The sequence below is a fragment of the Chanodichthys erythropterus genome, chromosome 7 (genome assembly GCF_024489055.1).
Source record: "Chanodichthys erythropterus isolate Z2021 chromosome 7, ASM2448905v1, whole genome shotgun sequence".
Lineage (NCBI taxonomy): Eukaryota > Metazoa > Chordata > Actinopteri > Cypriniformes > Xenocyprididae > Chanodichthys > Chanodichthys erythropterus.
In genome coordinates, this window is record NC_090227.1 from 3,811,913 (window position 1) to 3,933,808 (window position 121,896).

At 38.2% G+C, this 121,896-nt stretch overlaps 1 protein-coding gene across 2 annotated transcripts; it reads left to right on the top strand.

Moving 5' to 3' along the window:
• The first annotated feature begins 16,406 nt into the window (after positions 1–16,406).
• Positions 16,407–119,949, top strand: clmpb (CXADR like membrane protein b). 2 transcript variants are annotated; one of them, XM_067388931.1, is made up of 7 exons: positions 16,407–16,784; positions 95,296–95,453; positions 100,437–100,632; positions 104,280–104,447; positions 109,796–109,918; positions 115,612–115,753; positions 117,692–119,949. In XM_067388931.1, the coding sequence occupies exons 1-7, from the start codon at positions 16,754–16,756 to the stop codon at positions 118,029–118,031; spliced, it is 1,158 nt and encodes a 385-aa protein (XP_067245032.1). In that variant the 5' UTR covers positions 16,407–16,753; the 3' UTR covers positions 118,032–119,949. The 2 variants fall into 2 exon arrangements, with proteins under 2 accessions (XP_067245032.1, XP_067245033.1); XM_067388932.1 differs by lacking the exon at positions 16,407–16,784 and adding an exon at positions 42,556–43,057.
• Positions 119,950–121,896: the final 1,947 nt, after the last annotated feature.

Below are 121,896 nucleotides of genomic sequence, written 5' to 3' on the forward strand. Positions count from 1 at the left end.
TCAACGGAGGCCTCTTGCTGAGTGGCGTTACTAGGATGCCATCCTGGGGTGGGCAGCTAAAGTCAATGTGAAAAGAAGAAATATGGGCAAGAAAAGCAGTTTTGATGCTTTAGATGTTCAAAACAAAGCCACAGTGCCAAAAAGTAATATGTTTGAGCCATAAATGGCATACTAGTGGACAGCCATCAAAAAAAGTAAAGGCTCATTCACACCAATAACGATTTGCTATATTTGCATCCACACACCAATGAACGATAATGGTCTGTTTACTGCTGTTTCAAAGTGTGTACAATGTGTTTTCGCTGTTTACACAGCTTTAACCAGCAGGTGTCCTCAGCATGCTATGTTTCGAGTGAATAGCTAGTGTAATCGATCTAATCTAACAACGAATTTAGCTGACGTAGTCAATATAGTGAAATAAAAACTGCAACGTCAAAGGAAGCAAGACAATGGTGTCCAAACTAGCGCTGGATACCTGAGGTAATTTTATGTTATATTGTTTGCTAGCCTGGCATAATCATCTAATCATTAATATTTCTCACCATTTATTCCGAGGATATGACCGATTGTTTTCCATATGTCCATTTTTTAAAACATCCTTGAAAAGGGGGTTTGACTTGTCAAACAGTGGTGGATTTTTCTGGACCTCTGCAATATCTGTGCAGTGTCATCTGCCATTTTAAATGCACGAACCCTTAAATTAGAATGGATTCTGATTACTGTCAGTGTTTTATCGTTTAACAGCTTTTCTATTATATTTAGAACTATTTTTGGAACTATATCTTTATCGTTATCTTTATAGTTATTGTTCTTGGTGTGAACAGGACTTAATTCTTTAGAAACAATTCAATAAAATGAGGCTTTAAACATGGCTCAGCCAATCAGAGTCAAGAAACAGAACTATCTGTTTTATAAAGTATATTTGATTTGTAAAGTATATAATTTATTGGATTATCCAAAATAGGCATTACCCTGTGGTTATTAAAATATCAACCTAAAGAAATCAATTAATTTCCAGCAAAAAAATAACTAAATCTTGATGTATGTATGCTTTACTTTATGTAGTATAAATATGGCCGGTCAGAGCTTTGAACAATCCTCAAACTTCCTTCTACTCTTGATGATTGAGTAAAGAATTAGACCTACAATAACAACTTTGCAATTCAGATTTTTAAGGGCTTCTTCTTAACAGGCTGTTATTTTCATTTTCTTTGGGAAATCGAGAGAAACATTAAAGTAGAACAAGACTTAGCTCTTACAACAGTTCCTCAAAGAGCGCTTTCAGATCCCAGCAGGAGAGCTCCACTTAAATGAGTGCTGAATTTCAGCCTGCAAGCTCTTCTCTCTCCATTGCATGTCTTTAGAGGCTCTTGCCTCAATTTATGCAGCCCAAAGTGCTATCCTTTCCAGTCCTCTCTTCCCTACTTAGCGACCAGGCTGCTATTGTCAGATTCCTTACCTTCTTGATTGGAAAACATGCCTGCAAAGTTGACATGTTCACTTCCTATGGGCAAAGAGCCACAACGGCTGTCACAGCTGTTGGCTTTCAGAGTGGTGAAATGGAGAAAACGAAGTTCAGTCATAAAAGTTCAGAGACGTTACGGGTGAAATGCAGGATAAGAGAAAATTTGACAAAAAGACTGATGCATTATGAGAAATAAAAGGTAAAAGATGGGGGAATTAAATCAGAATGGCATTTGAGCTGACATGAGGGAGGCCGTGGACTGGAGGGATTTGATTTACTTCTCCAGTCTGCCAAACGCCAGAAGTATTGCTGTTAAACACCCTAAATTCCTTGCAGAGTGAGAAAATCTATGGAGATTTATTTTGGTGATAAATGAAACTGGTTCCAGAACCGATAGTCAGAACGAAGAGAAAAGGCAGGTTTTGTGTCTGAGACTTGTAAATTTAAACGGTTATAATCTGAAATAGGATTCACAATAGTGTTTTTCTCCCATCTGATATCCTTTAGGCAATTCGCTCATTCTCTATTGACCGAGTGCTGTCGCATATGTATGTCACAGAAATCTGACACGTTTAGGATGACACTCATGTGGTGATTGAGCTGGAAAGACCAAAGACTGCCATTATCATTCAACTGACATCAAATAATACTGTCTGTGCTATTTTCCAGTACAAAGCCTTTGAAACAACCAATTACATGCATATTATCTGTCAACTGATTCACATTCAAGTGTCACCAATCGTTCATATGCGCCCTTATCTCTGGGTATAATCTGTATGCGGTCTCCAGGAGAGTCTGTGAGCGAGGGCGGATTTATTGATTTTTTTTTTAAATGTGTGAGTGCTGGAAACCTGTGGGGAGACTGTGGACTCCCAGCGTAATCTACACACGGCTGCTGAGAATGTTAAATAGCGAACCTTGAAAATCTTCTTTGCCTAGAAAGACCCAGCAACCTTTGGTATTTCCACAAAAAGCCATTCTTTCCTCTTTAATTGTCCGTTGACTGCATTTTCAGAGACTGTGAGGAGGAATTCATGGCTCCTTGAACCCCAGACTAGAGGAAATCTATTTTTAGCTCAGCACTGGCTGTTACTTCACAAGAGTAAGCTCAGCATACAAAGGGATTGTGAAACAGCGGCTCTGCTGTACGTTCATTAGGAGCGAATGTAAATCGTATAATCTTCTGTATCATATGCTGCAGGGCCGTCTAATGAGTCTCTGCAGTTGTGTGAGTGTTTGGAGATAAAGTATCTTTTAATCCTGTTGAGGTTTTGATGTGCTGTCACTTTTCTTTTGGTTTAACCCTTTCCATTCTTTACTACACTGTGAAATAAATAAGTTGAAAAAACTGATTTGTTTAAACTTAAGTTATGTTTATGGACAGTTCCTTATAAATCAACACAGTGCAAAGCGTAATTCGAAATGTGAGTGAAACACCTCTGAAAAATCAATATGGAAAATTCCTTTGGACTGTGTTTTTTACGAACTAAAGGCCTGTTCACACCAAGGACAATAACTATAAAGATAGCGATAATGGTATAGTTATAAAAATCATTCTCAGACTCTAAAAAATGCTGGGTTGTTTCAACCCAAGTTTGGGTCAAAAATGGACAAACCCAACCATTGGGTTAAATTTTTAAATACATTTTTTAACCCAGTGGTTGGGTTTGTCCATATTTGACCCAAATTTGGGTTGAAACAACCCAGCATTTTTTAGAGTGCAATATTAAAGAATAACAGAGTTTCCACCACTGCTATAATGATAACGGCACAGAGAAACAATATCGTTGGAATCACTTTCAGAACAATTTTATCCAGCTGATGAATGATAAAAACATTGACAGCCACTCAGAATCCATCCTGCTGTAACGAGTTTGATCATCGGCATGAAACGGAAATCTTTTCTTTTCTATTGTGTGAAGTATATCTGATTGAAATGGCTTTTCAAAAAAGAACGAAAGTGGGGCGGGATTTGATTTTGTCCATGGGGAACTGATTGGATGGATGTGGTTTGCTATTGGCCGATTTCATGTGAGTGACAGGTCGTCCCGTCCTCACGCCAGTAAACATCATTAGATAAGCGATGTTGCTGCAAGAGGAAGGGGAAGTTATTTTGATTAAAGATTATGAGGACACATGAATTTAACAAAAATCATTTATAATAAATACTGCAATATTCCTTTAAAAAACAAAAACAAGAAATGTTCAATTTGATTTCATGGTGACTTTAAAATGGAATTGCCATTGGTCAGACAAACAGACAAACAGATAATTCCACCTGTGTTGTCAGTGTAATGAAATCTGTTTGGTCTCTTCGCTGTTTGCTGATGATGTCATCCATGTTGGCCGGTGATTGAGGAACTAGATCATTCAGAGATGTTGTTATTATTGGGAGATACCAACCTCTGTGGCTCTACCACTGGAGAAAGTGCAACGGTCAACTTGGTTCACATGTGCCCTGATAACCCACATTACATTATAGCCTTAATGTCATTGAATTGATGTCAAGAGTTGTACAATCACTTTTTGCCAAATACCACATGAATTAGAAGTGGAATAAACTGAATACTGTGCATGCTTTTCATGGTAATTCTATATAGTGAATGGCACATGATGCACTGTATGGAGAATGAGGGAATGAAAACAAAATTCATAATTATCATGCTACTGGAAGCCTTCCAAGTCTTTTTTCCCCTCAGAATGGGACTTTATAACTCGCAAATGCAAGTTTATATCTCATAATTCTGAGAATTGCAAGATGTAAACTTGCAATTTTGAGAAAAAAAAAAAAAGAGTTTTTATAAAACTTGCAATTATATTTTAAAACATTTTATTCCGTGACTGAAACTAGCTTCTATACATAATAGTCCATTTAGCCTCTTTCAGACATTTAGTATTTAATGTAATAGTATTTAATGTACCCATGATACATTACAACATATGCTCCCTCTATTGATGAGATGTGAGAATATGATGTCATTTCCCCTTCTGCTGGAATTATGAGGTGAACAAAGGTGACCCTCACAGTTATCTTTAAATTCTGTGACCGTGAGCCTTTACACGCGGAGATGTGAGTCGTCTCGTCTTTCTTCACTTCCATAAATTGAAAGCTGGCCCTTTTTGCCCGTCTCATCACACTGCCGTTGTGCACGGGGTCGAAACTCTCAGAAATGCAATCTCACCTTTAACCTTGGTGATTCTGATGGTTAAGAGACAGCAGTAAAGAAAAGTGCTGTCTGTGCTAGTTTAAGCGAGAAAGAGGCGACATGGACAGGTGATTCCCAACGACCCCAGAGAAAAGCTCCAGGGAGGAGACAACTGCCGTCCACACTGTCCCCTTCAGGTGAATTGCAAGAGGAAACCCTTGTGGCCTGAAATAATAACTCTGCCAGTTTTCTTCAGTTTCAGTCATGGGCTTTGCCAAGTTTGATTTTCTTATTCGAAGCCATAAATTACACGAGTGCTTTGGTTTTGTTGACTGGACTGAACCGCCTGGTTAGTGTGTAAATCACAGGCACCTTATTCCGTGGTCAAGGCTGGATAGTTCATTTAGCCATTTGATTCATGAAGTGACTGACAAACCAAAGCGATTGGTTGTGCTCGAGTTTGCCCTCCAATGCTGACTTGTTGATTTAGAGGCCTTTCCATCCTCCTGCAATCCCACATAGGGATTGGAAAAAATAATATAGGGACTTTCGCATCAGAGGAACATTTTCTTACAGTAGTTCCTATAACTATTGGCAGAAATACCTGCTTTTTGGCGTGTTCGCACTACAGGAACGGCTTGAACACCTTTTGGGGGACTAAATTAGCTCCTATTTCAGAGTACGTTCTAATGCTGCATTCCAGGCAGATTTTTGAGCCCGTAAGTCACGACTTCAAATCACGACTCACGACTTTGTAGCGTTCCAGGAAAATCATTCCAAACTGCGTAAAAGTGTAAACAAACCAACATGGCGGACCGTACGGGGCTTATGCTCATTAACAATTATTATATCGCCAAAGGTGCTTACTCCTTGCTTATTTGAGGGAAACAGAGGAGGAAAACACGCATTAGGCAAGAGAAGCTGTTATACCTTTTATTTTACCGTGCACTTGCATAAACACCGCATCCTTAGGGGCTGCCATTGTTGTTTCGCGGGCTATGTGATGTCAGAACCCTTAACTGGGAGTACATCGATCTAGTACGAGTTCACAGGTGGGAAGTCACAGGTATGACTGCCTTTCCAGTGCACTTTCACAGGTAGAAGGTTGGAAAAATACGGGTTACGGGTTGCCTGGAACGCGACATATGTTGCCGTACTGTTGTTCACATGCTTTATATGGCGACAGTTTACATATACTTACTCCTCGAACATGGAAAACAGTGATAGAAGGACTGACGCTGAAGTCCAGGCACTTCTTAACCTTTACACTATAAGGAGGAAATCCAACACGACAAACGCTATTATACTTTTTTTTTATACCGTTTACTTTCTTTGTTTAACAGTTTCTATCTAATAACATATTAGATAGGACTGTTAAACAGATCGTAAACTAATGAAGACGGAGAATGTGAGCTCTGTGTGCTCAGGCTCTGGTGTTCTCAGTGCTGTCAAAATAAAAGTCCTTGAATTTAGGTCATTCAAGATTCACATACATTAAAAGGTGAAGAACCACCATTATGCCTTCCTTGTCAAACTCCAATGACTGTTAAAATATTTGTATTAACTGATATATTTAAAGTATCACCTGTACGAATTTACGTAGATTTTTTGTCTTATATTAACCTTAAATGTCTATTATAGCTTTTTGTTATCTGTGCGACTTTTGTTATTTACTTAGTTCTCACCATGAAGATAGCCTTACTGCTGAAATGGCATTAAAAATATTAAATAAATAAAAAAGGCGATAATTCTGTACATCAACAGCCGTCTGTGATTCAAAGATTAAGACATTTTAATTAACATAAGCAGAGTCGCTCTCAAAAGTAAACGTATTCATAAAGGACAGAAATGCTTTATAACTGAAAGAGGATTTGGCAGAATTCTGTTCAAGTCTTTTCCTTATCAACACACCAGCTAAGAAATCAATGCGTTCAATTTGCATCTAAATCCAAGGCTAATCAGCTAATTAATTTAGTCATTCATTTGGTTCAATAAAATAGCCTAAGCTGTGCAGTCAGTCGCTGCTGCTGCTGCTCAAAAGTCCTTGTAGGAATAAAAGCTTCCATTTTCCCAATTACCCTCATTCACTTGGTTTATTTGAGTGAGCTTGAGGTGTTAGGTTTGGCAACCTGCACTCAAAAAAAATAAAATATTACCAATTAAGAAGGAAAAGAACTCAAGCTAAAGCTGAAGACATTACTGTAACTTCACCCATTAATAGACACGATACTTCCTTGGAAATAAATTCCAGCACAGCGCTAAACAACCATAATGAAATGAGCTTTCACAATAGATAATGCTCTACAATCAACTCTGTTAGAGAGCTACATTTGGCAATTTTTCTGTTCAATAAAATACCATACTTACTTTTTGAGTAATAAAACTCTATTTCCATGTCACTTTTACAACATTTCAAATCCCTCAGTAAAACACATTCAGTTTATTAGTACTATTTCAGAAATTGTATACCTGTTGAATTTATGTATGACTGACAAATATGCATCACGTTATGTTTATTAGTTTACGTTAAAACTGTGTAATCCAAAAAGGGGAAAAAATGTAGATGCAATTCAAATACATAGATCATTTTTGAGTGTTGCTTACATTTACATTTTTATTCATTTTGCAGAGGCTTTTATCCAAAGTGACTTACTATTGAGGAATACAACAAGTGATTCATCTAAAGAGGCAATAAACATAAGAAGTGCTCTTAATACAAAGTTTCAGCAATCGTTCAGTATAGTAAAAGCTATAGGGAGGAATTAAGGAATAGCATTTTATTATTTTTTTTTTATTATTATTATTTTTTTTTTCTTCAGCAGTCTGCAGTAAAGTGCTCACAGAAGAGATGAGCTTTCAGCTGTTGAAAATCGTCAAGGATTCGGCTGCTTGGATAGTGTTGGGAAGATTATTCCACCAGCAAGGTACAGTGAGCGAAAATGTTATTGGCTGTGATTCTTTTAATTGCGAATGAACTCCCAACAGGACATCCCCAGAGGCGAGACGGGATGGGAAGAGTACTGGTTTCAGGCAGGGTTGGAGTTGGGGGTTGGTGGCGGGATCTTCCACTGAGGCTGTAACTCAATTTGGCCACAATCTCAGTTGATCTCATCTTATTAGTGTCTCTGCCGTCTCAGTGTGCTGAAGCACTCTGTTCACCATCAGGTACTGTAGAAGGAATGTAAAGAGAGCGAAAACAAGATGGTGGAAGAGAAGATGTTCATGAACTACATGAATATTCACCTAATTCAATTTAAAATAGGATGGATATCACTTTATGAATAACACATGGGAAGGAGCATAATGAATAAATTTAATATAATGTAGATGTTTGATTATATATATATATATATATATATATATATATATATATATATATATATATATATATATATATATATATATATATATATATATATATATATATATTAAACCCTTTAAAATGAGTACTATATTATTTTTATACAAGATTTAAGTTATTGTTACATAATAAAATGTGTAGCTCCTGTCCATCTTTTGAAAGCACACTTTCTTGATCTATAATGTATAATTTGTATAATGTATTGTATATATATATATATATATATATATATATATATATATATATATATATATATATATATATATATATATATATATATATAAAATACATTATACATTATAGATATTATCTCAACACACACATTATTGTATATACATTATCTTAACACACATTTTGGGTCAGAAAATCTTATATTTAAAATGATGCAGGTGACATGAAAGGAAAAATGGTTTTATATTAGATTAAAAGGTGCTGGATGCAAATGTGCAGTGACCCAGACCCTGCTCTATTAAAATGAATGGGAATGCTCTTTGCTGATCCATAAACAAACAAAATGATGTGGATCAATAAGCCCTGTGGCCACTGAGGCCTTGAGCCGCTGTCCATAAATCTCAGAAGGCCACCCGTTCATTAAATTATAAAAGATCCATGAGCCGTGAAATTCTGAGGCCGAAAGATCCCAGTGGTGCCTAAAAATAGACTTCTACAGACTTTTCCGTTCATATTGTTTCTTCAGAAGCCTTTTAACTTTGTCTCAGTCCCAGAGGTCACCGAAGACATGCGTTCTCCTTCCCTCACTGCAAATGTGTCTCTTTTCGTTTTCTTGTCAGAAAAATGCTCACACGTCTATGAAAGATGTCACGAAGAGAGGTGTGTGCGTGCTTGAGGAGACAGGAAGTCTTCGCTGCGGCACGACTGGCTACTGACTGTATATTCGCATCTCACAATTAGCATCATGAAGCCGCTTGAGGTGTGTAAGGAAAAAGGGCTCGAAACTAAAATAGATCCCTGGGACTTTTTAAAAAATGATTCCCTTTGCACTTAGGAAAGATTATATTTTCATGTGTGGAAAGAGTTCCCAAACATTACTTATAAAGTGGTTTTCTTCTCAACATTAACACAGAAACTCACAAGTCATTGCTTTTATGTTAAATCAGAAAGCAATTGACTCACTCTCCCTTTTTAGATAGACAGAAGGCCAGAGTCATTTTTTAGTGCTAGAATGTGGCACATTGTATTCCAAACCAATCGGTTTTAAAAAGCTCTTTCCACCCGGATGAGTTTTTGGGACCTGTGATATAAATATCAACCATCTGTGTGACCATCTGCATTCAGATGCTACATCAAGTGCAAAGGCCAAGCCACCCAACACCCTCATATTGGTCCTCCATTTTGAGATCTGAACTACTTTCATAGTCTTTGTTCCTGCTTTTCCTTGAGGCAGGATAATTCAAGACTTATTGGTTTTGAAGCAGCCCTTGAGTTGTTTATATGTGACTTTGAGTAATGTTTAGAGAGCAACTGGACTTTAAGACATCATACCTGGTGCTGAGTCCCATCTATGCATCCAGTGAGAGTGCAATTAGTTTTGTAATCAATTTACTCTGCAAAATGGAAATAAAATAATCCATACAAATTCTGAAGATACAACCTAAATCCAAATTTGACAGCCACAGATTCAAGTCAGCTAATTACATGCTAAAAATGGTTAAAAGTGATTATCTCAGTAGTGTTTATCTGGCACAAAACAAAAACAAAAAACAAAAACAAATATACACTGAGATTCTCATTTAGGACAGATTATGGCTAAAATTGCACTGGTAAAATACTTCAATTTCTAAATCTGAAAGCTGAAAACATGGCAAATAGAAGCATTTAACTGCAAAAAAATTAAGTAAAATACCTGGGAAGGAATCCTAGATGTACTTAAAGGTACACGGTGTAACTTTGAGCCCTCTAGCAGTTAAAAAACAAAACTTTGCTTTTTGCAGAAGAACATTGGGTCCCACTTCATATTAGGTGGCCTTAACTGCTATGCACTTACATAAAAAATAAATAAATAAATAAATAAGTACAATGTACTTATTGTGTTCAAATTGTATTGTAAAACAGTTGAGAGTGACTCTTGAAGGACCGGCACCACATCCTCGTGTACCACTGTTTGAAGAATTCATCTTCCAGAATTTGGCAGTAAGTCATTTTTAGTCCATCTCCATATTTAGTCCAATAAAAATGATCTTCCAAAACTTACTGCCAGATTCTGGAGGATATATTCTTCAAACAGTGGTACAAGAGGATGCGGTGCTGGTCCTTCAAGAGTCACTCTAAACCTATCTGTCTATAATGCCTATAAAAAACAGTTTTCATGTATTTTACAACACTTCAGCTTGTGATTCTTATTAAGTTGGGGTCATTTTTTTTTTGTTTTAGGTTTTTTTTTTTTTTTTACCTAACCTAAGTCTCTGAGAACCTGACACCCTGCACTTCTGGAGACTTCGGGAATGTTGCAGTTCTGGAAAATGGTGGCGCTGGAGACTGAAAGATCCTGATGGTTTCACACTTAATTCTTCACCTTAATTCTTTTGCAGTTAACATGTGTCTTTTCTTCTCCACCTGTTTTTGTCTGACCCTGCTGACCCAATGAGCATTTCACTGTCCAATGGTCATGCCTTAATTTTGCAATTTCTAGTATTGCATTAGTATTGCATCCTTCTTATGAGCATTTAATAATTTTTGACTTTTCAGTCTGAGTTAAATCTCTTTTTTGGCTTATTTTGCCTGTAAAACCTACCAAATAATTACGCACACCTGAATATAAGGCGTTTTTCCTTTCTAGCCTTTATGAACAATTATATATCACTTATAAATGATTAAATACAAAATTAATAGTAGTTATTACGATTGATGTGGATGGGAATATGTAAAATGTGCCTGGGAAAAAATAACAAAATAATTCTGCACACAGTGTATTTCATGCGTGAAAAGCCCTAAATAGTTGAAAGTAAAAAGTTGTGTTGAAAGTAACTACTGAACAAAGTTGCTGACTGGCTGAAGAAGTTACTGCTATACCCATTAAAAGACACGGTACTTACTTGAAAATAAATTCCAGCACAGCTCTACAACAGCCATAATGAAATGAGCCTTCTCAATAGATGATGCTTTACAATCAACTCTGTTACAGAGCTTCATATGGGAATTTATCTCTTTAAAAAAATACCTGCTGCTACTGCTACTTTTAGTTAGTTACTCCCAAACACTGCAGGGGAAGCCTTAAAGGCACACAACTCCAAAGGAAATAAAATAAAACTAAATGTTAACAAATAGTTGAAAGTAAAAAGTTGTTGAAAGTAACAACTGAACAAAATGTTTGATTTACTAATTAGAGTGTGTCCTTGGGTCTGTCATTATGCTAGAAAAAATCACTCTATGTCTGTAGTCCTGTAGGGAAAAGGAGAGAACAGAAATGCTTCTTATTCCTTACAGCTTGAACAAAATGAAAGGGAACTTCACAGAATGCATCAAAGACTGGTTTCTTCCTACGAAGCCTTAAGAAGATGGAAAACAATTTCCCATGCAGACCATAATAAGTCCCCCCCCCCCCCCTTCCCAAAAAAAAGTCCCCTGTGACACGAGCTTAAAAATAGCCTTCGGTGTTCAATATATATAAATAAGGATGCAGATGTAGATGCCGAAATAGATACTTGTGATATGTGATGATACTAGCAGTTATTCAGCTGATAATGGCCAGATGAAAGACAATCCTGAGAAGAGCTGTAGGCAAGGTCAAAAAGAACCTTGTGTATGTTTATGTGTGCGCATATGTATATTGTATGTATGTATATTATGCACTTCTGTGTAGATGTCCAGCGAGATGAAGAGTCCAGGCGTCTTGCAGTGCTTGTTTTGAGAGGTCAGTCTCTGTGTGCCTTGAGACAAGCAGACCGCCGTGTTCTTCTCTCCATTCAGCTTGTGTGTGCCTTTCTCAGCCTGTTCCTGCTCAAACCTTCCATCTCAATTCTCATATAAACAGAATAAATAAATCACCAGCCCAAACTGCCTTGAAGGGAATGTGGTAGTGTGGGACGTTAGTTCTCTCAGGAACATGTTGAATACAGATCAAAGCTGGATTCTATTGAATGTCATTTTTTCTAATCATGCCTTACATGAACTGTGACTGACATTACAGAAATGCATCATAACTCTCATTGCTATTCCTGGTGTCACTTTTTAATGATTAAAATACTTTCTATTCCAGCTTAATATGCAAAAACAACTATAAGTAAGCCATATTAGGTTGGTTTTCCTGAAAAGTGTGGCTTCAAACTTTTTGCTGTTTGTTTGATCCCAATCAATGGTGTAAATAAGTCAACTAGAAGTTGCTTTGCATACGTGCATGTACTAAATGAGTATTTGATGACTTACTTAATTACTCACTTAATTACTATTCCATCTTCATCCTCCTCCTGATTGTGAAATAGTTGCTAATTGCATTGATCATGGACATTTTCCATATGAAGATGCTACATATAATTCACTCCAATCATGTTTTAAATTCTCATGAATAATTTGGTCATAATAAGCAACATGAGTTTTTTAAAATAGTATAGTAAAATAGATAAATGACCTTATTCTTAAAATTACAGAGTATCATTTCAACAATCTATTCTCTAATATACTTTAGGTTACACTTTATTTTACAGTGTCACATCTTCTTACATGTACAGGTGCTGGTCATATAATTAGAATATCATCAAAAAGTTGATTTATTTCACTAATTCCATTCAAAAAGTGAAATTTGTATAATATATTCATTCATTACACACAGACTGATATATTTCAAATGTTTATTTCTTTTAATTTTGATGATTATAACTGCTCAGGTGTTATGAGAGCCCAGGTTGCTCTGATAGTGGCCTTCAGCTGCATTGTTGGGTCTGGCATATCGCATCTTCCTCTTCACAATACCCCGTAGATTTTCTATGGGGTTAAGGTCAGGCGAGTTTGCTGGCCAATTAAGAACAGGGATACCATGATCCTTAAACCAGGTACTGGTAGCTTTGGCACTGTGTGCAGGTGCCAAGTCCTGTTGGAAAATGAAATCTGCATCTCCATAAAGTTGGTCAGCAGCAGGAAGAATGATGTGCTCTAAAACTTCCTGGTATACGGCTTGCGTTGACCTTGGACCTCAGAAAACACAGTGGACCAACATCAGCAGATGACATGGCACCCCAAACCATCACTGACTGTGGAAACTTTACACTTGACCTCAAGCAACGTGGATTGTGTGCCTCTCCTCTCTTCCTCCAGACTCTGGGACCCTGATTTCCAAACGAAAAATTTACTTTCATCAGAGAACATAACTTTGGACCACTCAGCAGCAGTCCAGTCCTTTTTGTCTTTAGCCCAGGTGAGACACTTCTGACGCTGTCTGTTGTTCAAGAGTGGCTTGACACAAGGAATGCAACAGCTGATACCCATATGTTGCATACGTCTGTGCGTAGTGGTTCTTGAAGCACTGACTCCAGCTGCAGTCCACTCTTTGTGAATCTCCCCCACATTTTTGAATGGGTTTTGTTTCACAATCCTCTCCAGGTTGTGGTTATCTCCATTGCTTTTACACTTTTTTCTACCACATCCTTTCCTTCCCTTCGCCTCTCTATTAATGTGCTTGGACAAAGAGCTCTGTGAACAGCCAGCCTCTTTTGCGATGACCTTTTGTGTCTTGCCCTCCTTGTGCAAGGTGTCAATGGTCGTCTTTTGGACAACCGTCAAGTCAGCAGTCTTCCCCATGATTGTGTAGCCTACAGAACTAGACTGAGAGACCATGTAAAGGCCTTTGCAGGTGTTTTGAGTTAATTAGCTGATTAGAGTATGGCACCAGGTGTCTTCAATATTGAACCTTTTCACAATATTCTAATTTGGAGACTGAATTTGGGATTTTCCTTAGTTGTCAGTTCATCAAAATTAAAAGAAATAAGCATTTGAAATATATCAGTCTGTGTGTAATGAATGAATATAATATACAAGTTTCACTTTTTGAATGGAATTAGTGAAATAAATCAACTTTTTGATGATATTCTAATTATATGACCAGCACCTGTACTTACTATAGTAATAACAGTAAATTATGCATTAATAACAGTAAATTATGTAAATTACAAGCAACTGACCCTAAACCCCAACCCTATAGTAAGTACATTAACAAAATTTAAAATATGGTTAAGAACTCATAAACTCATATTTCCTTATTCTATATATTTTATTACGCTTCACCAAAGCCACACTAAAAGAACCAAATAATTGTTTAAAACACATTAAACATTACGCTTATTATTTGTGACATTAAAACAAAATATATGCATATGAGAACATATGTATAAAACTAAATTAAACAACAATCTCTTAAATATTTTCTAATTTAATTAAACATTTTCTTTTAATTTAATGAACATTTATTTAATAATAAGTTTATTTTATATAGCGCCTTTCTGCAAACTCAACATCGCTTGACAGGAAGCAGACAGGAAAACAATGCGAAAACATAAAATGCATAACACATAACATCATACAGTCAGAGGTCAGAGAAGCAAGAAACAAAAAGATATGCTTTAAGGTGGGTTTTGAAATCATGTAACGATGAGAGAACATGAATGTGTTTGGGAATGGAGTTCCAGAGTGTGACGGCAGAGATGCTAGCTTGTGACATGGAATAAACATCAGACCAGTATCAGAGGATCTTTATGTGCGCACAGAACAATAGGTATGAATGAGATCAGAAATATACTGGGGGCAAGACCATGATGTGCTTTGAATATGATGAGGAGTATTTTGTATTGAATACGAAAACGAACAGGTAGCTAATGGAGTCTGTGTAAAATGGGAGTAATGTGAAATGATTTATTTGAATAAGTGAGAATCATAGCTGCAGAGTTTTGAATATATTAGAGCTTATTAATTGTTTTGTTTGGTAAACCATAGAAAAGAGAATTCTAATAGTCAAGTCGGGAAGTATTGAAGGCGTGAACCAGTGTCTCAGCATCATTGGTATAAGAAGGGACGTAAACGTGCAATATTACGGAGGTGAAAGAAGGCAGACTTAGTGAGTGAAGAGATGTGTGGAAGGAAGGACAGTGATGAGTCAATGGTTATACCCAGGTTTTTAACAGAGGTGGAAGGTTGAACCAAGACTCCAGCAATGTTAACATTGTCAAGACAGAAACAAGCTACAGATTTCGGATAACCAACAATTAGTAGATCTGTTTTATCTGTGCTGAGTTTGAGAACTGGTCATCCAAGCATTTATATCATTAATACAAGCAGATATGGAGTTGATGAGAAAAGGAGAATTGTGTTGAAAATAGAGTTGGGTGTCGTCTGCATTGCAGTGGAAGTTGAAGCCATTATGACGGATAATGCTACCTAATGATGAACAGTAAAGGCCCAAGAACAGAACCTTGGGGAACACCGTGAGAAACAGGGGCAGTATTAGACTTGGCTTGGTGAATAGATATGTAATGCTGAGGGATAGAGAAGTACCAGAAATACCAAGAGCAGAGAGTCATGAAATGAGAATACTATGTACTATTTTCAGTAAAAGGGCTTATTTCTACTAGAGTTGACTCATTTTGTAAGGACAAATTTCGACCTCCTGCCAGATTATTACCTCCTTGTATTGGTAGGTTTATTAGTAGGGGAGGGGTTAGGATTAGGGGTGGGGTTAAGATTAGGCAATCAGATAGCAACTTCAATGAGGGGGGTAACAATTTGGCAGGGGGTCGAAATTCAGCACAACACCTATACAGATGTAGGCCTACCTGCTGGGCCAGAATCGCCTCGAAGTCGTGCATCTTCGGATGCGGAGCCACATGCAAAGCTACAAAAAATGCTGTGCACACCACCTGTGCATAACAATTTTTGCACCCACATAGCTACAATAAACTTTATAACCTTTAAGTTGATGAAAGCGATGCACTTTTTAGATGCGGCCATACGTAGTCCTATGTCCAAAATCCTCTGAAATTCGTAACTCCATTTCCAGCTTGATTTTGGTAGAATATTAATAATACAATCACACAAGTGTCTGACCATATTTAAAACCACAATATCAACTTTGACAACACAGCTTTTATTTATTTATTTATTTTTTCATTTTTGTTTATAGTAGATTTTGGACATGAGGTTTCCGCCCAATAGCGACAATATATATTTTAGTATGTATGTAAGCTACAGGGGGGACATTTTGCCTGTGTCACAATATGAGGCAAATCCGGCCCTGCTTACACTGTGGTTTTTGCATCCGCTTCCATCAGAGCACATGTGCTCTGCCCCTCTCCATCCAGACAGTGCGAGTGTACTTCAGACTCTAGAGGTTTCCATCCTTCAGCATCCACACACGCGCTGTGCATTCTTCTGCATCGGCCACAGACTCAGAGAGAAAGAGAGGGAGGGAGGGAGGGAGAGAGAGAGACAGAAAGGGAGAGACAGAGGACACCGCGCAACGGCAACCTGAGACGCGTGTCCTCCCTCAGTGCGAACGGGAACTTTGATGATTTGACGGTGAAACCGATGGAAACGTGGAGATGATGTTCTAGTCGTTGATGATGGATTCGTCTTTCAGCATGTCCAGCTATGCTGTCCTTGTGCTCGTCTCCTAATAGACTGCTGATCCATTTTTCTTTACAAGTACTTCTGCTTTACTACAGTTTTTGTGATCGAACACTTGAGTCGGTGTGAAGAACAGTGAAGAAAGCGGGGCGCATTGTTTATTTTTTTGCAATTTTTCATTATATTAAAGGACTTCCAGTTCATACGGGATTCGTGATGTCTGCAACATACCGCTCCTTATTCCTTTGTAAGTAAACTGAGTTATTTTTTTCTTTAGAGTATGCCGTTTCATTTTTGGAAATCTGACCTTATGTTCTAAGTTGTTCTTTAGCAGCATATTCTTAACCTTCATCCATGTCAAAGAAGTTTAAGCATTTAAGCAGTGGACAAAGTCTTCAATACGAAGGCGTAAATCTAACGAATTTTACCTACAGAATAGTCAGAAGTACTGTTCATAACAAGACCCCCACCCAGTTGAGTAAATCAAATCCAGATGGTTCTGATGAGTTACACCCTTCAGACAGACAACTCTTGGCAATAAAAGGTTTCAAAACCAAAAGTTGCATGGGGAACTTTTAATTCACTAGTTCTTTAGAAAACCATCATGTTCTGGCGCTTTAATGAACCCAGACACCAAAATGCTGAAGAACCTAAATACTAATGAAATATCAAGGTCTGAACCATTTAGCTCAACTCAAAAATGGCATAACAAAAATGGGTTTTTCAGTGAATTTGTGACGAGACCTTTATTGTGTTTGTGTCTGAGACCCCAATACCTCAAGGATACATTTATGGAAATATTAAAGCATATAGCATGACTTTGATGCTGATTACGCTTCATCCAAATACTAACAAATTGTAGCATTTGTCAGTACCTAATTATGGCACTAAATTTAACGTTCCTTGCAGAGCGGAACAAAGACAGGGCACGTCGCCCAATCCAGATCTCTTAATTTGTTGTGACATCGGATGGCAAAAATAGATCCTCATGTTAAACGTCCAGTGGTGAGCCGGTGGCGCGAGCCGCTGGTGTCCGGTGGGCACGAGGGTCTCGCGTGTCCGCGTGTGCTGGAGTCAGACCCCGGGAGGATGTGTGAAAGCATGCGTGCATCCATGGGTCACATTCGGAGTCCTCCACCGTCTCGCTCGCGGTTCATTGTCAGATTCTCGGGCTGCAAGCACGTTTGTAACGGGAGTTTAGTGCGCGTGACCCATCGTTTATTATAATCACTGCGCCAAACTTTGTCCCATCTTTCGTGTCCTCTGCGCGTCTATATGATGCAGGATTAAAGCGGTGTGTGTTGAGTCTAGTAACTGGCTATTGTGCTTCCTAAATGTATGATACGCTGTGTTAAAATTCCTCGCGCATTCTCCGTGGCGTGTTGAGAAGGTCAACGCTGCTGTAACACCCGTGACAGAAGCATCAGCTTACCGACAACATCTCCTCACACTATTATTTTATATCAACATAATTCATGCTTTAGTTTTTCTCAGAGGTTTCAGTGAAGCGTTATTTGGCTCCTACGAATATTGCTCATATTGCTCATATTGCTTGGTTTGGTTCTGAGTCAGTCTCTCTATGTTGTTACATACCATAAAGTCTTCTTTACACAAAAAAACTGTACAACATCTACATCCATATGGGCTACAGGCATGTTGTCACACGGTCTGGGATAAGTTGTCACGCTGGGAGCCTAAATAACATATTTCATGAGTTTTCAGCTATAGTAAAACAATTAAATGTTTGCCCAACCTGCTGGGTAGTTTTATTTAACTCAACTATTGTTTAATGATTACTGTATTTGCCTTAAATGAACCCAAAGTATGTTGGAAATGAACACCTATTAAGAAGTTTAATGAATAATAGTAATTTATTAAATTGCTTATTAATGAATGTTCACCTTTTGATTATTATTGTTGCCTCTAGTAATTATACATCTGATTTTTAATTTCCAACATATTTTGGGTTCATTTTAAGACAGCCATATAGTCATTTTTAAGCAATAGTTGGGTTAACAATTCTCCAATGCTAAACATCAAAATCAATAAATAGTTCAATCTTTGGGTTAAAATCTACTTTCATTTTATACACAAACCCTTGTTTTAATGTAACCCAGTATGTTTTAATTGCATTTGCTTCTTTACTCAACCTACAGATAAATATAATGTTACTATTATTTTAATTTGGAGGATAAAATCTTTGTAATTCAAGAGGCATGTTACAACTAACAAGCCCATGTCTGTCTTAAAGGAACATAAAATGCATGGTCACACTTTACATTAGTGTCCATGACTTAATTAGCAATTAATTGTATAATTAATATGAAATTATTGTTATAATAATTAGTTAACCTTTATTTACATATGAAATGTTTAAAGGTGCCCTAGATTAAAAAATTGAATTTACCTTGGCATAGTTGAATAACAAGAGTTCAGTACATGGAAATGACATACAGTGAGTCTCAAACACCATTGTTTCCTCCTTCTTATATAAATCTTATTTGTTTAAACAACCTCCGAACATAACACCTCTCAACATAACACCAACTGTTACGTAACAGTCGGGGTGTACGCCCCAATATTTGCATAATGCCAGCCCATGTTCCCAACATTATGAAAGGCATTAGACAAGGGCAGCCAGTTAACATCTGGAGCTGCACAGCTGAATCATCAGACTAGGTAAGCAAGAACAACAGCCAAAAATGGCAGATGGAGCAATAATAACTGACATGATCCATGATAACATGATATTTTTACTGATATTTGTAAATTGTCTTTCTAAAAGTTTCGTTAGCATGTTGCTAATGTACTGTTAAATGAGGTTAAAGTTACCATTGTTTCTTACTGTATTCACAGAGACGAGAGCCGTCGCTATTTTCATTTTTAAACACTTGCAGTCTGTATAATGCATAAACACAAGTTCATTCTTTATAAATCTCTCCAACAGTGTAGCATTAGCCATTAGCCGCGGAGGACAGCCTCAAATTCACTCAGAATAAAACTTTTAACATCCAAATTTACTCACATAATTCGAAGCATGCATGACGAACATCTTGTAAAGATCCATTTGAGGGTTATATTAGCTGTGTGAACTTTGTAAATGCGCTGTAATATAGTCGACAGCTCGTGTGGCAGGAAGCACGCATCTTAAAGGGGTGGCGCCGAGTGTAAATCAGTGCATTGTTAATGGTGCCCCAAAATAGGCAGTTAAAAAAAAATAATTTAAAAAAATCTGTGGAGTATTTTGAGCTGAAACTTCACAGACACATTCAGGGGACACCTTAGACTTATATTACATCTTGTGAAAGAACGTTCTTGGGCACCTTTAATATCTACACTAATGTTACCAGTGCATTGCATATAGTGCTGAAACTGTAACCCACACACCTATGGGATGCTGCTAGTTGGCGTAATCACATTATAGGGTAATGGCAAGATGGCAAAAGAAGACGGAGGGTGTTTTACATGCGCTCTGACACGTGCATCTAGTTCATTGGAAATATTTTTCAGTGTAAAGAATGAAATATGAAAGATATCCAAAATCACAGTAATAATTTCTAAGCATAATTATCTATTTAAATGCAATCTAATTGCACATGCACTATTGTGATATTGATTTATTAATCAGATTACTGCATTTTAAAGGTCATGCCTATTTGCTATTGTTTGTCGTTGTTTTTTGTCTTTAGGCATCGACTGAGCCTTAATTATTTTCAGACATAATATTAGATGTTATTTGGTTAATGATGATCTTGGTCTGTGCTGTGAGAGAGGAATGGATTGAGAACTGGCACTGTGCTTGTAGTAAATCCCATTGGTTTGTGCATTAAATTAGTTAAATGAAATAGCCTTGTAGTGTCATTATAAGTCAATTTCTTCAAGAATGTATAACTCTATTAATGGAAAAAAGCTTTTAAACTGGTATGTTTGGCGTGTAGAGCTCATCTCATTGTAGAATATCTTCAATGATAGACTGAATCAATGGTGCATAATGGGGTAATTTCCATTTCATTTCATTTGATGCTTTCGAAGATCTTATATTACTTAAGTCTAGCACCCTGGAGGAAAGTCATATTTATTTAAAAGTCTTATTGCAAAAATGAGCTGGTGCTGTTACTATCTGGAAATGAGCTAAAAAAAAGGACAAACCAACCAAACCGTGCAGAAATCATAGCAAACCACATGGATGATAAATCACTAACCCCTCTAACACCGACTGACTTGAATGAAAAACGAAAAACGGGAAGTAATAACAGATTGTAATTTACTTGTCAGAAATGTATTGAAACCATTATAAAGAACTTTTTCCATGTTACGTGATTAATGCTCATCCAACACAGCCGAGACTCGTCACACTGTCAGTTTTTGAGATATGACAACCGCATTTAGCCTACTTCAAGGTGTGGGTCTCTAAATGTTCTGAATCAATGTGCAACAGGAGTCAAGCCTGTATTCTCTTACCAGTTGCCATTACGACAATGACCAAAGTAGCTAATATCAAAGATGGCGATATCCGTAAAACTTAAAAGTTTGATCACATTTGATACCAATCGAGCCGCAAGTTCATCCGTCACATTTTCATTAGCAGCTTTTATATCTGTGTGGACTTCAGATGCTCATCATATCTCCATCACTGTAAGTTACTGAAAGCGAAACCACACACAAAACCCCACAAAACACGGTAGACATGCGTTTGTGCAGCGCAGAGCGTCTCTCTCGGACTGTATGACAAGACAGACACCCAGTTTCCCAGTCAGTTTTACGAGAATGTGGTTACGAGTCCAGAAAATTTACGGGTGTGAGTTTGGTAAATTACTGAACAGTGTGTGAACGTAACTGTATTAAGGACACAAAGGCTAGCTACGTTCACACTGCGAGCCTTAGTGCTCAATTCTGATTTTTACTTAGATCTGATTTTTATGTATAGCTGACTGTTCACATTGTTGTTGGGGTTGCCAGGTTTTTACCACAAAATTCACTCAATTGCTTCTCAAAACGAGTCCAAAACTAGCCCAATCGTGTCCCGTGGGGTATCCCGGTAAAAATCACGTTCTGGGGGTTAAATATCGCGTTAGTGCGGTCGCTTAAACCCACGGAGTAGCAAAACAATCTGCGGAAAACGGTGAAAATGTAACCCAATTCTGCGGGAAAATCACAGACTTGGCAACACACACAGAAAGTAATATGGAAGTAAACACAGAGTGCATTAAAGTCGGCAATTACGCATTTATTTATAGTGTGATCTGCCGTGGAAGCCAGCGAAATTTTGCACAGGCAATATGAAAAATAAAGACAGTGATGTGACGAAAGATAGCAAAGTTTTTAAACTTTTATGATATGAGCTCTCATGTTTTGCTTGTATCATAGAGCTGTCTTTGTAATACTTACGAGTTCTGACACATCACTGTCCTTCTACTGACTACCTTTCACAACTGTCTTGATAACGCTGGGTATGTAAAATCTTTGAATAGACTCCCATGAGTGCAGAATCGTGACGAATGTTGATCTCCAGTGGCGTAAAAATCTCATGAATTCCGATATGACTGTTGTTCACACTGTGGTCGCATTACAAAACATCTTACAAAATCAGAATTGAAAACATCAGATTCCATGTGGTTTGTACTGTTCACACTTTCATGGGGAAAACAGAGATGAGTCACATGTGGGCAAACAAATCAGATTTGGGCCACATTTACCTGCAGTGTGAACAGTGGTAGCCAAATACATGACTGACAACCGTATTCTGTTGACTTTTCCGTAATGCATTGTATGAATGCAGTCATCAGGGTAGTGTTTTTAAAATCAGGTTGTCACAGGTTATGCTAACATGGAAAAGTGTTGGTTAAAGTAACTCATTTTCTCATCCTGTGCTATATTTGGCTGATATCCACAGGCAGTAAGAAGATCTCTCACATCTGAGAATGACAGGACACTGCAGACCCAGAGGTTATAAAATGACATCTCGGTGCGCACATCCCTGAATCACAGGAAATGTGCACAGAATGAATAAGCATGCGAAACACTTACAAACTTTTACGATAAAATGTTGCGCAGTGATGAGAGCTTTGGCATTTTAATACATTTTTCTTCTAAACATGGTGAAACTGAACGTTCTTAGGATGTATATTACATTTTAAGAGGATTGCTTGTTTTTTGCTACAATAAATATTTATGAGAAAACTTCTGCAGACTTTAATTTAGTATGTTTTGAGTGGGTTCAAGTGGCTGAAATTTTCATCTGGAGATTTGGAGTTTTGTTCGCCTTGTTTACTGAAGCTCAGATGTTAGGTTAGGCAACATAAATAGCGTTGCGATTTTCCCGAAGTGGTTTGGGTGTCTGGCTCTGCAGTGACATGAACATTCCTGAGGTTTTCCATCAGGATATTATCCAAATTAAGTCTATCTGCATTTAGGGCCTTACAAAAACACAGTAACCTATGTTTTTCCTCCTTATATCGGCTATTGAATATTCTCTTTGTCATTATGGACTCAGAGCTTCTAGTTAGCTGGTGCAGTGCTGTTATAACAACCTTCTCCTGAAAGACAGTGTGCTTGTCTCCTGCTGCAGCACATCTGAGGTGACATTGTCTCAACTCTGTACTGAAATTCAATATTCTCCCTGTGCTGTCATGCCACTGCTCCTCACAGTGCAGATAAACAGCTTGAAGAGTTCTCCAGATGTGTTATTCTACTCGTTTGGCCTTGAGGAACATGTGGCGCTGTTTCTTTTTGTAAGTATGCTGTGACTCGGTATGGGAGGTGCTTCATCTATTATAGATGTTTTTTAAAGGTCGTGTGTGTCATTTAATATGTTAAAGATATATATATATATATATATATACATACAAACAAGTTTGGGGTCAGAAAGATTTTTTTTTATGTTAGTCTCTTTTGCTTTTTTTGTGGAAACTAATGTTTTTTTTGTTTTTTTTTAATCAGGATCCTTTGATGAATAAAAAGTTAATGGAAATAATTTAATGCATCCTTGTTGAATGAAAGTTAACTTATAAAAAAAAAAAAAAAATGTTGTGGACAAGACTTTCTGTTTGTCCAACCAATGGCCAATCATGGAAGTATTAAGGAATTTCATTCCTTAATAATAATAATAATAATAATAATAATCACATTCATTCAAGGAAATGTTTGTTTAATCATTTCTGGCATTTCAAACTACCCTTCCCTCAGCTGCTGTCTCATATCTATCAAGTAAATGTTAGCTGTATTTATCTTAAATATAAAAATAAAACCTTTTATTATGAAGAAAACCTTAACATTTGCAACAATGAACAACTATAACACACTCCTTGCCTGAAAAAATCAAAGGAACCCACAGTAAACACCAGGCCAGGTTTGAGTCGTTCTCTAGCCTATAAATCTCAGACTCTTTTGACTCCCTTGGCTAAATTACTCCCAGATTACTTTGGAGCCGCTCAACAGGAACTGCCTATTTTCCTTTATGGCTAACCTTTGACAGATGTTCATGAATGGTCCGGTTTGACAATAATTCAATCCAGCTGCATCTTGGTGTAGCAAAGCCCAGCTCGCTTACATAAGTCATTGGCCACGAGCGGCCCCCGCCCCTCACTCAGCCCTGATACGCAGGTTTTGGCTTCCAAAATTGCATGGCCCAACAGGATTTTGTTAATCGCCACCTCCATGCTTATTTGCAAGGGAAAGAACAGAGGATTGTATGCATTATTTGATGCAGTAAATAACTATGAAAGTCAATAGTGCAAGGGCAATTACTTTTTCCCTGATTCCTGGAAGTACTTTGTTTGTAGTGAGTGTAAACAGTTTGATGAGGGTCCTCAATGAGGAGCTGAGATTAGCACAATGATAAACAATATAGCCAGAAGAATTGCCAATGAACCAAACAATGAATATTGAGGTAGGGTAGGCAATTTGTTCTATAAACACGTTTTTTTGTCAAACTGGTTGAAACTCTCTTCACATCCTGATAGAAATCAATAATAGAAGAGGTCTAAATATTAAAACATGTACATATACCTTCTGTGGAAGTCTCAGGACCAGTCCGAAAGCAATGATCCAATGTCCTACCTGTCTGTCAACACATGTATTTCCATATCTCCGCACCCATGTTCAAGCAGACATCACACGTCATCAGCGTGTTCTGTAAGGCTATGCAGAGTTGTAGACAGACAGCTACAGAGCGCCACAAAAATCGTAATTACGAGATGGCAACCCGAGATGTTCTACAAGGAGCTGTTCACGTCCTCAGACTCGGATTTATGCGTTTCTGTGTCAATACTATCAACGCTGTAATGAATCTGCAGCAGTCAGGTGGTACAAAAGCTCTTTAAGTTGTAAAGTATTATGGATTTAATGTTATGTGGTTTGAGACATGCGTTTTGAAGGAGGTGTGGCTTTGGAGACGTTCTGAAGGGAGGGTGGGATCTTATGCTTTCAAAGCTAACTTGCTATTGCTAGCCTCTCTACTATTGCCTACCCTACCTTTAATATAAATTGCCATATTTGAAAGCACTAAACAGAGTGACAAATGTCAGTTGCAATGTTTAACATAAGATAATAATTGCTATTTGGTTACATTAGCTGTATCCTTTTTTCTCATTTAACCATAATCATGATAGTTGTATTGTAAGTTGTGTCTTGCATACTTTATACCCACGAACAGTCTCGTACAAACTACACCTAGGACTCATTAATAATAATAATAATACTGGAGCCTCATCTCCTTTTCATTGCCCTTATTTTTATTCAAACTTGGAGTGCTGTGCAATGATTAATTTCCCTCTCCACTTCATGTGAAGTGATATATGATGTTTCCCTATTCCCTATGTCGTTTGCCGTGTCCTTTGAACTGAACGCTCCCTTCGGATTGGAATCTCACTTAAATTCAGCATGAAACGGAAGTCGCAACAGTCTTTCCTTCCCCACTGTGATGTATATCAAAGACAAACGGCTTCTCGAACAAGAAAAAATGTAGGGCGGGATTTGATTTTGTCCATGGGGGATTGATTGGATGGTTGTGGTTTGCTATTGGTGGATCTAATGTGAGTGACAGGTTGTTCCATGAGAAGAAATGACACTGCAAGAGGTAGGGGAATTTAAAAAAATAAAAATAATGATGTGAACTGCACAGATAAATCATTTACAATAAATACTGCAATATTCCATAAAGAAATAAGAATTGTCAGTTTTGATTTCATGGTGACTTTAAGATGGCGAAACACCCTGTGAAGTCCGCTTTGTAGTGAACTTACGGTCGAACGGAATACTGTCTTTGAGTGAATGACTGACTCAACTGATTCGTTCAAAAACACTGATTCATCCAGGATCAACAGTACTTTGTGTTGTCTGGAGATGCGCTAATTTGGCTTTGGCTTTGTTTGGAGCTGTTTTCATGGGTAAAACTAAAACAGGCAAAGTAAAATGTAAGTTAGTTAAAGGGTTAGTTCACCCAAAAATAAAAACTATGTCATTAATTACTCACCCTCATGTTGTTCCACACCTGTAAGACCTTCGTTCATCTTCAGAACACAAATTAAGATATTTTTGATAAAATCCCATGGCTCAGTGAGGCCTCTAGTGCCAGCAAGATACTTAACACTTTCAGATGCCCAGAAAGGAACTAAAAACATATTTAAAACAGTTCATGTGAGTACAGTGGTTCAACCTTAATATTATAAAGCAACAAGAATACTTATTGTGTGCCAAAAAAAACTTTATTCAACAATATCTAGTGATGGGTGATTTCAAAACACTGCTTCATGAAGCTTCGAAGCTTTACAAATCTTTTGTTTCGAATCAGTGGTCCGGATCGTGTATCAAAATTGCAAAGTCACCTGAACTATTGAAATTGTGAAACACTTATGACATAACGAAGCCTTGTTTACTGAAATCATGTGACTTTGGCGCTCTGAACCACTGATTCGAAACAAAAGATTCGTAATGCTCTGAAGCAGTGTTTTGAAGTCGTTATTTTATTTATTTTTTTGGTGCACGAAAAGTATTCTCGTCGCTTTATAATATTAAGGTTGAACCACTGTAGTCACATGAACTGTTTTAAATATGTTTTTAGTACCTTTTTGGGCATCTGAAAGTGTTTCAGCAATTATCTTGCTGGCAATTGAGGCCTCACTGAGACATCGGATTTCATCAAAAATATCTTAATTTGTGTTTTGAAGATGAACAGAGGTTTTACGGGTGTGGAACGACACGAGGGTGAGTAATTAATGACAATTTTCATTTTTGGGTGAACTAACTCTTTAAATATCACACTCGCAGGCATGTTATCATGCACAGCTTATGTAAATAAACAATGCTGTCAGTTCCTTAGCGAATTCCCCCTTTTGTGTTTAAGATGTGAATCTCTTTCATCATCCATATGGTGATGTAAAACACAATTTGCATGTATTCGCTTTCTTAAAACATCCAGAAAGACCAAATGAGAACAGTATCTCAGCTTTTGCATCATGTTGACAGGAGGGATTTCATCATGGATGTATACTGACTAAACACTCTCCGCCTGAGCCAGAGGCTTTGCTTACTTCCTCTCGAGAAAGGAAGCAGTACCTCAGTGAAACCATGCAGACATGGATGAGGCTGGCATGCTTGTCTATTCTGAGCTCAACCAGCTTTTGATCTAGACTTTTTTTGGGGGGGAGGGAAGCAGGTATATATTTTCGTTTTCAGTGAGGAACAGTGATCCGTCTATTCAGAGAGACAAAAAATAAATAGATAAAACCGATTGCCAAAAAGATAGCAAATGCTCTAGAAAAAAAGCCTATCTTATCAAATTTTGAAGAGTGTACACAAGGATCATGGATATAAAAGTAAGTGTTTGCTCAGGAAAGAATACCCAGGAGATAACCTGCTCTATTCTGAGAGATACAGCTTTGTTGATCCGCCGAGGTGGTTTTGTTGGAGCTAGAGAAATGGGTTTGCCTGGTAAGTGAAGTTAGAGACTACCCGGGTGAAAAAAAGTACACTTCTATAATGTACTTAAAGTGCTCTATTTTCGCGCACTAATTTTGTACTTAATATACAAAAAATTCTTCTTTAGTACTTCTTAAGATAATCTTAAGAACATCTAAGTGTACTCAACCGTGCTATTTTGAGACACCATGAAATATGAACTAAAATGTGCTTTTAATATACTATCTCTGTATTTAAAAAAACATATTCAGATAACCCTTACTGCACATTTGAACCCATAGTGTACTACAAGTGGTAACTAAATATATTTTTTAAATACAGATGTCTTCTTTAGTTACTTCTTAAGATTATTATTAAGATTTCTACTAAAGAAGAATTTTTAGTATATTAAGTACAAAATTAGTGCATGAAAATGGAGCACTTTAAGAACATTATAGAAGTGTACCGTGAATCAGAATTTGTGATTGACTTGACTTCAGTATTGTGACATATTTTCAGAGAGAAGTGGAATACTGAATGAAAAAAAGAAAAAAAAAAAAAATAGAGGGTGTGGCCTGCTTTTTTCCCACTGAGAATGATTTAATTTGATGTCAAAATGAAGTTTCTTGGGTGAGCTATTCTTTTAAAATATGGATGATGGCATTTCCGAGCTATATGGTTAGCTTTTAGAGTTGTTTATTCTTTTATTAAGCTTTTATTTGCTACTTTGATCTGATTTCATGCAGCAGTTGTTTTGCACTCATAGGCATAATGTGTTTTTGCACTGATGCTCTGTACTAATTTACTTGCGCAGTTTGGCATTTCTCTTTGTTTTCCTGCTGCTTTCCACTGTACTTTTGTATGTATTTTCTGATAAGATTGCATGCACCTGCAGTGGTGTGTGTTGCAATGATGCAATGTCTTCCAAATTAGTTTTTCCCTCTTTTTTTGTAGCATTTCCACAAGTTTTTGTATATCCATCCAAATCCACTGATAATTGCTATACGAGAGCCGTCTGCTTACAGGGAAATCAGAAGAGGCTGCTTATGTTTTTATTGTTTACTGTTTTCATTGCCAATGCACAGAATGCCTCAATGCGAGATATTCTATTACAGCAGGAAGGGATGTTTCATCCTCAGGCAGGAAAGCATCTTCTGTCTCCCACCAGGAATTCATTAGCATGAGACTCCAGCTTTGTTTCCATTGGTTTGACAGGCAGCTGTAATTGAATTGAATTGATTATAGATAGATAAATATCTTCTCCACTGCAGATGTATGTTTCTCCATGCAGTGCGCGGCCTTTAGACTCGTTCTGTTGCTCGTATCTTTTTCTCTTTGTTCTGGAGACAGAATGTGAGGGGAAATGTTCCACGTCGCTCTATTTAGACACCTGCTGTTCCTTTCAATTTGAAACAGTCTATTAGCTCTGCTAGCAGGCCACTTCATTTGCTGTTTTGAACTAGCTCGCTCAAGGGTCTCACTTCATTTCCATCGTTCTAGCCTAAATCTCCTCCACCTCACTTGTGCTCATCCTTGACCACCTGGTTTCTATCTGCTGGTCCACAGGTTTCCTCTCATTGACAGTAAATTTAGTCATGACCTGTTGAAAGGTAGCATTTGAGTCATTCCATGCCTAAACCTCATTATCTCATGTGATGAGAGCATATTTTTAATTATTTTCTAATTGTTTTAAGAGTACGTGCATGTTTTGCATTTGTAGCCAGTCATACAGATTTGCTTAAAACCATGTATTGACCTCAAAATAATAGTGAACTGTCATTTTAAGTGACATCATAAATGATATCATAGAGTCAAGATAAAATCTTGCAAAAACATTCAAACTTATAAAGCATTCTTACAGAAATGTATAGGCTACTTCAAAAAAAAATCAGGAAAAGGAATGGAAAAGGAATCTGGAATGACTCATTTGTTGTTGGCGAATGCTTTGTTTTACCTCTGAAAGGTCATTAATTAGTGAAAGAGATCTGCACAAGCAGAATATGATTGCATTGATCTGTTTTTGAACTGACTGATGAGAATCAGGCCAGGACTGAAGATTTTACAATATTTGTTCTAAAGTTGATGACATGAAATTTGTACTTACAAAACAATGACTGTTATATATTCACCGTTCCCTTAATGGACCTTTATGAATTTAAAATTAAAGGGGTTTATCTGCTTACCCCCAGGGCATCCAAGATGTAGGTGACTTTGTTTCTTCAGTAGAACACAAATGATGATTTTTAACTCCAACCGTTGCCGTCTGTCAGTCGTATAATGCATGTCAATGGGAACTCCATCTATAAGAGTCAAAAAACATGCACAGACAAATCCAAATTAAACCCTGCGGCTCATGGCGACACATTGATGTCCTAAGACACGAAACTATCGGTTTGTGCGAGAAACCAAACAGTATTTATATCATTTTTTACCTCTAAAACACCACTATGTCCAACTGCCCTGCAAATCCGATTAGTGAGGTCTGAATGCGCTCTGACAACGGAAGTGATCTCTCGCACTCATTGAAGCAGAGCACAAGACATCACTTCCGTCATCAGAACGATTTTTCTGACCTCACTATCCGGATGCGCAGGGCAGTTGGACATAGTGGTGTATTAGAGGTAAAAAATTATATAAATACTGTTCGGTTTCTCACACAAACCGATCGTTTCGTGTCTTAGGACATCAATGTGTCATCACGAGCCGCAGGGTTTAATTTGGATTTGTCTGTGCATGTTCTTTGACTCTTATAGATGGAGTTCCCATTGACATGCATTATACAACTGACAGACGGCAACGGTTGGAGTTAAAAATCATCATTTGTGTTCTACTGAAGAAACAAAGTCACCTACATATTGGATGCCCTGGGGGTAAGCAGATAAACATCAAATTTTCATTTTTGGGTGAACTATCCCTTTAAGGGGGATATAAATTGACAATCGAGACAGACTTTTAAAGGGTTAGTTCACCCAAAAATGAAAATTACCCCATAATTTACTCACCCTCAAGCCATCCTAGGTGTATATGACTTTTTTTCAGCCAAACACAATCAGAGTTATATTAAAAATATCCTGGCCCGTCCAAGCTTTATAATGGGAGTGAATGGAGGATGAGTTCATTCTCCAAAAAAAGTCCAAAAAAGTGCATCCATCATTCATAAAGCGTACACCACACAGCTCCGCGGGGTTAATAAACGCCTTCTGAAGTGAATTGTTGTATTTGTGTTAGACAAACATACTTATTTAAAACTTTATAAAGTAAAATAATGAGTTTCAGGTGCGACAGCCATACACATTCAACATATGTCCAAAAAGCATTAACTTCCGCAACGTAGTACACGATGACATGACGTACTACGCGTTTTAGCATAGGACATAGCATAGTACATCATGGTGTAGCGTAGAACGTCATGGCATTGTATAGTACGCTGTTTGGATGTACCTTAACCAAATACCAAATTAAGTGTTTTGTTCTTCCCTCATATTTGATATATATATATATATATATATATATATATATATATATATATATATATATATATATATATATATATATATAAACAAATTAAAAATATTTTCTTCATAATTTGATGGATGGTCACTTTTTGTTCATCCAAGTTAAATGGATTTTATTTGGAAAATCTGGAGAGTTCCTAAATGGTACTTGTAGACGGAAGTAATAGGCTTGGGTGATGAATGGCTTAATTATCAGGCCTCAGTGTCAGACATTTCGTTCTTCATACTAGAGCAAAAACATTGCATAAAGGAGTATCAGTGATCAATCGCAGGCCTGTCTGCAATTAACTCCCTAATGCGCCTGATTACACCGACTCCAGTGTGCCCGTTTAACTAAGTGCCTCAACCTTTTAAACAGCCAGCTACTGCACACACTCACTGTTTGCACTCAAGATTAAGCCCCTTGTCCAGGAGCTTTCACCTTGAAAAACAGTATTGTGCACTACTCTGCTGTAAAAAGCACCCACCTTCCCTCTTTATTCTTCGGAAATGGTTTCAGAACAGATGGCGTACTCACCCTCATTTTTTTTTTTTTTTTTTACGAGTCGTTAGACTTGACTTGTTGATGAAATGGAGACCTTCCGCTACCCTGCTCATGCAGATGTGTATCTATACGGTTTAATATATCTTCCGTGTCCTTGCATACCAGGTGCAGGAAGCGCTATATAGCCGACAGCACCTACATTACACAGCATCTGACGAAGGCCTTCGCTGTTAGCGTCTAAAACACAGCAGATTTACTTAGAGATGCAGCCAATGCCTTTGGTTGTTACTCTGTTTGGTTGAAACAGGCACACTCCCACATTGAGACCTTGAGACTAGGTCTGCGTCTGGCATAACAAGCTTACCGCACCTCAGGGATCAAACATTAAAGCCGTTCTCTTCCTGAGTCCCAGCCTGCAGCCATATTCCTCTGTACATGCTTAATTGTTTAGCCATTTTGGCCTCCCTTGTGTCTCTTTATAGCTGATTATTTATGATTTTCATGTAGGATAGCTGTCTCCATCAAACTAGAAAACAGTAAAATTACAGTGGGAGCAATGCTTGGAATGGATGGAAAATAAGCAGTGCAGTTTTGCAAGTCAGAAATTCTAAAAATGCATAATGCATATTTGCACACATTGACTATTAATTGCACACAAGTGTTCTTATGTGTGGAGAAAATTTTCTTTTGGAACAGGTACGTACGTGCATTGAATTTGTTCTTGGCTTTCTTTTAATGTTGATGAATCTGGATTATTCTAAACGACGGTGCATGCGATTATCTCCATATAAAGGCTTTCTACACAACCTCCCCTGTTCAGTCATTCATCACTCTCTGCAAACATTTCCTGACACTGTCTGCAGTTGTACTCTGCCTAGACTACACATAAATGACTGCATTTTTTTTTTTTTTTTTTTTTGAAACTTTTCCCAGATCCACATGTTTTTTGGTAAAATGTTATATAAAATGTTAAATGTTATATATACACTTCTGGCCCAAAAAAAATGGCTAAACACTAAGCTTTTAAATGTCTTAAAGGTGACCTATTATGCCCCTTTTCACAAGATGTAATATAAGTCTCAGGTGTCCCCAGAATATGTCTGTGAAGTTTAAGCTCAAAATACCCCATGGATTTTGTATTATACCATGTTTTAACTGCCTGTTTTTGGGTGGGAGAAAAAATACACTGATTTGGCGCCCCCATGCTCACAATTCCAATACAATGAGGCATAAACAATACAGGAGAAGCTCACACAGCAAGTATAATTCTCAAAATTGATCATTACAAACTGTTCATGATGCAGCATATCAGATCACATGGGTATGGCATGTATTTTGTGGATGTTTGCTAACATTCCATTCTGAATGAGTTTGATAGCTTGCTGTATGGCTAATGTGGCTAAAGCTACACACTGTTGGAGAGACTCAATAAGAATGAAGATGCATTTATGAATTATACAGACTGAAAGTGTTTTTGGGTTAAAAATGAAAATAACGACATGGCTCCGTAAGAAAGTTTAGCCACATTTAACAAATATCACGAAATATATATGAAATTGGATCATGAAAAGTTGGTATCGATCCATCTTTGAGAATCAAATCCTGTGTTTTACTGACCCTCATGTGCAAAGCAGTCTGGTGTAAAATGACTTGCACATACTGGTATATGAATTTATTTGGACACATTCCCTTCATAAATTAAATTACACCACTGCGTCCTTAGTGGCTCAGATGCCAGGAGTTTATGGAGACTCATATGTTTACTATTATAGCCGTTAACAGATCAGTGATAATGTTTACATAGCTGAGACATATCACAAGCTCAGAGACAGTCGAGTGCTGCTGTCCTGCTGAGTTTTGCTTCCTTCACGTAGCTTTATTAATCCTGAAGACATTCAGGTGTGTTTGATCAGGATTGTAGCTAAACTGTGCAGGACAGCTGCACTCCAGGACCAGTGTTACTGGTACACCGTTGTCATTTGCGAAAACAAAATGGTGGCTCCGTGGATGGAAACATACAGATTCAGGGGGCAGCAATATTATAATAATAATAAATCTTTTTCACATGCTTGCAGAGAATGTCTTACCAAAACAAAGCTACTGGGTTGTCCTTTTTTACATTTTCTGGGTAAACATGGAAAAAGTCAGATTTTCATGATATGTCCCCTTCAACCACAAATTATTGGTCAGGAAATTAGCAAAATTTAAGCAAATACTCTACTTAAAAAGCTGTTGCTCTCTCAGAAAAACAGACAGAATGAAGTTGTTGGCAGAATATGGGAAATTTGATTCAGAGTGGTTCAGCAGAGTTGTGTGGAGTATATGACAACACTGTATGATCTTTTTTTTTCTAACAATTTAGTTAGAACTTTACTCAAACTTTACTTTTTGTAAACTTTATAAAAGTTTAAGAATTTTTTTAAATCTTGCACTGACCTAAAAGAATGCTTGACACAAATATAAACTACAGTACAGTCAATGTAATATTTGCATACTGAATTTCGGTTGGTCTTCTTTCTTGCATTTATTTGCATACTGATTTGCATTCTTTCTTTTATAGCCCCATTTACACTGTAAAGAAATGATGGGGTTCCACTGAGTTGATATTTGTGCTCAGATGACACCATCTCATATGACAACAGAAAAGCGGATCTGATTTGGCATTTAATTTACAAAGAACCGAAGCCTTAAACCTACCCTTACAATTTTGACACTGTTGTTTTGCTGCCTTGTAAGCAGCTGTATTTTTGGACATCTAATTTTTCAAAGCTCTCACACTTTGTTCTTGTTCACCACTGACTTGAAATGACATTTTAGGACTAGATGCAAATTAAATCCCTTTTTAAATTTCATATTTATTTTATTTTTTTTTTTTTGCTGTGAATTTTTGTATAGACAAAGGATGTGGAGTACTCTGATTTGGCATGATTTGTTAGCCTTGGTCCAGAGAGATTTGGTGGAGAGAAAAATAGCTACGTTTGCAAAACGAGGCTTTCAGAATAATTAAAACCCGAGCGAGTACTGCAGCAGACCTTAAACAATACTTTACAGCTTCAGTAAACAGTCTTATTGACTCTGACTTTTGATATATTGCAACATATGGAGCACCAGTGCCAATTTCATTATTTTCAGTTCCTCATGGGAGTCCATACATCTGTGAACTCAAAGTTGTTCTGGTCTTTGTTTGCTCTTAGGATCTTCTTGCTTTGATTATGCAAAAACAACACACTGTGATGTGAAAGGGCATGTGATCTCTTAGTTGGTTAACCTTTCCTCTTGGATGCTCTTTTGACATTGAGCAATGTGGTGAATTCAGCTCTTCACCATGCTCTGTGCTAATGAGGCAATTAAATCCCTGGTGTCGTGGTGCAGAGGGCTGGGAATGAGGGAGGAAAGGGAGTGTGCTGTCTCAGCAAAGAACAGCCCACAGCACCACTAAATTTCATCTGAATGCAGAAGTGGAGCTCTGTTAGGTGCTACACAGTCCCGTCACTTGTCCACGTAGAGTACTTGAATTGAATCGTGCTAACAATTCTAATCCATTGAATGGTTTGCTTTTCTTGTGTAATTCCTAGGATTATTGCAATGAGATCTGGATGTTAGTCTAAGAACAAACTCTGGTTAGTATGCAAATGATGATATGATGGCTTATACTTAAGGTTACAAATTTGCACAACTTCAAATTCTAGACCTGATAGAAGATAAAACATAGGAAGAGGGACTTGAGCCATATCAAGGTGATCTCTTTTGATTTTGTCCAGGAAGCAACCACTCAGAACACCATAGAAACCACATAGAAATACATTTAACAAGTTCGTTTGCCCATATAATCTTTAGGGCAATAAGGTTAGCTAATTTGGCTTGCTGTCCACTGAGGAGGGCCTCGATGAAGCATCTTCAGCTCGAGCTCTGATATACCCCCACAGTGAATAAATATAGGATGTGATTACATAGGGCAAGGTACCTGAGATGAAGGTGGAGTTTGGGGAGGTGGAGGTGGAGGGATGCTGGAACAGCTGAGCATGATGAGAGGTAAGCAGCTGCTTATATACTCTGGCTGTTGATTGGAAGATTAGATGGGTTCGCTCCTCCCTAAATTACGTTTAGGAACTTCACTTAATCAATCAGAGCACACTGAAAACCACCAAAATGGCCAAGCTCCACTCACTGATATCAGCTCAACCAAGTCAATGAAGATTTTCAACAGCACACAAGATTGTCACATGAATGACCTTATTGTTTAGTGGTGGTTGGTGCCACTTTGAATGTTTTTTGCTGATTGAATAAAGTAGCTGCTAGTTAAATGTGAAGCGTGTAAAATAAAAATAGATTCTCTTAATTGTTGTTATTGTTCATGGACTACTATTAGAGTGCCATTCATAGGTTTAACCACAAAAGTGTAAACATCGAGTCCCTCAGGCACCATCAAAACTGCTAAGATCTCATTCCAGCTCAACCAGTAGCAAGTGTTTGGGGTGTGGCTACTGCAGTAGGTGGAGCCAGGGAGGGTTTAGTCAGTGTGGGACCATGGCTGATGTGTTACATGGGAAAATACATTCAGCTTTGGTTACAGAAGTGCAAGCCAACAGTCACTGCTTTTATATCTGCAAAAATGAACAGATCATAAACATATGGAAAAGTAGCCTACTTTTACCTACCATCACAATTACCCGTTAGATTTATTTTTGTAATTCCGCTAGGTGCCACCAGTGTTGCCAGAGCTATATTTTACCTTTAAAGTAGTAATTCACCGCAGGCGAGTTTTAATAAAATGTGACAGTCTATGCAATAGAAAAGCCTATTCATATTAAAATCATTGATACGTGACTAGAGAAAACAAAAAAAGGGGTTGTGGCTTTCCATTTTGTCAAAACCTTAAACTCCCATAATGCACTTTTGATTTTGGCCCCACCAGGAACATGAAAATGCAGAAGTTTGATTGTCAAATCAAGTCGCCTTTATTTCTAAGTGTTTTACAAAACAGATTGTTTCAAAGCAGCTTTAAAGTATAAACATGAAAGTAACGATCCATTATGCAATCTTTATCAAAGAAAAATGTGCATTCTGCCGTAAAGCAGCTCTACAGAAGACAATAGTGTCATTTTTCAGCTCAAGTCAGTTCAATAATGTGTAAATTCATCAATTACAGTATGAAATGAGTTCAATTCAGGTATAAAGCAGCTCTACAGAAGACAATAGTGTCGCTATTCAGCTCATTTCAGAACAATGTTGATCAGTACTTTTAACAAAAGTCAGCAAAACATTGATGGTAAACAGCTAGCCTTTACAGCAGACAAACTACTGGTGACAACCATTCTTCATTAGTAATGTAGTTTTTCTTGTACTGCAGGGTTTGTAGTCCTACTAGTAAAAAAGTGGACAATCAGAAGACATAGGGCCCTATTTTAACGATCTAAGTACATGGTCTGAAGCGCATGGCGCAGGTGCGCAAATCCACTTTTGCTAGTTTAACAACGGAAAAAATTGTCAAAATACTCCGCCATTGACTTTAGACCAGGTTTCAGTTGATCAATGGCGCAGTCGTTTTCAGTTGCCTCAAAATAGCAACACGCCAACAATGCACCTGAACACACCTCATTTTCAGACCAGCACCCCCATAGATGAACAGATGGGTGTGAGTCCATTTGCTATTTAAAAAATGTGGGCGCTGGACGTGAAAATGATAACTGTGTCGGGCTGAAACTAGGAAAAAACACTTGCGATGCACCTGCTGTCACATTGCCCCGAGTGTATGACAAGGCCCATATCGTGTAAAGGCAAGTGCTGGTAGTTTTTCTTCTCTAGCTGATGTTATTTGTAATAAGCATGTCCTAATTCCAGATCCTTGTAGTTGTCACAGCAAATACTTCTTTTTTGGGTATAGAGTAGTTTTAGTGAGCTTTTTAAGTGGATAACATTTCCCACAGGTGCTGAGCATCACAGTTGGTGTTTGTCGGTCGAAGCCAGTTTAGCACATCATCTCCTCTGCCCGATTGCTGTCCTTGGGTCTGTGTGTACTTGGCTATTTAGGAGCATTTGACCCAGGCAAACACAGCCGAAGCATCTAGGAAGCGGTCACTGAGCCCTCCGCTCTTCGAGGAGAGTGTTTACCTTCCCTCCCGCTACCTCCATGACTTATTCATAGCACAGTGCGGGCCGCTACACTTCAGAAAGAAAACGTATGCCCATGTAAACCGCAGCGTCCGCACCTCAGTGGGCAGGGGAAGCAATCTTTTTTGTATTTCATCTTTTGTTACTCTCCTCATTCTGACCTCTACAGCACTTTAACTCCAGGATGGGAGTATTGCAGAGCAGTTTCTCTCCCATCTGGCCATGTGATATTATTCATGGTTTGATTCTGATTGTTTACACTGCGTCGCAAGTTGAGAATTGTGGAAATAAAGTGCCTCCTTTTGTGTGATTTAATTAGTGACATCAATTAGCTGCTAGCGGTGCGGTTCACTGTAGTGTTACGCCATGACGGGGTTCGCATTAGGGCACCAGGCTAATGTGTTTAAAGCAGACACAATTAAAACGAATGCGTGGACTGATAATGACAGGCTTACAGCTACTCTGAAGGAATTATGGAGTATAGTTGTCTGTCTTAAAATGTGCAGCTTATCCGACAGATTCACTCTCTTTTGCTGGCGGTAATGAATGGCTGGTGTGGCGTATCTTTAGGCAGAATGTATGAAAGGCAGCGTCTCGTGCTGAGTGATGCAGAGCAGGGCTCATTATCGCCACACAGGTGGGGTCTGGACAGCATGCGACGGGAGAACCTGTCAAGAACGGACTGAATTGTTGTCTGTCTTGCGTGTCACAAGATTGTGTTGTGTTATTGTGTCTTCTTCTGTTGACAGTCTCTAGTAGGTAAATAGCTTGATTTCCATTTTTAAATCTGGATCTGTTGTTGTTTTAAAGTATTTTTTTATTCTTTATTTTTCATTCAGATTATTTTGGCATAGTCTTTCATTATTTTGGAAAACAAAATTTTTTATTAAATCTTCTTCACTGCATAGCATTTTAAAGAGTGTTGTTTCTGCTAAAGTTTCCACAATATCAAAGTCATATGGTGCAACCAGTATGTAGGAAAAAAAGAAGAAAAAAAAAACTGTAGTTAATACATCTCTTATATATCAGATAATTTGAACTTTTCTGACAAGTTAAGTTTAGTTCTGATTGTAAAACACCATGTGGTGAGAGTGTCCAAAAAAATATACTTATGAATTAAAGGTGCCCTAGAACCAGTTTTAACAAGATGTAAAATAAGTCTAAGGTTCCCTGAATATGTCTGAAGTTTCAGCTCAAAATACCCCATAGATTTTTTTTAATTAATTTTTTTAACTGCCCATTTTGAGCCATAATTATATATGCACCTTTTCAGCGCGCGGCCCCTTTAAATGCTTGTGCTCCCCGTCCCTGAGCTCTCGACTGCCTTAACCAGAATAAACAAAGTTCACACAGCTAATATAACCCTCAAAATGGATCTTAACAAAGTGTTCATCATTCATGCTGCCTGCATGCATTCCTGTGAGTATAGTATTTATTTGGATGTTTACATTTGATTCTGAATGAGTTTGAGGCTATGCTCCGTGGTTAACGGGCTAAAGCTAACATTACACACTATTTGAGAGATTTATAAAGAATGAAGTTGTGTTTATGAATTATACAGTCTGCAAGTGTTTGATAATGAAAATAGCGATGGCTCTCTTGTCTCCGTGAATACAGTAAGAAATTATGGTAACTTTAACCACATTTAACAGTACATTAGCAACATGTTAACGAAACATTTAGAAAGACAATTTAAAAATATCCTTAAAAATATCATGTAATCATGGATCATGTCAGTTATTATTGCTCCATCTGCCATTTTTTGCTATTGTTCTTGCTTGCTTACCTAGTCTGATGATTCAGCTGTGCACAGATCCAGACGTCCTGCCCTTGTGTAATGCCTTGAACATGAGCTGGCATATGCAAATATTGGGGTCATACATATTAATGATCCCGACTGTTACGTAACAGACGGTGTTATGTTGAGATTGAGATCGCCTGTTCTTCGGAGGTCTTTTAACCCTTGAGGGACGGATTGGGCGGTACCGCCCAAAATGGCATACTTTTACAAATGTGTAGTTATCTCAAAAACTATTAATGCTAGAGAGATGCGGCTTTTTTGCCGTCTTCCTCAGATTCCACTGAAAACAGCGATATCCAGTCTTTATATTAAACCCGCTTCCGTTATTGCGCAATACCACTGCGTAAACAGGCCAATGAAAACCATTATGTTAGGCAGATTCAACACGCAACAACCAATGTAAAAATTGCCGCTGGGAGGAATATTTTTCTAACCCAATCAGAGGAAGGTTACCATGATGTATTCTAGCCATTCAGAGGACTCTGTAGCTCTGCTGTAGCCTTGTAAAAGCTCGCTGGCCTATAGTAAAAGACCGGCAGCCGGGTGTAATCAATAAGCGATCGGAGAATCAGCATCAGGTGGAGAAAGCAGAAAGCGATCGGAGTGTTACAGAGAGCGATCTGAGTATTAGCGAGCACAAAGAGATAAATTCGAGAGAGATATAGCATTATTACAGAATTGTTTTATCAAAATGGCAAGCAGTAAAAGATTTACGGCAGAACAAGCTCTGGAACAATTACTGGAAAGTGACGAGAAATCTGGAGCAGACAGCTTTTACACCGATGGAGAGGCCTTGCTTTGCTCACTGGCATGCCTAGGACTGTTTGTAAAAAAAAAAGTTACACATTTGATTAAACAATAACACATTTCTGTCAAGCAAAGAGTTTGAAAAATATATATATTTTTTGTTCTATATTCTGTGATGTGTGATTTTCAGTAATAAATGACAAAAATCTAATTTTCGTTTTTGAAATTCTCTAGTTTACTGTACATTTTCTTTCACTCATACTTCCTTTCTAAACACATTACATGCATGCTTATGGTAGCTTAGGGTCTTCTGAATCCATAGATAACAAACACAGGGTGTTCCATCTCCTTTACATATGATTTATAAGCCCAACTATAAAAATAGAGAAAACAGACCAAAAAGGGCTTAGTCCCAAAAATAAAAAAAAACGCCTAGGACTGTTTTTAGATAAAGTTAATTATTTAACTGTTCTTTACACATTTGATTGAACATTAACCCATTTCTGTCAAGCAAAGGGTTTGAAAAATATATTTTTGGGTCAAAAACTTTTCACTATTGTTGTGTGAGGTAGGATTTTCAGTAATAAATGAGAAAAATCTCATTTTCGTTTTTGAAATTCTCTAGTTTATTGTACAATTTTTCACTCATACTTCCTTTATAAACATATTGCATGCATGCTTATTATAGCTTAGGGTCTTCTGAATCCATTGATACCAAATACATGGTGGTCCATCATCATTACATATGGTTTATAAGACGAAATGTAAAAATAGAGAAAACGGACCAAAAAGGGCTTAGTCCCCTAAGGGGACTAACAACTACAACAAGCAGCTGGTAGGGACTACAACAATCTTCTTCCTGGGTTAGTGACATCACTAACCCTACAATTTACATAAACCCCGCCCCCGAGAACACACAAAAAAGGGGGCGGGGCCATGTTGGGCTGCTTTACAGAAGAGGAAGAGTTGCTGTAGTAGAGTGTTGTTGTCATGCCGTCATTTTACGCCGGACTGCTTCACAAACGAGGGTCAATTCAACATAAAAGATGAACATGACGGCACATGCTAGTGGATGAGTTGAATCAACTCCACAGCAACTACATAAATTTATCAACTAACCATTAAGTAACGTCCAGTTTCATTCTAAAAGTTGTAACTTCTTCCCGAGTCTTTCCATCAGTGTCGACTCCGGTTTGAACAATGTAAGGCTGAACACCGTTACTGACAATCCTCATTTTGCCTGCGTGAGATTCTCCAGCTTTGTTGAGCAACCAAAGGGCGAGCTGTTAAAGCTCCACCCTTTCCTGGAAAGGGGGCCGGGAGCAGCAGCTCATTAGCATTTAAAGTGACACACACAAAAATGGTGTGTTTTTGCTCACACCCCTAAGGGCAAATTCGACAAGCTATAATAAATGATCTTGATCGTTTTTACTTTATGGTTGCACAATTGTTTTTTAAAGGTACATGAAACAAACGTAAATACAAAGTAACTGCACAGTCCACCTAATTCAAGTTTAGTTCAGTTGCTGCCGCAGCTGTTGCAGTCATTTTAACTTTTTTTTTTAATCTCGTCTTGTTGAATCTCATGTACCTTAATGTTGAAAGCTGACATTGGTAAATTATTTTGATGATTTAAAGTAAGGGGAAAACAAATGCATAACATGACTTAGTGATGTGTAATAAAACACTTGCTATTGCAACATTACATTTTGTTTATTTATGGTCAAACTTTAGTTTCGGGTCCAATTCTCCCTATTAACTAACTATTAACTATAACATTTTCCTCAATAATCTCAAAACTTTAGGTATTGGGTAGGATTAAGGGATAGAATATGGTCATGCAGAATAAGGTATTAATATGTGCTTTATAAGTACTAATAAACAGCCAATATCCTAGTAATATGAATGCTAATAAGCAACTAGTTAATAGTGAGAATTGGACCCTAAACTAAAGTGTTATCTTATTTATTTATTCCTTTTCTTTTCATGGACACTCTTATTTGTCATTGACACACAACACAGAATACTTGTACGTCTCAGCATGCACCAGTTTTGGGTTTTGAAGCTGCATTGCACTGTAAGATCTGTGTAATTAGCGTTTGTCTGTTTCCTTAGACCCATGCTAGGCAATTAATTCATCCTTGGATGCATTTAGCATCTCAGAACACCCTGTGGGTGATGTATGGTGCCTATTGATCTTTGGATCATGTGACCTGAATCAATACCCAGAAATCACTGCCCTGTATTCAGTGACAGAGAGGGGACGGAAAGGCGGTCTGGCTTCTAAAGGTCAGCTTTAGGGCGCAAGGACGGGTCCTTGAAAGTGTTCTGGTTTGCAGAGGCTGAGCACATCAATTCTATCATAGCAAGAGGAAGGTCATCCTTCCAGCACGGATGTATTTATGGCCCTGTAGGGCATTCTGGGAAGTTATTCCCTCTTGAGTTTCACAGAAACATCCGACTCCATGCCAAGGTTCTGCTTCATAGCGTGGCTGTGTAGGCCTGTTTCATTACAAAAGACTTGAATTGAAGTTGAAGTGCCTTGGAGAGTTAGATGTATGTCTGCCTTTAACAGTGTAAGACATTACTTGCTCTTTGGGTATGTCAAGACCTGACTTTGGAGTCCCGGCTGTAATGAGTGATTGACATGTACTTGTTAGCAAGATCTAACAATCGACTTGAAGATGGATCGACAACATGGCACCTTTTTAGCTGCAGCATCAGTAACAGGCACATTGAGGCATGAAGGGGACGGGAATATTGACCAGCTGGTTACCGCTCTATACTTCTACCGGGAAGCATTGAATTCATTCCAACAACACCATCCTCATTGTTGTGGGGAGCTAACATCGCTAACCTGTCCTTTCAAAGTCAATGTGAATGAAAATTTAGACACTTTTAATGTAATCTTAATGCATTTTCTGTTGTGTTGGACACTTCCACTACTTCTAAAGTAGGTCGTACAGGTACAGTAAATGGAAATCCTGCATTTTCTTTTTGCTGTGAAATCTTTCATGACTTTTATGAAGTAAATGTAAGAATATATTTTTTATATTGTTAGTAATATTTAAAGATGAATATTTACTGGACTGAAGCATAACATTTTTGGTTACACTTTATTTTGTTATTTTGTGTCTTTGTTACACTGCAATTGTACAGTACTGAGTAATATTAAGTAACTAGATGTACTTATTATAGGGTTAGGATTAAGGTTTGGTTTAGGGTTAGTTGCATCTAATTATACAAAATTTATAGTTATAACTATAGTAACTACATGTAACATATGTAACAATGACACTCAAATATAATGTTACCCATTTTTGGTTAAAATGTATCAAATATGATACATCAGGCTTTTGAGGAACGTTTGTTTGTTCATCTCTGTCATCATTGTATTGCATTGCTTTAAAGGTTTTTTGCCCTACACAATAAACACTACAGAGCTTTGATAATAAAACTAAGCATTTAAATATCATCTTACAGACATGGGAGATATAGAGTGACAACTGATATTTAAATACATTTTCTGTTAGCCTGCTATACTGTTATACAGATATCATTTACATTGCAAGCTATCAGAATTTCATTGTACCTTTTGGCCATATAAATAACAACAACTGCACCAAATTAAATATATTTGCTAAATTTTTGCCTCTGCATTTTAAAAAAAATAAAGGTTCTTTATCGGTATCGTTGGTTCCATGATTAACCTTTAACATCCATGGAATGCACAAAAAGTTCTTTATAGTGAAAATGGTTCTTTAGAATATCAAAATGTTCTTCACGCTAGAAGAAAATTATACTTTTACGAGCTGTTCATTGAAAGGTTCTTTGGGGAGCCAAAATGGTTGTTCTAATCTATGGCATTGCTGAAAAAAAAAATATATATTTTGTAACTTTTACATAAGAGTGGATAAAATTGAGGTGTTTTTTATTTTTTATTTTTAATAGAGTATAAATAGTAGTTTCTATTTTTCTGCAACATTGTTGCTGGAACAACAACATGCAAAGTATGTTAATGATAATCTCAGGAGCTGTTTATGTGCTTTATTTATTGTTAAAAGCATCCAATGTGAGTTTGAATATTAATTTGCATGACCATTATAGTCATACTAAACAACGTTCAAGAAACAAGAATGTTCAAACTGTGAACTCTGATCTATGACAAAGATCGTTTAAGTCACTCAGTATGTATTTAAATAATGTTAAAATGGTGTAATATTTATGAATTTGTTTATGTACTTATCCATTTCGTTGTGAGTGCAGTGCGCTGCAAGAGACTCCGCCCACACTCTCTTCTGATTGGCTGTGATTTTTGATTGATTTTGTCACGTCTGGTGTGTACAAATTGCTTGCCATGGAATCTCATTGCTTCTGGTTAAGGACCATAAAATCAAATATGATACTCAACAAAAAAAAAACACTTATGCAGACATTTTCCTTGATATTTTGTCTATATATATATAAAAAAAAAAAAAGATTTTTATGACTAGGTTGACATGGTTAACACAAATGTCTTTTTTCTCTACCTTTTTTCCCTGGCATTTTATTCTATATTTAATCACTTCCTGCTATTAGTTGAGAAGCATATTCCTGCGGCATTTAACCGATCATGTCCAGCAGGCAGACATTTTGATTTATCAATCGACACATTATCATGTGAACGCATTAGCATCCATTGACCACAGGGCGAGATATGTTTTTCAAAGAACCTATTATTTTCTCCCTTTCTTTTTCATTTTTGCACTAGTTTGTGCTTATCACGGGTGCTCTTGGAGGTCGTTCATGTATTGAGCAGCAAATAATTACCTTCCTGTGAATTGATTAGTAGAAAGACCCCATCATGAGGAGTCCCATGTGTTCATGTGTTTTGTGGCAGGAAGGACACAGTTAAATGAGGCTCGCTGTAGTTTGCCCTTTATAGGCGCCTGTGCTCAATGACAGCATGGTTTCGGGTCTGACCTGATCCCCCTGTGTACTTAAAACATCATGCTGTGGCGAATATATGTCATTTCAAGGGTGGCACACTTCAAAATATCCACATTAACACTCTCGTGACCCTCACACACACTGTTGTATCACACTTCTCACACCATCAATCTGAAGGGACAGCCCCGATTCGCTCTCTGAATTGGTATTGTTCCCTTTGACATACACCTGAATGAGGAAACGTTTCCATCACCACATTTTTTTGATCTCAAACATGCGGCCGCCACTCTCTTGCACTCCCGCTGTGTGTGATACGTCCTGCTGCAGGGGGCAGAGCAATGAAAATGATGATGATGAATCCTCATAATCGCTTTGAGTCCTGCCTACCAGAGCAGCTCACGTGTCGATTTGATGGGGATGAAAACAGGTACCATCAAGTCAAGGCTGTGTGCAGTTATACGTGGACGTGATCTAGAGAGAGCGAGAGAGTCATGTAACATCATCCATCACATGGCATCTTGGCCTGAGAACCCTCTGAGAAATTGTACAAACACACACACACACTGTCATTCTGGTAATGTGATCAGAAAAATGAGTCTTACAAAGAAAATAACAAAAGTTGTGTGCGTTTGTGTATGAAAAGATCTTCTCTACAAGACTCTGTACTGTTTCAGATTAGGGAAGGGCAATATAGCAAAATAATAGTGTTTGGATTTTAAATATGTAATGTATTTGCTCTTCACTTTATTGTCCTTCCTTGAAAGGCAGTTTATGTTGACAACAGTATACACACACACACACACATTACAATAAGTCATTTAAAAACAAGATCGCTACAGGAATAGAAGAATTCTTATTTCTGTTTGATCTATGATATGACTTAAATGGGTCCTATTATGCTTATTTATAGTACATGTTCAACTTTATTTAGTGTGGAATGTTGCTGTTTTAGCATGAAGAAGTTCCCTGAAATCCCTGAAACGCCTTGATTGGAACGAACAGTCACAATATTACTCATTTAAATAATTCCTGCCCAATGCATATGCAAAAAAGGGGGCTGGTTGAGTTCATAGTGTATTGAAACTTGTGGTTATAAGGTCGGGGGTGTGACATTTCTGAAACAAGCTCAAAGCAGTTGACCAATCGCAACACACTGCTCCAGCCGACCAATCAGAACACATTGAGCTTTTCAGAAGGAGGGGTTTCAAGAAGACAGGAACTAAACAGAGAGTTACTGACAGACTATGTAAAGAGGTGCTGCAACAATGTGAAATATGTGAAAAATAATGTTTTTTGAACATTCAAGCTTGAAAACCTATTCTATTAGAGCCCAAAAACAAAACTTTGAAAAAGGACATAATTTGCCACCTTGAGTTTTGTTTTTGCAGTCACATGAACCATTATTTTAACCAAACAGCTCTCTTCAGTAGTTTTTAGATTGTTTATTAAAATTCATTCATTCAAAATGTGTAATGAACAAAAACAAACACACACAAAAAAATTTACAATTACAATGCAAAGTAATAAATAGCAGTTGTTTATCTGCATATTTTACTTTATAATATGTAAAATTAAATATATGAAAACTGTTAAAAGAGATTTTTGAGTAATGTTACAAACAACTGATTCAGAATTTTGAACTGATTCACAAAGTCTTAAAGAAACAAATCATTGCAATGTTAAAAAGGCTGCTTAAATGTATATAATCAGCAAAATGACTGTGAATTTATCCTAAGTGTATCATATATTGCCCAGCTTTAGTTCTTTTGTGTTTGTAAATATGTGCAGGCAGTGTGGTAACCTTGGGAGGTCACGTTCCCCACTCCAACCAATGTGTGAATCAGCAAAACCCAGTCACTGGAGAGAAGTGTGTGTGTGTGTGTGTGTGTGTGTGTGTGTGTGTGTGTGTGTGTGTGTGTGTGTGTGTGTGTGTGTGTGTGTGTGTGTGTGTGTGTGTGTGTGTGTGTGTGTGTGTGTGTGTGTGTGTGTGTGTGTGTACACGTACTGTACAGGTGCATGATATGAAATTCATTCCTCCTGCCTCAGATGGGATGGGTGGGCCAAGGTCAGTGCTAGTTTCTGAATGCTCAACGCCCTTTCCTCTTCACACCTTCCAGAGGAGACACACTGTAGGGGATGGAAACAGAAATTGAAGCAATGAAATGAAAAGATAACATCTATCTATCTATCTATCTATCTATCTATCTATCTATCTATCTATCTATCTATCTATCTATCTATCTATCTATCCATCCATCCATCCATCCATCCATCCATCCATCCATCCATCCATCCATCCATCCATCCATCCATCCATCCATCCATCCATCCATCCATCCATCCATCCATCCATCCATCCATCCATCCATCCATCCATCCCCTTTACATGATGTCCGTCTTATACCCCCTTTGTCTCTTTGACTTCTCTGTCTCAACCCTATAATTTTCCATGTTTGCGGCAAAACTGGTTATTGGTCATAGATGCATCGTTAAAATCCTGGCCTCCACCGATTTTATTACATCTGCTCAGAATTCAACCTCAAGTCAAGTACACCCTTCCAGGTTTTACCACACATGCACATTTATTCATTTTCTTTCACCCACCCTCTTACTACACAAAATTCTTTGGTTGTCTGAATTGATCTGGATTCAATTGCACAGTTGTGTTTAGTTCGCCAGGGGAGTAACTTCAAAAGACTTCCTTCCTGCCCGTGAATCAATACTAGATAGCTTCGCCAAGCTTCGAGAGTCTATGAATTTCCCAGGCTTTCCCTTGATCCGCACATACGTCTGAACGTTAATGCGGCTGGGTTTTTTGTAAACGTTGAAACAGCTTCAGGAATAAATAATGCACACGTCTTCCTTCAATGAGTTCTCCCTTCCAGACGTAAGAGGCTCCATGTTTCAGTCATGTGTAACAAAGTGGTGAATAGCACATGCCATTGGCTTATCGAGGAACAATAATCTTTTTTTTATGGGGTGGCATATGTCACTTCATTCGATAATCCACAATGCACTTAAAGGATAGAGGTCATGATACGAGCAGGGGGATCAGTGCGTTAATCCACCCGCTCTGTCAGTCATCTTTCTCCAGTGAAAAAATTTCAGAAATGTAGGGGAAAATTGTCCATCTCAGGAACACCAGCATGTTTTATAACAATGTTCTGTAAAAGGGGTTCCAAAACTTTTTTTGTCAGCCAAACGCCTTAGATGTAAAATATTTACTGAGATTTTAAGTTAATATTTCAATAATTTCAAAAACATATTTGCATATTCACGGTTCTCTGATGTTGGTTAATGGTCAAATTACATGCAGGAAAACAGATAAAATATTTAGGGCCAGATTTACTAATAGCTTGCGCCAACGCCAAACCCCTTTTAGAGTTAAAAACTACTGTCAGGATTTACTAAAGACACTCAGTAAGAAATTAGCCCTGAAAAGGCGTGAACAGTTATTTTTGAGGCTGACCTTATTGCATATGCATTTGTAGGAGTTTCCCTTTCAGACTCAATATTTATGGTAGGAGAGTATTTCAATGAATCATGCAGCGTGATGTACTAGTCAATTTTCTGGTATTTTCGCCATTATTTAATGCCCCCCAAAAACATGTCTTAAGCCACTTTGCCCTCATTTGTGACCCTACACAAATTTGCACTGCCATATTGTGATGTATAACCAAGTGAAATGGCTTCACGATTTGATTTCATCCTCAGGAATTGATTGGATTGTAGAAAGTTAAGTGTGTCTTACTAAATGAAGGCAGATCTAAATGTCAGTTTGCAGTCAGTTGTGGAGGATACTCAGTCCCACTCTCCACTGAGACACATGACATGAAGAGAACAGATGCCGTTTAAACGAGAGGATCTGATCTTTTTCATTAAAGATAACGAGTGCACATGAATTAAAAAAATAAATAAATATGTGCACAGATAAATCAAAATAAAACACTGCAACATTCTGTAAAAAAAAAAAAAAAATATATATATATATATATACCCCTGCAGTTTCTCTCACAAACCCCCATTTGGGAGAACCAGTTGAACCCTATATTCAAATACAACTACTTTAAGTGTGGTAAGCCTGCCACTTACTGTGAAACACCATGTAAATACCATGTGAAAAAGAACAGCATGCGTTATGCAACAACAAGCTTTTGAACTGTAGCATGCAGCATTACAACCAAATGACCTCATCACATTGCATATTCAATTATTCAAATGGAATCGAGTTATCATGCAGGACGTAAATGTGCTTATTTTGCATTTTATGGCATATGTGTTAACTTTTGGCAGTCCAGTGAAATGAGTCACGATGGCTGTGTCAGATATTACCTCCAGTTCAGCGTGCCCTATTGTACACTGCACTTTTTGCTAAATGTAGCAGTTTGTCTGCATAGAAAATATGTACGTACTATGTACACTATGCATACTGTATACTGCAATAATTATAGTACAGTAATACTAGTATGCTATTGGAACATAGCCTAGATATTGTATATACATATAATATCCTCTCTGTAATGATTTGAGGTTTAATAAGGTAATTTTGTGGTCCTAAATGTGCATAATTGCATTGCGTGGGAAAGCTGCCCACCTAAAAACGGACTGTTTGAGTAGAGACCTGCATGCTGTGTACAGTTTCAATCACAGAAACAGGGAGAACAAAAAGTGCATACTGTGTGTGTGTGTGTGTGTGTGTGTGTGTGTGTGTGTGTGTGTCAGTTAAGTGGGAGTTGTCAGTTCAGTCAGTCAGTCATAATGAACAGTGCTGGTGCACCTGCTGCCTCACGCTGAGCCATTCACAACACACAACAGATACACAGTAAAGGAATTACGTGGCCATCTCTCATAAACACAGATAGTCTGTGTGGTTGAAGTGCTGGAACTGTTTCATTAAAGGACAAAAGCTGAGCCCTTCAAAAAAGAGCTGAGCCCTGTTTATGTGTGTGTGTGCTTTATTCCCTCTCCATTCACCTAAAAATCACATATTACAGTCACAGCGCTCTGTTCTTCTGTCTGTCTCTTGGGGTTCATCGGAGAACATGGGTTTTTCTTGGGTTTGGAGCAGACCTTTGATGTTCCTCTGTGTTTTTCTCTTCCATTTGCTCCATATTTTCTCCATCTCAGCTCTGTGGTACTAACAAAACAAACTTAAGATGCTGAACTCCAGCTGACATTTATCCACAATCAGAATGAATTCAAAGACTGAAAAATCAAAATGCTTCGATGTTCACACTGTTGCCCAAAGGAAAGACAAATCTCAAATGTTTCTGCTTGACATAAGTGTTCACTGCAAAAAATCTTTCTTAAAAACAGTATGTTTGTCTTATTTTACAGTAATTTGAAGGCACAATATGTAATTTTCACCACTAGAGGTCGCTTATTTAAAACAAAGGCATAGCTTGATGACGCCTTGATTTTGTGGAATCATGGGAGGTGTTGTCTTCACGTCTACAGCCAATGGAAAAGAAATCATATTAATGGATGAGCTAATGTGTTAAAGATTTATTAACATTACTGTAGTATGAAGCAGGGTGGGGCTGAAGGCCGTTGGAGCGGAATGAGGCCGATGGAGCAATTGCTAATGAGAGGAGCGCGACACACGTCTCGAGAGCAGCGGAACTTTTATTATGCTGCAGACGAGCGCTTCTGTTACTTCCGGTCAAGCGTATGTAGGGTAACGCAATGCTATTTATCATATTATATACATTTGTGTGTTGAAAGTTGTTATAATACTACTTTGCGTTCACTCCGTGGCTACTATGAGACACTTGTTGCACACTGCAGTAAGTTAGATCGAAATTAGTCATGGTAAAACATGGTACTTGCGGTAAATCAAGAAAACGAGATTTAAACAATAAGACTTACTGTGTTTAGCTATATAACATGATTAGTTTTCTGTTGATGAATGTATCCAAACAGTTGCTTACCTGTCTAATAAAACACATAATATATTAAAGTATACAATATGTTATATAATATGTCCTGGTTAAAATTGCTTATTACTCTGGATTTAAACATTCTTGAAAATATTTGGGATAATGTAAATACACAAGTCAACAAAATATATAACACTGTTCTAGTGGTTTTTGGATATTTTAATCCAAAAATCTTACATATTGCCTTTAATTGAAGCAAGTCATTTTTGTGGTGTAGTATATTATTGGTTTCTCTTAGCTAATGGAGACTTTTGTTTTTGTCTCTACTATCAGACATCTCAATACAAACTCAAACACTTCTAATCAAATTCCTCCAAAACCAATTGTTACGCAATTGACATTCATTTTATAGCTCTATTTTTATTTTTTCCTCTACATTTATTAAATGTTTGTAATTGATTCTGTTGTTATGGTATACTGAATGTTGAATCCGTATCGACCATGAAATAGCCTAAAGCTGATATAGCAATAATCTTAAATACTACTGTGTATTTTTATTTATGCTAAGCAATTTTAGGAGCAGCCTCCGAGACAATGTATGGAAACATTTATCTTGAGCGATAAAAGAATAACCTCTGCAATAAAATGGACCAAGTCTATTTTGCTGGTTGCCTAATTGTATTCCTGCTTCCTTATTTGCAGGGAAATATAGTGTGTGTGTCTGTGTGTGTGTGAGAGAGAGGAGTGTGTAATTACATCTTTAAAAGTAACATCATTAACCACAGTAAATAGTTAAATAAATTATAGAGGCAGGGCGGAGACGTGAGTAAAGACCTCATTGTGCGCTGGTTCCTGGCTTTTTTGTGTTGTAGCGAGCCGTTTGTAATGATGGTGTGATAACGAAATGTCCCTCGGTGGGAAAGCGATCGTATCTCTCGTTTCTCAGGGCAGTTGCCAGTCCAGAACATTTCTTCGGTCACAGAGTTCAGTCTTTTCAGTTGGTCGGCCATGCAGACACACGGACTTCGGCGCTTCACGCGCTAATGAAAAGCTATTTAGCAGTTCTTAATGATAGCGCCTTCGAGAGCTCTCCGTCTCCCTGTCTGCCTCTTTGTGCGATTAACAGGAATGCTAATTTGTCTCTTAACAGTCTGAATGACCCCTTTTCCTACAGCACTCCGACTCATTCATATTCTCTCAGATCTCCCCTTCTTACAAATGGTCACAGGTACATTAATCAGGAGTAGCTGCAAGTTTGAGCTCCTCAAGTGCTCAATTAGCTTCATGGAGAGACGCCCCGGGGGATTCATTCACAACGGTGCAATTTAGCTCTAAATGAATTAGTGCAGAACACTGGAACATTTTGTTTAGCGCTGTTTGTTCACTCATTTCATAATTCTTAAAAACCACCACACATGAGTTAAAACAGCAAGGTCTTTAGTTTGCAAGAGAAATCCCTGTAGTCATTTTAACAGCTTTAATATTTCCATTTATTGAACCAGAAGCAAAATGCAGTATTTTTGAAAACAAACTCATTTTGCAGTGTTTCTAAACACGCGTATCAAGAGAGTGGATTTGCCATTTGGATGGGTCTCCAAAAATGGGTGGGCTTATAGGGTCATTTATATTGGCTTCTCAATAAAATTTCAATTTACTGCAATGTTATAGACACTGATATGAAAAGCAATTCCCAGTATTGGTTGTAGTATGCGATATTGGGCTCTCTCTTTCACTTTCTTAAATAACACCGCAAAAATTATGTTCTTAATTAGTTTTTTTTTTTGGGGGGGGGGGGGGGGGGTTATTTTGGTCTAAAAATATCAAAACATCCTTAAAGAAACATTTGCTTAAGAAGCAAAATCATGTAGTAAAACTGAAAATGTCATTTTTTAATCCTATTGATAAATCTTGTTTCTTATATTTATTCCTTAAAAAAAAAAAGAGTTTGCCAGCGTTATAAGCAAAACGTAATTCAAAACTCAAGATATATTCTCAAAATATCTTCTTTTTAAAGGACTCCATTTTTCAAAGTCTTGATTTTGTTTTTGGGCTCTACTAGAACAGGTTTTCATGACTGAATGTTCAGAAACACATTATTTTCCCAATATTTTACATTGTTGCAGCTCCTCTCTTCCCAGTCTGTCAGGAACACTCTGTTTAGTTTCTGTCTCTATGAAGCCCCTCCTTCTGAAAAGCACAAAACGCTCTGATTGGTCAGTTGGACAATTGTGTTGTGATTGGTCCACTGCTTTGAGTATGTTTTGGAAATGTCACACCCCTTACCATATCCGAGTTTCAACACACTATGTAACTCAACCAGGCCTCACCCCTTTATTTTATATACTTTTATTTATTTTTTGAATGAGGAATGTTGTGACGTGTTCGTTCCCAGAAGAAAACTCAAGACTACAATGGAGGCTTTTCATGGAGTTAAGAAACATTGCACACTGACATAGAGAATAACTCCCGTTGGAGTGACTTTGCAGACCTTTTCATGCTCAAACAGCAACATTACACACTAAAGAAATTTGAATATGTACAAAAAGACATAACAGGTCCTCTCTAATTAATAAAATTGATTATTAAAAGTAGTTTTATCTTGTTTAAGGATTTTTAGGTCTTTTTGTCCTGGAAAAGAAGACTCTGCAGTGTATACAGTATGTGGACATATTCTTTGACTTTGGCAACTTTTGGTGCAAAACATTTTTAAAGAAAGAATTTTTTCTCTGATGTGTGTGTCCCAAGACATGTTGTGTTTGTGCAGCAAATCCCTGTTCAACACAAAGTAAACAGTACCTGTTATGTTCCATCACTTAGACACACTGTCCTTTACTACTGTGGGAAGTGTGGCAAGTCACCTCTGTCCTCACCCTCTCTTAATGGAGTGTAATCCAGCCTAAACAAGTACATCTGTGCACCTCTACTTCAGTGACTTCGGAATCAATTTGATTGTGTTTGCCTTGGACCAGTCTACAGCAGTGTGAGTGTGGGGTTGGTGCGGTTCAGCAGAGCACACAACCCCAGCTGCAGCTTCACCGGAGGATTATTACTGAAATGAATGATAACGAAATGATACAGGGAGTGGTGATGAAAAGATTAGCATAAGACAACATGGAGAGACACCAAAGAACAAATTAATTAAGTTTCTGTCTCTTCGTTCAGACAGAGAGAGCGTGTTGAGAGAGATTAGTGTTCAGGTTGGTGAATCAGTGCTGTGATTGGTGAATTCACATGTGTTTTGGTGGCTTATATGGTACATCTATGCATCTTGTGTAGTGGGCAGGATTGCTGAGAGCGGCAAAGATGCATGAATGTGATGATAGAGAGCAAGACAAATTACAAAATACATAATAGAAATATACGAAACCGGAAGTCGTTCAAGTGTTCAGACCAGAGTCTGACACTGATGGAGAGACTCAGGGAGAAGTTACAACTTTTAGAAAGAAACTGGACGTTTCTGAATGGTTAGTGGATAAATTTATGTAGTTGCTATGGAGTTGATTCAGCTCATCCACTAGCATGTGCCATCATGTTCATCTTTTGTGTTGAATTGACCCTCGTTTGTGAAGCAGTCCGGTGTAAAATGACGGTATGACAACAACACTCTACTACAACAACTCTTCCTCTTCTCTAAAGCAGCCCAACATGGCCCCGCCCCCTTTGTTGTGTGTTCCCGGGGGCGGGGTTTACGTAAATTTTAGGGTTTGTGATGTCACTAACCCGGGAAGAAGCTTGTTGTAGTCCCTACCGACTGCTTGTTGTAGTCCTTAAAAAGCGATTTCTGTAAAAGAAAATATCTCCCTTTGCTTTGAACTTGGAGCGTTGCAACTTTGCAGATGTTGTTTATTCTCAAACAGCAACATTACACACTAACTAAAGTTAAAAAAGTAAAATCATAACCCCCTTTAAATAGCATGTGGTAATACATTTTTTTTTCAGGATATCTTTTTATGTGCTTTTTAAATATTCATCGGCATAAACGGTTACGTGTGGGAATCTGATGTAGTATTTCTTCCCAGACTTTTCTTTTTATCAAATTATGAAATATGGATTGTATTTAGTTTAGTTGGGCCTATCATAAATTAATCTGATTTAGTAAGGACCTGTAGACCTTGACAAGCTACGAGTTTAGCCTGAGCCGAGATATAAATAGATAAAATAAATCAACTTTGATAATTTACCCTCTTTCATGTCATGAGAAATCAGACTGATCTGCTCTCTTGCGAGGTCAATTCGTGTACAGACTTCAGGCAGATAATCACGACACAGATGCCGTTCCTCATTATCATCACGACTAATGCGCTAATCATGATAAAACTGGGAATGACTGACATGGAATGATGGACACTTCTGTCTCCAGATGCTTTTACTAGGAATACCATTTGCAGCAAATCAACTGTTTGAACAATTGCCGCCTCTATGTAGAAGGAAAGAGTACTGAGCAGAAACATGGCAATGTAATTTCAAAGAAATTACTGCTGAAGCTATTCACCCCTTGAGGAATTTGTGAAGCTCATCACTGTCAGTGGAGAATGATTCAAAGTTCACAAAATTACTAAATGTGTAAATTGACAGTCATTTGTGTGTGAGAATGTCTGAGTAAAATGAAGTATGCTTGGCTTACTCTATCATTTTTTATGGCATTTGTCCTCAGAGAGAGCATGTTTCATTGGTTCATTGCTTAATGCCTGGAACATTCAGAATAACAACTAGCCTTCCAATGACACCCTTCAGAATCATCAAGTCTTATTGGTGGGATTGAATCATTGAAATGCCCCAGCCCACTCTCAGCCAATCAAATGACCCGGTGTTGGCTTTAAGTCCTAGTCTGGGGATCAGGTTTCAATGTGCGGTTTGGACACCAGATGTTTATAGTGTGAGGAGGAATGGTTGATGGGAGGGGATGAGTGTACGCAGCCCACTTGCTCTCAGTCCCAGATGTGAGAAGGTTTGGCACGGCTCACTGTGTTTTCTCCTTGGCACAGCAAGGCCTTCTCTCTGCCTGAGCAGTGCAATCTCGGAGATGCCAACTTTTTCTCAGTCCCTCTGTTTTCATCCTCTCATCTTCTGAATCAGGGTTTCTCCTTCATCAAATCAAGTCTTAAAAGCAAAAGCAATTAAACCCCCCTCTTATTCAGATGCGTGTCCCTTTCCCCTCTAAAGACAGGCTAACTTACCGAAAAGCGACTCTTAATTGGCACATTGTGGCTCTGCTGCTCTGAATGACTGCTGATTCAGGGGCCCTATTCAGGGATTTTCTTTTTATTTTGAATGCAGTAATGGGATGGCTGGCTTTCTCATCTGTGTGATTAAATTGGTTCAAGTCTCATCAAGTCCTGGTGTGGCAACTGAATTAATCAGAAATGAAGATTTACCGTCACAGACCTCTCGGTTCTAATAAAGCACCTTAGACTGCCTGGATGTGATGAAGGATCTGATGAAAAATTTGTTAACAGTAGATAACCCAAATTTGATCTTTTTCACCTGGTCATTGAACCCGTGCAAAAGCTCCCGGGGTCATTAAGCATGCCTGATAAATGTGAAAGCTCCTGTCCCCAGTGATAAATGGTAGCTGTTTATGTCACAGCATGGGGCTATTAGTCCTAGCATCTAATGTGAACAGAAGGTAAAGCCTTGTATTTATGGCCAAACCTCAAGGACTTACTTACACTACGATGCTTCCAGCCCCCATCTGATTTCCACCCTAAGACTCCAAGTGGTAAGAGCAGAGGGAAAAAAGATGGCCACCAATTGCTCTGTTAACCTTGTGGCCTCACTGATTCTGGCAGGGTTAAGCAGTGCAGTATTTACGATGAGAATGAGACCCTTGGGCCTCGGGCGAGGTGAGAGCAGGTCTGAGGATGAAAGCTTGTCACTGATAATGGTCCACACGGTTACGGGAGGGTCACTGCAACATGCTACGCTTGCTAGCTTTTATCTGCAGCTCTCAGGGGAACATCTCTGTGTGACAGCTAATGAAAGAGTGAGAGAACGAGGGTGGAGGAATGTTCAGAAGAGACAGATAATGGAAAGAATGAAGATGAAGGGAGAAGGCTGATGCAGTAATCAAAGAGGACATCATTGAGAGTGTATCATGCTTTACACCTGCCTGATCAGTAAAAAGTATAGCTTAAAGGGATAGCTCACCCAAAAATGAAAATTACCCCATGATTTACTCATCCTCAATCCATCCTAGGTGTATATGTCTAACTTCTTTCAGACGAAAACAATTGGAGATATATTTAAAAATATCCTGGCTCTTCCCAGCTTTATAATGGTGGTGAATGGGGGGCCTGTTTTGAAGCCCCCATAAATACATCCATCCATCATAAAAAATAGGTGTAGCTTGATGACGGCAAGTTTGAGCGCAGAATCTTGGGACATGTGGTCTTCACCTCACAGCCAGTGGAAATAATCGGGAATAGGACTCATGAAATCATGTTCATGGATGCGATTATTAATGTTACTGTAGTATAAAGCAGAGCAGGAGCGAGTGTTGTGGGAGCTGAACGAGGCAGCTGGAGCGATTGGCCAGCAGATCTTTTATTATGCCGCAGTCGCCGGTGCTGCTTCCTCTTTTCCGGTCATGAGTATGAGGTAACGCAGCTCTGTTTATCATATTAGATACATTTATGTTGAAAAAGCCACAACATTTGAAAATTATGTGTGTTGAAAATTATGTTATAATGTTACTCTGTGAGACACTGTTACACACTGCAGGAAGATAGATCGATTTAAGAATATCATGTTAAATGCTGGATGGCTTGTGTTGATAAATGGCATGCAATTAATTTTAAAACGTATTGTATGATGGAGAAAATCCTGTATTACTGTTACTAAAAATAAAGCTGCATCTGAAATGCTATATTAGCTACTTCAAAATAGTGTTTTTCTCTGAGGCGTGGTAAAGCATGGTACTCACAAAAAATCAAGAAAATTTTTAAGCAATAAGACTAAACGTGTTGAGCTATATAACAATAATTAGTTTTCTGTCTATAAATATATCAAAACAGTTGTTCATTTGTCTATTAAAAACATGTAAATATTAAAGCGTCTTTGGTGTTTCTATGGTTTCTACAAAATAAAAACGGAAACCGAGGGTAACGCGGGTATGATGCAATTGACAGGCGACTCCTCACACGTCCCGGAGTCTTGGGTAAAATTGCAATTTTCTCAAGATTTACAAATAGTTGGAAACAATTGGGATATTGTAAGTACTCCAGTGAATAAAATATATAACATTGACCTAGTGGTTTTTGGATATTTTACTGCAAAATTTGGGGCTTTAAAACATGCCCCCGTTCACTACCATTATAATGCTTGGAAGAGCCAGGATATTTTTAAATATATCTTTGATTGTGTTAGTCTGAAAGAAGATATATACACCTAGGATGGCTTGAGGGTAAGTAAATCATGGAATAATTTTCATTTTTGGGTGTACTCGCCCTTTAAGATGGTAGTTGTGTTTTGCAGCATGATAACTGAATTCTAGCTGATCCAACTGGTAATTAGCTGGTTCAACCTTGTCATTATCTGATCCTGAATGGTAATTAGCTGGTTCAAGCTAGTCATTAGTTGATCCAAACTGGTCATTGGCTACTTTAAGCAACTCATTAGCCGATCTGAACTGGCCGTTGGCTGGTTCAAATTAGTCGTTAGTCGGTCCAAACTGATCATTAGATTATTCAAACTAGACATTAACCTGTCTGAACTAATCATTAGCTGGTTCCAAGCCACCATGTGCCAAAAAAAAGTTTGACCACATTTGACTGGTACAGTATGTCTAACCGGTAGCTAGTCTGGTTTGTTATTGCATCAAGATGGACCATGTTGAAACCAGCTACCATATTCCAAACTCAGCTACAGTACTAGCTTAAACAGGATTTTCCAACAGGGATCAAGAAAGCCCAGGCTACTTTTTTTATGGAATTCTCTCTGCTTGTAAATGTATGTAAATTGTAATTTTATTACTTTTTGTAATTGGATTGACCATTATCCCAAGTCTGGTGAAGAGGAAAAATATAGATTCTTCTAATGGCTAATTGAATTTTCAGAACTATATCACAGCCAGACATACCAAAACCATATGTGCCCCAGTTTTAAGAGCACAAATATCCCTTACATCCATGCTAAACATTAGAGCAAGGCGGTTTTGACTATGTAAAGTCAGACTCCTTGCGGTCCCATTTACCTGTTTGTGGGTTCATGACTTACTGCTGATGCCAGCGATCCATCTGTTCACTCTACACCGAGAGAAAGAGAGCAGAGAGAGAGAGGAAGATAGAAACTCACCACTTGCTGTGGCTCACCAGGCAGCAGCTAAAGAGATGGATGGTTGTGAATCCAAGGAAGGGCAGCTGGGAAACTCAGCCTCAGATGACTGATGGGAAGGTACATTATTTTCTCAACAGGACTGTAGGGGGAAATGTAGACTATGGTAGGTGAAACAACCCATGCAACTTACAAAAAAAATACGGTACAGCGATAGTCCATCCGTGCGCACTTTGATATATGCCATGATACCAGTACCTTGTACAATCTATGCTGGTAAAAAAAAACAGCTGGTCATGAGCTGGTTTAAGCTGGTCAAGTGCTGGTCCTAATCTAGGGTGCATTACTCGAAAGCATCGTTGGTGAACTATGGTCGTAGTCCCATTGAACTCTATTGGTAATGATGGAACTTACGACCATAGTTCACTTTGGGAAACGCACCCCTGGACCTAAGCAACTAGCTCCAGCTCAGGACCAGCTTAAACCAGCTGCCATGCATCAAAACATACCTTACCAACATATGCTGTTTTTTTTTTCAACAGTGAGTATGTACCTTTTAGGGGTAGATAAGGTAAACGGACAGCAAAGAGGTCAACATTGATCCAACAAAACCCCACAACCATTGGATTTCTGTTTGTTGGACACTGTGAACTAGCCTTAAACTAGAAAGTACCGTGATTACAGGATTTCCCAAAGTTGTGGGACACTTTGGGAAAAATGTCAGATATGTTTAATCAAACTATATGAATAGCAGGAGAGTTTTAAACTGAGCGCGGAGATTATTCCTTATAGGAAGTTCTTTGCAAATTGGGATTTAAGTTACGAAATGGTAGAATTTCCCTCTTTGCATTGCCAAAGTCCCGCTTGAGCTGTCAGGTTGTATTGTGTTCACTGGAAAGACATCACACACTTCTGTCTCATTTCTGAGCCCTTTTAACCTGCACATACATGCAACAGACCGTGGCTTAGAGCAAGTCATCCATCACAGGACAGAAGTCGATTTAGTTCCTCCACTCCTGCATCATTGACATGCACATATTGTATGTACTATGCAATAAATAATCAGATTTTGTTTGGTTATTTTTGTTGTGCTGTTGTTCCACAGTGGCAGCGCTCATGTTTTTTCCACATCTGTGCAATCATGTCTTATCATTGCTTTAACAAGTGAAGCCACTTGTTTTACTGTGAGCACAAATCAATAAGGCAGTTGTAATTCCCATAACTTGTTTAAAATGTTGTGGCTTTTTAACTGCCTCCATTAAGGTATGTCAGTTCTAATGTGCATGCGTGGCAGCAGTTATTGTCATCCATTTATAATGAGCCCGCACTGTTCCCCAGAGTTGCAGTGTGGAGAGCAAACTCCTAAAGTGCAGTCAGGCAGATCGTCCTATAGGACAGCAGAATCTGCTCTGTGTCATGGTTAAGTTAATTCTTGCTGAGACGGAGCAGCTGTTGTACAGTGTAAAACTCAATAAGTTCAGAATACTCAAAACATTTAAGTAACCTAACTAATTTTAAAAAGTTAGTAGAACTTAACATTTTTGTGACAAGTGGGGCGGGGCCGAGAGCCTTGGAAGCGGAACAAGGTCAGTGTGGTGCACAGGTGTGTCTCATTAACAGTCACTTCACTGGCATCCCTTCACTCCCACAGTTCTCAGCCTTGCACCACTCATCATAATGTTAATTACATACAGTTCATTTACATAAACATCACATTCAGATCTTGGGTAAATGCTGGATAGCAAACAACACATGCTATTATAACTATCAAAGAGAATGTCACTATATACTTGCATGTATATAATCAAACAACATAGAGTATATGTGGTCTTAAAAGTTTTACAGCCCATCCTCAACCTACCCACAGGCTCTTCTACTCTTCACCACAACAGGAACCCTACAAAACTAACATAACAGAACCCCATGTACATAACACAACATTAAACACTAATGTAAGTCTCACTATGTTAATCGTGTGCAAAAACACACAAAATAACACTTAATTTTAACATTTATTTATACAGTCTGATGCAATTTGACATCATCTGCATCAACTCAATCATGTTAAGTTCAGCTTACTACAATGAAATTTTGAGTTCACGCAACTTTATTAAGTACAACAAACTTTCATTATTATTTGAGTGAAACAAACTCATTTCATTTAATTAAATTCACTGATCAGTTTTACATTGAATTGGGTATCCAGGCTGCTTATTTGCTGCTGGTTTGCCTTCTGAACCAGCAAACGTGTTGCTGTTTACCGGAATAACAGTGTAGACCTGCTGGTTAAGCTATAGTTAAGAAGTCATGGCGACTCCAGGAGTCCCTTTTCTCATGTCTCCAGCAGGTTTGGACAAAATAAGTGCTTGATAACAATACTCAGGTGGTGAAGCTGGTGAATCAGCATGGTGTTTCTGGTGAAGCTGGATGACCAGTATAGCCCTGATGGTTAAGCTAGTTAAAGACACTAGCATCATTTCAACAGGGGTCAATCCTGCCAGGAGACTTTTTCTGATTGCTGCTACATTTACATTTATCCATTTTAGCAGATGCTTTAATCCAAAATGACACAAGCAAAGCCAGTGATATCCATAACAATGCCAGGTTTATTAGACCACTAGATTAGGAAGCAAACTAGAAAAGAGGAGAGAGGCAGAGAAGAAAAAGAAGGATTTTGGTCCTGTTCATGACTTGCTTATATTAAATGAAATACTATATTTCACCCCCAAATACAGCACGGATAAGGCAAAATTCATAAAACCAAAACGGTACTGCACACAATGCATTAGTTGAATTTCAAGTTTGCAGAGTACTAAGCTGTGTAAACCAGAAGAAGGCATGGAAAAAATGCCTTTTCTTTACTCTTGTATTCCTCTCTCCCTTCACCTACCTCTTACCTCAGTTCCTTTCTGTATGACGTGATTGATATGAGCATGGAAAATAACACATGACAAAAGTCCTGTCTGATTAGACTTATCTCTCGCTGTCTCTCTTTTTCGTTCTCTCTCTTCCCCCTGTTCCTTCCAGCCTTTTCTCTCCATGAAAGGCAAGGGCTTCCCATCATGCCTGTATATGGTTCGAGTAGAGAGGAGCTGTTCAGCTGTGTGACAGGAGTGTGTGTGTCTGTGAGACTTAACAGGAAATGTGCAGCTCTCACAGACACCATGTTGTTCCCCTTGACAGGTTCAGGTCTTCTTTGTTTAATCCAGCAACGGGAATGTTTGTGTTAGCGCACATGCGTGTGTTTTCAGTATATTTGTGTCTTTTTTAAAACGATTCTGCCATTGAAGAGTGTAAAGACTGTGTTTTCTACAATGTGTTCTGTTCAGGTGACTGTTTGGTAGGCCTCAGTATTGTCAGTACTGGTCTGTGTATAGTCTGGTAATGAAGATGTGAAGACTTGGCCCTTTCACACTCTCACCTCATTTCCTCTATAGTATCTGTTAAGTTGATAATACAGTCCAGGACATTTTATTCTATAAACAATATTTGTTCCAAGCTTGATTAAATAAAGGCCTGCTGTGTTTAGTTCACATTTATGGATACTGGAAAGGACAGGTAATTGTCACGGCTAAGTGACTTTTTGGGTGCCATTAACCTACAGCTGTGGGAACTTGAAACTGTTTTGCAAAGGTGGAAATGTCCCATGGAGTCTCACTGCAAATTCATATTGGAGTCTTTAGGCCTGATGCTCTTACCTGTTGTAAAGGCACTGCCATGACAACAAGTAAAAAAGCTGAATTTTGAGCTGAAATTCTGGGGTCACCAGAGACTTATATTACATCTTGTAAAAAGGGCGTTATAGGTCCCCTTTAACAATCACAAACTGCTTATAATAATAATAATAATAAACAATAATTGATCATTATTTCTTAATATTACTACAAATATCTTCTACTACTAATAATAAAAAAAGTATATTAATAATAATAATAATAAATACATTTGTATTCGGTTTGAGGAAATTAATCCCAAAAACCCTTACCCATGATACATTTTAATTGTTTAATTATTATTTGGTGGTCAAATGAAATGTTACTGTAACTCATACAGATTGCTTGTTGTCAGGCCTTGTAAAGCAGACTCTTATAAACAGCATGACCTCTATTTTAATCATAGCAGCAGTGACATTTTCCTTTTGGTTTTGTCATCGAAACATTCACCTCAGCAGCAGCGAGCCAGCGGAGTGTGACGCTACACTAGAAAGCCCAATATAGATTTTTTTTTTTTTTTTAAGTTTCCTTATTTGTCCGTATCTCATGTTGCCTTTGGACACAAACAACATTGCCATTTGAGCAGCCAATTAAACGGCACTGACATTCAGAGTGTATGAGCAGAGTGACATTAAGATTAATTTCTTATAAAAGCCAGTGACATTACGCCACTGATCACTCGCTGAAAGCGCACACACACCTTTACCACTGTCCCACTCCAGGCAACTACATGAGTTTATCTTTGAGTTTATCTTTTGCAATCCAGTAGTTACTGGCTAAAATTATTAGCGTCACATTCAATTCAAGAATAGTAAGGTTTACATGAGCTAAGTCATTCACACCAGTCAATTCAAGCAGTTGAAGCGTTTGTAACGACGTTCGTAAATGTGGGAAGAAGGAGGCGGGAACCGGCGAACATTCAACAAAAACTTTAATCCAAAATAAACAATGAACAAAATGAAAGTAATGCCGGCAGACGGCACACAAACATAATAAACCATAAAATAAAGTCCAGGCCTGGTCCTCTCTCGTCCTCCACGGTCGTCGCTCCTCCTTTTATGCTTCCGGAGCTCCTCCGTGAGAGACTCAAGGCCGGTGCGCCTCTCAGGTGATGCTTGTTATCACTTGCGTCACCAGCCTCGCGCCGTTCGCTCACGGCTCTCGCCCGCCCTGGTCGCCACAGCGTTATTCAAATTAACATGCTAACATTACCATCTAAAAGCCCATTATAGTAATGGGGGATTTTGGCAAGTGATACGATGCTAACGATTACAATTAAAACGGCAGTCCTGAGCTAGCTAATAACAATAGACACATGAGATAACGTGTAGCCTACGTGTTCTTAGAATGAACACAAAACGACAAACTTTGATGTTTATGGAAACTCCCCCCATAAGAAACAGAAAAAGATCTTGTTGCCTCCAATGAAATAAGTTGTTTGGGCACACTTTCTCTTTGTCGGGGTCTTCTTTGTGGATGTAACCATCTCCGAAGTTTGCACTATGCGTCTGTTTGCCAATAATGTCCAATAATTCGCATGTCCTGCCACTCTTTTTCCGCAGCTATAGAATCCAGCCGTATGTTGTACTTCAAAACATTTTTGGTGTAACGGCCACGGTTCAGCTCGTCTGCGATATTCTTTACGGCGTCTATCTTCATTAAATTTTGATATCAGCAAGAGCCAGCAAGAGCCGGCCAGAGCGCTGCATAAATAAGTAGCCACACTTCCCTTGGAGGGCGGCGGCAATAAAAAAAGAAACAAAAGCCAGTGTATCCGATTCCAGTATGGAAATACAAACACGCCCCTACTGCGAGATAGAATCCCAGAAAAACAAGCTGATTTCAACCTCAAAATGTACGTTTTAAATACCAATACTGCTATCTAAAACACGGAGATGCTTCTTCATGATCTCAACTAACAGCTTCTGCAAAAAAACGAAAATCACCAATTTTGAAAAAAAAAAAATGCTTCTTTCTCAGTTTGCTCAATAGTTGTGCTGCCGACTTGTGTCCCTGGTTTCCGCGACGGGTCACATTTTGGATGTATTATATGTTGAATTATGTATGCTGCAGAGTGTAGCGTCCATTTCACAACCGTTGTAGTATCCATAGAAATTTTACTTGCTCAAAGTCTAGTGTGACCAAAGCTTAAAAAGGGACCTATAATGCCCCTTTCACAAGATGAAATATATGACGCTGGTGTCCCCAGAATGTGTCTGTGAAGCTTCAGTTCAAAATACCCCAGAGATCATTTATTATAGCTTGTCAAATTTGCCTCTATTTGGGTGTGAGCAAAAACATGCCGTTTTTGTGTGTGTCCCTTTAAATGCAAATGAGCTGCTGCTCCCAGCCCCCTTTCCAGAAGAGGGCGGAGCTTTAACAGCTCACGCTTCGGTTGCTCAACAACAACAAATATTTTTGTGCAAATCCAGTGTTGAATTGACCCTCGTTTGTGAAGCAGTCTTGCTTAAAATGACGGCATGGTAACAACTCTTCCTCTTCTCTAAAGCAGCCCAACATGGCCTCACCCCCTTTCTTACATGTTGCAAGCTCGTTGTAGTCCCTACCAGCCGTTGTTGTAGTCCTGAAAAAGTGATTTCTACAAAAGAAAATATTTCCCTCATTGAACTTTGAACACGAACACGAGCATTGACTAGAGTGGGCGCGTATCAGCTCCGGTAGCCGCGTCGCAGCCTTAATAACGTGCCACACACGCGTGCAGTGTAAACGAGGCTTGATTCGCGGCCACTCTAGTCAATGCTCGTGTTTACACCAGCCACGCCGCGGTGCGTTTGAGAAGCGTCCCAGAAGCGGCTCGCCGCGCCACTTCGCTAAAGATAGGTGCCTCGCCTATTTTTGACGGAGGCGGAGTCCAAGACCCGCAGCTCAAATACAAAATAAAGTAAAAATAATCACCCTGAGTAAACTCCTGCTCATATTTCACATCACTACAATGCCAGAAACTGATGACAAGAGATTCGAAGTTGAAAAACTTTAAATTTCTTTGTTGTTGTTGTCCATAAGTGTGTTAACTCCATCTGTATGGCTACAGCAAAATAAAGTATGGCATAGCAATAAACACAATCAAACTGTACAAAATATAACAATTTAGCCATTAAAAACACGAAAAAATCAATGGAAAAAACGTCAGACATGCAAATCTCGTGGTCTCGGGAACCCAGCCGCTTCGCTTCTGAAATGCTTCTGTTGTGAGTTGACACCGCTCAGAAGACCGAACAAAACCTTGCCGGAGCTGTAATGCAACTCACATGCGTGCAGTGTAAAGGAGGCTTGAGTCTGTTTGGAGTCAGTAAGGAAGTTTAGGAGATACGTCTGAGACAAAATACCTACTGTAAACAAAAGATTAGTCTTCAGAGATATGAAAGAGCAAGCTCTGAACAGTAAATTGTTCCTCTGGGCAGCATATGACACTCGTTGTCCGTATCCGCAGTAGCGGCCAGTTTGATTCACGCAGTATGACAGAAAGACAAGATCACCATGCCCTTCACACTTATGCAAATATCCCTGCTTTTTTGTTTGACTGGCAGTTTACAAGTATCCCACCGTTATCTGGACCAGGAGAGACACTTGAGCTTGAAGGTCATATCATGGATTGTGTGTTGCTCTTTCCCCAGAGGCCTCAGCACAGCTCCGGCCAATGGTGCGTGCACGTGTGTAAACATGGTGGTATGTGTGTGTTTGCTCTAGGGAAGCCTCCGCTGCTCATTAAATCATGCCTGCTGTGTCTCCCTCTTCCTCACCGAAGGGATTCTGGGTAATCTCACTGTGATTGTGAGCATGAATTGTGGAGACATGTTTCTTAAGCCACATTCACAAAGTCAGCTACATCAGCACCACAGAGGGAAAGAGAGAATGAATGGAGCACAGGCATGTTTACAAATGAGACGGGATGTAAGCGAGAACCCCAGACCTACAGAAATAGAGTGAAAAGAGAGACAGCTAATGAAAAAGGGCCGAGATAACGACATACAAGAAAATTGAGTCTCTTGTAACATATAGCTTCTCCTCTCACGAACCCATTAGCGGACTCCTCCGCACGAGGCGACTTGTGACGTGCTGCACAGGAGGCTGTCCGTGCCTGGAATGATGGAAACACAAATACTGGAGCGATGCTTGGGCTGCTGAGCAGATTAGGCCCGACTAATCCAACGAGAATATGGGTAATCTAAATTGTGCCCTGAGAATCATGTGATTAATATGAACACGGCGAGGGATGTTGGGGGAACTGATCGTCCCTGTAAGGGTCCGAGAAATCCGAACACATGATGACTTAAAATCCTATGAATTTACTTGACAATTTGAAAATTGGTTGGTAAGGTTTTTAATGTTTTTGAAAAAAAGTCTCTTTTGTTCACCAAGGCCCATTTATTGATCAAAAACAGTAATATTGTGAAATATTATTTGAATTGAAAATAACTGATTTCTGTTTGAATATATATTAAAATATAATTTATTCATTTGCTACAAAGCTGAATTTTCAGCATCATTATGACAGTCTTAAGAAATCATTCTAATATGTGATTTGCTGCTCTAGAAACATTTCTCAATATCAATGTTGAAAGTGTTGTTGTTCTACTTCATATTTTTGTGAAAACCGTGATCCGTTTTTGTTGGATTCAAAAGAACAATTTTGTAATGAAAATATTTTTTTAACTGTATAAATGTTTTTACTGTTACTTTTGATCAATGTAATGCATGCTTGTTGATAAAAAGTATTAATTTCTTTTTAAAAAATCTTACTGACCACAAACTTTTAAACAATAGTGTATGTTTGAGGCATGATGCTACTTTTTTATTGATAGTCAGTGGCTGGTGATATTAGGGGAAAGGGCATTCTCATTCTAGAGCACATTTGATTGGAAAAAAAATATTTGGACACGCCCTTCAGTGCAGGATGAGTCATCAATACCTTTGGTCCTTTTCCAGGAACAGAAAGCCTGTCATTTTAAATCATTTTTTAACTGTACGCTATTATATTGATGACATTTAAAGCTAATACACATGGACTAAAAGCCACAAAACTTTATTTTTGTTTTCATGGCGTATTTAATCGCCCACTGGGAGTGTTGTCAATGCAGTAAACTCAGCCATGCATGTTCAGCCAAAAGTAATGTTACTCAGTGTTGACACAAATACAGTCTGGACCAGAGGAGCGAAGAATGTATGACACTGGGCTTGTTTGGCAGATTTTCAAGATGGATTTGTGTAGCTTAGCAAACAGAGAGGGAAGGTAGAGAAAAAGGGAGAGCAAAAGAGGCAGATTAATCTCAGAGTATATGGTTCTGTTGAAATGTTGCATCTGGTGTTGATGACAGTGAGAAGACGCCAATGAGAACCAGGCTTTGACTCTATAGACAACCCATAACCATAGTGTTAGAGGAAATTATATGCATTGAAGTATTGTGATGATAATATCACAATACACTTATATAATATCATAATACTTTAACCGTGCAGTATGCACTTGATATACTGTATGAAGGACACAGTGAGAGTCTCCAGGGTTCGGTTATCTGATACTGTTAGGGTCAATCCTTCCTTTCTTCTCTTTGCTCCTCTCTGAATTGCACTTACTTTGCTATGAATTAATAAATATCCTTTGAGACTATTCTGTATGATTCTGCCTTCCGCTGAGAAGGAAATAAATACACCACAATATCCACAAACCTTTGCTTAGCATTCAGTCAAAAGGCAGAAATCCCAACTTCTTATTTGTAAAAGTGCAATGGAACTACTTGAAACTATTTGATGTTGGACATCCAGCTTTGAAACTTTTTGAAAGAACATGTATCTTATCATATGTTTTCCGAAAACAGCACGGGTATGTTGATGTGAACAGCAATGAAATATTTATGTAAAAACTAGCAAAGAAAATAGCATCGCATGTTTGAAAAATGTAAAATATTAAACTTTTATGAGAGCAGAAATAGCAGATTGTTTTTTTTTGTTTGTTTTTTACGTTTTTTTCAGTAAGAATGTTGTTACTGCCCCGAATGGACAGAAAAATCCTACACCATTGAGCTCTGTCAAGTATTATAAGGCTTGCGAAACAATTAATTATATTTTTTGTTGATACGGACACACCTGCAAAAGAAAAACTAGATTCATGTTTTCTTTATATGTAATTTCTGAATGCAGAACACCTTTATCAATGGCGGTCTCACAGTAGGACTGTCCCACTATCTGACTCTATGGAACGCAGCACGTCTATGCGGATGTCAAATAGACGATGGAGTTGAAGGGAGGTCTCAAACATACAGCATTATTGGATCTGACTGTCATTGCCATTTCAGTGCAGTTCAAATCCGATTTCTTGCCTCTGAAGCAGACCTGCTCTATTGTTGTTTATTTGATATTGCTATAAAATGGTAGAGAGGGAGAAATTGCTTCACAAAGTCGGTGGGCTTTTCTGGAGGGGGGTTGTTTTTTAACCTCTGTGTTGGATTCGGGAAGCGAAATGCCTGTCATTAATCTTCGGACAAAGCTCTTGCATCAGCAGAATCGAGGTTTGAGCCGAGGAGGAGAAGGACTGTGTCCAAAGATGCCATTTTTTGCTTTTTTTTTTCACACAAAGCCAGCAGTCGCCACACCAGCTTTAGGCTGCAAGCCGCTGTACCTTATTTCCCTTAAAATTCAGCCAAAAACATTACCCTTGGGCTGATACATAAAAGACAAAGCATTTAAAATGTCTAGCCTTAAATAAGATTCTTCATTCTGTTGCCAAAAATAAACCTCATTTATGTAGGACTCCAGGGCATGCTTTCTCATGGCTGAGAGGGGGCTTGCTCTGATTAACGTAATGCACTCGCTCTCTTTCTCTTTCTCTGTCTTATACATGCTTTCCTTTCTCTATCTTTCTGTTCTCTGTCGTTTTTTAAGGCTGGGGAGGCATATTGAAATGAGAAGATTAAAGGCTTGATTTATATTATAAAACAAAAAAAGTAGACAAAAGGAATGAAAAGTGAAGGGACGACATACATCAGGGAAGGAAAAGACAGAGTCTGATAGGAAGCGATAATTATGTTTTCTTTTATCTCCCAAAAGCCAACATTACGAATGCATCACAAATGTGATCATCTGCAAATGTATTCTTTTTCATTTCTGCAGTGCATGAGCACATGAGCTACATTTATTAATAATCAAGAGCTTCATTTGGTGGGAGATGGAGGGAGATGTTAGCTTTGTTCACTGATCTTTCTTCAGTGGTGCCACAGGGGAAGCAGGCTGATCCGGTGTTATTGCTCGACGAGTGCAGTTTTCCCGATGTGTTGCTGTGTTTACTACTGAAAGAGGAAGTTTGAGCGAATGGGTGGGTGATTGGTTGGTTGGTTGGGTGGGTTTTTGGTTGGTTGGTTGGTTGGTTGGGTTGGTGGGTGGTTGGGTTGGGTTGGTGGGTGGGTGGGCGGTTGGGTTGGTATGGGTGGTTGGTAGGTTGGTTGGTTGGTTGGTTTGTTGGTTGGCTGGTTGGTTGGTTGGTTGGTTGGTTGGTTGGTTGGTTGGTTGGTTGGTTGGTTGGTTGGTTGGTTGGTTGGTTGGTTGGTTGGTTGGTTGGTTGGTTGGGTTGGTGGGTGGGTGGGTTGGTGGGTGGGTGGGTGGGCGGTTGGGTTGGTATGGGTGGTTGGTTGGTTGGTTGGTTTGTTGGTTGGCTGGTTGGTTGGTTGGTTGGTTGGTTGGTTGGGTTGGTGGGTGGTTGGGTTGGGTTGGTGGGTGGGTGGGCGGTTGGGTTGGTATGGGTGGTTGGTAGGTTGGTTGGTTGGTTGGTTGGTTTGTTGGTTGGCTGGCTGGTTGGTTGGTTGGTTGGTTGGTTGGTTGGTTGGTTGGTTGGTTGGTTGGTTGGTTGGTTGGTTGGTTGGTTGGTTGGTTGGTTGGTTGGTTGGTTGGTTGGTTGGGTTGGTGGGTGGGTGGGTTGGTGGGTGGGTGGGCGGTTGGGTTGGTATGGGTGGTTGGTTGGTTGGTTGGTTTGTTGGTTTGCTGGTTGGTTGGTTGGTTGGTTGGTTGGTTGGTTAAGTGGGTGGTTAAGTGGGTGGTTAAGTGGGTTGTTAAGTAGGTGGTTGGGTGGGTCTGTGATTGGTTAGTTGGTTGGTCGGTTGGTTTGGTTGGGTGGGTGGTTGGTTGGTTGGTTGGGTTGGTGGTGGGTTGGTTGGTTGGTTGGGTGGGTGGTTGATTGGGAGATTGTTTGGTTGGTCAATTGGTTGTTTGATTGGTTGGGGCGGGAAAGTGTAGGAAAGACATTTTTAAAATTCCCCTCATTTTCGGGTTGATTATCTTTGGTGGTGGACCAGATAGAAATCTAAAGTTTTCACAGATTTTCACAAGTCCTCTATGGCAACATTTTAATGGGAAAATGTTGAGTTTGGGATTCTGCTGGTTACAGATCAAGGGCTAGTAGAAATTTGTTGGAAAGGCCTTCTTCATTTATGTGTTTTGACAAATGAATGGCTGTAATGTAAGCATAACATAATAACTTTGAACAGTATTTTATAGTAAGTATTTTTAGGATTGATATACAATAGCTTATGCTTGTCAATGAAATCCTAATAAATTGGCATAATTCACTCTAGGGTTTTTCTCCTAGGGGGTTTTTTCCACCCCTGGGAGTCAGCCAACATTGGCTTAATGTAGCACCATCTTGTATATGTTACACATTACCACGCTTGCTTGTACAGCTTATTTTTAACCACTTCTCTTTTTCTGTGCTTCTAATATGTAAAGCTGCTTTGAAACAATTACCAATTGTAAAAAGCGCTATATAAATAAATTTGACTTGACTTGACTTTATAATTCGGTATCATTGATTGCCATGTATTCACTGGCAGAAAGAGTGAAGAAACTAATGAAGAGTTTGGGACTGCTCTTGTTGTACCATCAGCTAGTCAGCATTATAAGGACTAGGGATGGGCATTTCAAGCAAAAATAATATTCGAAAATCGCTGGGAATTATTCGATTATTATTCGAAAATCGCACCCCTCCCCCGCACCCACGCATCAACACACAAACAGTGGGAGAGAGACCATTCACGCTTTCAATCTATGATATTGATAAACTGTTTAATTCATTGGAGAATATGCTGTCTTAACTCAAGCCATATAATGATTGCAATGTGCTAAAACATATTAATATGTTCGTTAATATAAGTGAAAGTAAAATCTGCATGGCCATTCATAACAGTGCGAAGCAGAGCGAGCGCTTTCAATTAATTCCTACGTTGAGCTTCCGGAGGAACAAACTGAATTTGAAACTATCAGTGTCGCTCGCTCGCGTCCTGTCCGGCACCTTTTTGTGGACCCGCACCATGAATGACTGAGGGGATTTTACTTTCACTTTCAAATTAGCGCCAATTCGGGAGCGGTGACAAGTTATGATACCGATGTTGTTCCTGAACACCGGCAACACCGACTATCGCAGCAAGCTTACCTCAAGCCATATTGATTTTAGTCTGCCCAAACTCGTTATATCATTGTGAACAGCCTGAATGACGGCACGTGTGTCGTGTGAACACTGATTTTAACGTCTCTGTTATATGCCACGCTTGTCTATGTTCTGCTGTTAACAGCTTTTTAGGTGCGTTATTGGCAGCGCGCGCGCCTCCCTCTGGTTACATGAACGTGTCACCATTGGAAACATGAGCATTTTTTTAAGACGACAATCGCACAACCTATTCGATATTCTATAATTAAATCGACTAATCGAATATTCGAAAATTGTGACACATCCCTAATAAGGACATATTTTTTTTATTTCAACATATCATTTATTTCAAAATAGGCCAGAAGTTAGCATCCATGAGCCAACAGCTATTTCTGCTATTGAAGTGAATGGGACACGGTGTTGTATAGGTCCCTGCATGCTAAATGTTGTGGTCCATTTACCTGGAACAGAACAGCCATGGTTTATTTTGTTGACTTTTTAAAGTACACTAGCATGTAATGACCTCAAAGCTAACAGACATGAATTAAAACCCACAAAACGCTTAAGGCTCGGCTATGATTCATAGCAGGAGGAAATAGGGATGAAGGTGAATAAGAAGCAGCCCTTAGTCCTATTAAGTTGATTAGAAGACTAATTGGCCTACACTTGTATTGTGGGAACAAGACTCCCGTAAAACAGTTTCTCTCAGCAGGTAGAATATTAGCATGGCTTCCTCTCCCTCGGCATGATGGGAACCACATGGACAGATCTTCTACTCACTTCTTCTTTGAGAAAACTCCTTGTCTCTATGCTCTGCTTTTGTAATGAGTCATTAGCTTTAGTGAATGGCTCTTTGGCTCAGTGGTGTGGAGGACTGTGATCTTTATTGGATCAAGTGCTTGTGGATCGGACGTGCTGGGCTCACTTAAGGGGTTGTGACTTGTAGCACTCTTCCTAAACAACAGCATGTTTAGAGCACTGTGTTCCTCATGACAGAACAATGCCTGTGGTTTTCTCCAGAAACAAATGTGATTAACTTTCCATTTATTGCACACTCAATAATGAATAAATAGAGTCAATAAAATTGAATACCCAAGTGTGGTGAGGGAAGCATGGTTGGTGTGGTGTCAGGCCTCAGAGAGGAGTTGGCACAGGCTGATAGGTCCTTAACTCAATGTGCTTACAATCACATCATTCTCTATGGGGCACAGCCAATTGGTTCCTGCTGTATCAGTAGCCAGTAAACTCACTGCTCAACCTTCAAATACTTGGTAAGCATTTGCGCCTTCCCTAGCTCCACCTGTACAGATCTGCTACAGGGAGTACATATCAACATGGTCATATCCATTACCATGCCAAACACTCCAAGAGTTATCATGACAGAAATATATGAAGACAAAGAGAACATTCCTGTTAGCGTAGATTAAATATCGTCTGATTAATCAGATTGACTAATATGCTGATCTATAATTACTACAATTATTATTACTATTGAAAAATCATAATAAATTAATATATTTTTTTTCAGTGTAAGAAGCATTTATTAACTATTATTATTTTATTTATTATTTATTAAAAGTATTTAGGCAAAAACTTGCCATGGAAACTCTTTTAAGAGTTGCCATAGAGAAATATCTTAATTTTCATATTTTTGAATGTAAACCTCAAAATGTATTTTTTCTAAGTTGTTGAATAAATGTTACCATGAATAAATAGTTTATCCCAGTATACTTAATCTTATGATCCATTGTTTTTTTTGTTGTTGTTTTTTTTTGTTTTTTATGAACACATCAAACATATTTTTTTCATGAGTGTTAGGTACAGTATATGGCTGCATCTCTATGCTGTGCTGCAGCGGCTGCATCGTGACATTGCTGCAATGTCATAGGAATGTGCATAGCTGGTTGGTACGAGCTGCACAGTGGTGCTGCTCAGACCAGCTGTGTAAGTAAGTGAGAGAAAAGAGTCCTGGATCCAGAGAGGGGAAAAAAAAAAACACAGCAGTGCCTCCCTAGAGGGGCCGTCGGCTGTGCAGTGGCACTGCAAACAAGACTTCCAGTCACCCACACCCAACCCCAGCGCTGCTGTTCTGTGTGCACAGAGCTCCGGCAACACGCCAGCCTCCACACAGGGACACGTGGCAGCCTCTGCTCGGCCATCCACTGGCCAGCCGACTGGAAAAACAAGACCTCCACTCTTTATTTGTTTTCTTCTGTCCTTCAGGGAATGTAAAGACCAGAAGGAAATAGGCCAAGTTGCTCAATCCATTGCAATTGTGGGTTGCAGAACGTCTGCTAGTCAAACTTTGCACCACAAGGCCAGAAAACATGTGTCCCGAGGGCAACGCTTTGTTTAGTAAGAAGAAAAGGAGTTGCTGAGGTGTGAAACAGTAACAGTTCTTCTCAGAACCAGACTGCACATTTGTACAGAATTACGCTTCTATTCACTGCCACTTCACTTCATAACCAATCGTTCCAGTTTAAAGAAAACTTCCAAAAATTCTTACAGTTTGTCCTCAATTTTATGGAAGTATCTCATCATATTATTTCCAACCCATTGGCCTACATTTAGAAAAAAGAACACAATGCATCACTTTTTTAAATTAAACTCATGAGACCGGGGGCGTTGTAGCACCCTAAATTTCTAAAAGTTGATGTTCATTCAGTATATACCCACTGAAGTTCTCACACTACCTGAAAAAAAAAAAAATTGTGATCATATCACTTTATGAGAAAAAGATGATTCTGAAGGGGGTTTTAATGTAAATGTTGGTTAAAGGGGACATATCATGAAAATCTGAATTTTCACGTGTTTTTTCACAGTCACGTGAATTTTCACAGGTCCCGTTTTTGGTGTTTTTTTGAAGCTTTGATTGTGTTTATAGTGTGCAATATAACATGTGTTCATGTTTCGCGTGTAAAAAAAACTGTATTTTTCACATAATTTATTATCTGTATAGCGCTGTTTCCACTGTCATAAAAACGGGCTGATGACTTCCTTGTTCTATCAAGTCCCTCCTTTATCGGGTAACGAGTTCTGATTGTGCCAGCGGTTCCTGTGTTGTGATTCAACAGCAGCTTAGCGCTCCTTGCCCGGAAAGGTCACGCCTCTTACCATAACGTGGAGATGCACGCGCTCATTGTTATTGTAAACATGTCTTTAATTTTACCCTATCAATTTGAGCCGGAATCAGACCCAGTGATTGGACTGCGGGATGAAAATAACAGCGTTTCGACGACATGGCAACAAACACACTCTACAAACGCAACTCTTGTGTATTCCTGTGGGAGGAGGTTACACAAAAAACTGTTTTAGTGATGTCATTAAAGAAGGAAGTAGAGGGATGAAGTCCAAACTGGTCGTTCGATGTAGGCGACTTCTGTTTAATAAAATATCTCGCTTGGCATTGAACTTTGAGCTTTAAAATTTTACAGATTTTATTTATACTCTAACAACAACATTACACACTAGCTAAAGTTTGAAACATGGGATCACGAAGAACGGGACCTTTAAGTGCTATAATCGGGTCCCCGGTGCATCTACCAACCTAGAAAATGTGAAAAAGGACAACCCAGTAACTTTGTTTTGACAAGCCTTTCTCTGCAAGCATGTGGGGGAAAAAAACGAGCTACTCAGATTTTGCTCGCCTTGTGACGTATAGGAAGGGGATCTTATTATAATAGTACCGCCCATTAATCTGTACATTTCCACCCACGGCACCATAATTTTGTTTTCGCAAGCAAAAACGGTGTACCAGTTTGAAAGTCATGGTAAAAGTTAGAGCAAAGCATGCTAACTGTTCTCTCGTTGGCTGCACAGACGAGCACTGAACACTATTTAGAGTCTCGTTAGCTTGGATAGCCTGCAAGTTGACCCTGGCAAGCTCGATTGCTAAAAAAGGACTGTTTCTGTCTGAGCGATATTTTGGAAAAAAATATTAGACCATTCACAGCATTCACAGATAGCAATCATAAACGTTAACCTGGTGCATCCATACAGGTTTTGCACAAAGATGAACATGACAGCACATGCTAGTGGATGAGTTGAATCAACTCCACAGCAACTACATAACATTATCCACTAACCATTTAGAAATGTCCAGTTTCATTCTAAAAGTTGTAACTTCTTCCTGAGTCTCTCCATCAGTGTCGACTCCGGTTTGAACAATGTAAGGCTGAACACCGTTACTGACAATCCTCATTTTGGCTGCGTGAGATTCTCCAGCTTTTTTATTGTTGAGCAACCAAAGCACAATCTGTTAAAGCTCCGCCCTCTTCTGAAAAGGGAGCAGCAGCTCATTTGCATTTAAAGGGACACACACAAAAACGCTGTGTTTTTGCTCACACCCAAATAGGGGCAAATTTGGCAAGTTATAATAAATGATCTGTGGGGGATTTTGAGCTGAAACTTCACAGACACATTCTGGGGACACCAGAGACTTATATTACATCTTGTGAAAAGGGCATAATAGGTCCCCTTTAAAAGTTAACATAAAAAACAGATGCTAAGTAACTACAGACATTGGTACAGTAGCTGGTATTGAATGCTTTACTTTTTAAGAGTAGTATTTGAATCAGTTTCAAAACAGTTTTGTGGATGTATGTCTAGCTCGTCAACAAAGAATAAATGCCTAGTTCTGTCATGAAACTCTAGAAGGCGCAGGCTGATTGGTCCTTAACGCAAGCTGAAGATATTTACAGCGTTAACTCATGTCGCATATGCAGACAATGAGCTTGCTGCTCAACATTTAAATGGCTAGTCAGCATTCACTTTCAGAATTTCTCTGAAACCCTCCACCTTCCCCAGCTCCACCTGTATAAATCTGCTATGGGTAATTTAGATATATATGCTATTTGTGCACCAGCAGTATGTCTTACATACGCACAGCAGTGTATCAGTGAATGTATTGGATGTAACAAGTTCCTGTACTTGCTCTGCAGCAGCAGCTGCAATAATCAACAGCAGCATAGCAGATCTACTCCCCCAAGACCAAAAACATTAACATTGTCTTATTCATTACCTTGCTGAAAATCTTCCAAGTCATCATGATAGAAATGTTGTTTTGGTTTTACGTTGTTAGGAGTTGAAGTTGATCTAAAAAACAGCACACATGCAATGTATGGCTTTTATGCTAAACTGGCAAGGAGTCTTAAAGGAAAATGTAAAAATGTCTCCCCTACACAGCAGCAATGTTTCCAAGTTAAATGTGAAGGCTGGTTTGTTTTTCAGTGTTTATCATCCTCTCAGACTGGAATAGAAGGTCAAGAGGGCCAATCGAAGAGCGAGAGAAAGCGCGAAAGAGCCTGGATGGCTCGCTCGCTCTCACACTGAGGAATCAAAGCGGCAGGGACGTCAGTCAGAAAGCAGCAGAGTCTGCCCAGAGAGCCAGAGTCTCCGCGTGGCCTTTTAATCAGCCTTTAGGGAGTGAAATATGAGGCTGCCACACCCGCAGTTCCAGCGCCTCCTTCATCTGCTTTCAATCTTCTCGGCTTTCCTCCTCCGGATGTGGCCGCGTGGGCATTCTTATCAGGGGCAGAGAGGGAGGCAGCAGAGAGATGGGATTCGTGCGGGTCAATGAGAAGAAGAAAGACAGTTAGACGGGGACGTTCACACAGAGCTCATTTTTGTGTTTTAAAATGTGTGGTGTAGAAATTTTTAAAAGACTGTAGAAAAATGAGTTGAACTTTTTTAAACTTGAGTGCCACATTTTTGCACACAACAGGAGGGCAACAGTCCAACATGTCTGTCTAGTGCATGCTTACATACAAAAACTAAGAAAAAGCAGCACAGAGGATTACAAGAATTCGTTCTGTATGAACAACCCCTTAAAGATTGAAATATATCAATGAGTCGTTCTTAAACCCTCTGTATTTAATTACTCACAATAGTAAAGAACCCATTTTAAATAGTAAATACTTGACCAAAAACATAAATCTGGACTATTTGTGTGGCAAAAAATGACAGTTGTTTTTTCTTTTCTTTTTTTCTCGCAACAAAAAGGCATTGTCAATCTAAAATAATTGGGGTTTTGGGCCATCCATAAGATTGTGGTATAAACGAAATAGAAAAAGAGTGTGAAAGAGTAGTTGTCGACAGGACAGATGGTAACCTGCTCTATTAGTGATCATCTCTGCTTTAATGGGACCTTCATATAAGCCTCTCTTTGCCATGGCAGGACAGGTGGCAGTTTGTCACTGTCACACTACCTTCACATCAAAGACGCGCTCATATTTGTAGCACACAAAGCCTTGACATCAGCTCAACTCCAGGGGCACAGCTGATGCCAACGAAACCAACCGACTGAACATGCCTCATCAATCTCGTTTGCTTTCTTCTCCAAACTCCCAGCTCCTGTTGCAGGTGACCATCTCGCTGAAATGATCCACAGATGAGTGGAGTCAAAGACAGCTTCAGTATTTCCCTCACGCTGGGTAATGGGAACGTGGATGCTCCGTCTGTTGCTAATTAGCCAGTTAGACGTGCAACATGTGAACTGTCCTGTCGCGTTGTCATCGTGTCTCACTCTCCTATGCTGCTATGAGTCCAGCACTGATAGGCTTCAGTTAGAGGCAGGGCTGCTTATGAGGTAAAAGTCATCGCTATAATGTAACACGTACCTGTCAATCATCTAGAGCTGAGCGATATACACTACTGGTCAAAAGTTTGGAATAATTATAATTTATTTTATGTTTTTGAAAGAAGTCGCTTATGCTCACCAAGGCTGCATTTAAAAACTGTAAAATTGTGTTACATGATAACATTAATTTGGATTTTGAATTTGTCTTTTATTCCTCTTGTGCAGAACTCATTATGCACACATTTAGTTGTTGTTGTTGTAGTTTACGTGTAGTTTAAAGTATTTATATGCACATTTATGTGGTCAAACACACTGGACATAGATCCTTCTCGATTATAGATTCATCTGGAATTGTTACAGAAATTCAGCAGGTCTCAACATGAAACAAAATTAGAACACGCCTATTGCCAAGGCGACCACATGAGCCCACAGAATTGATGTCCTTAAAGGGACAGCACCCGACATTGTGAATATAATTACATTTTAAATGAACTGTTTTCTGTTTGAATATATTTTAGTGTATTTTATTCCTGTGGAAGCAGAATTTTCAGCATCATCACTCCAGTCTTCAGTGTCACATGATCCTTCAGAAATCATTCTAATATGATGATTTGCTGCAAAATAATGATCAATTATTATTGGTTCTCAATAATTCTCAATAATAGTTCTTATTATCAGTGTTTGTGATAAGAAGTTTCAGCTCAAAATACCCCACATATCATTTATTATAGCTTGTCAAATTTGCCCCTATATATATATATATATATATATATATATATATATATATATATATATATATATATATATATATATATATATATATATATTGTGTGTGCGTGTGTCCCTTTAAATGCAAATGAGCTGCTGCTTCCGGCCTGCTTTCCAGAATAGGGCGGAGCTTTAACAGCTCAACAACAACAAAGCTGGAGAATCTCACGCAGCCAAGTTTCAGCTCAAAATACCCCACAGATCATTTATTTTTAGCTTGTCAAATTTGCCTCTATTTGGGTGTGAGCAAAAACACGCCGTTTTTGTGTGTGTCCCTTTAAATGCAAATGAGCTGCTGCTCCCTTTCCAGAAGAGGGCGGAGCTGTAACAGCTCAACAACAACAAAGCTGGAGAATCTCACGCAGGCAAAATGAGGATCGTCAGTAACAGTGTTCAGCCTTACATTGTTCAAACCGGAGTCGACACTGATGGAGAGACTCAGGAAGAAGTTACAACTTTTAGAATGAAACTGGACGTTTCTGAATGGTTAGTGGATACATTTATGTAGTTGCTGTGGAGATTCAACTCATCCACTAGCATGTGCCGTCATGTTAATCTTTTGTGCAAAACCTGTATGTGTGCACCAGGCTAACGTTTATGATTGCTCTCAAATAATGTGAATGGTCTAATATTTTTTCCAAAATATCGCTCGGACAGAAACGCTCCTTTTTTAGCAATCGAGCATACCTGGGTCAACTTGCAGGCTATCCAAGCTAACGAGACTCTAAATAGTGTTCTGTGCTCGTCTGTGCAGCCACCAGAGAACAGTTAGCATGCTTTACTTGAACTTTTGCCATGGCCTTAGAACTGGTACACCGTTTTTGCTTGCATCTTTATGAAAGGGCAAATCAAAAAGTGCATTCAAATAAAAAGTGCATTCATTTTATATAATCAGCTAAATGGTCAGGAATACTGTACAATGCAAATATTACATTATATATTTCCCAGTCCTAGATATGAATAATGGGACTTACTGTCAATTAGCTTTTATGTTCAAACAATTTCTCATTTTTATTTTTTTACTTAGTTGTTTATGAGGTGTGAACAGTGCCACTGGCTCATTTTTAAACCCTCCAGAGTATTGAATTACTCATAATACCGGGCGAGAGAGAGAGAAGCAGTGGTAAGGATGACAGTATTTCACGTTTGCATCGGCCTGCTGCAGTTACGGGGCATCCATCAACCAATAGCTGTGAGATGCAGATACATTCTGCAACTCCACTTCATACACCTAGTCAGCTGGAATTCCTATAATGGACATAAAAAAAAAAAATTGCAGATTGCAGCAAAATGGGCTCGACTGCACAAAAGCTTATTAGGTATCGATCCAGGGAGGTCACTGCTGAAATTCAGCTCCTACAACGTGCGACAGGATCAGACACCGCCCGCCAGAAACGGAGATGAGACACTATCAATACTAAAACGGGAGGTGTCCTTCTTTCAGGCGTCTCACTTCAGGTGGAACGGTGCCCACTGTGGCTTTAAACGTCAGGTGGGAGATGGAAACAGAACGGCCTGTGTCAGTGGTTTGAGTGTTTTCTGTGCTGGGTAATGAATCCGTTTTTTGACGGATTCTGCTGAAGTCATGAAAAAAGTTCAGAGATGTTCAGTAGTGAAATTTGTTTGTGCCGCATACAGTGCTTGCACTTTTTAGTCATGGAACTGAGAGGCCACCTTCCATCTTTCTTGACAGCAAAACTTTATTATGATATTGCAGCCAGGTTTGAACTTACACAAAGGAGATTTTTAGGGCTCAAAGATTGCAACAATATCCTTAGGAGAAATAAAAATAGACCCAAAGAAGACAAATGTTGACACATAGTAATATGAATGAGGATAGTGTAGCTCAGAGAATTTGGTTTCAGAAGAATTTTATGAGAAATGTTTGAGGTCATGTTGAGTTCTCAGACTCTTCTTTGAGAAATCCTCAGAACAGTTTGAGACGGACATTGTTGAAACTGTAGAGATTAATTTGTGAGATGAATCTGAGAAAGGTCTGCATTTTTTCTATATTTAAAGAAATAGTTTGCCCAAAAAACATTCACCCTCATAGTTTTGGAAACCTTTATGACTTTCTTCCATTGAAAAAGGAGATATTTTGAAGCATGCACTGCACTTGCTTATATCGCTTGTTTCTGCTTCTTTGTCTGTGTTTTGATAGCGCCCCCTACCGTATAACAGTGAAAACATGGATTGCCGGAAATTTCTGTCAATGGTGGGGAAAGAGTTAAAAGGGATCTTGGCTGTCAAGTTCTAAAATTATGAAAAAAGCACCATAAAAGGATCATAAAAATTATTAATATGACGTATGTGCTATATTTCAGTGATGACAGAATTTTTATTTTTTTTTTCCTTTGGTGAGCTATACCTTGCTATCTTGTTATTATCTTTAACTAAAACTAGGTAAAAATAAATATAGGTAAAATAAAATAATATATCATCTAATAAATATTAGATGAAAAACATAAATTAAAAAAAAAAAAAAAAAAGTTTAAGCACTAAAATGACTGACTGGAAATAAGTAAAAACTAATGCTGAATTAAAAAATAAAATAAAATAAATAACCTAAAAACTTCTGTTCCACCTGCAATGTGGGTATATGCATATTTCTTATGTCTTTCCATTTTAGTTTTCTAATAGCCCCAAACAGTATTTTGGCTGACAAGTGAAGTCCAGGTGAGCAGAAGAGTGTGCTTCGCTCTCTTTCCCTCAGTCTTTGTCCTCCTCAGAGCCCAGACCATCTGTTTGGGTGTCATGGTCAAGAATAAACCTGAACTTTGCAGGGACATACGTGTTTGAGAGAGAAGTGTGTGAGAGAGAAAAAGACACCAGGAGTGAGAAATGGAAAGGCTGTTGTAGAGCTTTCCTTCATCAATAAGCTTCCAGTAATGGATATTTACTTTTCATTTTCACAAAACTAAATGTCTGCCAGGGAAAATAACAGACTGTCATCCTGAGGTTGGTGCTTTACTGAAAACAAAAGTGTCTAGATATCCTGGAAAAAATGTTGCTTTGTCACAGGGAGGAGATGAAAGGAATGTGTCTTTTCCAGAAATAAGCTTACCGTTTACACAGTATGTGGAGAGTCTCTACACAGAGCTTTATTTCTTCTGACCCACACACACACATGTTTACATGGTTACCTGAATTATAGCTAAGTTTAAATGTTGCTTTGATAGTTTTATATTATCCATTGTGAAAATTTACACTTTAGCATACTTTTAAAAAGAGCACTTATTAATTGTGTATGTCATTTATTTTAATATTATTAAAATTACACATTGCTATAATGATGAAGTTGCAATTTTGTATATTTACTTTAAATACACACTACAGTTACTCAGTGTGTTAGTCAACACATCAAAATAAGTGTACTTCTTTAAAGCATGACAAAAGATTATTAAAACATGATTTAAAACTTTTGACATTACGAAGTGCACTTTGAAAATCTTTTAGTGCACTTAAGTGACTTTTATTTCATTAATATTATATTATCTGCAAGAACTTTTTTGAGTATATTTTTAAAGGGGACCTATAATGCCCCTTTTACAAGATGTAATGTACGTCTCCAGAATGTGTCTGTGAAGTTTCAGCTCAAAATACCCCACAGATCATTTATTTTTAGCTTGTCAAATTTGCCTCTATTTGGGTGTGAGCAAAAACACGCCGTTTTTGTGTGTGTCCCTTTAAATGCAAATGAGCTGCTGCTCCCGCCCCCTTTCCAGAAGAGGGCGGAGCTGTAACAGCTCAACAACAACAAAGCTGGAGAATCTCACGCAGGCAAAATGAGGATTGTCAGTAACAGTGTTCAGCCTTACATTGTTCAAACCGGAGTCGACACTGATGGAGAGACTCAGGAAGAAGTTACAACTTTTAGAATGAAACTGGACATTTCTAAATGGTTAGTGGATACATTTATGTAGTTGCTGTGGAGTTGATTCAACTCATCCACTAGCATGTGTCGTCATGTTCATCTTTTGTGCAAATCCAGCATTGAATTGACCCTCGTTTGTGAAGCAGTCCAAAGTAAAATGACTGCATGACAACAACACTATACTACAACAACTCTTCCTCTTCTCTAAAGCAGACCAACATGGCCTCACCCCCTTTTATGTAAATTTTACAGTTAGTGTTATCACCATCCTGGGAAGAAGCTCCTTGTAGTCCCTACCAGCTGTTTGTTGTAGTGTTTAAACAGCCAATTCTTTAAAAGAAAATATCTCCCTTTGCATTGAACTTTGAGCATCATATCCTTGCAGTTCGGTTTGGTGCAGAAAAGACACACTGTGTACAACAAGGTTGTGTTGACCAGCCATTATTTGGCGGCCATTTGTTTCAAAGCTTTCCTAGCTTAAAGGCATCCACAGATTAGTCTCAGAGCTTGACAGAACACTCAAAGATTCATAGGCATAATTAAAATGTAAATGCCGAACATCCATTCCAAAAAACGTCTAACAGGCTTTGAGTGAAACGTCAGCCGAACGACCGTGGGCAGAGAGCTCTGCGCTGGGACGTGGGTGTGAGGATTGAGCTTCAAATGTCCTCTACCCTTTTCCATTTTGTCATGAGCGTGTTTCACGTTTACAAACATAGAGAGACGAAGGCAGTGTGCCAAAGCATGATGGGAAATCTGACTCGTTCTCTCTTCTTGTGCACAAAGCAGTCCGTGTGACGTGAAATTTGACCACATGGCCAGGTTTTCCATGATCCTGATGCATTCCAGAGGGGACAGACTCCTGCTGGATTCCTTGCTGTAAAAACATGCACTGGTTTCCTAGTTACAGATTAAATCCAGATTGGATTAATATTTGATTATTTCAGCATTTAATCAATAAGAGTGATTGAATGTGAGCTAAATGGATTTTGGCAAAAGTATTGTGCTGTTTTTTTGGTGTTTTAATGGGAAACAGATGAAGTTTAGAAAGTTCCACACTATTAGTGGTTGTGGGTGTGTTTGTTATGAAGGCTCAGAAAGACAAGTGACTTCAGTCAGGGTTCATGTTATGTTTCTTGAGCTTCTTGCACTGAGAAGATGGGACAACCGAGAGCAGTTGGCAAATTTCAATTGATCTAGATCAGACTTATTATTTTGATTATATAATTGATATAATTTCAAGTCATTTTGAGGTCTCCTTTAGTCCTTTAGTCCCCTAGCTCACTGACTGAGAATCTCAGAAAATTAACTTGCAATCCCTTGATAAAAGGAAGTACAAAGGAATACTTATTACGGAAATAGTATACTTTTAATAAAATAACTGAATGTAATGTTTTCATACATTTAAAAGCACATTATTTATAATTAAATGTACTAAATTCATATTTTTTAATTGAATTTAGTTCAACTTAAGAGTGTTTTTTGACCCATTAAAGTGTATAATTTCATAATTACTTCTATTGTCTATGAAATATGTGACCCTGGACCACAAAACCAGTCATAAGTCGCATGAGTATACTTGTAGCAATAGCCAACAATACATTGTATGGGTCAAAATTACTGATTTTTCTTTTATGCCAAAAATAATTAGGATATTATGTAAAGATCATGTTTCATGAAGATATTTTGTAAATTTCTTACTAGGGATGTCCCGATAACGTTTTTTTGCCCTCGAGTCCGAGTCATTTGATTTTGAGTATCTACCGATACCGAGTCCCGATCCGATACTTCTATAATACATGAAAAAGAATAAAGAAGAGCCAGTGAACAGGAACAGTGCTTTTCAGGTTTTTCAGGTATCTAACAGTCGTTTTCACGTACAGAAAATGGATAAAGTAATCAAATATAAAATATCACTGCATATTATCTTTACTGTATAAAATAAATAAAGATTAATCATTATTGAAGTTACAAAAACTATTCAGTCAAGAGCAGTAAGTGATTTCTTTGTTATTTGTTGTTTTATTTAACATTAAAAACAGGCAGCAGAAATAGTTTTTCTCCCTTTAAGACATGCACAATCCAGTACATACCTTTACTGCTCCACATTCGCTGTCTTTCTCGACTAATACACGTTCACTTAAGACATAACCGACTATGTTTGCTAGGATACTCGCTAGGACGGGCATTTTTAAATAATTTTTGTATGAATTTGTCCGCTGAAGCGCAAGACGTGAAAGAGAACCCAGTATTTGCGCGCTGACTGGAATAAGCATGTGCGCGCTTCGGATGAGCGCACACAAATCTTCTCACAGCGCGTGCGAGTTCTCTTTCGTGTCTTGTTCTTGAAGGTTTACATCAACAAGGCTTAAACGAGTTAGTTTAAACACAGATAGCAGCGTGTGCTGTTCAGGTCTCACCTGTATCAACATCTGGGTGATGACGGCGTAAATGACTGGACATGAGAGCAGACGGCACTCGCAGTTAACAGTTTACAAAGAGTGACTGTTCTGTCCACGCTTTTTGATTATCGTTGTTGTAACGTTTTGCGCATTCATCGACTGAAACGTACATTATTTGAACACTGTCTGTCTGTTTTCCACGTTGCAATTTTAAACAAACCATAGGGTACGGTTCGATTTTTTTTTACCGAGAACCGTTACACCCCTAATATATATATATATATCCGAGTCCTGATCGGGAGGTAACGTCCGATTCCGATCGAGTCTGAAACCACGTGATCGGGCCCGATTTCCGATCACATGATCGGATCTGGACATCCCTATTTCTTACCGTAAATATTTTTAAAAATATATATTTTGTGAGTGGATATTCATTGGTAAGGACTTCATTTGGACAACTTTAAAGGCAATTTTCTCAATATTTTTTATATATTTTTTTTTTTTTTTTTTTTTTTTTTTTTGCACCCTCGGATTCCAGGTTTTCAAATAGTTGTATCTCGGACAAATATTGTCATGTCCTAACAAACCATACATTAATGGAAATTTAAAAAAAAAAAAAGATTGGTTAAAATGTACTGTCGAAAGCATTGATGATGAACAAAAATATACGTTAATGTTATTCCTATTGAAACTTGTTTGTCATTCATTTAAATAAATGTGTAATTACACATTTGCAATGATGAAGTTGCAATTTAGTACATTTGAAATATTGTGTAATAACTTTATATCAAATAACACAAATTATAATCAAGTATTTTACATGTATGTCAACAAATCAAAATAAGTGTACTTCTTTAAGGCACAATAAAATATTATTACAAGTAAACATTTAAAATATATTTTAAAGTAAAACTTGTATTTTGACATCATTACAAAGTGTACTTTGTTAAAGGGCACTTAAGTGTGTTAAGAAAAAGTCATGAAAGTGTAATCTCTTTAAGTGCACTTAAGTGGCCTTTTATGAGTACAGTTTTTTTTTAAATACTAATAACATTTGAAGTATACTACAAGTGCACATTCAATACAATTAAGCACACTTCTTTTCCCCAATGGGATAACAAAAAAAAACAACAAAAAAGTATCTAGAAAGGCTTTGAGGATACAACATGTCCTGTCACCTTATTCATATCCTTCATTATTAGCATTACAGCTATCACAACCCCCACAGTCGTTTCTCAAGGACGAGCTCTGCTGGTATTAGCGGAGTGTAAATGAGAAGACCCTGCTGAGGTTACAGTGACCACCCATGACATGAAGTGGATTATGGTACATTATCCCATCACAGGACCGTCTTATTCTGAAGGAATAGTTCAATCCAATCAGAAGTAGCTAGCGTGTGTGTGCAAGGGTGTCCTTAGGGCGGTGCAAACCAACCCCATGGCAAAAGGACAGAGGGGGATCACAAACACCAACTCGCACTGGGCCCTACAGTATGTGGGTATGTGTGGTTCAGATATTCGCTACCTTAATACCATACATTTTTGACCTTGTGGGGACATTTTTTGGTCCCCATGAATTAGGAATTATGACAGAATTATGTTTTTTGAAAATGTAAAAATGCAGAAGGTTTTCTGTGATGGGTAGGGTTAGGGTTAGGGGATAGAATATACAGTTTGTACAGTATAACATGGAAAGCCCTGTGTGTATGTGTAAACCGTAGCAGACGTTTGGCTGATGAAATGTTTTTGATTAAGGGTGTGCCTGCTGGTATCATCTGTAGAGAACTTGCAATGTGTATTTTAAAAACTGGGAAGGACGATGTTGGAAGCTAATAAACTTCCTAACAGATGAAGGCTACAGATGATCTCACTGAAGAACAAGTTCTGAGCCTTCAAAACAGCAGATGGAAAGTCTGTTTGTGTGACTTTATGCTTGCATACAGTGTGTGCACAACTTATTTCTGTACATCCAGCACATTCAAGTGTGACTTAACTTTCATGCATCATTCAAAATCATCTGAATAATCATGAATGAGTGGATTATTGTTTTTTGTTTTTTTAATAAAGTTTTATTTATTTATTTATATACATCAGTCAGCATTTATTTGATCACAGTATTAACAGAAATATTGTGGAATATTACAATTTTATGATATATATGATATAATTTGAATATATTAAACATGCCATTTGTTGTCTTCAGTGTCACATGATCCTTCAGAAATCATATAATTGGACTATATTGTATTGGTTTCTCCTCACACAGACATGCACAAGTCCTATTTTTGATGTACTTTTTTTCTCACCTGGTTTTGTCATGACCTCTTAAACACATCCAGCCAAGCTTCTAAATGACAAAAAAAAAATAAAAAAAATGTTGTTTTGTCTGTTAATTCTGCCACCTGTCTGGAAGTGCTGTAGAGCTCTACCGCCCCGCAGGCCTGAATATTTCCATGTTTTCTCATCTGCGACGGCACATTATCATGTGTCAGAGAGAATCAGATGATGTGTGCTAGATGTCAGCAGCGCCCATGAATTTATTTTCATAAATGAATTGAATTGAGTTCAGTTGAGATGTAAGACTGGGCAAAGCAGCATCAGGGGTTTGAGGATGTTTAAGAGTTGAACAGCTTTTAAAGGCACCATGGAAAACAAGATTGTCCTTGCTCTTTAGAAATACAGTGTTTCTTGTGCTATGTCGATGTACTTAACAACGCAAATCTCCCTGCTCAGTCAGAGATCGTTCATGAAAACTGCACCATGAGTCATTCAGAAAACAGTTTGGTCTTGACATTAGATCGGGTGACTGAGCATATTTACATATCATTGCCTATTCAGTGTTTCGAAACATGGCCTGCCAGTGTGAACTACACTGGAGCTTGGAGGTTAGCCAATCACAAAAGACATAATTTACATAAAGTCTTATAAAAGCACAACACATAAAATCACCGTTTAAAATCAAGAAAATGCTTATTTAAAACAATTTTTGGTGTAAGATTCCTGGCTAACATTATAAGTGAACTTTAAGGATTATTATTATTATTATTTTGTACCAGTAAAGACAAAAGTGACAGTAAAGACATTTGACTCATTGTTTTCAACAATGATAATAATCATACATGTTTCTTGAGCAGCAAATCAGCATATTAGAATGAAGACTGGAGTGATGATGCTGAAAATTCAGTTTCGATCCTTAATTTTAAATTATATCTGAGATGTTTAGTATACATGCTGTAAAGGTACAACATGCTTAGACAATGACTTGCTTTACAGCATGTTAGTTAACAGCACATATTGATTATTCTGTTAAATTCATCAGAAAGTCTGTTTCATTGTGTGTTACTTTACATGCCAGCAATTGTCCCTGAGCCTCCCAGCAGACAGAAAGCTCACGAGAGATCGCAGATAACAAGACGAGCAGCATTAAGACGTGTAAGCTCTTCTTGATCTGTTCTTAAAGTAAGGCTCTTAGAGGTCAAAAGTTCTCAGTTTAGACCCTATAGCTAATGTAGAAAGACTTATGTTGGACATAGTTTGATTTGCTTTTGTGCCGATTCACTGGGACAGTGAGTTTCGAATGGGTTAGAGAGGGATTGCTTTGCAGTACTGAATCGAATTTAAATTCTGACTCGGCTAGCCTGGAAGTTTGTTTGTTGGCTAGTGCTTCAGATTGAATTATGAGATTACTGCTTATTAGCAGTCATTGTTTTGGTCAGCACGGAATCTCCTTTGCTGCCTTTGTGCTCTGAATGTAATCCAGGGATGAATGTGGTCGTACATTAGATTTGAAGGCTTTTTTTGCAGGGTTGAGGGGTTAAGGAGTTTAAGGACAAGATTTTGAGGTATTGGTTGGTGACGGTGTGGTGACTAGCAAAGGAGATGCTTTTTATTGAGTGTGAGAGAGGGGTGAATTTAATGGAGCACAACTCCCCCTAGGGCATTTTCACAGAACTCGCTCCCTCTCTTTCTCTCTTAAAATCCATTTTATTTCCATTTTCCTTTGTTACATTTCCTCTTAAGAGGTAGTTTAGTCCAAAGGGCAATTGAATGCAGTAAAATGACGATTTAAACACCTGCAGCAGAAGTGGGAACACAAGCCAAAGAAACCAGGAGCTTACTATACTTGCTTTGAAGACTCTTTCACTCATGTCAGGGCTTCATACATAAAAAGTGTTGTAGATTTTTGCCAAGTTGTCAGGTAGCAAGGAAATATACAGTAATAGTGAGAATGTATAGCTATTTAAGCTTAAAGTTGTCATGAAACCCTGTTCTCAATCCATGTTACTTTCATAGTGAAATAGGATATCTGACAAGGACAAACGTAGGACTTGATTGTATACAATGGGATTTGATTGGATTTGAAAGTGGTCTTTAATTTCCAGAGCCAGGGTGTTGAGGGGAGGGATTTGTGATGAAAATCATTTCAGAATTGGAGCAAGTTTTTGCATTTTGATGAAAGATTTTAAGGACAAACAGTATTTTCTCTTTAGAATATATTTACCAATGAATCATTCAAAATATGTTGAGAAACATGTAAGTACAAAGGGTCCATTCTCATTTTACGGTGACTCTAAAATAGAAAAACAATCAGATTCTTTGGTTCATGATGAATCCATTAATACCAATTTTGCAGAATCTGACCAATCACCATTCCACCATTTTGAATTTTGTATTAAACTGTAATATTTTTTAAACTCTTTGTCAAATTGGGACAAAAAATGGTAGACATCATCATCAACATGACCTGAAGGTGCCTGAAATGTTTGAAGGCAGCGCTACCTAGCATTCAGAAGAAGTAGGGCTTTTTACTGCAACGCTTATAACCTTTTAAAATGCTGTGTGTTCTTGATGTTGATCCGTTTGTTGGTTTATACCGATTCCAAAGATATCCCATTTGACATTTTATTGCTTTGTTGCATCATGGAAAGAATAATGCGCACATCAAACCACAGTTTCCAATTTCAACATCACCTAGCTCTTCATTTCAGCCTGAACTGAAGTATAAAGCAGACTAACATGTGAAGCAGTGCTATTAAACCACCTGGCTGGCAGTGTGCTGGATATTTTTGCTGCTGAGCTTTACCTTCCTTGAAAGAGGATGAAATTAAAACTGCTTTCATTCTGTTCTTTGATATCTTGCCAGCTTGTTCCAACACATTATTATGTCCATCCGTAACGGTAGCAGGCGAGGAATGACTCAGCAAGCTGAGTTACAAAGTGCCTGAGAAAATATGCTGTCAAAGGTCTGAGCATAGAGACACACCTCTTACCTCTAGACCTGGGTGTGCAAAGAGGACAGGAAAGATAGTTATAGCATAGCTTTAATCACATATTTCTGAGTTCAGACGCGGGTGAGAGAGAATAAGTGCATTTAGCATTTATCAGCACAGAGCTAAACCAGTGAAAACATCCCAGGAGACCCAGTCTGGCCTAACAGAATGAACCACTCTTGTGTCTGCTTCTTCTCAACAGACAATTAGGAAAAATCAGCAATAGTGGTCAACTAAAATTGGTTTTTCAATAACTGATGCCAATATTCTGGCTGAAATAATGGTTATATATGTGTGTTATATGTTAGCAAAAGACATGTGTTGTTGAAATCAAATAAACAAATTCAAAATCACTAAAACAACACCACTTTCCTGACATGTTTCCTGTAAGTCCCATTGAGCACCTAGAGAAAGCTCTGATGGAGCGATTGATGGATAGAAATGGATGCAAATAGCTAGTTAGTTTAAAATTCTGTAACTTTTGAGCAATACTTTCACAAACACTTGCATTTTTCTTTTGCATTCTTGAGCTGTACCATCCCCACTGAAATCAATTGACTTCAGTGTTTCACACGCCTGACTGTGAAGCTTACACCAGATGATGGAGGATGCAAGCAATGCATTAAAAAATCATGAGCAGGGCTGACTGCAGGGGAGCTTCATGCTGCTTTTTTGCTGACTCATTGTTTTAGTTTGGCAGTTCACGTGAAGAGACAAAGAGCCATGGCAGCGGAGTAAATTCTCTAATTCTTCTCACTGCCTGCAGCCTATTAAGGCCTTTGAGATCATAGAGCTGAATCAGAAACACAGCCTTAATGAGAATGACTTCAGGATTTACCCTGAAGAGACCCATGCAGATCTCTTCTGCGTTCTCTCATTATACATCTCCAAAAAGGCTGACTCAGTGCATGTGCTACATATATCAACATTTCCAAAATCAGCAACATTTGCTAAATCAGTTCTTAATGTTTGAAGAAAAATATGTGTAGGTACAATATGCTGAAGATACAATTTTATTTATAGGAACAGAGAGAGATGATGGGGAAACATCATTTGCCTAACTCAAACTCAAGTAACTCATGTTAGCATCAAGGCTCAAAACTTTCAAAGCATATGTCAAAAATGACGCCTCAGATCTGACAAACAACATACTTTTGAAGTGTGGCTTTGCACATTAACATAAAACTATGTTTGTTTGAATATGAAATGCTGACAAAAGTATCAGACTCGTCATCTCTGTTAGCATTAGCATTAGCAGTAAAGCTCAATGTATTGGATCTCATGTTCTAAATGTTAAGCCACAGCTCTGAAAAACAATGTACTAAAGAGTATTTGGCTTTAAATTTTGACAACAGGCTCCAAAAATGGTTATTTGAACATCTTAAAATGTCTAACAAACATGCTAACAAAAATGTCAAACCCAAGTCACCCACATTTGCATTAAAAATAGGAAGGCTCAATACATTTCCAGCATACTTTTGAAGCAAATCTGGCTTTGCATCTTAAAACCAGTTCCAAAATCTTAACTTAAAACTCAAGTGTGTATTTGTGTATTGTGATGAAGTGTTGTGGCAGTCACTTGGCCGCATGCCCTGGTGATCTCCAGGAAGACCAAAAAATAAACTGGATGCATTATAGGCCGTTGATTCTGTATCATGACTCAGTAGGACCATCGTTTTGCCACTGGTGGTGTCTCATGGGTAGTGGACAGTCACTCATGCATGTCAGTCAACTAATCACGAGTGCTTTCTTAGCGACACGTGGCGCATGCATTCTTACCATGACGTGGTGATTGCCAAATGAGCACTGCCAGACAAAACACACTTAAAATGGCACGTCCATCAATGTGTTTAGCAATAGACCTCATTCCTTTCCCTATTCCCTTGGGTTGAAGAGCTGAAATGAGGAAATGTCATAATATTTACGGATGCAGGATGAATCTGTATGTTGGCATCCTTTTAACAACTGTTGCATAGGTGAAGAGTCTGCAGCTATTTGTGATATTCGACAGCAGATTAAGTGTAATGTTATGCTAATGCCGGAGCTCCATAAATATCTGTTGGTATAAGACCGGTGAAGCTGTGAGTTATGCTGCATTGTTTGTATTGCAAGCTCCTCTCACCAGGTGGAAGGAATTGCTCATCTCGTCCTATTCCTGCCTCATGGGACCTAACTAGTCTGCAAATCCCAACGACGCCTGACTGTAATACTACTCAAGCCTCCGGCAATGTCCAACAGTCTCAAGTAAATTAGCCAGGATCCCAGAAAGAACTATGGGTTCTGAAATAGTGTACTTGATGTGGACTTGGCGTTTTGTGGTGCATTTGTAAATGTAGAAGTGTGTGAAAATGTACCTATCTGGGGTTTTGGGACTTGCTAACCTTCCAAAGTTGTACTAAGGTATTTTTGTGTTCCTACCATGTGTCTTGTTAGACTGCATGATAAATACTGATGCCCATGCCAGTCTTGTAGTGGAACTTCATTTCGTTGAACCTGTTAAAAAAAACATGAAATGACATTCACAGCACATGTTGGTCCTGAAATGTAATGCATTCCCAAATGAAACATTTGGTGAGAAATAATGCAAGCGGGGAATTTTATCCGTTTCCAGTTGAAATGACCACTAGTGGCAGTAAAACACCAACAATTTTTATTCCTTTTCACACAAATTATAATCACAAGGGAAGATTAACAATTAATTAGGGGTTCAAGCACATAGCGCTGAAACCCTATTGTAATTGTTAGGATTATTATTATTATTATTATTATTATTATTATTATTATTGCAGACCAAAATGTAAGTGCTAGAGACTTGAAACTTGGCCAGATGGTAGGTCTTAATATGGGGAGAGAGTGTCACAGTATCACAGAGTATCGCCCACAGTCGGCCTGACGGTGGTGCTACAGCACACAAAACAATACGATTGCACAGTTTTGGCCAAAAGGGACTTGGCCAAGTGCACACAAAAGCCTACAGGCTTGTTTGAGATGAATAGGTGCTGCGCAGATTGATCGGCGTATAACATCAAAGTACCACAAGGGCGTTTGGAGAGCGTACGACTGTTGAATCGCTCTCGCAGAACTTTGATGTCATAAGCCCAGCAGTCTGTGCAGCGCCGATGCATCTCGAACAAGCCTTATTTCTAAATGAAAACTTGGAACTTCACGGAAATAGTTGAGCACATTCAGCATATTACTCTAAAGAAGCACACCAACTTTTAAGGCCCATAGGTGGTGCTATAACTGTTAAAAAGCTTTATAAACCATATATTTCCTGGTAAACTACATGTATAAACATAATACCTTTTAATGCATAAAGGTCTTAAAGTGCTCTAACCCCGATAATTGCTGCTCGCAGCTATATTTTACCTTTTGAAATAGGTTACATGTACAATACTATGTTATGACCTCAAAACCCTTTAATACGGTGACCGAGAGATCTCAACGCGCTGCAAATGAAGAAAACATCTTCATCAGTTTGACAACACATGCGCTGCAAACTCCACAACACTTACAAATAGTGAAACGCGCTGCAAATAAATTGAGCTCTCTCGGCCACCGTACTTTAACCATAGTGCATGATTTGTAAACTAATACATTTTGACATTCTCATTTTATACACAGCTCCATATGTGTGGCTTTTCTGACATGGTAAACTTGCTCAGTAGCTCACCTGGTACAGCATTGCATTTGTGATCACAATTTACAATTAAAGAGCTCAAAGACTAAAATGGAATGGTTGCTTCAACAAATGTGCTTTTATCACGGATTGGCTTTTTTAACACTATCAATTAGGATTAGGGTAAATGTAGGTGGAACATTATTTCTGAATGTAATAGAGCATTAACTTTTTAGTGGCACACACCAGACATTTCAATTCTGAACTGCTGTGATGCGTACAACAACCGTAATAAAACGTTGACAGAATCACATTCATTTGTTTCAGATAAAACTGAACATGCTGTTAGTGCCACTCATTGGACGCTTCACTCAAAACTTGCATAATTTGATAATTTAAACCTAATAGTGAAATTGCCCACCAATCCATTGCATGATCTCACATACATGTTGTGTTTGTGTCTTTCTCTACAGTGCTGTTGAGTTTGCTCTCGACTAGGGCTCAGACCGAGATGAAGCGTGTTGTCGGGGACAACGCCACATTGCCTTGCCATCACCAGTTCTGGCAGTCGAATGGACAAACACTGGACATCGAGTGGCTCCTGCAGAAACCCAACGTCAAACAGCGTGTGGTGAGGGATCTTTTGCTTATAACCCTCTCTCACAATTTGTCTTCTTTCTCTTTCTCTCTCTGGACATGAGTTTTGTTTTTGCATTATACATCTCATGCATTTTGTCTGTCCTCTTGGTCTCCTTCCAGTCACCTGCATGGTCAAACCATGTTCTATTTGGATGATAACTGTTTGAAAAATGTGTGAGATGATTATAGCCTTACAGATACTAGTCAGCAAGCTTATTTTGCATTATAAAATGTCAATGTTTTAGTCCCTACACACTGAAAAAATACTAGAGTCACTTGCTATGTAGCAGGTTGTTGTATTGCTCAAGTGGTACAAAAATGTTTCATAATCTTTTTTGACAACTAAGTTGTAGGGCTAATATTCTACTAAGCTTATTTTAATGATTTATTTTTCTGAACTGTCTTCACTGTATTAGCAAAATATGCACAAAAAATGTACATAGAGGCCTATTGTTTTCCTATTGAAAGTACTCACGGCCCCAAAAATAAATAAATATATAGTAGTGGCTAAAAGTGATGTCTGCCCTAGGAAAACTGACATCTTCACCATTTATTCAAATATCATTAAAATGATAGAAGCATATTGCAAAGTCGTGCTTGGAGTCAAATGTTTTATTCGTGATAACACAATGAAACAGGGCAAATTGTGCAGACGTACTTTTGGCCAGGCTGTCACACAAAGATATTATGAACACATGCAAAAACTAGAACCAATGAAATATTGATAACTGATTATGTTGTAGTCCTACTGAAGAGGATTAGGGCCAAGCAATAATAAAAAAATAAAACCATCTCGAGATTAAAGTTGTTAAATTTCGAGAAAAAGGTCGAGATAAAATGTTGAGAATAAACTCATTAAATTACGAGAAAAAACTAGTTAAATTTCAAGAAAAAAGGTGAGATAAAATGTTGAGAATAAAGTCATTAAATTGTGAGAAAAAAAGTAATTAAATTACGAGAACAAATTCGTTAAATTATGAGAAAAATGCTCAATTTTGAGAAAAATGTTGAGATAAAATGTTGAGAATAAAGTCATTAAATTCTGAGAAAAAAGTCGTTAAATTACGAGAACAAATTCGTTAAATTACGAATTTGTTCTCATAAATTAACAACTTTTTTCTCGTAATTTAACGAGTTTATTCTCAACATTTTATCTCGACTTTTTTTCTCAAAATTTAATGAGTTTTTTCTTGAAATGTAACAACTTTAATCTCGAGATGGTTTTATTTTTTTATTATTGCTTGGCCCTAATCCTCTTCTGTAGTAGTCAATGTACGCTTTTTCCTGTTTTTCTCTGCATTTATTTTGGGCATAGTAAAATAAACCTGTAGCTGTGGTTTGTGGTTATTATATATATATATACTCTTCTGGGACAAGTGAAAGTCTCCTCTTAATTGTTTGTCAATAGGGAACAATCATAAAATTTCAACCTTGCAAGCTATACCATCAAGCAATCTCTCAGAACAGCTATAGCAACCGCCTAGTTTTGACTGTCGTCTCTCTCGGTGACACAGCAGTCACAATGACTGCCTTCACGGTTTCGTAGTCTGAGGCTTGTGAACACAGCGCTTCTCTCTGTGTTCCTGTCGTCTTGTCACAGGTCTAAATCAGCTTTATCTACACATCTCTCTTTGAAATACACACCCGTCTGTATACGCATGTATCAGTACACCTAACAGACGCTTCACCCATTCCTCTTTCTCCCTCGCTCTCACATAAACACATTCAGATAAAGAGCTTCGGCTTATCTGCCTGAAGTCAGAATCCTTTACTGTGAAACTAACATTGTTTGAACTCACTTCAAGTTTAGATACTCTTTATGTAGCAGCGCACAATAATTCATCAGGGGGAAGTCAATACGTGTCAGTCAGGCGATATACTTTCAGATTCATTTAATTATTTGATCGCGATAAGACTTTTTATTCCCCCACATAACAGACAGCGATCTTTCCTTTGTGTGAAAGTCAACACAAATCTGTTAAGAATCAGTTGAGATTTCATTTCAGAAGAAAGAAAGGCCTAAAAAGAATCTCGCATCAAGAGTCTTCGAAACCTCTGGGACGGGTTGCCCACCGCATGTAATATTTAATGGAAAGATAACAGTTGAGATTTAAACAGTTATTAATTAAAATCAAATGTCTGAAAATGTGATTAGGAATAAAACCGAGCCTCTGGCATAATGAATAAGTCATTCCTTTGTTCCACTCCAAGGCTTGTGTAACTAGAAGCGTTCAGCTTGTCAACATTTAGCCACAGCTTGTTTAGCAATGTGTTGTAGACTCTAAGGGGTTGTATTCACAAGAATGCAATTGATAATGCCAGTGGGTCAGTGGGTTTACATGGTTAGCATGGCCCAGTTAGCCTCTGCTGGTAGATGCCGTAACTACACCATATTTTTTTGAAAGTAACCATGTATTCCAAGATTTCTATGCTCACTAAGGCTGCATTTATTTTATCAATCATTACCCAGCATACATAAATACTACATAAATGAGCATCATTAATCCAGTCTTCAGTGTCACATAATCCTCCAGAAATCATTCTAATATGCTGATTTGCAGATTTTTGTGGAAACCATCTGTGACATTTTTATTTGATCTATTGTACAAATATCTTGGTCAAGAAAAAACAACAACAACAAAAAAACTTACTGGCCCCAAACTTTTGAATGTTACTGTGAACTGCAGTTATTTTGTTATATACTAGAAATTGTTGTTGTACCTTTTGGAGGTCTGAAACAGATTCCTTCCTGCTGAAAAAAAAATCAGCTTAAGCCATCCTAAACAAATTTTGCTAGTCTTAGGTGGTTTAAGTTGGTCTCCCAGCTTGACCAGCTGAATAGAACCCCAAAAAACCCTTTAAAACCTGCTAACAAACCAGACATTTTTGACCAGAATGCGTACTTGTCTTTGACTTTGCATGTTCATGTGGTACCAGGTCACATACATCCATACGACATCCATGCAGCTGTTACTGAGATGAACGGAAATGCTAACAGAGCTCTCTTCAGCTATATACTTGGCTAATGCAAACGACCTCTTTCTTTGAAGTGAAGCCATAACCCGTGACTCAGATGTTACTCATGTTAGAGAAGATTATGTTAGAGAAGATTATTCTTGCATCAATTGTAATCTAAATAAATAAATATGACAAAGAGCATCATGACTGTCAGTGATACTGGATACACACAATAAGAATCACAGATGTTTTGGCCAGAAATGCAAATGAGTTTTGCAGCGGAGCTTTCTCATGTCTCTGTGTGTGTGTGTGTGTGTGTGTGTGTGTGTGTGTGTGTGTGTGTGTGTGTGTGTGTGTGTGTGTGTGTGTGTGTGTGTGTGTGTGTGTGTGTGTGTGTGTGTGTGTGTGGGTGTGTGAAACGAGCAGTCAGTGCAGACAGCTTCGGCAGGTGAACCCAACTGCAGGTCTGCTGATGTGTCGTGGCATCAGTGTTTAGTTCTTTACCTCAGGCATTCAGGAGGCTGTCACAGTCAAACTGTGTGTGAATGTGTGTGTTGGCAGCTGTGTTTGTGTGCGACAGCCATTTAGCATCTTTTCCAAGGGTAGTCAGCTCAGGTAGAGGTTCTTTATATTAGAAATACTCTTTTGTACGGAGTAGTACAGTTGTCGCGAAGTAACCATCAGATAAAGAAGAACAATGAAGAAAACAACCAGATTTGTTCATTTTCTTCAGAGTGTTGCAGGCAGTTGTCAGCTCGTTGCTATGAGTTCCTGATGGGTTTTGAGAGTTCAGCTTTTCACTCTTTGACTATTAATATATTCTGGGAGGTTTGGTTGTTTGGGGTTGTTGCTAGGGCATTATATGTTTTTCTGAGAATATTTCTGAGAATGTTTCTGAGATGTTCTGAGTGTTTTTAGCATTTTACTATGTGGCTACAGGGTTGTTAGCAGTGGACGCTAAGGCATTACTATGCATTAATGAGTTTTTTTTTTTTTTTTTTTTTTGTCGCCTTTTTTGTTCATAGTGTTGCTATGTTGCTGTTAGTATCATAGATATGTATATGTAGATTCCACATTCAATTTTTTAAGATGGCACAACATTGTGCAAACTGCTGAGATTTAAGGTCCCAAAGAAACAGAATAACCTTTCACAGGTGGAAATGTGTTGGTTTGTGTTTTTATATGTATATTAACTCAATATTACAGGTTTTTAAACTAACTAATCTATCTATCTATCTATCTCTCTCTATATGTATATATATATAGAGGTCATTGTTGCTATGGCATTGGCTGTTTTGAGTGGTTGCTATGTCATTTGTGTTTCAGGGGTGTTCTGTGTGTTTTTAGCATGCTGCTACTACTACTACTACTTTTGCTAGGTCATTGCTAGGTTGTTTTAGGTTGCTGCCGAGGCATTGCGATGCGTTTCTGAGGTGTTCTGCATGTTTTTAATCCTTTGCTATGTGGCTATCAGTGTATTCTAGATGGTTGCTATATCATTTGCTTGTTTTGTTTAGTTGCGAGGGTGTTTATGTGTGTTTCTGTGGTGTTTTTAGCATGTAGCTACTAGATTTGCTAGGTTGGTTTAGGTGGCTGTCCCAAGCCCATCCAGTTTCTATGATATTCTAGTTTCTAGATTTCTTTTGTCTGTTTTATCGTCCCTATGGTGTGATATTTAATTCCTAGGGGTGTAATGGTACACAAACATAACAGTTCAGTCCGTACCTCAGTTTTGAATTCACGGTTCGGTAGCTGTGGTTTTATAAATATGAAATGCTCCTCTCTAGATGTTTTTTTTTTCTCTAGCAAACTAGCATGCTGTCAATACTAAATGGCATTTATTACTGAGGTAAATATAATGCTACATGAGATATTATTCCCAAGCTGTCGTGTGACTGCATGAACTGAACCGTGACGGTTGGGGATGAATGCATGTACCGTTACACCCCTACTGATTCCACTGATTTCTTTTACTTATATGAAAACTCTTTCTGTTTCTCTCGCTGTTACATTTCAGATCATCACATTCTTCAACAATGAGGTCTACACCAACGACAACCATGCCAGTCGTCTGTCCTTCGCGGGGGACTACCTGAACGGAGACGCCTCTCTCCTGATCAGTGATCTGCAGCTGACGGACTCTGGAGAATACCACTGTAAGGTCAAGACCGGCGGCAAATACCACTGGAGCCAAGTCAACCTCATTGTGCTGGGTGAGGCTCATCTTCCTGGAATCAGCTCCCAACCATTTCCTCCATCAGCCAGCCTCACTGTGATTCAATTTGACAATCATTCAGATTACAAAATTTGGCCCATCATTGACATAATCTAGAAATATGATTGGTTGCATTTGCTGGCCAGTCACTCTCAACTGTGGTTATGTTTGCTTCACTTTGGATGGTAAATCGAGAGGATGTTAATTTGAAATGGTGGGATGAGTGAACATTGATTGAGCTCTATCTCTTAAAAACAGAAGAGACAGAATTAGGAGCTTATGTGATTTCTCTTCTTCTAGCAAAACAGTTTACTGTCATCCCAAATGAGGTTCAGATGAGCTTCTTATGATTTGATATTTTGCTATGTCTGGTTTCCATTATTAGACCGCAGGGTTTCCAAGCCGTCATTCAAATGCAGTATCTCTGACACCACAGCGCTCAGCCAAGAGAAGAAGTGGAAAGAAAGATGTTTCTATTTATTTAGACTCATCTTTATATGCTTTTGTTGCATAGTTCCTATTTTCAAGGACTCTCAGCTTACGCCAAGCAGTTTGAAGTTGTAAATCACTTCCTAATTTTATTTCCTAAATCATTTCATTACCAGATTATTACGCTAGCCACAGAGGGACAGGATATTGGTGTAAAGTTGAAATAAATAGAAATAGGAGAATGAATTGATGTAAATCCACCCTAGAGTTTCTCTCATGTACAGTATTAGCATATCACTGAAGATTAGCTCAATACTGCCTTCCCATAATCCTCATTCTCCACCCCCTGTCTCTCTCCCTACTCTTCTTTTATATTTCCTCTCCGTCACTCTATAAACACATTACAGCGAGTTAGTGTTTAAATTATGATGTTATCTTATCACCCTGTATTATGCTTTTGTCAAAGTTTGCAGTTGACAGGATATGACACAGGACCTGATTTCAACATGTGCAACATGTTCCCGGATCATCATCCTTGAACAACATTTCAATTAACTAATCAGATTTGAGGGACAAGTTTACAGTTTGTCAAGTTCACGCTTACAACCAGAGTTTTGTGTTTCTACATCAGTGTTATTCACATATCATTTCCCTTTGGTTTTAAGGCTCCGGTATACTTCAAACAAACTTCTTTTTCGTTCTTCGTTTCGGGGTAAAACGAAGTTCAAAATACGTGACCAGCGATATACTGTAATCGAACATCTGACGCCGCCCACACTGCTAAGAGCGACGTTTAGATGAATATGTAAATATGTGCCGTGCACTTTCTTCTCAGTAACAAAATAAACACAACAAAAATGAGAAAACAGTAAGCATTTATTATAAAAAGCATAAGAAAAGCATCTGGGCTGCGTTTCCCAAAAGCATCGTAAGCTTAAGTTGATCGTAGCTCCATTGAAACCAGTGGAGCTACGATCAACTTAGGCTTACGTTTCTTTTGGGAAACGCTACCCTGATCATAACAGCATGGGAATGTTAGCACAAGCTCTATAAAGTAGCACAACAGTCACGTCACGTCTTCATATAGCACTTTATTCAATAGATTGCTTAAAATCAAGCAGCTTTACAGCATGAAAAACATGAAAAACAGTGTCAGTGCCTAATTTTTTTACAAGCACAACTTCATTTTGTACTACAAAGCAGCTATCGATCAAATGAGTCAGAGACATGGTCCACGCGAGTGAAGGCGGAGCCTCAGCGCACACCTCCTGTTACGTTATCGTCACTGACCAATGGTAATACGAAGGTGTTTTGGTGCTGGAATGAACTTTTCCTGAAAGTTCGCTTTGGCAAGCCGTTTCAAACTTCCAAAAAGAACACAAAACGAACTTCGTTTTTGCCTGATTTTGTTCGAAATGACGTCACATCAGTTCTTTCTTCGATTTCGTTTGGAGTATACCGGGCATTTAGGGATCAGTTATGGGTAGGGCTAGGTTTAGAGGTTAGGACCACATTTTCGGACAGGAATGTTGTTCCAGGATCAACAAAATACGTTGACCCTAGAGCGCGTCTCTCTCTCTAAAATCAGAGCAGGCAGAAATGATGCAATTCGCACATGTGTTAATCACTAGGCTAAAACTTTTCATGCAGCTACTCTAAATGATGGTCCCACTAAGCTATGCTTGTTTCCTGAGATTTCTTTTATCAGAGCTAAACGAATGGGCATTGTCCTTCGGATGAGAAGTTAAACCGAGGTCCTGACTCTCTGTGGTCATTAAAAACCCCATGGCACTTCTCGTAAAGAGTAGGGGTGTAACCCCCGGTGTCCTGGCCAAATTCCCTCCATAGGCCCTTAACAATCATGGCCTCCTAATAATCCCCATCCATTGAATTGGCTCTTTCACTCTCTCCTCTCCACCTACAGCTGGTGTGTGGTGAGCGCACTGGCGCCGTTGTACTGTGGCTGCCGTCGCATCATTCAAGTGGATGCTGCACACTGGTGGTGGATGAGGAGAGACCCCTGATATGATTGTAAAGTGCTTTGGGTGTACAGTAGTACATAGGAAAGCACTATATAAATGCCTCATTCATTTATTCATTGTTTCACTTGGAGTCCATCCGCATGTTCATTGATTTTCAGTATGGAGCTTAAGCTGTGAAAAATCTTGTTTGCTGATTATTTTATAAGATGAGGACCACATCCTGGAACAGTATATCCTGTCTATGTTGGTTGAATACTGTTTTGACTGTGGAGCAAAGACGTAGAAATATACACTAACAGTAACTCCATAACCTGACACATCTTAGCTGAATTGGTTCCTGTGTCCTTCTGATGTGTTTGTGTGATTATAGACCGGGTCAGTAGGGCCAGAAAAGGCCACAAAGGTCTACAGGCTGTCTCTTAACTGCCATTCAGCCTCCAGACAGATCCCTCTGGACAGGTTCATCTAACTGACCCCAGAACAGTTTAGAGCAGTGCTGTGGTATGCAGGATGCCAGTGGGACTGGTCTGAGGTCACTTGGTAACTGTTGTGAGGCACTGTGGTCTTTGATTTTGCTTCTGTGTCCATTCAGATTTGCTGCGTTAGGTCAGAGGGGAGTACAAACCAGTCAGTGCACAGGAAAACAACTTCTGACCTTTGCCCAAACCCTGACCCCTTGCCTCCCCAAATGTCACAGTTAAGATGGATTGCCTCTTTGATATTTGGCAAAAAAATGGCAGTGTGCTGTGTTTGCGAGTTTTAGTTTCAATTATAATTTCAAAATACTGCTTCAAAGTGTCAAACAGTATTGAGATAGATAGGTATGGACTAATATGGATTAGTTTTATGATCTCTTTGTGAACATTTTGGAGCATCAAAGTTTCAGTTGCGTAGCTGTCTATGGAGGGACAGAAAGCTCTCAGATTTCACCATAAAGATCTTCATTAGTGTTCTGAATTTGAACAAAAGTCTTAAGGGTTTGGAACAACGTGAGGGTGAGTAATTAATGACAGAATTTTCATTTTAAGGGTGAAATAACCCTTTTACCACTAGGTGGTGTGACCCATTCACCAAAAATCTGGGCTGGTAACTAAAAGGTAGTTGGTTCAAACACCACAAGGACTGATACTTGAACCTGGGAACTGTTTCTATAGTAATCTGTTTTAGGTAACAATATTAAATGACTAATTAGTTAACTTAACATTAACACACATTTGCGTTTCCTCGTTTACAGTGAAGCCCTCTAAACCCCGGTGCTGGATGGAGGGCCGGCTTCTGGAGGGCAGTGATGTGAAACTAAGCTGTAAGTCTTCAGATGGATCTGACCCCATTCAGTACAAATGGGAGAGAGTACTGGATAAAGGCAAGAGTGTGGGAAAACTGCCTCCCCTCGCCCTCATCGGTGAGTCAAACACCCAAACAGACTGGAGCATATCATACCTTATTCTGGACAGAAAGGGGTTCATACAGTTACTTGCTGCTGTCTCAAATAAAAGTGTTGAATGTCTTTCAAAGATCTGATTCCATAAACTTCAGACACAAATGCATCGCCTAGTTTTTCCACAGAAGTGCTGATTGTACAACCTGGTCTCATGGGAGAGACGTACCCGTTTTCGCGAGACACAAAATTACGTACCGACGAGTACGTCTCGCTGCAGTTTCCGACAGAAACGAACGCTAGAGGCCGGTAAACCGTCGATAAGAGCTTTTGCTCGTTTTCAAACACGGTTTCGACGACGGCCGGGGTCGGATTATCGATTCGCAAAGACTCGTTTTGCCGTCTCCTCGCGCAATATCATGTCACGACTTCAAAACGCATCTGACCAGAGTGCCCGATTTGTAAACAAACGTACTTTGGACTTTCCGGCTCTACGGGTTTCGCTTTTTTTGGCCGTAACCAAGCTTGCTCGGTAGCTCGGCCTATACGGAGTTGGACTTACGGCGAGGAGTCGACTCCCCCTGCCTGGGTACGAATCCCGTGAAAGGCAACTGAAAAAAAAAAAAAAAAAGAGCTCAAAGAGAGATCTAAACGAGCTGAAAACGGACACTTCTTACGTCACGTTTGCTTTTGTTAACACTATCGGATAGGTTTAGGCGTAGTGTCGGTGGGAAGTTATTTTAAAACGCAACGGAGCGCAAATGTCAAATCGAGAACCGCGGTGATTTGTCTAAAAAACAACGTCATAAAAATGTACCGCATTCACCCTATTATCTGCTCCGGCAAAAAAAATAAAAAATAAGAGCACGCTTTTAGCGCCGCTCAGTGGACATTTCAGAGCCAAACTGCAGCGATATGTACTCACTGGTACGTATTTCGCGACTCGCGAAAACGTGCCCACAGATACGTTTTCGTCATGAGACCAGGTTGTGATTGTAGCAGATTAAACCTTTGCATATTGACTCCCAGGCGTTGCATGTCAAACAGGCAATGATATTAGAACAGATTTCAACAGCTCTAGTGATATTAGCCCACAATATGCATTATAGGGTTGTGCGGGTTGATGATACATAACGTGAGATGTATCAAATGGTAGAGCTTCAGCTCTATATATTTGTAACTGCATTCTATCTGTAATCTGCATTGTTTCATCTAAGTCACATCGTCCAACTCCATCCCTTCATAAATACCAAAGACACTGAAACTGTCATCCATGCATTTGTCTCTTCACGCCTTGATTACTGTAATGCTCTTTTCATTGGTCTACCTGCCAGCTCCATCTCCAGATTACAATACATTCAAAACTCTGCTGCTAGAATACTCACCCATACCAAGCGTTCTGCTCATATCACCTCAATTTTGAATGATCTCCACTGGCTTCCAGTTGCCTACCGTATTAAAAATTCTCCTGCTCGCTTTTAAATCTTTGCATGGCTTGGCTCCCCCTTATCTTTGTAATATGCTCATCCCCTACACCCCAACTCGCTCACTACGTTCCTCCGACTCTGGCCTTCTCGTTGTCCCTCGGCATCACCTGTCTTCAATGGAGGGCAGATCATTTAGTGTTATTGCACACAAACCCTGGAATTCTCTCCTCCGCTCACTCTGTTGTTAATAATATCTCTACATTTAAATCATTACTCAAAACTCTTTTGTTTTCTGAATGTTATACCTCTGATTTGATGGATTGATTGCTCTGCTTAATTAACTAATAGTTCTCTGAATGTTATGTTATGTCTCTTAAGTCCTGTTTTGTATTATATTGTGCTTGATTCTATTCTTCTGTATGCTTCCCTGTCCATATAATGTTCCTTTACTGTATCTTCTATCTATTTTTTTTCATCATTGTCTATTCATATCAGTAATGTAGATTGTAAAGCGTCCTTGAGACCTGGAAAGGTGCTATATAAATAACTTATTATTATTATTAATATTATTATTATTATTATTAACTCAAGCAAAAAAACTATAGCCTATTCTGCTAACTGAATTCAACTGATTTTACTTATTACTATGTTTTAGAAAGAAGTCTCTCATGCTTAGCAAGGCTGCATTTATTAGATAAAAAAAAATACAATTAAAAAAGATTTCACAAAAATGTATTAATATTTTGTGAATTTTTTTTACAATTTAAAATAATTACCTAGTTCTGGCATGAAACTCTAGATGGCGCAGGCTGATAGATCTTTAAAGGCACAATTTTTTGGATGAAAATATAAAAAAAAGAACAATGTTATATATTTTATTGACTTCTGTACTTACATTATCCCAAATGTTTCCAAGAATGTTTAAATCTAGAGAAATAAGCCATTTTAACCAGGATACGGACCGTGTCCGTGCATCAATGACATCATACCTGCGTCGATTTCCAGTTTTATATTGTAGAAACCATGGAAACACTAAAGCTGCTTTAATATATTATGTGTTTTATTAGACAAGTGAGCAACTGTTTGGATACATTAATGGACAGAAAACTAATCATGTTATATAGCTCAACACATTTAGTCTTATTGTTTAAATCTTGTTTTCTTGATTTACCGTAAATAACATGTTTTACCATGCCTAATTTTGATCTAGCTTACTGCAGTGTGCATTAAGTGTCTCATAGTAGAGCGAATGCAGAATAGCATTATAACGACTTTCAACACACAAATGTATCTAATATGATATAACAGCGCTGCGTTACCCCACATCCGCTTGACTGGAAGAAGCGGAAGCGGCCACTGCGGCATAATAAAATTTCCGCTGCTCTCGAGATGTGTGTTGCGCTCGTCTCTCATTAGCAATCGCTCCAGCGGCCTCGTTTCTGCTCGCACAGCACTTGGCCCTGCTCTGCTTCAGACTACAGTAACGTTAATAATATCATCCATGAACATCCATGATCCATAATTTCTGCTTGAGCCCCATCCCGATTTTTTTCCACCGGCTGTAAATGTGAAGATAACACCTCCAGTGGTTCCGCTCAGTCTTGGCATCATCAAGCTACGCCTTTGTTTTGAATAAGCAACTTCTAGCCGCGAAAATGTACATATTGTGCCTTTAACTCATTGGGTAGCAATCACGTCTGCTGAATCTTTAATATGAATCATATAGACCTTGGGTAAGCAAAACAATGAGTAAACATAGTCTAGACTACATAACAAAAGATGAAGTTTGACAGATTTTGGCTGTTGTTAGAATTTGTCAACTACACAATATTCGAGTGTAATATGGCTTTGCAGATGGGACAGAGTAATGCTCTGTTTCAGAGTGATTTCTCCTGCTGACACCGGATCATCAGAGCCCCATATTGTTTTACAATCTATTTAGCCGTATGCAGTCAGTGCTGCAAGAGAGATGAACCATGCCGTCGCCCGAGCTCAACAATTAACCACCCTCATCAATGACCACCTGCTCACTCTAATAAGCTTTCTTTGGCCGATAAACATTCCACCACCCCAGAATTCACTGCAGACAGTGGATGAGAAGAGGGATGATGGGACAGGAATGTGGGGATGAAAGAGGAGGCATTACATCCCGGATGTGTAAATGATGCAGGCGACTCAAATAACTCCGGCTGACAAACGCTCCTCGGTTGAAGATGCAAGCGCGGTTCTCGATTCTCAAGACACGAATACTTTCTCACATGCTACAGGGAAACATTTACTGTTCATCTCATCTGCTGGAGTTCCAGCAGAACTATGAATCACCCTGACACGCACAAACACTAATTCATTCACATTTGCGCACACACTTTACTGGGCTTGCTCTCTGATGAAAACACTCTGTTTGATTGAAACCTGTAAAATACTGTAGTAAAGGAAGTCATAAAAGACGGGAAACACTGCTAACACGGTTTTGTAGGTTCGGGTGAGTCGGGAACTGGAGAGTTACTCATACCATAATCCTGCTTCATCAGCATTGTGTCCTTGAGCAATGCACACAACACAATACACAAGAAAACTAACAAAGTAACAAAATATGACAAGTAAAGTCGTGATGTAGCAAGTAGTGGCAGATCGTTTCTTCTGTATTGTGACGTACATCTGAGTGAAATGGATTTAAAAAGAAAGTAATATAGGGCGGGGATTGGATTAAATTGGATGGAGGCAGATCTGAATGTGAACTTGTGGTCAATTGTAGGAAAGGGGCGGGGTTTAAGTGGACTAAATGATTGGAGAAGTCCAGCATAAGTAATTTTCACTGGAAGATTTTGATTAAAAATTAAAGGTTAAAAAAAAGCATGGATGAATCATTCACTATCATTTTTCATTTATAACATTTTCTTTTATAGATCAAATCTTTTGGTGTTATGTGGCAAAAGTAAATGTTAATATTTATAGACTTATAATTAAAAAGATGATAATACTGAATTTAATACAAGAAGTCAGTCTGTTACAATTGCCCAGTTCTGTCTTAGTGGACATAGTGTACAACATTATAATTATGTAAAGTAAAATCAAGGAATAAAGTTAAATAATTCAGTCATACAGTTTTATTATTATTATTATTATTATTGTGTTAAGATAAAATACTACTATAGTGTCTAAATTTACAATTTAGTTATTTTAAAAGCATCAAAAGATGAATATTATATTATATTATATTATATTATATTATATTATATTATATTATATTATATTATATTATATTATATTATATTATATTATATTATATTATATTATATTATATTATATTATATTATATACTGGCTGTGTGACTAAATAAATGTACAATGCACAATTAGCCTTTCGCCGAGCCCCGCCCCCCTTAGTTACTGTTGCTTTGTCCGACAAGCCGTGGCGCTGTCACTCCACACGCAGTGAAAAATACATCGCGGAACAAAGAGGAAACTGAACACACATCGACAGACAAGACAGAGTAGGTTACTTATGATATTAAACAAAGTCCCAGCTTTCAAACCGTGTAGTTATTAAAGAAATTCAAACAATAAAAACCGTTTTGTTGCTCTTTAATGTGTCGTGACCATGGTCGTGACAGATTGCTGTAGATCCTCAGCTCAACCGCTCGTAAAAAACGATCATCTCTTCCTATTAGTCCATGAACATGAGAATGAATGTTGTTTCAAACACAGAAAGACGTCAATATACACCATTTTTCAAGTTTTACTCCACCGAGGTTAATCTTTTAACTACTGGCTGCTTTGACGGACAAAATGGCGGATGCGGCGTTCTGATTGGTTAGATCGCTTGTCAATCAAACTCCCGGCGAAAGGTCAATTGCCAAGATACCTAATTACCTGATAGATTGTAGTTATACCTCAGCTTATATATGTTAAGGTACATAATTTTTTTTTTTTTTCCTATTTTCAGATCTGAAGAACCCAGAGATCGTGACCTTGAGGAACTTGACGCAGGACAGCTCCGGGGTCTACAAATGCACGGCCAGCAACGATGTAGGAGAGGAGAACTGTATCATCGAGGTCACAATGCAATGTGAGTTCTGCTCTGAGGTCAGCCTGTGCTCTGGGTGTAATTAGTGTGGATGTTATGATACTCTGATCTCGGATCAGTCGGTGGTGGCGCTTTTAGCTTGGAGCTAGAGCCTCAGTGTGATGGATGCAGGCTGTAACTGCACAGTGCACAGAGCTTGTATTTGTGTATTATGGGTATCATGGGTATGACACTATTGTTTCCATTGTTTTGATTCATGCAGTTTAAATATTGAGGAGTTTTATTTAGTTAGTTAGGGTTACTATATTAAAAATACAATACCATTTTCCTGCTTTGTTGTCTTGAAAAAAAACTTTATGCATTTTTACATTTTTAAAACACATTATTTGGTATGATTGATAAGCTGTTTTACTCATGGAGACAAAAAAAAAAAATCCCCACAAGATCAAAATTATTGGTATTGCCATCATTGTGGGGACATTTGGTCCCCATAACATAGGGAATACCAGGACCACACACACACACACACAGGTTTGTTTTTGTGAATTGTGGCAACATTCCATAGGCGTAATGGTTTTTATACTGTACAAACCGTATTTTCTATCGCCCTACACTACCCCTACCCCTAAACCTACCCATCACAGGAAACTGTGCACATTTTTACTTTCTCACCAAAACTCATTCTGTATGATTTATAAGCCTTTTGAAAAATGGGGACATAGGGTAATGTCCTCATAAGTCACCCTCTCCTTGTAATACCTATGTCATACCCATTATACAATTTGTGTCCTGATATGTCACAAAAACATGCACATACACACATACACACACACACACATTTGTTTCAATGTATTAGGTTAATGATATTTTCTGCCTAACCCGTCCCCTACTCCTAAACCTACCCATCACAAAAACATGTGCAAAACACTAAATTTTAACTAAAATGCATGGTTTGGCCAATTTAAAAGCCTTTTAACGAATGAGGACCAGTGAAATGCTCTCACTAGTTGGTTGTCATAATATTTCACTATATAAGTGAGGACATTTGGCCTTCACAAGTATAGGCAAACCTGTAAACACACACACACACACACACATGTTTGTTTTTGTGAATTGTGGGGACTTTCCATAGACTTCAATGCATTTTACACTGAACAAACTGTACATTCTATCCCCCTACCCTGCCCCTACCCCTAAACCTAACCCTCACAGGAAACTGTGCAAACTTTTACTTTTTCACAAAAACTCATTCTATATGATTTATAAACCCATTTACATTGTGGGGACCGCTGGCTGGTCCCCACGATGTAGGTGAACTCAGGTTTATATTACATCATGGGGACATTTGGTCCCCACAATGTAATATAAACAAAAGCACACACACACACACACACACACACACACACACACACACACACACACACACACACACACACATGTTTGTTTTTGTGAATTGTGGGGACTTTCCATAGACTTCAATGCATTTTACACTGAACAAACTGTACATTCTATCCCCCTACCCTGCCCCTACCCCTAAACCTAACCCTCACAGGAAACTGTGCAAACTTTTACTTTTTCACAAAAACTCATTCTATATGATTTATAAACCCATTTACATTGTGGGGACCGCTGGCTGGTCCCCACGATGTAGGTGAACTCAGGTTTATATTACATCATGGGGACATTTGGTCCCCACAATGTAATATAAACAAAAGCACACACACACACACACACACACAGATCTCTTTTACTGAGCACTGGGAGCTACAGAACGCCAGAATGTGGCCATTTGTCTTTGGTCTTGCTCAAATAGCCATCCTTCAGTGTTTGTGTGTAATGGTTTTAGAAGAGGCAGAAGAATTTAATGCTCACCAGAGGAGAAGATGGAGAGAGTTATATAAACTCTTGACAACTGTCCTGCATTTAGGCCTTGTGCTAGTCTTTCACAACACAGGAAATAAAATGTGAAAGAGGCATTTCACAGTTGTGTCTGGCAAAGTTTAATTTGGGTCTCGCAAGACATCTCATGAGAACACTAATGAAGTGTAACTACCATATGGGCTCCCCTGCTAATATAATTTTTAAACAATGAACAAATCAAAAGCTCTTTGTCAAACAAAAATTCATGGCTCTTAAAGGTGCACTTAGTAATTTTTTATTTATGTTGTGCTGGCCAATATGCCAGTCATCTTAGAAGTAAATACTGTCACCCAGTGGCATGAATGTAGAATCACACAAAAGAGGAAGTTGTCAGGTACCATTGGCATTGTAGCAATCAGTTGTTAGGCATGATTCATTTATTAACTGAGCGAAATTACCAATTATAGGAGTGTTGCTGAGATAAAGTAAGTAATATTTGGCTGGTCAGTGTCACAACGGTGGTTGCAGCAGAATCTATGTGCATCAGTCTTTTATTTACCAAAAATTCAAAAATAACACAAATACCCAGATATGAAAATAAATAAATAAAAAACAGGTATGGAACAACCAATAAATGTATACAATAATGGACAACTGAGAACACAAATTGAGGGCTATAAATATAACAAGACACAGGTGAGACACATGAGGGCAAATTAAAAACCAGAAGAGCATGAACAAAGAAAACACAGGAAACTGAGCTGAGAACAGTACTAAAACTAACTCAAAGGCTGTGTCCGAAATCACCCCTTGTACTCATTCCTTAATCCCTGCATTAGTCCACTAATACAGTTCATTTGAAGGATTGAATGAAAACAAATAGGCAAATTCAGACACTGAGTGCACCAGAAGGCCTGCCGCTTTTTGTGCTTGCTGTTTAATAATTATTTGAAACTTGCTCCAGTAGTAAGACTCTATGGGCCCTATCATACGCCAAGTGTTTTTTTGGTAGTTTCAGCCTCATGCCCATTGGCGCGCCCATGGGAGTGCTGGTCTGAAAACAAGGTGTGTTCAGGTGCATTGTTGGCGTGTTGAAAACGAAAATTGAATTTAGACCAGTTTTTTGTTGCTTAATGTTTTCAGTTTTCAGTATGTTTTTTTTTTTTTTTCTTTTGTTATTTTAAGGGGGTGTTAGTAATACGCAGGTGCATAAAGCGCCTACACTCTGCTTGTTACACACACAGGGACGCGCAGCAGCACACAAACATTTTTAAATATTAAAAATAAAAGGATTCCTCTCTGAGGAGTGTAAGCGTTCAGTTTTTCCACTTGCAAATTACCCCATGTAAACAGCGAATCCGCGATGGTGCAAGCGCAACAGGCTTTTAAATGGAATGGGAGATGAAACTGATTGGTTTATTGCATGTTACGCCCAAAACACACCCATGACTCATTAAGAGAATAGGTACAACCCTTTTGGACCATGCACCTGGCGTGCCGACCATTTTTTAAGCTAGCAGTGGATTCAGACACGCCCTAAGTGCATCCGCTTCAGACCATGCGCTTAGATAATTAAAACAGGGCCCTATTACTCTATTATGGAAACTATGTATAAACCTTAATTAAAAAAATTGTTAATGAATTAAAAATTATGCTGTACCCACAGTGGTTTGGAAAATTGATAGATAGATGATTCAGCTGTGGGCACCATCTTCTGGTCTAACGCGGGAAGTCATATGGCGCATAGCTCTCACAATGCATTATGGGTATTCTCTAGCCGATGAGCATACATCGGTTGTACACTCGTTATTGCAGTTCATTGTGGGATTGAATGAGTGTACGTCCAATATAGCTTCGGATACCACTACAAACCAGATGTGACTGTCATGTGATCTCAATTTGGCTGCCCCCATGAGGTGACTTGTTCTATGTAAAACAAAAAAATGGTAACACTTTACAATAAAGTCCCATTATTTTATGCATTAACCAACATTAACTAACAATGAGCCATACATTTCACTCTTAGCCCGGATTTTATAATTACTGAAAAATATAATTACAATATACTTAAAATATTTAAGTTTGATTGCATTACTTATAAAATATAAGTATTCTACTAATTTGTGGGTGTATTTAAATGTGTTAATAAATTTACACACTGGTTTGCGGCAGGTAATGACGCCATTTTGTCGTGGTGTGTGTGAATTCAAGGAGCTGTTGATGAGCAGTTGGAACATTTGTTTTGGCTGTTCCACAGACATTTTTTCTACAGACACTTTTTATAGTTTTTTCCCCCTGAGAGACAGTTTGTGAGCAGTGAAAATTGTTTCACCAAAGGAGAAAACCACCATTTTTAAGTTACCATCATCGAGGTCAGGGTTTGTTTTAGTTGACCCTTGACTTTTTAACATTAGTTTTTGTTTAGGCAGTTTTAACTGCATTAAAACCAACCAGACATGTTTTTACATAATAATTATTTGATCTGAATCACTGAACTCATTTAGAGCCCAATCTCTGAGTTAGATTTACATTATTGATTACAGCAGCACTGTGATTCTAGCAGAAGATCAACTTTTGCAATAAATTTTTTTAATTTATTAAAAAAAATTTAGGCACACACACAGACATCAAGAATCAGCATATGAATCTCAACAACGGTGACAAGCAACATATTCTGATAAACAGATCAACTCTGAACATTAGAAAACAAGCTACTAAAAAGTCACAGAAAAACAGCAAAATTTAAATAGTTAGAATAAAGAAAATTACTGAGACAATTCAGCTCATAATTTATTCATGCAGCAATGCATGATGGGAGGCATGGATGAATTCTGATTGGGGGCAAGTTAACTTGCTTAGTACATTGAACAAATATACTAGGTGTAATAACTACAAAGTAATTAATATTACAAAACATTTAAAGTTAAATGAACTCGAATTATTAAGTTAACATTACCTAATTTTTTTTTAGGGCAACCAGTTTCCTCAAATTTTTTTAAGTAAATTCAACTTATCCGGGCTAACAGTGTTGTTACAGTATTTATTAATCTTTGTTAACAATGAATCTTTGTTTTAATGCTAAATAAAAATACAACTGTTCACTGTTCAAGTTATCTCATGTTAACAGGTAAAACTTTTGATGTTATTAATGATGTAGTAAATATTGAAAGCTTAATAAATGCTTTAGATTATGTTTTCATTGTTGTTTAATGTTAACCAATGTTAACAAATGGATTATTGTAGTTTTTTTTTTAGTTATTAGACTTTTAATATGACTGGGGGTTTTAACTTGATTTTCTTGGCTAAATGCAATATTTGTTAGTACAGCATTGCATGTCAAACAGATGTTATTTGTTCCTTACTTTCAGATACATATTTTGAGAGCCAAGTTGGTGCACAAATGATTTATATCCATGTGCATTGGTGTAAGACAAACAATTACATTTGAATAAAATATAACATGGCTTGTAGACATTCAGTCATAGCTGAAATTAGGTTTAGAATAATGATTGCTCATTTTATGTTGTAGCAAATCATTTTACTATTGATGTACATGTTCAGGGCTGTACAGATGTTTTTTTGTTTGTTTGTTTTTTTTTCCCCAATATAAATATAAACTGAGACCCAATTCAAATGACTCTCTGCTTTGCATCATGGCTGTAAACACCCCTTTCCAGAGTAAAATCAATGTTACACATTTATGTATATGTAATGTAACATATTTGTATGTAAAAAGTTCATTTTTACTCAAATTATTTTGGTGATAGTATAATTTGTAATGATTTTTTTCATTTATTTAATTTAAATGAATGTGGCAAATGCGATGTGATGTAATGACGTGACAATTTGACAAAAATGTCCTTCTGTGTGTTTAGATGTGCGAGGCATGGGTGTTGTGGCTGGTGCTGTGGTTGGCGTGTCATTCGGAGTTCTGCTTCTCATTCTCATCATCTGGCTGGTCTTCCGCAAGAAGGAGAAGAAGAAATATGAGGAGGAGGAGACACCTAATGAGATCAGGTGAGATCTCAGTATTGATTGTGTTTTTACAGCTCCACTTTCACTCTTAATATTACCTAGAGCAGTAACTTTAACTAGGCTTTTGTGTATGTTCAGGATGGAACATATGCTTCATATTGTCTTCAGGACAATCTTCATAATACATCAGACAGCAGACATCAGGCCTATAGTGACAGAACTTTACTGTCTGTGCTCACATGAATAATGCAGCCACAAACCATGGCTATATCTCTGAATTATGCACACACAAACAAAAGTAAGCTCTACACTGGGAACGTTCTTATGCACACTGACTGTCATGATCTCTCACAATGTTCAGTTTTGGAGTATTATCCCAGTTTAGCAAGTTTTACTACTAACTTACTAGTTTTGTGATACTGGAGGTAACCTTAGTAATGAAGTTCACTGCAAATATTGATTGCTGATGTCTATATCCTGCCATGTTTGTCATGATAAAAAATCTATCCAGTTGATACCATACAACTGAATTTTCTTTTATCAGTTCCATTATAAATAAATAAATAAATAAAATATGATAGAATAAATATATCAATAGAGTAAATAGTTCTTGAAGTTTTTTTTTTTTGTTTGTTTATCAGCATTAAATATTTAAGTAAATGTTCAAAAATTGAAAATAAAATTCTAATATATTTAAATGTAAAACACAAATACTAATCCTGTATAAAGACTGGCATTTATTCATTCATTCATTCATTCATTCATTCATTCATTCATTCATTCATTCATTCATTCATTCATTTATTTATTTATTTATTTATTTATTTATTTATTTATTTATTTATTCTTATGTATGTATAATATTTTTAATTAGATTTGTATCATTATTTTAAATTTATTCATAATTATTTTATATTTATTTATAATTATTTTAAATGTATTTAAAATTGCACTTTCGGACAATGGCTGCTCCAGGTCCAGACTACAATGGTTTTATTTTATTTTAATTATATATGCACTACTGTTCAAAATTTTGGGATCAGAAAGATTTTTTAATGTTTTAAAAGAAGTATCTTCTGCTCACCAAGCCTGCATTTATTTGATTAAAAATATGAACAAAAACGGTAATATTGTGAAATATTATTTCCAATTTAAAACAGCTGTTTTATATGTCAATATACAGTAAAGTGTAATTTATTCCTGTGACCAAAGCTGAATTTTCAGCATCATTACTCCAGTCTTCAGTGTCACATGATCCTTCAGAAATCATTCTAATATGCTGATTTGCTGCTCAAGAAACATTTATGATTATTATCAATGTTGAAAACCGTTATTTACATTTTTATTTCATGATGCTTTGATGAATATAAAGTTCAAAAGAACAGCATTTGTCTGAAATCTAAATCTTTTGTAACATTAAACACTACCGTTCAAAAGTTTGGGGTCAATAAGAATTTAAATTTTATTTTTGGGGGATAGAAATAAAATTAATCAATACTTTTATTCATCAAGGATGAATTAAACTGATCAAAAGTGGCAATAAAGACAATTATAATGTTAGAAAATATTCTATTTTAAATAAATGCTGTTCTTTTGAACTTTCTATTCAGTGAAGAATTTTGAAAAAAAATTGTACACAACTGTTTTCAACATTGATAATAATAATAATGAATGTTTCTTGAGCATCAAATCATCATATTAGAATGATTTCTGAAGGATCATGTGACACTGAAGCCTGGAGTAATGATGCTGAAAATTCAGCTTTGATCACAGGAATAAATTACACTTTACTGTATATTGACATAGAAAACAGATGATTTGCATTGGAATAATATTTCACAATATTACTTTTTTTGTTTGTATTTTTAATAAAATATATATATATATATATATATATATATATATATATATATATTTTTTTTTTTTTTTTTTTACTATTGACCTCTCTAACCAATATCTTTATTTCCTTTACTTTTGTAGGGAGGATGCAGAAGCTCCAAAAGCCAAGCTGGTGAAGCCCAACTCCCTCTCCTCGTCCCGCTCTGGCAGCTCCCGCTCCGGTGCTTCCTCTACACAGTCCATGGTGCACAACAGCGTAGCCCGAGGTCAACGTCCACGGCCACCCGCTGTCGCCGCCCTCAAGGAGAACGGACAGCCCCACGGTTTCCCCCAGTCTCCCCCGGCCTACACACAGGTCGTGCCTAAAACCCCAGAACCCCCTGCCACCCCAAAATTCAGACCCCCCAACCCTCCGGTGGGCATGGCCATCCCGGCGGGAGTCATGGTCCCGGCTCAAAGCAAGGCCTTTCAGACAGTGTAGAGAGTAAAGGAAACGCAGCCTGATGCAGGCATCTGTACAAGACACCCACAGTGACTCTTCCGAAAGTTGCAACTACGATTGGAAAAAATACACACACACACACACACACACATACATAAAAAAAAAACTATAAAATAAAAACATAATTAAAGGATGTACGTCAAAATAAAATCAATCATATAAAATCTAAAAAGTTGAATGCATATTTACAAGGGAAAATACAAAATGCTTGCCCCCTTCTGATGTAATAAAAGAAAACAAGACAGGAACTAAAGAACAAGAATTTTTTATTCTCATTCTTTGGTTCTCTCTCCTTCTGATCTCATGGCACAGTCTGACCCTTTTTTAACATTATTTGCTTCTCTTTTTGAACTCTTAAAGGCTTTGTGGCCGGTGGGGTGGAAAGAGTTCCCCAAGTGCAGTTTATTTATTTATTGAATCAGAGAGGTTAAAGGGCCAAGAACAGGCTGGGTTGATGAAACACGATGGGGACTGGAAGGTCCAGCGACTGCCCCAAGGAAGAGAAACGAAGGAAGAACCTGTTGATAGCGAGGGGGCGGCTCTGGGAATACAAACTATCTGTATCTCATTTGCAAAGTTCCCATCCATTTTTTTCCAGAATGCAATGCAATCATTGACCATGACCCAGACATCAAAATCAAAGGCAATCTTATCAATACCTTAACAAACCACTAAGAAGAAGAAAACTTGAAGTGATTGGAAAAGATGACTCCTCGATGGACATTCCAGTGGATGACAGCATGTCATTGATGTAGCGGCATAGAGAGACTTTAATGGTTCAGAACACACTGTGGGGTGAATTCACTAAATGGTTGCGCTATACCTTAACGTGCTATATTTCACAAAAAACACCCACTGTCCAGTTTAACTGTATTTAAATAATGTCGTTGTCATTTGTGTTTTCGTGCAAACCTAAAAACGAAAGTAAATTAGACAGATTATTGTACCTTTTCACCAAAAATCAGCGCTATAATATTTGCCTGCCGCAAAGTTTTGCTATTACTGCCTACAGAAAGTAGACTGTAAAAGAAATGTATAGGAAATTTTCTTGCAAATGACTTCAAATGATGATTAAATGATGGTGAAGTGCATTTTATCCCAAAGTGTCATGTAGTCGAGCGCACTTTTCAGATGCATAGAGTTCCTGTATGTAAATTCCCAGTAAAGTATGCCAGATTACGGTAGTCTGCTGTATCCTTCACAACCTAGAACTCAGAACGACCTGCGTAAATGTAGCGTGCAGATTATTGCATGTGATTTGGATAATGAATTAGTGAATTAGATGTTAAAACAGTGTGGGTGCAACTGATTCTTGGTGAATTCCCCCTGTGTGTCAACTAAGTGAACGTGATTTCACCCAGTACAACATGTTCCTGGATCAAAATCCTTGTTGATCCAGAAACAACATTCCAATCAACCAATAAGATTTGAGGGATAGGTTTATAGTTATTGTTTAGGCTTACAACAAGGGTTAGGGGCTTCTACACCATTATTATCTCTAAAATCAGAGGGAAATGAAGTGAATAATGGCGCTTTTCCACTGCGTGGCACAACTCTCACAATTCATTTTATACAATGAATGTGTATAAATCAAAGATAGTTTGGGGTTTTATTTATATTTTTCCTTCTTTTTTTTAGAATACCCAGTGGTACTACGTAATAGCATATGAGGCACAAGTAACTTTTTACTATAATCTCACAGTACTGTGGACAAGTAAATGAAAGGGAATGCCATAATGCTCGCTTTACTTTCAGTTTTCTTTTCCAGTTCAGTGCCGCAGTGGTACTAAAGTATTGTTGCGCCGCTTCTACTGCCGTGGATCCGCACCTCGGCTACCAACGAGAGGAATATCTGAAGAGTTCAGATGCAAAAGCCTCTAAGTGCAATCTGAAATTTTCTCCTAAAATGAGCATTTTTATCAAGCTTGTATGTTTATGTTCAGTTATTTCACTTTAATGGCAATGAAAAGGTCCTATTTATTGCCACTAAAGTGAAATTACTGAACCTAAAAATACAAGCTTGATAAAAATGCTAATTTTAGAAGAAATGTCAGATGGCACTTAGAGGCTTTTGCATCTGAACTCTTCATCTGTATCTCGTCTACTGAGCACAATACAGCCGATGGTCGTTTAAAGCAAGTCGTTTAAAAACTAACTATCTAGCGGATTTGGTACAATTCTTTCTAACCAATCAGTGATCTGCAGTGTTTACACATCACATTTTAATATCGGTACGGAACTTGGAACCTCAACTGAGGTGGTACTATTTAAGCGAGCCACACCATGCAGTGGAAAAGTGCCATACACTATTGGTAGGGTTAGGTTTAGGGGTAGGGATAGGGTTAGGACTATGTTTTTGGATAAGAATGTTGTTCCTGGATCAACATCTTTTGTCTTGAAAATGATCCTGGGACAACATTCCAATCAACCAATCAGATTTGAGAGACAAGTTTACAGTTTATGTCAAATTTAGGCTTACAACCAGGGTTAGGTGCTTATACATCTGTGTTATTCACCTATCATTTCCTTCTGATTTTAGGGATAAGTTATGGGTAGGGTTAGGTTTAGGGGTAGAGATAGGGTTAGGACTAAATTCTTGGACAGGAATGTTGTTCCAGGATCAACAAAATGTGTTGATCCAGGAACACGTCTTACTTGGCAAAATCACGGTGACCGCATTGTTACACACTGATATGAATTTTTGCATCTGTGTATATACATGGAGAGTACGTACTTGACAGAAAGTCTGCAGTCTGGTTTCAGATGTCATCCTTACCGCTTCATGGACAATTTCAGTTTGTATTACATACCGACCGCGGTATATTAGTTACAGCTGTTTTTCCAATGATACTGAAACCAAAATCTGTCACGAATACAATGAATGTGTATAAATCAGAGATAGTTTGGGGTTTTATTTATATTTTTCCTTCTTTTTTTTAGAATACCCAGTGGTACTACGTAATAGCATATGAGGCACAAGTAACTTTTTACTATAATCTCACAGTACTGTGGACAAGTAAATGAAAGGGAATGCCATAACAGGGAGTTATGTACAGAGTGTGTGTGAAATTCGTGTGTGTGATGGTGTGTGTGCGCGTTTGCGGTACTTTCCTTCAAGTTCGTGTATGCACCACGGTACCGTCCGAGGACTCTCCTAGGACCCTCTAACAACAGGCTGTCTCAAGATGGCTGCCTTTTTGTGCCAGCTGCCCGCGGCTTCCTCCGCCAAGCGCTGTCAAACCCCTCTCCATTAGCGGTGTCTCTAAGCCCCTGGGAAGACCTTGCTTGGTGCATTTGTGAAATTTGAAATGGACAAGTTGCCTGTTTTGTGTGCCTTCACAGTGAATTCTTCCCCTGAGATTGCTTTTGTCCTTTGCAATGTACCAGACAAAAAACAGGAAGCCATGTGTAAAATGGCTCCTGTCAGTGGAGGGAGAGCATTCTGGCACAAAGAGGCAGTCCAAACGCAGCCACACAAATAATGTACACTCTGTAGTCATGATGCTGTTTTATATTGTACATACAGATAAATATACGCACACAATATTCTTTAAGTTATCGGTTGAAGAATGGGGTTATAGGCCATGATAAAGATGTAGATGAGGTGTTATGCATTTTCAGAGAGTAATAATTGGTCATTGTAGCCCCTGACCTGTTAAGCTCCCTTTAATAAGTAAAATCATTTCCTTCTTAAAGGCTACTTGTATATCTGCCATTGATGGACTTTAAGAATATATCTAAGAGAGGTAAAGCCATAAGACGTGAGCGAGCATACAGCGCAATTTGTCAATGTTCTCGGGCCACTTTCATCTTCACAATTGTATATGCCAAGCAGAATAACCTT

What these genes read in the sequence shown, in the direction of transcription:
- clmpb (XM_067388931.1), top strand. Translation starts at nt 16,754, where the DNA reads ATGTCTGCAACATACCGCTCCTTATTCCTTT. An exon ending in GCCTCCCCTCGCCCTCATCG is followed by an intron (nt 104,448 to 109,795) that starts GTGAGTCAAACA and finishes TCCTATTTTCAG; the next exon opens with ATCTGAAGAACCCAGAGATC. An exon ending in GAGACACCTAATGAGATCAG is followed by an intron (nt 115,754 to 117,691) that starts GTGAGATCTCAG and finishes TTACTTTTGTAG; the next exon opens with GGAGGATGCAGAAGCTCCAA.